Here is a 144,179-nt window from a genome sequence, read left to right as displayed (position 1 = left end):
CCATGGATTTGTAATGCATAACATAGAAATGTAGCATAAGTAGCAAAGTGCATAACATAAAGATAATATAGAAATGTAGAAATGTAAGAATCTGATCGAAAGATAAGATGCATACCATGAGTACATTTTGAAATGTAGCATAAATATCCAAGTGCATAACATAAAGAGAAGGTGTGTGTCTACTACATTGTCTAACATATTAAATCATGTGTGTGTGTGTGTGTGTGTGTGTGTGTGTGTGTGAGAGAGAGAGAGAGAGAGATTCTTTTTTTTTTAAACGTATGTGTATGTATCTGTGTGTGTGCGTCTTTGTGTGTGAGAGAGAGGGAGAGAGAGAGTCCAATTACAAATAGCCATGCTACCATGCTACCTGCATTACAAAAGAAGAGTTCTTTTAGCTCTCAAAGTTTCTTCAAAGAAAAAAAGACACCATGCTTATATTTCACTCTAAAAAATAATCAATCTAGATAATGCATAAAAGTTAGAGACTCACTCCTTTTAAGAGCTCCCAATGAAGTAGAAACTATAATGTAGAACTTTTAATATACTCTATTCAAAGGTACTATAACCCTAGAATCTTAACCCTTTGAATTTCTTTTGAATTCTTGCAAGGATTTAATCGCTAGAAAAAACAAAATCTAATCCTAGTTTTCAATAAAAAACAAAAACAGTTTTTAAGGTTTTTAAGGGTCTGCAAATACAAAACAAAACAGTACATTCTTGAAAGAAATCGTATGAGGGTTCAAAAAAGAGTCTACAAAATCGTATGAAGGACTAAGGCTTTTATGGTTTTTAGGAATCTACAAAATCGTATGAGGGACTAAGGTTTTTAATGTTTTTAGGAGTCTACTAAATCGACTAAGGTTTCTAAGGGCCTACAAATACAAAACAAAACTTGAAAAAACAAAAAAAACAGTACATTATACCTTATATGTTGAGTCGAATCTTCGGCTTCTCCTGGCGTAGTACGGAATCATGGTGCAGGGCACAGTCTTTGGAGTCTGGATGTTGAGTACTGGCTGCTCTACTCAAGTGCAGTCTAAGAGGCTCTTGCTCAAGTGCGCACAGGATAGGATGGGGCCGATCGATGGGCAATCTTTGAGGAACTAGTTGCAGCAGCGCACGCACCAAACAGCACCTGCAGTAGGCCGCGGGTCGAAGCAGACTGAGCTTTGGACATACAAACTATTGGCATGACAGCAACAGAATATGGAGGCGCAATCTCTATATGGCCAGGTTTCCCGCAATAGTAGCAAGTACGTTTGTCTTTGGTTTGAACTCGTTTTCACTACATATGCAGTACCTCCAGTGAATGTATCTTCTTTATGCTTTGTCTCAGCCATAAGAAGTCCTACACAGTCAATGAAATCTGCTTCATTGTTGAGAAGTAGAATTCGTGCAGTCTCGAAATATTTAGCTGGGAGGCTTTTCAAAAGAATTGCACTCTGGTCCTCGTTTGTTGTCTTTGCTCCAATATCCTAAAGTTGCTTCAACACGGATTGCATACGGTTGAGAAAGGTGGCGAGATCCTCACTGTCATCCATTCGCAGATCATACAAATGTTGTTTTAAGTTGGCTCTCGAATGTTGAGGCCCCCTAGTGAACGAAGAAAAGTTCGGTGTAATTGTAACTCATTTTGTTATGGAGGCCGTTACGTGGCTCCTGCCACCTTTTTTAGACATAAAAAATACGATAGATTTGAGGATCTTGGTGCTACATTTGGCTTAAATATCCAAGCTGAGAATATAGCAGAGTTTGAAGATAATAATGATTTAGAAGATGATGATAGTGGTCCACTCCATGTAGAGAATGCTATGGATAATTTAGAAGCACATGCTGAACTTTTGAGGGAGTTACAGAGTGAAAATGAAGATGGAGAAGAGTTTCAAGATGTAGCATTAGAGGATCAAATCTTAGGGAGTATAATTGAATTACAAGCATTATGGGATGATCATAAGGTCTCACTAGAATTACAGGATAAGATGCTTCGACATCTATTTGGAGGTTTAGGAAAGCCTAGTGTTGAAAGTAAGAAACCAAGCCTTAGTAAACTTTTGGTACAATTACATCAAACATGGGATGGTGATCTTAATGGCATTAAGACTCCTATAAGTTGGGAGCAATTTAGCTCTTTATTGAGTAGTCTTGGAATGGTTGAGACTCAACGCTTTAGGCTATGTATGGGATCACTTGAAAATGTACATGATCCAAAGTTGCTTCTACCTCCAAATGAGGATAACTACTCTAAAAATGTGATATATTGTTCATGTAGAAATGAAAATAAAAAAAGGAAACCTAAACGTGATTGCAAAGATTGTTGTCAAAAGTGTTTAAAGTGTGGCATCCCAAGGAAGGATATGCTCTTGTTTGATTATATACCTATAAGCAAGCAACTTCAACTGCTAGTTAAGAGTAGAATTTTTTTCACGAATTTCTTCAAATGTGGCATAATAAGGAAAGGTGGTTAGGAAAAGAACAAAGTGCTCAACTTGAACATATTTTTGACTTTTGGGATGGTTCCAAATGTCGTGATGTTCAAGACTTTTGGGATCCCAATTTCCTTTACGAGCTACCTGTAGTATGTGAAACCTCGCATTGCAAGAAAGCATATGCTACATTCCCTAGAAGTGTAATGTCAAGAACTCTACAATGTGGTTGGAATGAGGAAGAGAAAAAATACAACTTTGTCTGCACGGAGTGTCGCTTTCCAATCAAATGTGAAAAGAAGTATTGCAAGGGAGATCCTCACAACTTTGCATTGTTATTACATTGGGATGGTTTTCAAGCATCATGAACTACATAAAAAGACTGTTGTGTAGTGGAAATTTATATTCTAAACACTAAAAGAAAATCCATTGTGGGGGTTCTACCTGTTCTCTTTATACCCTTCAGTTGCAAGAAAATATTTAAAAGCTCAGGCGATGTTTTTAGTACCTTTCTTAAACCACTAGTAAGTCAATTAGAGAGTCTATTCACTGATGGAGTTGATGTAATATACAATTATCCAACAAACATGATTTTTGATGATGCATCTCAAACTTCTAAACAGTGCAAAATATGTGCCATAATAATGATGATAACAGAAGATCATCCTGCTCAATGCAAAATAGGACTTTTTAAAGATGGAGGTCAATATTTTTGTCGTAGAGACAAAGCTCACACTACTTTGGATTCTAGTAATCCATTATTTCAAGGACGCTATCTATATAATAGAAATAGATATCAGGGAAGGCATCCACCTCCCAAAAGAACAATATCTGAAATGGTAGATGCTTTATCAGAAGTGAAGAGATTTTGCACACAATTGGAAAGAGAATTCAAATTAAAAGTAGTAGGTTTATCAAGAAATTCAATCCTTTGAAGGTTATATGATCTATATGGCTTTAATTTACCACTAGATTTAGTGTATGATACAATGCATATATTATCACTAAACTCATTTAGTAAATATATATCTAGTCTAATGAAAGAAGCCACGAACGATATGAAAAAGAGAATTGACTCTTGTACCCAAGTAGTTTTCAAATCTTCTCTTGCCTCTATTCATCGTAATGCTCGATGGCCACATACTCCTAGCAAATATCATGACCTTTTTAAAGCTGAAGAAAACCAAAAGTTCACACAATGGTGTTTGCCATACATTCTCTGCATTGTCAAAGATATATCAAAGTAGATGTATGATTTGGGTATTCTCTTGATTGACATCACACATAGCTTTTATAACTTTAGCCATGACAATGGATGGTCAAAGGAGAACATGGAAGTTGTGAGAACTTTGTTACTTTCTTGGAGAGTTAGCAAGGAGGAGATATTCGAACCAAATTCATCTCCATTGGAGCATGTTGCTGGGTTTGCAAAAATGTTGGATGATGTCATTAGGCATGGGCTATAACATGATATATTTTGGTGTTATATCTTTGAGCGAGAATCCTCCTAGAAGTAAACATTTCTTCTAACAATCTAAATAATGAGATTACATATGGTCAATATCATAAGAGAAAGTTTTTTAGTGAAACTTTCTGTTCTATACAAAATGATAAAGATGGTCATAGGGCCTTATAAAAGAATGCTCAAAGATATGCATAAAACTCTTAGATCTCCATGTGGATATAATATGGATGATCTTGAGTCATGTGAATGTTGTGATTAGCATGAACATGGCCTTCTAGAAGTTTCTTCTATAGTAAAAGCACAAGACTTATGGAATAGGTGCATCAAATATGCTCAAACTACTTTTCCATGTGAAAGAGCTTTGACAAAAAAAGGGATAGCCATAACACCAAAGAAAAGAAAGTACACAGCTTTAACTGTAGAGGAATTACAATATGTTGAAAAATTCTTGGGAATTTATGATGACAAGTCGATACGAGTGACGATATATAGAAGGGTTTTATACAAGAGTGAGATTTATAGTAATGGGGATCGTATGGTCGTTAAGGTTGATGAAGGTGATCTTGAAACACAAAATATTGGGCTTTGGAAAGAAAAGATAAAATCTTTTTTCTCCATTCAGTATGCTGACTATTATAGACAATATATCATTGAAGAAAGTGGCCATGAGTCTCTATTTGTGGATGACACTACTGGCATGAGTGTCCTACAAAGAGACCATGTTCCATACAATTGGGATTGTGTAAGGCCGACAAGCTCATTACTTCATAAATTCATCCCCTTCCTATAGGTAGTAGGATCATTGCTTATAACACCTATTTCATTAATTTTGGACTTTTTGTGTTGTTTTTGGATGAAGCCCAAAAATCCTTCCCAAATGAAAACTTTACTTTATGAAAATATCCTTCCCAAATCAAAATTTTACTTTCTGAAAATATTCTTCCCAAATCAAAAGTTCACTTTGTGGCACTATCATATTCACATAAAAATATTGTTTTTTCAATCTATACTTTTGCACCAACATGCAAGAATTTGAAATAATCCTATATTAGAAATTCTAGCTATATCTAAGTTATTTATTAATTTAATTATTTTTAATATTTTTCCTTGACGTTTTTCCTTCCCAAATCAAAAGTTCACTTTGTGGCACTATCATATTCACATAAAAATATTGCTTTTTCAATCTATACTTTTGCACCAACATGCAAGAATTTGAAATAATCCTATATTAGAAATTCTAGCTATATCTAAGTTATTTGTTAATTTAATTATTTTTAATATTTTTCCTTGACGTTTTTTGTTGACGTGATAAATTTATAAATCCATGAAAGGAGACTTAAATATTTCATGAAAATAACATTGTCACTCGACAATATGCACAAAATTTAGCAAAACTTTTAATAAATCGAAAGAAGACATGATGCCATAAGACCCAAGTTTTGTATTGAACCAAAGAGGTATAATAGCAATTATAGCTATTATTATATGATTACATTGAGAGACGTTGCTCTTAGCTAGAGTCTTTATATCCAAAATGATATAGATTGAACATATGTTTACAATTTAAATTGTTGCTCTTAAAGAGCCTTAATTCGTGCCATCTGCATAATTTGACTCCCCATTGTCTTATTGCTCAATGTCATGACAGTCCCTTGCCAGGTGCCATCTGCATAATTTGACTCCCACTTGTCTTGCCAAGCCTTGCCCCTTGGGTGCATTGACTCCCCATTGTCTTATTGCTCAATGCGATAGTCCCTTGCCAGGTGCCATCTGCATTAACTCCCTATTGTCTTGCCAAGCCTTGACCCTTGGGTGACATCCAGTGCGAAATACAGGTGCCATCTGCATTAACTCCCACAAGTTATCTTGCCAAGCCTTGCCCCTTCGGTGCATTGACTCCCCATTGTCTTATTGCTCAATGTGATAGTCCCTTGCCAGGTGCCATCTGCATTAACTCCCTATTGTCTTGGCAAGCCTTGACCCTTGGGTGACATCCAGTGCATATTTTGACTCTCATTTGACATAGGAGGTGATGACTCTGATTATAATTGTCTTGGATTGGCTCCTTGCCTAGTACCCAAATAAAATCCTTCAATGGACTTCAATACAAAGCTTTAATCATGGACATTCTTCATTTGCGCTGTCTCCTTCTACTTTCTCCATGGCGAGCATCCTTAAAAATTCGTGTATATGCAAAATAGTTTGCTGTGGTATTTTTATTTTTCCTTCTACCTCATATCCCATGTGCTTCTTTGATTTCTTTGCCCTTGAATGCCAAGACACTATGATTGTCTCCGTCGAAACTTGAGAGACCGCTTCATCATTTGGGACCCACTCCTTCATTATACAATTAGTATATAATGTGTTGTTATCCATATTCTCCTTCCTGCCCTTTGGCTCATACCATACCGCTGTAAATGTTGTAGCTCTCCCTTGGTCATCTCTTTGCACATCAACTACTTCTGCAACCCAAAACTTCACATTCTCATATTCATCATCCGATGGCTGAACCACAACAAAACAATCGACCTCTATATCTACTTGTGGCATAAACTCTCTCTTCTTCAGTCCACAATATGGATGTGGGAGTAATGATACAAATTCATTTTCAAAGACTGGAGCTAGGCGCAAATCGTTATGAACATTTGGCCAAAACATATTGCATTCTTCCTTGACATCCTTTGAGCCTCGCATTCTCTCAAGGTCCTTTATTAAATTTCGTGTCTTGTTAATTACAGTGGTAGTGTGTTCTCTCCAAGTAGGCTTCGAATCAGGATATCTCCGGAGCATTTCCTCATTGTATGTAATAAATGCTTTTAATCCATCTATTTCACAATTAGACCTCTCATTAAATTCTTGTATAGGAGCCCATGTTGGATACCTTTCCTTGCTGGGAATTGAAGTTAAGAGACTGTAAGGTTCTTCAGGTTCCCATTTTGTATCATGAGAATACTGTTGCCATTGCATTACGGGTTTTTCATCTTTTAAAAAAAAACAAAAGTAGTGTGGATTGGTATGACCTGTCAATGCATCACCACCCATTTGTATGAAAGGTGGAATGAAGCTCTTCCAATCATACATTCTTTCGAGCCTCTCACATACTGTACTTTCCTTACGACCACCAACTTGCCTGTCACATCTTCTTACCAAGTCATCTATTGTCTCCACATCCTTGCATTTAAGCTCCCTTGAGACTGTGCTAAAAACCTGATCGATATCCTCATGTGTATGCCCAACCTACAAAAATCCACATTCGACCTCATTGAAGATTCGATGAGCAACTAGCATGGAGCAGAATGCAAACATGAGTACATTCTTATTTTTTCGCCAGCAATTATCAGCTTGTATTCTCAAAGTCGATGGCAAGCGACCTTTTTCTGCATGTACATTGCGAATTGCCTTCATAATAGATGTTACAACTTGATTGCTATCATGTAGATGCAAGGAATCAATCCATATATCTGCAAAGAACTTAATTCCATGCACTAACACTCCACATAGATGTGTCTTTAGAAAGTGCTTTCCTTGTAATTTAGGTGGAGTGGCAACAAAACGAGGCAATATTGTTGTATTCTGATCCATGCCATCTACAATAAGGCACATGTAGTCATCAGGATGCGAAATAGCTTGCTCCTTCCAAAATGCATATTTTTGTCTGGAATGTCGAATAAGGTCATGATGAGATTTTCGAGTTTTTTTGGATAATTCCCTTTGATTTGGACATGTTGCACTCTCAATCACTCGCTTTAAATCATCATAGACATTGCACTTTGACATTTTTTGCCTCCTTGGGACTTTAACATATCCAAAGTTCTTCTTCCAAAGAGTATACAAAGTATGAGAAGAAGCTACGGCATCCCCTCTTTGCCTTTGCTTTTCTGCAATAGAGTCAAATACTTCGAGCTTTGTCAAGCCCATTGGAAGGTGCATTTCAGTGATCGTGTCACCGTTAGGGAGTTTGGTAGATATATGGGGTTGAGGTAAAGCATTTTCATGTATGAAGTCTTGCAAAATTGTTGCTGCCCTGACACTTGAGATTCTTGATTTGGACCTTCCTCTATTACTGTGAATGCTAAATTTGTTGCCGCCCTTTGCCTTGGTGACTACATCCCAATATGTACCATGGGATAATCCACTTTACTTACAATTCTTTTTCAATTGGTTTCTTGTTAAAGTTTTTGAGTTCTATTTCTTAAAATTTGTCTTGTAATTCTTTTTCTTTACTTATAATTCTTTTTCAATTAGTTTATTCTTAAAGTTTTTGAGGAGGGTGGTCTTTTAGAAGGCATTACAATTCTTTTTAAATTAGTTTCTTATTTGAGTTTTTGAGTTCTATTTTAATTAGTTTTTAAATTATATTTGAGTTTGTAAATTTGAGAAATGAGAGAATAGGGAGGGAGGGAAAGAGAGAAGAGGGGCTCCTTAAATGAGAGAGGAGAGGGCGAGAGGGAGAGAAAGAGAGAGATTCACAGAGAGAAGAGGGGCTCCTTAAATGAGAGAGAAGAGTAGGGAGGGAAAGAAAGAGAGAGGAGAGAGGGGGAGAGAGATTAAGAGAGAGAGAAGAGAGTCTCCTGGGGGCCGTGGCTGCTTTGAGGGAGGGAGAGAGAGAGAAAGAGAGAGAGAGAGGGAGAGAGAGGAAAAGAGAGAGAGGGAAAGAGAGAGAGGGAGAGAGAGAGAAAGAGAGAGAGGGATTAAATTAGTTTCTTATTTGAGTTTTTGAGTTCCATTTTAATTAGTTTTTTATTTATAGTTGAGTTTGTAAATTTGAGAAATGAGAGAATAGGGAGGGAGAGAAAGAGAGAAGAGAGAGGAGAGAGAGAAAGAGAGAAATTAAGAGAGAGGAGGGACTCTTGGCGGCTGTGGCCACCAAGAGAGAGGGAGAGAGGGAGAGAGAGAGAGAGATTCAGAGAGAGAAGAGGGGCTCCTTAAATGAGAGAGAAGAGTAGGGAGGGAAAGAAAGAGAGAGGAGAGAGGGGGAGAGAGATTAAGAGAGAGAAGAGGGTCTCTTGGGGGCCGTGGCTGCTTGAGGGAGGGAGAGAGTAGGGAGAGAGAGGGAGAGAGAGAGAAAGAGAGAGAAGGAGAGAGAGAAAGAGGGAGAGAGGGAAAGAGAGAGAGGGAGAGAGAGAGAGGGAGAGAGAGAGAGAGAGATGTTTATCAGAATGAAACGTGGCGAGAGGAGAGAGGAAAAGAGAGAGAGAGAGAGAAGAGAATAGGGAGACTTAGGGAGAGAGAGAGAGAGAGAGAGAGAGAAAGAGAGAGAGAGAGAGAGAAAGAGAGAGAGGGAGAGAGAGGGAGAGAGAGAGAGGAATGAAACTTCTGTGCTAGAGGGAGGGAGAGGGAGAGAGAGAATAAGTGGGATGAGGATAGAGAGAAAAATACTTAAGAGTTGTCAGAGAGAGAGAGAGAGAGATTAAGAGAGAGAATGAGGTGTCTTGACTATGGCTACAAAGAGATTTAGCAGTCGAGAGAGAGAGAGAGAGAGAGAGAGAAAGTAAAGAGAGTTTTATATATTTACATGTTTTATATTATACTTTTAAAAAATTATAAAAGAGTGAATTTATGGTTTGTTTTGAAGGTGAGATAATATTTTTATATATATTCATCTTTTAAATTGAAAAATGTTAACTTTTCTTTAGATACTTGTTCTTCATTGATATCACATGTAGGTTTAGCCTCTACATCACAACCCCTTCTTTTGCATATTTAAGCCTCTTAAACCCCAGCACATTAAAATGAACACAGAAAAAGAAATTATTTATTGCTTTTCTTCGCTTTGACGGTTGGTTTAGCATAGTTTAGCATAGATTAGATTGCCTTAGAGGAGAGACAATTCTCCAAGTTGCCAATCGAAGCCATGCTCAAATTTTTCTAACTAGTTCCTAATCGTTGTCAGTCCCTTTGCTCACATGCGGTTTAACACTCATAACATGCTATTAAATAAGACCTTTTACCATTTACCAAGAAGTTTATCAGTGGGCAGATTGCATGAGCAGATAGCAGTGGACAGATTACATGTCATGGGACATATTAGAGCTTGATGATTATTGGTTATTTTTATTGCATTTGTATAAATATTTAAGCTCCTTTATTGTCATAAAAACCCTTGTAAAGCCTTCTATGCTATTTTTTACATTTATTGTCATATGAAGCGCCTTGTAATAAACCCGACCATCCTGACCATTCACTAATTAATGAGTATCAGTGGGATGCATAAGTGGATATCATGTGGGCTGCATAAGTGGATATCAGTGGAACAGTTTTTAGTGGATAGATTGCATCAATTGGGTATCAGTGCACAGATATCAATGGATGGACAGATTACATGTCATCACGAAGATTGAAGCTTTATGACTAGAGGGTAAATCAATGGATGGACAGATTACATGAATCTTCACGAAGATTGAAGCTTTATCACTAGACGACATTTTATATTACTTGTAAAGCTTTATTGGCTAATTTTTTTACATTTGTACAAATATTTAAGCCTTGTAAAGCCTTTTAGGCTATTTCCCACATTTATTGCCATATGAAGCCTTGTAAAGCCTTTTGGGCTATTTCCCACATTTATTGTATCAAGGGTTGTATATTGTACTTTACTTGTATGTATCTAAATTCTTCATTATCTTTTCTTGTAGGATTATGGAGCAATCAGCTAATGTGATGGCTATCCTAAATGACTTTGAGATCAGAGAATGGGTTTCTGATGTCACTCTGAATTTCAAAGGAAAGGAATATAGCCCCAATGGCTTTGGTAGGTGGACTCGATATCACATGGGCAGAAGAGCTTGGTTTCTTCATCAAAAGGAAAAGAGACTCTTTCTACTTATGTCAAAAAGGGAGTTCAATGGTGTTGAAGATCCATGGGATGCTACTTTCTTCAAAAAAGATATGACTTCAAGCCTTGTGGTAGGCATAATAATACAGCGAAAAGACACCCTTGTGGATATTTTAACAAAGAGTTCAGATCCTGAAGTTGGCGTTATGCATTTTATTGTGTTAAGGAGAGACGCAAAGACCTTTATGATGCCTCCTCCTCAACCATCAAAGTTTCCAGAGCTATAAAGGGCATTGGAGACTCTTTCATATACTTGGGAGCAATTTCCTAGTGTGGTGGCAAAAAGGATGCATGCAAAGATAATGTTTGAATACTTTCAGGATGCAAAATATGCTCCTCACATGAAGTCAATGCAGGGACAAGAAGAACAGGCACACTGTCACAAACCTGTAGAACATGAGCGCAAACTTCTAGAGCCAGAAATGGTGGATGTAACTAAGGATGATGAAAAACAAGCCTTGAATGCACGGGAATTAGCAAAAATTGAAGAAGATCAAGGTCGATCCACTGCAGTTATGCTAGAAGCTCTTGCTAGCAAACCACGATGTGAAATGAAAAAGGCTAGTACTGCAAGAGCCACGGTTCCAAGCAGTAAAAAAAGACATCGACCCACTATAGAGAAAGATAATGTGAATGAAAAACGGTCAAAAAAAGAGAAAGATGAAGAAGGCTCAGAATCCGAGGCTGAAGATGATCAGGATGAACTCACATCAATCAAAAATCTTAATCTGCGTCTTAATGAAGCAGTTACAGATGATGATGTGGGATATATCTGGGGTCAAAGGACGTGGTTTGTGAATGCCAAAGATGTGGAAGCTGCAGCTCTCTTTACTAATAGCCGAAGCCTTGCTATATCCTATGCAATGTAAATATACGAGGCTTTGAGAGATGGTAAGAAACCTGTGGCAAGCAATGTGGTCTTGCGCCCAATAATGTTTTGTCCAACCAAAAATAGTTTTCTGGATCAAATAACATTTACAGGGCCTACACATTTCGAGGAAACCTTCAGTCAATTCTTTAAAGACACTCTTAAAAATATTCCACATGAACAAGGCGAAGAGGCACAAGGTGAGAATATGCTAAAGGAAGTAAAGAAGGAATTCCTTCTTCATTGCAGATTCCAGCCCATTGATGGTCAACATTGGGCTTATGCTTGTAATCAGATCGCAAAGGAAGCAAAGGAGGGCAAAAGACTCACTCCAGAACAATTTGTAAAGATAAGCTCATTCCATTATTATCCTGCAACAATCTGTATATTCAAGCATGAAATCAAGTATTTGATTGAGTCCGAAAGACTTAATCATTATGTCCATGGAAAGCGTAAGATATCCTCAACATCAGAGGTCTTACAGAAGGCAAGGGTTATATGGACAACATTTGGTTCTCCAAATCCTGATTTGAAGCGAAAGGTCACAAAAGCAGACGCCGACACACTCACAAACTTTTATACTTCTTTGAGTGCAGTTGTGCCTAGGGGAACTCAAGAGCGAGAAGAAAGTATGACAAGCCTCAAGGTGGTGAGGGACAGATATGCCGACTACACTTCTATCATATTTCGTCCTGTTGAAGTGTTCAATGAGATGCTTGAAATGTGCATTGCTTGTGAGCGTGGACAGCTGACCTATGAAGCTCCTTTGTTTATCTCCGGCAAGTCAAAGGTAATGGATAAGAAGGAGTTGACGGCAAGGATGTGGAGGCCTGTAAAGTACTTACCTGATAAGTATGCATCCATGGCAGCACAAAAAATTTTAAAGAAAGAATGGTTTTTTGGAAAAAAAGACAAAGACCACTGCATGGAAGAATGCATCAATGTACAGGTGAGGCATGATGCAGTGCATAGTGCCATTAAGTATTTGCTGTCAGAGAAACAAATTCCACTTACTCATTGTAACATTGACTATAATGTGGTGAAGCATATAGCTTCTTTGTCAACACCCAAGGTAAAGCTATGGGCAAACAGGTGGATTAAAAAGGATGAAGATGGGTCGGAAATAGTAACCTCTTATATGAGAAAAGAAATCCTACAACAGGTGGTTGCATATGTGGAAAGATTAATCAGCGAGATAAGGATGCCGACAGATATGCACCAAAGCTTTCAATTCAATGTAGAGGTTACGGCAGAGTCTGGAAAGCTTGTGAACTTCAGGGGAGTCTCAGAAGATGACTTCTTCAAGAATGAGTCAGCATGGGATAAGCCACAACTATTCTTTATCAATGAAGTTTCTAGCGATGATATCCATAACTTCATTGATAGAATAGTATATACCACCATTAGCAAAGTGGCGATTTGCAACATTGTCATTTTTGTTGATAAAAAAGACAAAGAAGCCATGCAGGTTACTCTAGAGCGAGCATATTCATCAGATTTGAAGATCTATAGTGGTGTTTATGCAGCAAAGAGAGGCAAGAGAGAATGTGGCATAGTGATTCAAACTCTTGAATCATTCTTTCTGTGTATGTGGAGTCCCAACCCTGATCACTCCTTATAAAAGAACATAAGAGGGAATTCAAATAATTTGAGATTGATGCTAGAAGAGCAAGATATTCCCAGGTCCATACATTATCAAAAAAACAACTATGGAAGTCCTGCAAAAAGTGGGAGTCTCTTGCTTACCATGATGGAGAATTTGCTACCGGCAGGTTGGGAGGTCACCTTGTGCAGGATGGGATATTTATTTGAGGATCTCCTAAGAAAAGGCAACTCCACAAATATTATTGAAAATAAGCATTGCATGGCTTATTTCCAGCTTCAAGCAAATCTAACCACAGGCTATGAAAAAGAGATAGACCATAAGGACATCGATGACATGGATGATTACCTTGAAGATCATAATGTCCCAGTTGATGATGATGAAAAGATGGACTTACATGACCCGTTCACAGAGAGGTTGGTGGATGAAGACAAACATGACGATGCCTTCTTTGATAATTATGGCTCGCAGGGTCATGAAAAAAGGCCACTACGACAATACTTAGTGGTATGAACTCTTTATTTCTCAACTAAATACAATTTTTTAAATAAGATTTAAATTTAAAGATAATGAATCTAATCTCTCATATTTGTTTACAGGCAATAGAGGGAGAAGAAATGGATGAAGTCAATATGGAGGCACTCCCTTCTACTTCAACAATGCAACCACCTCTAAATTTGATTGAAAAATCAAATTTAGCTGCATTGGATAAAATGGAGAGCTCATTTGAAGTAGGATCGTTTTGAAACGAGAACCTCAGTATTTAAGCTTTGGTAGAGAGGAGGTTTCAATCCTCTCCAATCCTTTAAAAGAGGTTAATGACAATGTTATCTTGGCCATTCTCAGGTAACGTTTATTTATTTGTTGCTACTTCAATGAGCTAACATTTTTTTATTTATTCACAGTGTAGTTATATATCAGTTTCCTAGTGCAGAATGCAAATCAATTCTATGAGCTAATGTTTGTTTATTTCTTGGTGCAGTGTAGTTATTTCTCAGCTTCCTAGTGCAGTGCAGCATCGTGTCTACATGCTCGATGCTCTCCTTTCTTCTATTCTTAGCTCTCCTCAAAAGACTATAGAAGATGTTTGTACCTGGTTAAGCCCTTTGAATTTAGATGGGGTGCGAGTCATCTTAATGCCTTATCATGAGGCATAAGTATCAACTCTAACCTTATTTTTACTATTTCTTTGGCAAGTTTGTGTAAAACAATAATCATTTTTATTCTGGTCATGTAGCTCACATTGGAGTCTGATCTTCTGGGACCTTGAACTCAACCATTTATGGCTTGTGAATTCAATAGAAGGCTATCATGCCAACTCCCCAAGGTAATTATTCTCTTAATATTTTTAATACTTTCTTATTTTGTATCTTATGATCATGACATATTAATATATTGAATATGTCATGCTGGACAGTGCTGCATATCGGCTAGTATCTGCTGTCAGAACAACCATGGAGCAACAAGATCAAGTAGAATTCAAAAGACGTCTGCCAGTGGAGCAAAAAGATGGACACAGCTGTGGGTGGAGAGTTGCCTACAACTGCATGTTGTTTCTTAGAGAGATTTTTGATTTGGAGTTACCAGTCAAAATGGAATCATATACAGAAGCTGATCTGCTAGCATTTCGGGCTGAGAGTATTCAGCATCTAATTACTACCATTGGGAAACAACCTGAAAATATGACTACATTGTAGCATGTATAAAACCTTATCTTTATACTTATATGCTTGTTCCAGCCTTTAATTGGGATGTGTAAATCTCATAAGTTTTTTATATTTTCTTCCAAGAGGAGAAGAGACCGAGTCTAATGAAAGCATGCTATCTTTATACTTTTATGATTATTTAAACCATTATTTTGATTTGGGATGTGTAAATCTCATAACTTGTCTAATGAAAGCATGCTATCTTTATACTTCTATGATTATTTAAACCATTATTTTTATTTGGGATGTGTAAATCTCATAACTTTTTAAATTTTTCATCCAAGGGGAGGAGAGACTCACTCTAATGAAAGCATGTATGAAACCTTTTTAAATTTTTGCTCCAAGCAAAGGAGAGACTCACTCTAATGAAAGCATGTATGAAACCTTATCTGCTTGTTTAAGCCTTTATTTGGGATGTGTACATCGCATAACTTTTTTATATTTTTATGGCAGAAGGAGGATGTGGAGAACATAGCAAGTGAAGAACAATACGATGTAGACTACTCCCTCAATAAGATGAGTCATGAAAATATGAATCTATTGGAGCAGATTGGAAGTTCATTCACTGCTATGTTGTTAATTCGACAACAACCTCATTTTTTTGAATTTGGTGAAGAAGAGATTTCAATCCTCTGGAATCCTAAGAATGAGGTTAATGTCAAAGTCATTATAGCCATCCTCAGGTTTGATGCAGCCTTTTCCTTGGCTTTATACTTTGCTTATTTTGATTAAACCCAAGAAGCTAATACTTTTTTTTTTAATATAGTAATGTTATAGCAAATTTTTCGCAAAATATACAAAGCGTTTCATATATGCTCGATCCTTGTATTTCGGAAGTGCTTAGCAACAAAGAAGAAACCATAGAGAATGTTTGCAAGTGGTTGAAGCACGTTCCTATGAATGACGCACGAGTTATTTTTACAGCATATTATGAGAAGTAAGCATCAAACCCTACTTGTTTTTTCTATTGCATTGCTAGAATTGTCTCAAACACAGTAATTATTCTTTATTGATAATGCAGCTCACATTGGAGTCTGGTAGTCGTGGACATCCTTGCGAAGAAGTGCTTCTTTGCTAACTCAATGACATCCGTCCATGGCAATGTGTTAGAGTAAGTATAGACTACACTTTTTGTCACTTATTGACATGTAGATTGATATGCAATGCACATATTCACTGTTGTTTTATGTTTTGATGTGCAGATCAGCTCGAAAGTTAGTAGGTGCTATCGACATAGTAATGCAGCAATGTGACTTGGCACAACAAATAGAGTATATAACATGTCAGGTATCACATCAAGAGAATAGCCACATCTATAATTGTGGATGGAGGGTGGGCTACAATTGCTTTTTGGTACTTGGTTAAATTTTTGAGATACAAAATGACACCACACTGTCAACATATACGGATTTGCATCTCTATGCATTTATAACATGTACCATTCGAGCAATCATTGATTGCGAAATGAATGCCATCAAAGAGTCAAAGAGGATAGAAGACCTCAACTCTACAAACATGGCTTCATTGGAAGAATTGGGAAGCTCTTTTAATGTTAGGGTTATGATTCAACATAGACCTCAGTATCTTGAATTTGGGGGAGAGAAGATTTCAATTCTCTCTAGAGCTTCAAATGAGGTCAATAACAACATTATGATGGCCATTCTCAGGTTTGATACAAAATTTTTCTCTACTTGATAATTCAATATTTTGATTAAATCTAATAAGATAATATTCATTTATTTGTTGGTGCAGTATAGTTATCTCACGATTTGGTAGAGTCGTACAAAATCGTGTGTATATGTTGGATTCCCTCCTTTCTCCTATACTTAGTGATAGCAGAAAGACAATAGCTGATGTTTGTAAATTGTTACAGCCTTTACATTTACATGGCATGCGAGTCCTATTTATGGCATATCTTGTCTGTAGTTGCAGGTTTTGCAGTCGTCATGAAGAAAGAGGAAATCTACAAGCATGACTATAGTTTTCAAACATGCACTTCCCAGTGCCCATTCTCCGTGTAAAGCCCTTGTTCCCAACTTCTTGAAGCCCTCTAACTCAAACTCATTGCCCGTAGTCAAGGTCAGCATGCTTTCTGAGTAAATTGACTACCGATTTGGCTTTGAAGGAAGAGTGCTTTTGAAGTATGGCACATTCAAGGCACGTGATGCCCCTTATGCGATGTACATGCGAGTCGATTTGATCGACCGTGATTGCTGGCAAATAGTCACTATCCACATCCCATACATATATGTGTCCCAGCTGAGGGATATTCTAGAGGTAGATGGGTTCTACAGAATAGAGGGGCCAGCTATTGCAGCAAGATCACCTGGCAAATGTGGGACATGCGTGTCGACGTGACCACCACTATCATCAAAGGGGAGCCTTTTGATAGCACTCCATCCTTTGTTCTAGACACTACGTGCCATGGGTATCTCAACAAATGCAAATAGGGAAGGTTCCCTTCACATTTGTCATGAAGACGATTGCTTTTGTAGTGGTGAAAGTTGAACTTGAGGGGCCTCAATCCGACCAGATCATCATTGCAGATGGTCCAACAGAGAAGATCACCCAGCAGTAAGTATTAGCCTATATATGAATGCCACCCCTCATTTATGTCTGCTTACTGATGCACGTTTCTCACAACCATGCAGCTGTCATTTGTCAATGATCAAAGGCCAACTTTAGCGTGTCTTATCCAATAATTGAATAAGGAATCTATGTTATGTACGTCACGCAAAACGTTTTCTTCATGCGCAAGCATCATTCATTGGCCGTTTTTGACTTCACCATTCTCATAGATGTACTGAAAGGAAGGCTATGGGCTACTCTACAGGATGCTTTCGCACATCAAGTATCTAATCTTGGCTATGACTAGCATGTAAAAGCGACATATACTAGAATGCATGCAGTAATTCATATTTTTCTATATGCATAGCTATATTGTCTAACCATCACCCATATTTGTGGAAAGGTCAATGGTGTTCTTCAATTCACTGAGTTGAATGGAGCCCTCATTGAATCCAGTGTGCCAAGTGCTTAGGCTCCCATGTTAGCTGCTGTGATCCCACAAAACCGTTTTGCTACTCATGTGCGAGTACTCAAAACGTTTTCACACTCACCTCATTGAAAGGCCGGATCGTGTTGCGCAATGGTTTTGAAGTTGACGTAAAACTTCAAGGCTCCACTGCTGAAGAAGTTTTGGGCTTGCGATGATCTTTCATGGAGTACCATAGTCGTAGCGAGGTTGTAGCATGGTCGCAACACGGAATCTGCTAATGGATTGTCATCCCTTGGGGCAATTCATTATCAATTCACTATCAATAGCTCCAGCTTTGTTATCGCGTTTGTGCGGGACACATAGGCGGTATTTGAAGTCACCTAATTTTTACTATACATAACCTATGCTAAGCCTTTGTACATACTACAACCTGAGCAGCTTGTGAATACATTGGGGAGGAAATAAAACATCTTACATCGCATGGTTATGCCTTGAGTTTTTAAGCATTGTCACATTTTCCACTCCTTTGTTCCTTTACATATAATCCTGCCTTGCTTTAGGTTGTTTCACGACATCATGCATGCACACACTCCTATCTTTTTAGTTTGACCCATGGAGAATATTGACAAGGTATTAACATCGGACATACTAAAATGTGTTGTAGCCCTCAATGGGAGACATTCATACGAACATTTGCTAGGGATGTTGCAGACTCACATGTCCACAACACCTTGTGAAGTTACATCGCCTTAGTGCAAGCTTAGGGTAACACCTCAGCACGAGCAAGAAGACACACCGAGGGATGAAGTTACCTACTTACTACAAGGCTCCTCCACATCAAGATGTCTTGTGCATGATTGCTTGCTGCGCTTATCTGAAGCGCTTGGAATTGCTTTCACTTTAGTACTGCTGCACAATGGCTATTCAATTGTATAATGGATTGGCATCGACAATGGTGATTGTTTCATGCACCACCGAATACTAATGAATGATTGGGCATGTCTTGCATTTGTTGCCCCGCTATACACATCTCGGGGAAAAAGGACCTATACTCACTGGTCCAAAGAAGAGGAGCTACGTTTGCAAATGCTTGTGTGCAACTTGCCTGAACTACCTGCAAACAAGGTTTCTTTGGTGTTCAATAAGCAACAAACCAATTGCCAATACTCGATGTCCAACATTTGCATTAAAATCTACAAGATAAAGTCTACATCAACCGGCAATTCAATGCTTGGAATGGTTCCTAGAATGCATGGCCTCGACATAGGCTGCCACCTCTAGCAAGAATTACGTGTAGTAGAGCAACGCACTGTGCACGTGGAGCCATGTCGCATGCCAAGGAAACACAAAAGAGCTGTAAGAGCCCTCAAGAAAGATACAACATCATCATCAATGACACGCCTAGCTATCCTTGCATAATTTGCAGGATCCTCAAGTTCGCTACAAATTTGAAGAAACTCCCTATCCAATATGCAAGGCCTTCACAATTGCTGAACAATATATAGGGGCAACTTACGAGCACATAACCATGCATTTGCAACCTTTGCCTGAAGGATTTTCGAGAGAACAGAACACCTACTTCCTACTCGGGCAACATGGCACTCCAACCTCCAACACAACATGTGTCATCTCTCAATAAGGTTGAGGAAAGGCTCGTGGCTAATGGGTGATGACGCTCGTTTAGTAGCTCCACCCCTTTGCTTGTTGTATCAGGTTTCTTTAAGTCTCATAGACCCATCGGTCTTCTGAAGACTTTAATAAACTTTATTTCTTTCTTTCTTTCTTTCTCTCTCTATCAACCCCTCAGGCGGAGTTATTCCCTGGATATTATTGCCTCACTTCAGTGTCATTTCTTTCCCTCTCTCTCTTTTATATACGCTTTCACACACACTACTTTCACAACGAATTGTAGCAAAATTTTATCTCATCACTTATGCATTTCTATTCATGGAATGGCTTATCTCTATCAACACTTTCCCTAGCATTTCACATAAGCTTAGCCAACTCAGGCATTTTATAGATGATTTATTTGTATCACATGTTCCTAACTTTCAAGACTCTATGTACAAAGACGCTTGTGCTTTTGGAGAAGGAATCTATATCGTGACTCTTGTGGACTTAACTGCACTTCAAGAGGAGATTTTTGTGTTTTCTTATATCTTAGAATCTCAATCTTCCATAGGATTAGAGGTTGATATATATGATAAACATCAACAACCTGAATATAGTGGTCTACAGATTATCATATTGACTCAAAGATTTCTGAAATGGCAAAAGATGGAGTCATTTCTTTCCAATTCCATAGATTCTCCTACCTTTGTGCAAACTAAGGAATCTTTATCACTCAATGTGGTAATTTGATCACTTTGCTAATACACAAGGGGTAAATCCAGGGATAGTAATCAAGAAAGTATACACAATCTTAGATATGGTGTATCAACCCTAGGCATGTTTAGAATGATTGAACATAAGCTGAAAACAAAAAGCCGGGAGCTGAATAGTTCGCTTTTCTTTCAGTTTTTAAAAAGAGAGTTAAATTGAGTATGCATGTGCTTTTTAAGTAAGGAATTCAATATTGCATCATTGTAGGAAGTGGTACATAAGTGTAAGTGCTTCCTTTAGTTTTTATGTATTAAATATGAATGTAGTGGGTCTACACATTATAAAAATTGCCTCACATTGACTCGAACATTTCTGATTTCACAAAAATGGAGTCATTTCTTCCCAAAATTCAAACCTTTGTACAACTATGGAATCTTTTATCACTCAATGTAGTAATTTGATCACTTTGCAAAATAATGAAAAAAGTCACACACAATCTTAGATATGAAGTCTTTTATCTGCACATGCGGGAAGAGGCGATGCATCATATGCCTCAATCCTGGAGACATACTGGCCTTGGATCCTATAGGCTTGGGAGACTGGATCAATGGTAAAAGCATACCTCCCCTCCGTGAGCCATGCCACCATCCCCCACGTTAAGTCTCGTTGCATCCACTGCACGCTAGCCACATTCCTGAAAGCTGCTGCCCATATCTTTTGTGCTGTTGTGTAGCCCCAAAGACAGTAGAGAACCGTCTCTAGCACTCCATCTGTACAACAAAGGCACCTGCCATCCACCTGCATCTGCTTCAGTCAAGGGCAGATGGGCAAGCCTCCATGTGCCACTATCCAGAAGAAAAAAGAGATCTTCCGTGGCCTCAGGCTGTGGTCCATAGACGAGACCAAAATTGTGGAATAGCCTCATAGGGCACATCCTGCTCAACCCAATGGTGCTCCCTATGGACTCACTTTTTTACATCCACAACATTGGCTGCCGATCTTTTAAGTAAATCCCATGCTTAAGTGAGCAACTTCTAGTCATAAATAGCCTTCGATAAGCATCCATGATGGACAAGTGGTTAATTACTTGTGCAATCTTCACGACTGCTGAAATCGGGTTATGAAAACTTGTATAAGGTAAAGCAGACCATTAAGGCATGTGGAGTAGTGGAGCCCCATTTATATACCCTATGTCATACATTAATAAATGCCCACCAACATTTAACAAGGTGGCAAAACCTTTATGGCCTTGCTTTTAATGAACGGAAGAGTAGATGTATAAGCGAGAAGACTAAGCTAACTTAACATTTTAAAGTCGTTTAAAACACTAATGACCTCCTTAACAACGTAAGCTTGACCAAATACAAACTAAAAACATGGAAGGTCCTTTGGACTAAAAACCCACCATCTCCCCATAGTCCCTTAGTTGTGGTAGTCTAGGGGCATTATCCCATAAGCAAAACTGTAAAACAGCCTGCCCTAATTCCTATAAAGGCATGACTGCCTCGACTGTACTTAGTTTACTCAACGTTGAATACACTGTTATAATGCCAAAATGAAATTCTCACAGCAGAGCACCTAGCTCCAGCTGGATTCAAGAAAAAATAGACTCTTCTGTCCTTGTGCAACCCCTCACAAGCTCCATTGTAAGTCCATCCCATGAGTTACTCTTTCTCTCTCTTCATCCAACTCTAATGAGGTACTTTTCTGATCATTCCTGCTCTGAACTTTTCATTTTTGCTCCAAGCTTGAATAAGGCTACTTCAGGACCAGGCTAAACTAGTTAGGGATAGCCAAGGTTAGAACCAGTCATGTTGCATTATTATCAGAGCCTGAAACCGTGAGAAAATAATGGGAATCTTTCATCCATTTCATTTGAGAATGTTCCCTGAGCCTGTGACCTACCTCTGTAAAATTATTGTCGCAAGAATTTGTTCCAATCAGTGAATGTCACGTGTCAGCTTGCTTACAGGCCCAAATTTCGAAGTTGTCAGAATTGAGTTTTTTTTACATCATTCTAATTACTTTCACATCCTAATTAAAAGCCCTATGAAATCGTTGAGGAATTTGGTCTGGATCTGCATTTGAGCCTGAAAGCTGATACAGGCAGATGTCATGAACTGCTGAGATTTCTGGAAAAAAGTGCTCCAAATCTCAACCCAGTTGCATAAACTGAATCGCAATTCTATCTACTAGGGGTGTGTCAAGGATCTTGGCAATCGGATCTGGATTGCCCTGATTTTTGGATCGAATTTCTTTCCAGATAGTGCAGGCAGAATTCTGAAATTGCTGCGATCTAATCGAGTGATGCTCCAAATTTTGGTTTAGTTGGATGAATTGAATCACAATGTTCCCTTGCATCAAATCCCTAAGCAACCTGCTGGAATTTTTTGGTTTGGAGCTGCAGAGAGCTGACGCAGGCTATCTGAATTGCTGCGATATCCTGGAACAAGGCCCCAAATTCCAATCTAATTGGATATACTGGATTGCAATCTTGCCTATAAGGCGTGTACCATGTGTCTTTGCAATCAAATCTGTTTCGCCTGTAGTACTGATGCTGATAGTTTATATCAAATATGTACTGAATATAAAGCAGATCTTAGGGCAGTGTTGACGTTTCAACAAATACATTCAAACTAGTAAATGAACTGAACCAAAGGAGCCTCTACACCAAGATAAAGATACTAAGGACAAGATTATTCTCTCCAAGTTCCAGGAGGATTTATGTTCTCCCAGTGAATTGGAGGAGTAGCTAAGCAAGTTGGATGACTACTTCCTATTATACCCAAAAGGGGATCATCAGGTTTGCTGTTCTGCACCTTGAGGACTTTGCACATTCTTGGCTTGCTAGAGATCAATATGTTTGTCGGTGGAATGATTTGTCACATCAAGGTTCCATGAAGGATTATATCAAGCAATTCTGGAAATTATCTCTATTCGCTCATGGCATTGATGAAAGGGGCAAGATGCTCAAATTTATTCATGGTCTCCATCCTAGCCTAGCCTCTCACGTTTCTGCTAAGAGACCCAGCTCTTTGAAGGAGGCTATGCAACTTGCTGAACATTATGAGCGTAAGTATAATTGGAAGGAGAAGGGTATTGTTACTGGGCATTTTGGCGACAAGCCCCGCCCCTACGCAAAGTTATCCCTTCAATGGACCATAAACCAGTAGTATCCTCATCACGTCCCTCTATTTCCAGATTTTCCACTCATCCTAAAGCCTATAATGCTGATGGTGATAAGGCCCTGCCTCTGTGTGTGTGTGTGTGTGTGTGTGTGTCTGTGTGTCTCTGTGTGTGTGTGTGTGTGTATTTATATGTGTGAGAGCATATGTTTATACTACTAGTAGGGAACCCGCGTGATGCTGCTGCAAAGCTTCCGCAAAGGATACATCACATTTTCGCTCAAGACATAGGGACATACATGAAATTTTCATTTTCCAGATGTAGTGCCGTATTGGAACGTTGATCATCAACGTTGCATTTCTCACGGTATCGTGGAGCCCATCAAAAGAGTACCTGAAGCCAGTTAGAATCCTAGGAAATCATTAGCTTTGTCTTCTTTTCATTCAACTGTCATTGATCACCAATAACATAAGGTTATGGAGGGAACCAAGTTATGTCCTCGAGCTCATGAGCTCTGCTGAACAAAATATTCACATCTTCAATACCTTCAACAGACTTTGCTTGGTTGCGGATCTCTTAAACTATGGTTACAATGGAAGGATTATTTGCAAGAACAACCAGATCTAATTGATTTGGGCAATTCAAGGAAACAATAAGCAGCAAGGGCGCCTTTCATAATCAATTATTTACCTAGAAGATCACACCTAAAACTCCAAGAGAAATGTTGGCTGCTTTGAACCATTCATCGTCCTGAGTGAGTGTTGTAACCTTTGCTTAGTGCTTTCGGGTTTCAAGTGTGAGCAGCTGCATTCAAGGTCAGTAGAAAATGGAGCATCCCTTCACATGGGCCTACGCCAAGGCTGCAGCCCTGACTATTTTCGTCGATGGCACAAAATGACTGCACAAAATGACCGCACTAAGGTTCCTCGTGGGTTCACTTGATCTGCTCACCCTGCTCATGTAAAGTAAACAACGTTTTTAAAGCATCGTTTTGATGCGTGCTGCTACTTTAAGGCAATTTCAAACGTGTATGGTGGTCTCTTCAAATTTTTGAAGGGTGTAACCTTCAACTCTTGAACGGACTTGTATCCCAGGTAGGGGCTTTGAAATTGATTGTCTTCATATCGGGTGCGTGTGGCACTCACGTAAGAGCCCCTGTAATGGCTCTCTCCTTCACTTGCAAGAAGTTGCTCACAGGCTTGCGGCTTCAGCGTCGTCATTTTGAGCTATCATTTTCATTATTCGATTTGAAAGCACTTTCCTTCAGCCTACGAACTGGTTAAGCCCTCCAACTTCCATCACTTGGGATGCCTTACGCAGCCCCTACTCCTCGTGCCTATCATTGCGAAATTCTGCCTAAGGCTTCAAATCTAGCGTCCCCTGATTCAAAGGTTGGTTCTTGGTTTTTGCAGTTGGGCCCATACGTACATCATCGTCAAAAGGATTCCGGGTGTCAAATACCGGCTGCTTGTGAGGCCCCAAAGATCGTTGATCTCGACCAGGGCTACTACGGACCATCTTTGGGGGTGGCTTCATAGTCGAAAGGATTCAAAAGAACGGGGGGTCATTATAGGGGACTGGGGACGTATGTGGATCGTTGTGAGGATCCAAGGGGTTGGGACAGGGAGCGCTTTTGCAATCACAGCGCCAGGGATATGATCGTCGGTGTCCTTCCAACTCCATCTGCTGGCTTGAGGAAGAATCCGCGAACACCCATCTCCTCGACTTCAGTTGCGCGCTCTACTACTACTACTGTACTCGGTTTGCTGATATTGCGATAATTCTTTCTATCTCAAGATGCCTTGCCCTATAAGCTCGATTGTCCAAGCATTTTTTTTTCTTAGATGCTATCTCAAGTGATGCCTTGCCCTATAAGCTCGATTGTCCAAGCATTTTTTTTTCCTAGATGCTCATTTCGGGGAGACTAAAATGAAATCGTATAGGCTTCACAAGAAGTTGTAGCTTCAATGAAGAGAATGTGGACTATTTGTTAATTAGCTAGCCTTTTCCTTGGATGCTAGCCATTGTCCCGGCTGAGTCTTCCCTTCACCTCTAGGGTGTTGATCGAAACTCAGTACGAAGAGCTTTGTATAACTGGATGTTCAAGTATGTGCTGTTGTGTGGATTTGTATGTGTGAGAGCATTTGTTTATACACCCACTCAGTACCAAGACCTTTGTATAAATGGATGTTTATACTATCGAAACTCAGTACGAAGATCTTTGTATAAATGGATGCTCAAGTATGTGTGGCTGTGTGGATTTGTATGTGTGAGAGCATATGTTTATACTATAGTCTACACCCACTATTAGGCGTTGATGATGCCAGTGGGGTGTCATGGTAGCTAGTCCCTTCTATGAGTGATGGAGTTTATAGTTTTCAACCTTACGAGTATCATGAGATTGAAACTGCACTATGTGTTGTGTTTTTAGAGGATGAATTTAGGCATGTTCTTGGAAGCATTCCAAAAATATATCTTAAACAATGAACGGTTATAGAATTTAGATTCACAAACATTGAAAGACAAGTCACTTCATAATTCATCAATCGCCAAATACATCAATGATCAAGGATTGAAAGTCATGAGGCTTAAAACTTTAAAAGACATGAACCTTGGAAGTTATTTCTAGACTACTTTCAAGCATCAGAGATGGAAACTCTAAAGGCTTAGGCAAAAAGGAAATGAGATTACAAAAGAGGAATGAGGCTACAAAAGTCAAGACTCTAGCTTCAGTATGCTAGTCTAGAGTCTCAATGATCAACTTCTTTTTTTTCTCTCCCTCATCATCATCAGCATAAAAAACATAAAGTTACACAAAACCTACCTCATCCAGTCAAATTAACCTAACCTAATCCCATTTGGGTTAGCTTAGCACAACCTACTGGTCGGGTCAGGCCAACCCTATGGTGGGCCAGTCAGCCAGCTCTAAGCAAGCTGACAAAGCTAGGAAGGGCCCAATTTATAGGCCCTCCCTCTCATACTTGATGGTCACTTGGGTCCTTCACTCCTCACTTGTATCCCTTTGTATTCTTGGCATAGTTAGGGGAAACGGAAACGTTTTGGGATTTCTGGGAGGGTTGAAACGGGGAAACACGACGTCTACAAAGGGGTTTAGAAAAGGGGGGTTTGAGATTACATTTAGCACAATGAGCACACACATTTTTAGGATGTTACAGGTAATAGCCTATAGCCCACTTGTGCCTTAAATAAAGTGCATAGTACATACTACAATTTAAAATGAAAAAAATTAAAGCTTGAAACACTACCAGTCTAAAACGGCCCATTTCAGAAGGGCAGAAACGTATCACACCCATTTCGGAATGTTTCAGACAGAGAAAAGTTTCGGACCAAAAATGTTTTTACTGAAACATTTCGGAGCAAAATAACCCCCAAAATGCATTCCAGTGAAGCTATGATTCCTTTTGACATACAATTCCTATTGCCTCAGTGTCCTGCCTCCCTCCCTACCTCCCTCCCTCCCTCCCTCTCTCTCTCTCTCTCTCTCTCTCTCTCTCTCTCTCTCTCTCTCTCTCTCTCTCTCTCTCTCTCATGCTTCCGCACGTGCACTACTTTCACAATAGTAGGTGCAATATGAAAAGAGTGCCTATACAATGGGAGAAAACGTATGTAAAGTAAAACAACTACATCACTTTTGCCTCTTAAGCTATAGTTTATTCTAGCAAATACCAAGTTGATACCAAAAGTAAGAGAAATAAATGAGAGAAAATTGCTTAGTGAAGATCCTTTTAACCTATTTTTGTCTCTTCACTAAGAAGCTTTTCTCTAATGAAGTGGTAATGCAAGTCTCCCTAAATTTTAATGGATTCCAAAAGTGAGCTGTGAATTCTGTCACCCTCTCTTTTTCATATTGTAGCAAAGATTCCCCATCTAAAAATGAGATTCTGCTTATACCTCAAAGGCAAAAAGGCTAATTTTAGTAACTCAATAAAACCATACCACTCTCTGATAGGTTGCTCTTGGGTTTGGCAAACAAACCACCAAAACAAATCACCTATTTCAAGATGTAAGATTGCCAAAGAAATCTTATCTTGATTAGTTATGGATATTTGAGAAAAGTACAGCTCAAAATGCCTTACCAATTCATGAGTTAATCCGGATCTCTTGATCCATTGTATTTGAAAAATTCAACCCTTTCTTTTGGTTAGAACTTGGGACTTAAATTTTGAGGGTGGTGTTTCGCCATATTAATGGTGCACAAATAGTTGTCTGTAAACATATTTTTATTGATAGATTGCTCAATAAGAGTATCTAGATGACCCACTAGCCTCTCAAACTAATCACTCTCATGTGGAGGAGATGGGACTCTAGTGATGGCTCAAGAGGTACAAGAGATATATTAGAATCATGTCACTCAATAGAGAATTGAAACATGGTCCCTTCAGATGTCCTATTGGCAAAAGCTTTCTCACCTCCTCACTTTGAATGGGTATCCATCCTTTCCTTGAATTCTATTGTAATAATTATAGAAATTTCAGATGTCCTATTGGCAAAAGCTTTCTCACCTTCTCACTTTGAATGGGTATCCATCCTTTCCTTGAATTATATTGTAATAATTGTAGAAATTTAAGTGATCTTCCTCTTTACTTGGAATATAGCAAAGTTACAAATTTAATGTACTCCCCTTAGGCAAGTTGTTGAAGTTGCTGTTGTAGTCCCAAACGTTGCTGCTGTCTGTTGTGTGCGTGAGAGAGAGAGTTGGTTTCAAACAGCCCTTTAATGCGAGGTTTTGATGCTCCACTCCCACGTTTGGATAGTACGTTTCAACCCAACCATGCACCTTGAACTGATTTTCTTACTGCTTGAAAAAAGTTCTTTTTCCGTTCTGTTATCTAGAGGTGCCCACTGCCCACATGCTCATTGCCCACTGTCCACTAGTGCTCTCAAGGGCGTGATGCAGAATGCTCTAGGACATCTTCTCCTTCAGCCTATTTACACAGGGGTCAAGTGAGGAGGGGGGACGAGTTTAAGACTTTCCCTCTTGTCACAAATTTTACCTTTTTAGAATTCGCCCCAATTTTTTCCGCTCCAAATCCCCTCCAATCTTCGATAATCCCACATGCATTTCTCTACTGTGCGTGTGTATACATGCCTGTCCTGCGCAAGTGTGTCTGTCACAAGCCAACCAACATCTTGCATGTACAGTATTGTAGCGGGAGATAGACTATCCTCACTCTCTCTCTTGCTCAATACTAACTGCAATTGCAAGATGATGCACTCAATACATAAAGTGAGCTATGGATGTGAGTGAGAGAATCAGAGGGAGAGAATGTAGTGGACCTCCGAGGAGGAAATAGATACAACTGAATAATGAATGCCCAAAGGGCTGAATACAACTGTATGAAGGGGCTAAAACCCTCACTGCAAAACTGGAAGACTAGACTACCTAGAGGAGGTGAATCCTTACTAGATCCCTGAAGAGGCTGAGGGTACCCTGCTAGTGTACTGCGGGGAGGCCTAGCTCTGCTGCTGTGAAGGCTTGAAGGCCTATGGAGTGGATGTGAAATGAAGGCCAAGGGGTTGCGTTTTATAGGCTCCCTTGGGTCTCAAAATAAACTGACTAGAATGGCTGACCGTATTGCTACCCATTGACTAGGCTAACGTGCGACCAGTCCACGTGACAGTCGGTTGGCTGTTGATGTGGCATTGCTGATGTGGCACCTTTGCCATGATTGTTGTTGCGCGGGCTGCTTGCATGGCCGTCTAGTATGGCCATGGGCTGTGGATGCTGGTGACATCCCCTTCTGCTCAAACTCGAACTAGGGTAGAGAGAAAGCTACCTTGTAGTCTACAAGGAGGTCTAGATAGCCTGTGAAGAAATCTTCCTCCACCCGATGTACAACCGTTGTCGATTTCTTGTTCCTCTTTTGAACCGATGAAGTAAAATCTACTCTAGTTCCACGATCTCGGTCTCATCTACAACTTTAGGCTACTCCACATCTGGTACTATGGCGAGTGTCGGAGCCATATATGGTTTGAGCCAGGACACATGAAATACTGGGTGCATGGTCCATGTCAAAGGTAACTACAAGTTCATGGCCACATCGTTCACCATTTTCATATTTGGAAAGGGTCCAAAACTTCGATGAGAAAGCTTCGGACATTTCCTTCCAATCTGCTTGAGACGTTTCTTCATGATCCGCAAATAAACCCATTGCCCTTCCTTGTAATTTACATCACGTTTGTGTTCTCCTAAGCTTTGGCAATGCGGTCTTTTACGAACTCCATGATTTGCTCATAGGTCTCTGTGATGTGACCGGCTTTGTATACCTTCTCGGATGTCTTGGTGAGAAGGGACTTGAACTTCTTACCGAAACCTGCCTCATAAGGAGTCCGACCCACGCTAGAAGAATGGGTGTCATTTAGGATCCCTTGAACTAGGGGTACGTATTGTTCCCATCGGGACTGAGCATCCGCAACATAGCATTTCTGAATATCAAATGCTAACTTGTTGTAGACTTCTGTCTCACCATCTAACTGTGGATGAAAATTGCTGGAGAAACTGAGCTTGGTACCAAAGTTGTCGAACAGGGCTCTCCATAAGTGACTGGTAAACTTGAATCCCTGTCAGACACAATGATACGAGGCATGCCACACATTGGATACCACCATCTGAGAAATAAATGAGCTATGTCGTGTGCATTGATGGTACCTTTGCATGGAATCAGCATGACAAACTTGCTAAACCCGTCCATGATGGTTAGGCACATGTTGTTCCTAGTAGTAATAGCCGATGGAAGGTCTATAACAAAATCCATACTAATCTGCTCAAAGGGTTGGTTCAGAATCTCAAGGGGCTGGAGTAATCCTTGTAGCTTCCTGTGAGATACCTTCACTTGTTGGCACACTTGGCAATGAGACACACACTAATGAACATCACTACGCAAATGAGGCCAAAAAAACTTGTGCTCTATTTTCTCGAGAGTGCCTCCAATGCCTCTGTGTCCACCTGCTGGAGAATCGTGCATATCATGGAGTATGGTAGCGCAATATGAGGGCAACACACAAAGTTGTCCTTTGAAGAATAACCACCCGTCATGTATAGCATAGTCGCATGAGTGTTCGTCAAGCATGACTTTGTACCAAGGTGTCTTGAAATCTGCATCTTTTTGATACTGGTTGCATATTTCTTCGATAGAAGACTCCTGGACTATGGAAATAGAGGTGACCATTCCTCCTCATCTACTATGAGCATCTGCCACAACATTCTTTGATTCGGGCTGATACTCGATCATAATGTCAAACTATTGAAAAGTCTGGTTCCATCTGGTTTGTCGATCGGACCTGACAGCAGGCATGGTTTGAAGCCACCACAAGGCATGATGATCTATGTGAACTATGAAATCCTGACCATAGAGAAAGTGTTTCCATGTTTTAAGGGCATGGATGACTGCACATAACTCCTTGTCATAGACTGAGTATCTAGTCTCTGGTGGAAGTAACTTGTGTCCCTCGAATGCAACGGGATTAATCATGTATTTTTGCAAGTATTTTATCATCTTTCATTATTAGTTTGAGGAATTGTTGGATTTTATGAGTGTAATACCTTGCACAGATTGTTGGATTTTTTCTTATTAAGTCCCTTGTGTCAGAGTTCGTGTGTTGTGGTGTTATATTTTGCTTGTTATTAGTTGAGTATATGTTATATAAACATTCTGTTAAAGGTTCCCACATTCATTCGGCACATGATAATGTCATAAACAAAGACGGAGGACCTAATTACCTCATCATTGCGAATATATCTTTCCTAAGTTTTTCTTTATGGTCCGAAGAGATGCGAAGGTTTTCAAAGTCTCTATAAATTTAAAATGGCTTCAATATTCATATCATTTGAAACGTCTTTTTGCACAACCACATCCAAATGGATTGGATTACTTGATTAATCAGAACCTTAATTGAATTGAAAAAAAAGTTGGGTATATTGTATGAAAAGTTAAGGGATTTGTGTGTCAATTCTCATTTTGCAATGTCTTGATATGTTAGTTGAGGATTTCGAATACGTCTTTCTGAGCCAAAGAAAAGCATAGGGAAATTTAATTCTTCACTGTTCTTGTCTTGAAATAGGCCCAACGGTTTATTGTTTTCGCAAGGGGCTACATAGTTGATATCAGTTTCATAATCTATAAGTTGTTCAGCTGTAATGATGTTATGGATTAGAGTATCTGTATAAGTTTCATCGGCATCGTTTGGGTAGGATTGTTGGTCGTTTTCCTCATCTTCTATATTTTGCTGTGAGCACAGGATTTCTTGCAAATGTTATGTCCACTGTTGGTTGATTTGAGCGTTATTAGATTTGTAAAGTGGTGTTTGAACAAGTGTATGTAACCCTCGCATAAGAATACTTGGCCTGACTTTCCCAATTAAGTATGCGCTTTTATATCGTAGTTTCTTTTTAATTCCAAGTATTATTGATGATTCATCTCCTTAATAAACCTTGGTAATATATGATGTATTTTACTTGTGTCAACCATGACATTTACAATGCTACCATGCATTCTAAACTAGCCACCATGTGTTAGTTCTCTTATTTGAGTAAATGCTATTCTTGGAGCAACTAATCATTCTTCAATGTCATTAAGGATTGCCACATTTAACAACTCTGTGTTTCGCTTTATTTGGTGATGGACAAAATACTTTGGCATGCTATTTAGTTTTATTGTTGTCTTGCATTCTTTGCAAATTCGTTGTTTCTTCTTTTCAAAAGTCACATTTTGTTGTCTCTTACTTATTATCCAAGCGTGTGATTTCTTTTGTATATGTTATTTGTTTTCTAAATAGTAGATGCTCACATGATAAACATTCATATTTTGGAGTGTCTCAAATTGTAGTAATATATTTTTCTATGAACTTTGAAGGAGTTCCAAATGCTTTTGAGTATTTTTGTAGTGTTATACATTCATCTATTATGCGTGTTGCCATTTTCAGTTGTGAGTTTAAGATTTGTTCTAGTACAAGTGTAACATGTTGCTACCTCATTATGATGTTGTAGTTGATTATGTTGTTTAGTGTCTTGGTTCTTATACTCATCTTTGTGTTGTGTTGTGGCCTTTTTTTGTTTCTTTTTAATGTCCAGAATCTTACGTTTGATAGTGTCACTACATAGAATTGCTTCTAGGAATTTTTGCTTTAAGATGTCCATCGCATTAGTGGTAGAAGTGAGTGTGTTTAGACCAATCATGTTTACTGATATACAACCCATGTCTTTCGTCCAATGAGTATACTTTGGTGTTGTTGTTTGTATCGTACATGGGAAAATTAGCTTTTTTGGGCTTACTAGGAGAAGCTGTAGTTTTTATAGCTTCTGTGTAGATTCTATTATTTTCGAACTGCTAGCGTTAATTTGATTCTGTGAATTATGTATTTCAAATTGCAAACCGAATGTGCAAAAGAAAGCATGTTGTAAGAACAAGTATTCAATACAATAGTAACAGTTACTATGTAGCAATCCTTTGGTGTACTGGGTAATGCTTTTGATTTCCGGATGAAAGAGCGTAGATTCGAAGAATGGTTGACCCCATTCTACTGTTTTAAATTCAGTTTGGTTTGAAAAATTTGCGAATTGCATGCACATACATAGGAAAATACACTTATTTTGTGGATATAGCTTGAGGAACTCTAAGTCAATGTTCATTTGTTTAGAGTAGTTTGCACTTGTAATGTTCATTGGTTTAATCATACTATGAGTGTGTTTACTTAACAATTGCTAAAAGAGTATGTTTGTGAGAGGCAAAGATTAACTTGTCGAGAGATGTCAACATTATTTTATTATCATAGTTTGATAATTACATTTAATGTTGAGAATAAATTATTACATAAGTGAGAGTGTCTTTCTGAGGGCTTTCTGAAAGCATAAATGCGGTTATAAATATAACTATTACTTGAGAGGTGTATTTCAAATCGGAGAATATCGTAAAAGATATTATATGTTTCATAAATGGTAGGGTTGTTGTGTTAGTAGTTGATTTGTAGTTTTACAAACTATCTTTCAATATACAAAAAAATAAAATATTTCGTTGGATTTGGGATACTAGTAAACATATAGATATTCTATGATAGTTATAGTGGCATTGTGAAATGAATGCTTATTTTAGTTTAACGAGTAGATTGAGTAGTGTTGGTTTGAAACTAATAAGTACTAACAAATAAATAGCATTATGTAAAGTAGAAATAATAGTGTATTTGAAATGATATCTTACAACTAAAGTAAACTAAGTGTTTGTTTGATATGATTAATTTGTTATGGAAAATGTATTTAGTTAGCTTCTATGAAGAGTTTCTGTTAATCAAAAGACATAAAATGATATTTGTGGTACGTGTGTGCTAAATGATGTGTAGGATGAAATTATATTTCTTTAGTATGATTACAAGTAATAGTGTTACTTCAAATTTTTTAGTAAAGATAATAATATGTTTACTAATCTGATAAGAATTAGAAACTCCTAAGTCACATTTCTTGAGAAGCTAAAAAGAAATATTCATTATGAATAATATCTGGCAAATAAACTAAAGTAAGGGTGACTTTAATATTACAAATACGTAACCTTTATGTAAATAACATAATCATATTTAAAGTATGCACACATCTACTTCTAAGTTCTCAAAATAGAGTATTTACCAAATGAACTTTGCTTGAATAAAAAATAAATTTGAAAGCAAACACAAGTTTTTTTAATGTACAGATTATATATATATATATATATATATATATATACATGTATATATAAAGAAAGATTTTTTTACAAAGTAACATGTAGCACCAAATGCTGCTATGCTATGAAATAACAACGCTTACAAGCTTACATTCTACAGTAGGTTAAAAACACTTAATGAATTTCTTGAACTGTGTAACAAAAGAAACTGAAGCTGGAAAACATTAGGCTACCACTTTGCTATAAGGAAACTGAACTGATGAACTTGTCAAGCACCATTATGCCTTAAAGGGATGAACCCTGCAACCAAACCATGCATGTTGACCAAGATTCTTCCTTTAATTCTCTAGGTGAACAATTTCGATTTTGTGTGTTGTCTTCCAGTAGCTCTATGAAAGGTCGAGGCAAATCTAAAACTTTATCAACCCATGTACCCTTTAGTGTAACCCCCACAATTGCACCATCTAAGCTTGTAATGAGTGCCTTCACTATGGGGATCTTTTCCAAAATCGTAATCCGGTCACATGTAGCATTGGGATACAGTATTATCCTTAAAAATCTTCCCCTCTTTACAAAATGAGCGCACCGGCTCATATAATGTTGAATTCAGGCCCGTAACAGTGAGAATGCCACTTATCTACTATTAACACATCATAACGAGTATTAACTTGTTGAGAGCATGCCCAACATCATGTGATCATGTGTGCATAGCACCATCACGTGATCATATGTGCATAGCACTAACCTTATAGAGTGCTATAAAGGAAAGGGTTAGATCCCCTAACCCTAACCCTAAATGGGTTTGTATATACTCTATTTTGAAACCAAATGTGTAACCCTTCTCTAGTTTCAATCACCTAGGATCAAAATGTATGACTAGATAGGAGTTTACATGATCTCTTGCAAATTTTATCATCCAATGTGTGTTCTTGTATGAAAAGAATATCAATGGGCTCACTTAAAGCCCTTGGATGTAGTAAAATTTTCCCTTGTTTATCATGAATTTCTTCCATTATTTTCCCTTCATTAAATCATTATTGGGATGATTCACAACCACCACTCTCTAAGAACAATTAGATTCACTTCATGCATAGTTAATGCAAGAGCAAAAGCCTAAGAACAATTTAGAGAAGAAGGTCAAAAGTACGAAGAAAGAGACATGCATTGAAAGACAAAGCGTCAAACACCAACACAAAGGACAATCACATTTTGAGAATTGTAAAAGTACTTATATGTGGAGCATCATGGACATCTAAAAGCATGCACATATATGTATTAGATAAAGTACTTATGTATGGGTGAATTTACATATAAGAGAGAATGTACATAGGAAATAATGTACATATAAAAGAGAATGTACATGTGTAAAAGAATGAGTATAATATCCACTGAGAGGCTCTTTGGAGTCGCCAAGATTGTGGTTGCATCTTAAAAAATGAGGAGAATATTGGCTATCAACCAGCCACTTCCCAATGTGCATAAGGCCCATATTTTGTCTCATGTACCAGATAGCAAAACAAAGCAACATATAGTTTATGGCACAAGGCTTTACACACACATAATTTAGCGCCTATTGCCTATACTAAGTCTATAAGTAATGGGGAACTTTGACATGAACACGAACTAGCCGAGCACAAGCCCATCTTACTTGTCTTCAAGCAGAGGCTCATAGATTTTTACACTACTATTGTAGGCTTGCCTGGCTCCATGCGCTCGCGCCTCACTGATGCATGCAATGCTTAAGAGGTGGTAATCCAATAGCAGTGAGTATACCAACATGTAATAGGACCTTATGTATCTTGAATGGCAACCTGTGTGCACCTAGTACGATGATCAACTTACATGTCTACTATGTGTATATAGAAGCTAAGCTTGACATGCATGTTTTTGCGCATGACTAGACTATGGGTAGATACACATGTGGCCAAGTTGAAAGTAAAAACAATATAGAATCCATTCTATCAATAGTATTACATCACAAAGGTTCAAGGATTTGGGGACGTTTTGAGAGGGTGTGTGTTCCTGAAATCTTGAGAATTTCCAATAGATTCCTTTAGAGGGTCTTTTAGTCAAAAAGCTTCAAATTTTATAAGAGATATCTTGTTATATCTAGCTTCACCTTACATCTTGGAAATAGCAATAAGGCTATGGATTGAACTATCAAGGGCCTGAAGGGAGATGTTTTCATAGTAGAGTTTTGATATCCGCTATAAAGATACTAGAAGTGTTTGGGGGTGCAATGATTGCAAAATCTAATGGGGATTTACAGATCTAGAAGGCAAAGTATTAATTTTTAGGAAAGTGGTAATCATCCTCCCTTGTTTTTTTGTTATATTTTTAAAAGACTTCAATTCTCTCTCAAAAAGGTCACTAAGTGTACAATATTAGAAATATGCAATAAGAAGCACTAATGACCCATCTAAAGGACACCTTGTATGCTTTATATATAGGAAAAACGAATGATAGTTTAAGGGAGGAGCATGGCTTTCACGGGGCTAGTAAGTAGGCTATCTCTCTACATATGAAGAAAGGGTTGTTATTAGCTTAATAAAATAATAAGACAAAGACAAGATTTGTTAAGTCTGGATCTTCCTTGACCCATTAACCTTCATAGGATAGAACAAACAATTTTATTTGGTTAATCTTTTCACAAAAATTCCTTAGATAATCAAGGAGACAATTCTAATATCACTATTATAAATCTCCACTGTATTTTCACCGAGGTGTTATGATGAGACATATGATCCCAAATGCAAAGGATTGCATTCTTATAGAAGCCAAAAGTATTCTATGCCCAATGCTCTAGGCATGCTCATCACTTTAGGATGGTAGTTCTTCTCTATACCCCTAGTACTGTAATACATTAGCACGCCATGTATAGATTACCCATATATAGGTGGCTATGTATTGGTAGATACTCATAGCCTTATTTTAATAGTCTATAGGAAAAATATTGTTGTGGTCATCTACTAGCATCCCCTGAATGTCTTCTATGGACCCTTATAAACAAGCTTGTTGTATACTTGCCTCAAACACCGTGTAGCATAGAAGCACTTTCTATTTGAGTATTGAATCTAATACAACAAAAATCCAAAGGGCTAAGTAGTATAAATCATGTAAGGGTTTAACGGTTGTTAAGCTACTAATAGTCCATACTCATCATCATATATGTTATATCCGATGACTAGTACATAAGAGTAGGTAACTGGTAGATGGCCAATAGATGATTGGTAGATAGCACCAACAAATGACCTATAAACATCTCAATAACCAACAAGTAATTAACCAACATAGAACTAGTAGATAACCATCACATATTGACATTTAGCTAATGAAACAACTGAGTGTTCAACATTAGTTTTGATAACTAGATAATTAATAGGAAACTTAGCATTAGTGTATTAGCAACTATAGATAACCTGTAGATACTAGTAGATATCTAGTAAATATCTTAATAGCAAAGCAATAGATAACTCATAGATAAATAACAGATAGGCAATAGAGAACTAGCAAATAATCATTAAATAGCCAACAAACATCTAGATAACTAGTAGTATTTGATAACTAGATAACCGTACTGTCAGCATACACCTTAGTACCAATAAATATCCACAAATATCTAGATAACTAGTATCAAATTTATTATTTGGAAGAAAAAATACAATGAGTTGCATCCATACATTTTGGGCTCTAGAGCGATTGCTGAAAGGCAGGTGCATTTTTGTAAGGCATTGCCTGCAGGCTCCTTTTATGTTCTCACAAAGAGCACGTAGTCCTTCCTTGCTGAGGCTCGAGGTCTTCAATACTTGTGGAAGTATTTTTCATACATTTGCAAGCCTCCATACAATGATCCATAATGAAGGGAACTTTTAATCAATCCCAAAATAATGGAGGTCACATGAAAAAGTCCTACCTAGAGTTTACCCTCAACTACAAATCGCACTCAGCTTTTTTACACATAACTCCTAATTAGCTAATGCGGGCTGCAATGGTGGATTCTTATTCACGATACTTATCAAATGCTTGGAATTCTTTATCTCTAGGCCCTCGTGTAGCGAATAAGCTGACTAATAGCAAGTAGGTGTATTGAAGGCATGTGTAATAATGGTGACACCCAACAACTAGTTGATGTAGATTGCACTCAAGCATGTAAATTCACAATATTGTATGGGGTTTGAAAGCCACCATCTTGTTTGATTTATCTTCACCCATTTGCCTTCATCTTGATCTTGATTGCAATGCTCTCCTTTGTAAGACTTTTGTTATCCTTATCTTCATCTCCATCTCTATTCACTTCCTTGCCTCCATTTCCCATACAGATTGCAACCTTTTTAATTTAAGCCTTTCTCCAATTCAGCTCCATTCAAACATTTTTCTTACTATGACCTTGCATTTCATTTTTATCTCAATCCATAGAGACCTCCTCTCACAAACTTGTTCCAACTAGTAGCTCCTCTATAAATGTTAATACCCCTTTAAGAACTTATGCCGTTTAGTAGGTCCTTTCTAATCATGAATACACCCTCTCAAGGAGATTCTCGAATCTAATACCTTTTCATTCAAATACTTTTATACACCCTCTCAAGGATTGATTCTCAAATCTAATACCTTTTCATTCAAATACTTTTATTTGATAACCAAAACGATGCACCTCCTTAGGTCAAGGAAGCACAAGTATCTCCTCAATCGTGAAGGGACCATAGTCATTCTATAGAATAGGGATCTACTTTTCTCGCAAGCCAAAGAATGATGATTGGACATCTATAGCCACGGTTGATAGATCATAGAATAAAATAGAATTTAGAGCAAAATAAGAAATAGAATGTGTATAGGTGCCTTGATCAGTCCCGAGTTTAGAGATTCAGACTTTAATCGAGTACGGTTCTATTCATGTGACAAGTTAGGAGGACTTGTATAAGCAACAAGGATTCCATTTAGATTCCCAATCTACCCAATTAGGGACCCCCAAATAGGCTCGATGTAAAAATCAAGGCATATCCAAAACCAGGTATGAAAAGTTAGAGCTACACATGAATGGATGCAAGAGGAATATGAGTATGCAATCGACCATGCAAGATTGGGACTTGGATCTCCAAAGAAGGCAAAGAGCCCTCAATGCTAGTAACTGCAATGGAGCTGATTGATTATTATTATTAGATGTTGTAAGGTGAACTCTCTCCTTCTCATCATGTTATTAATTTATATATTGGAAATGAGCATATTGATCTTATATATATGTATTACCATATACATAATATAGTACGAATTATATTTTCACTCAAAAAATGAAATTAAATTAGGAGCCATGATTGCCACACTTCCCCTCTTATTGGCTTCTCTACGCTGTGGACATGGTAAATATGGTAGAATGTGTGAAAAGCACATAGCCTCTATCTTCATAGATGGCTCCCATCATTTTATGTCTATCATGGTAAATATGGTAGAATGTGTGGAAAACACGTAGCCTATTTCTTCAAAGATAGTTGCCACCATTTTACCATCATTGGCTAGACTCATAGGCTCTCTATCATGTGAAATTGTCATTCCAAGTGGGGGGCATGTAGACTATGTAGAGATGGTGAGAAATTTGGCAGATAGCCCTCCCAACATTTGGTTCAATTCATACTCTTTTGTGACACTTCTCAATGACTCTCATCTTTTTCATTGTAGCAAGGCATGTAGCTAGGGCTAGGTTGCATGCACATGCAACTCTAGCTTAACTGGTGGGTTTCTTTGCCATATGGACAAGAAAAAATATTTTCCTCATGTGACCACCATATGTAAAAATGTGATCCAATTGTTAAAACTAATTTCACATTTTTATTGGGGGGTGATTACTTACTTTTCTGATATAGGCCCAAGAGCCGAACCTAGTGACTTAGCTCTTAATAGTTTGCCACCTTCTTGAAGTTGTTAGCACAACCGTTAAGGTAGTGGTTTCCAATATTGCTAAGGTTATCTTTAAGGACTAGGAGTTATACTATATGTTTTTTATATTGCAATGTATGCCTTTGCTTTTATGTTCATAATTTGTTTGAAAGTAACATGCCTTTTCCACCTACCATTGTGGTCTTCCTTGCTTGTGTGGTCCATTGGCAATCAAAAAGGGAAAAAGGTAGTGCTTTTGACAGTGGATACCGCCTTGTTTTTTTGTTCATGGGGGTTTTATGTCAAGTGAATTGTAAAATTTTGAATATGAAGATTTTAAAAAGGAAATGATTTTTAGCAATTTCACATTTTGTATTTATACGATTTTAGGACCTATAAATGCATAAATAAGTTTCTTTAATGTTCTATTTTGTGGACACATAAACATATATATCATGGTGGTAAGGGGGAGAAGGGAGAGGGAGGGGGGGTGGGCACGGGGGGAAGAATATGTGTGCATGTGTGTGTGTGTGTTATTGTACTAAATATATAGGATATAAAGGTGCTCCACTGTTAGTTTGTGGGCGAATGTCCAATTGGGTAGTGGTTAATCCACATTGTCCTCTCTGTGCAATGGCTTACGAAGATGTCCAGCATGTGGCCTGGGCATGCTTGGTTATGAGATGTGTGTGGCAACATTTGTAGGGTGCTATTCAATGGTTGGGCCTCATGGTTAGATTTACCCTTGGTATGAATTGGAAGGCAACCTCCAGAGGTGATCTGAGTGGCATGACTTTACCTACCTTAGGGTAGCAGTTCTACTGGCGATATGGATTTGATCAAACTTAATGGTTGTTGGCAGTAGGATTACCCCGGTGTACTGTGAGAATATGGTACTTGTCTTTTGAAGATGAATTTGGTGGATTTTGTTGTTGGGACAAGGAAATAAATTCTAGTGATTCGCCATGGTATGAGGGATGTCAGTCTCCACCTTTATAAGTAATCTCCTCCATCTTTTGACTCGCTATTGCTATAGCAATGTTGGTGGCTCTGGGAAGTGTGCCCAATTTTCAGAGCCTTTTTGTCTTTTTTGTAAGGGGGTTTTTCTTTGCAGCCCTCCCCCTTGCCTTAATAGTACAAGTCGGATCTTTTTTAACAAAAAGAAAGAAAAAGATATGATATATCTTGATTCATAATCTATAGTTTTAGACTCTCAAACAAATGCCATTTATGGGGCTTGATTCCTCATTGTTCGTGCTTACCCTTAGAGTTTCATCGCTCTTTGCTAATTTGTTCATCATTCACTAGCTCTCCTTCATTGTACTTTGTAAAGCTTTGTTGTCGGGTTGAGAAGGAGTGATAGGTTTCTAGTTTCGATGAATTAAAAGAGGGGTTTTGGGCCTCCACTTTGTTGTTTAGAAAGTTTCTCTACTTAACCTATGAGTATGAATTATGGGGCTTCTGTAAAATGTTTTTCGTGAAAAATCTGCACTGAGTCTGCAGCCCTGCAATGGTTTTAAAGAAAATGCAATTGATCATTGGGCTATGAATCGCCATCGTACTAGTAAGTACTCGGTTAACTAGTAAGTACTATCTTTGTCATTTGAAATGAACTTTTCCCGCTGATTTGATCCAAATCTGATGGAAGTTGATTTTATGCTCTGGTTCCTTGTCCATTGGGCTGCTAGCAGCCTTTTCAGCCAACCTACCATGTGGCAGCGCTTCCCTGTCTATACTCTTCTATTGAGATTTGAGACACATATGTGATATGTGATGTGAGTATCTCGGAGCTCTAACTTCGTCGTCTCCTCTGCCATTGATTTGAGGTGATTTTTGAGCCCAGTCTCTCTGATGTGGTGATGCTACTTTGCTATGCTCGCATCGCTTCCTCTCCTGTGTGTGGATGCTTCCTCCATTTCAGCCGTGAGCTTATACATCGTCTCCTCTGCCATTGGGGCGATGCATTTTATGCGATCATCTGAGCCAAGGTGGTGTAGGCTGAACGGTCTTTGAAAAGCTTCTGTCACTGAGCTGTGGAGCCAAGCCTGCCGGTGATGCGGATGAAGCTGGTATGCTCGGCAGGAAATCTCAGCCGTGGCGCCAATGTGTGATTGTAGCGATGGTGCAGGAATCGTGCGATTTCACTTGGAACCGTATTCAACCTGTGAGTCGATGTGATTTGGAGCCAAAGTCTGCGAGATGAGTTGACGAAGTCGATGAGTGTTAAAGCAGTTTGAGGCGATTTTGCCCGAACTCCCCCATGTGCCTTGCGGGAAATTGCGACGTGCTTTCTCCTTGCTCCTCACTCTCATCAGTCCTCCCACATGCCCCCTTCCGTGGAGCCCAATGCTCATCCCTTCACCCCCCACTTGCCCAGAACAGCAGCATCACAGCATCACCATCAAAACCTCTCTGTCTGCTGCCGCTTTTGAACTCCCTCACCAGGAGCCCACCGCAGCTTTGCCCTCCTCGCCCGGTTGTCGTTCCTCTTATATATATATATTCATGTCTGTTTTCCTACCACCTCGGTCATCTCATCCCGCCTTCTTTCACTCCCTCGTGCTCTTGATTGCCCTCATCACTTCACCCACCCCCCTTCTCTCCAGCTTTCCTGTCCCCATGCATTTCTTCCTTCAGATCCCCATGCATTGCCTTAGATATGCCTCTCCTTGGTCCAGTTTCGCTTCCATTTCTACTGTATGACGTACCATCAGCTTGAATCCTCAACTTCTCGTGCCTGTGCTGTTCTCCTTGCACCTGACATGCATTTTGCCAGTAGGTGCTGAGAGATTTACCCGCTTTCAATCTCACCGCATTGTCTACTTTCACATGATTCTTGTGTGATCATCTTAAAGCCATGGCATCTGGTTCCTACAGGCAGAGGTCCAGCTCGCCATTCAGATTTCACAAGCCTGCTTCAGTCGATGGGAGCATTCCTGGGTTAGCACATTTTGTAGCGCCAGCCTCGTCTTCATCGAACCACTTTTCTGGATCCAGCTCCACTCCACGGACTCGATCGCTCACACCTTCCAGAGGTCGGGCGACGTCTCCGGGTCTTTCGGGCAGCACTTTCAAGTTCAATTTTGGCTCTCCGTCGATCCCGTCTTCTTCGATCGGTTCCGGTGGGCCAATTCCTCCAACAATGGACAGGACGGAATTCCAACCGGCAGCAAAGGAAAGCGTTTCAGTGACAGTTCGATTTAGACCTTTAAGGTGATCAAGTCGAGCGTTAAACTTAGAAGCAAACGGGTCAAGCATGATTACAGGGGTAGAGTCGACGATAAAAGAATGCTAAATTCTAAATTCGCCACTTTGTGTCGAACCCAGCTTGAATTTAGAGCGTCCTTAGACTGAATGCATTTGATTGGTGGTATTTTATATACGTATCGGACTCAGATGCATGGCTGAGGTTGGTTCGTATGGCTTTTGCAGTTTAAGAGAGATTCACAAGGGCGACGAAGTAGCATGGTACGCGGACGGGGATACAATCGTTCGCAGCGAGTACAATCCCGTAACAGCGTATGCTTTTGGTGAGTTTTTTTGGCTCGCTTTGGCTGGATCAGGACGCGCATCAGCTAGGGAGTCAATTATTGATTAGAGGATGATAATGATCAATCATCGAGGGCGCACAAACGAGAGTAACGAGTCGCCCCAGGCTCAAAATGATTTCTTTGGATATGAGCTCGCTAAATCCCACATTTCATGTAAAAGATGATTTCTCAATGAGGAGTTTCCCTTTTAATGTCACAGGGAATTTGTTAGCTTTGAGTCGCTTCGTGCAGAGTCGAGTAGCTATGCGACATATTGCCAATTTCATACTAATGAGCGTTAAAATTAATTCATGTAGAAAAATTAATACTATTGCAGCTAGTCGTGTCTACTTTAAGGTACCTATCATGATCTGACAACCCGTGATTGGCAGAAAGGCAGGATTCCTCCCAGCACAGAATAGCACTATGTAATTTCCATTGATCACAGAGTAGAACTATTCGTTTATTGCTACATTTCGATCACCACTGGTTGAAACAAGGCCAAAATGAGTATGCTGGTATGCACTAACTATTGGACACTTGGACATCGAAACATTAGCCGTCTGCTCTCCAGACCCATTGAAGATCATATATTTGTCTCGTGGATTTTGTTAATATTAAAATTGCTATTACAAGCTTAGGCGTATTGTCATCTGCACTTCATTCAACGTCTGAAATGCAACCTTGCAAACAGTCTGACCTGAGGTTGAAAAGCCTAGAACACTTTTTATTCATTTTGTCACCGGTCATTGGGAGCGTTCCACCTTCACTTGTTGAGTGACAATGTTTGGATTTCATTTGCAGATCGGGTGTTTGGTCCAGCCACAACTACTAGAGGTGTATATGATGTAGCTGCTCGGCATGTGGTACGAGGTGCAATGGAAGGTGTAAATGGTATGTGCTAGCATCCAAGAACAGTTCAGTTTATTTTGAAGAAGTTATGCACAGTATAATCATGGCAGTAGTCTGCATGTACTATAGCATATGGATGCATATTCCACATTTCTTATATCCTTTTGCAGGAAAATTTGAACACATTGGTATGGTTGTGAAAAATTGAGAAGGCTCTGTACTTGTTTTCTTCAGGCACTGTTTTTGCATATGGAGTCACTAGCAGTGGGAAGACACACACCATGCATGTGAGCAGTGTTTGTGCTGAAGATACTTCCTACTTTCGTCCTTCTTGTTCTTTGCTTCTTCCCTTTGCATTTCCGAAATTCACAATATGTAAGATCAGATATATTCAGGTCGTATGAAGCCCTATGTATTCGTTTTGGCATCCCCCCCTTAACTGGTACAGATTTGTTTCCATCCATGAGCTGTAAGATTTACATGGCCACGCTTATGGGTATGCTTCAAAAGAAGTTTATGCATTGTACGTGTGCCACGGATTGGAAAATGCTGGGACATCTGTTGCAAATCTGTCGTTAGGAAATTTCATGCTTTTATAGTTTTGCAATTAAACTCAATATTTGTTTTGGTGTGATTGGAAGGGTGATCATAAATCTCCAGGCATCATACCACTTGCTGTTAAAGACGTTTTCAGCATTATTCAAGAAGTATGCTTTTGGAAACTTTGAAAGCCAAAATTTTCCTGCTTCGCTTTTATCTCGACGGCAGAAATGTCTCTCCTGTCATGCCGAACAAAATAACTGGGCTGCTTTATATTTACTGTTTACAGACTCCAGATCGAGAGTATCTACTTCGAGTTTCATATCTGGAAATATACAACGAGGTTAGCTCTTACTTTGGCTTAGTGCTGTGCAGTCAATATATCTCCATGTAAGGGAGGTTCTCAGCAACCTTTAGTGTACTCTTTTTTTTTCTGGCGTTGTGCAGGTTATAAATGACTTACTGGACCCAGCCGGACAAAACCTAAGAATAAGAGAGGATTCTCAGGTGGCTAGTTTGCCGATGGTTGAAAATCAAAGCAGCGAAGGAGCTTCTTTCTGATGACTTGGTTGGTATAATTGTGTAATTGGTTGGGTATAAGCAATTGTCCTCCGTATTTCTGTAGGGGACCTATGTGGAAGCCATCAAGGAGGAGGTTGTGCTATCCCCTGCTCATGCCCTGTCACTGATTGCAGCAGGGGAAGGTATAGAACAACAACAGCACTTTACGTTGAGTTTTTCAAAACATGGACATGATAAACTGTATAAATCACAAACTATGCTACCTAGCTTAGACCCCCATGCTCCTTCACGTGAATTGTATGATATGCACCTTTGATTAAGGTTGTTCTTGAATGGCTTATTTTGCATGTGTCTAGAACATCGTCATGTGGGTTCAAATAACTTCAACTTGCTCAGCAGTCGGAGTCATACAATCTTCACACTGGTATGTTTGGAAACTCTTTTATTTGTTAGAATGACTTGTTTGTTGGGCCTTGCAAAAGAGTGTCATGAAGTTAATTTGTCATTTTCTCATGTTCCCAGGATTGAATCCACTTAAAAGTCACTAATTTTTTGAACAGACAGTGGAGAGCAGTTCACGAACAGCAGATTACTATGACGACGAAGTCACGCTGTCGCAACTGGTATGCCATGCCAAAACGCCTTTTGGCTAGAGCTCATGTAAGACTTCAAGTTTTGAAAGCTTGACATGTTTTGTGCAGAACCTAATTGACCTTGCAGGATCTGAGAGTTCTAAAACAGAAACGACTGGACTAAGGAGGAAAGAAGGGTCCTACATTAACAAAAGCTTATTGACACTTGGCACTGTAAGCTGATTTCTCTATTCTTTTATTGTTGTCTGTCCTATATGAATGGCATTGAATTAAATGGGTTCATTTTAATGTTTTGGGGATTGAATTGTGGATTTTATATAGGTCATAGCAAAATTAAGCGAGGGGAAAGCTTCACACGTACCTTTCCGTGACTCTAAATTAACTCGATTGCTGCAATTCTCCTTGAGTGGTCATGGACGAGTCTCGGTATGTTGACGTCATGCTGGCATGACTGGTGATAGAATCCAATTTCTGATCAACATGGCTTGCCAAACTTTTTCATAAAGAATTCTTGAATGCTGTGGGAAGGTGCTTTGCTTTTGATTTATTTAAGATGCTTACTCAAGTCTCGTTTGCACAGTTGATTTGCACCCTTACTCCAGCTTCAAGTAACATCGAGGAGACACATAACACACTGAAATTTGCTCATCGAGCCAAACGTATTGCTATACATGCCGCCCCAAATCGGGTTAGAACTTTTAACGTTCTTCTTTTCAGTTAATTATATAAATTTGGTTGTTGGACCAGCAGAACTGCAAAAGTGGCATAAGTAAGGTGCAAATGTGAAATGCACTCGGAACATTTGTATGCAGGGGACAGGGAAGCAGAAAACATATGAAAATTACAATTTCAAACATACAAGAAATGAAAGGCATAACTATTGCAATAATTTGTTACGATATTGGAGATGTTCCAAGAATAAGCTAAGATGTAGAACATGGATTTGTTATATGGAGGTAATTCCATTATGGAAACACTTGCAATCTTGTTCTCAGGAATATGTGGTCAACAAGTGAGGAGACGTCATAATTCCAAGGTGCTCCCATAAGTGTTTGAAGCACAATGGGAAACAGCATTTCCCTTGCTCAATGGCATCTGGCACTAGAAAACAGCAAGGGAAATGTGGGGTGCAAGTGTTCTTTCCAAACGTTTGTTTTGCTTGCATTTTTGTTAGGGGCTGTTGGAGTGTGTGGGGAGTAGACGGATGCATAGAAAGGAGAAAAAAGGCTGTCTTTCATGTGATAAACTGAGAGAATCCTTTAACAATGAGAATGGTCCTGTCCATATCTCCTTCTTCACAAGACAAGGGTTTGCATAAAGAGATCTCCCAAAGTTCTCTGCAAGTCCAAACCCCTTGAGCATACGTGATGTGACTATGGACAAGGGTTTGCATAAAGAGAGCTCCCAAAGTTCTCTACAAGTCCTAACCCGTTGGGCATATGTGAACTGACTTTGGTTATATGGTCCATGTCCTAATTAGCTCTAGGATGGCGCATAAAATTCTCCAATACACATTGACAATTGTGTTGGGATGGCGTATAAAATTCTCCAATACACATTGACAATTGTGTTGGGCTTCATCTCCTCCACCAATTAATTCCAAGCTCCTATATGTCTTCAACCACAACCATTGAGTTCCCAAAGGACACTGGACTATGACATCAAACCTCAATGGACATGATGTTTCAGTTGGTGTATAACGAATATGTTGTGCAGGATGCCATGCTAGACGTTGTTGGTTGTCCTAATAAGGGCTTGGCTAATTGGCAATTATTTGGAGGGGGATACCACTCTAAGGGTATCATGAGTGATGGGCGTGTGCGTTTGATTGTGAGGAGAGCTTGCCGTGAAGGTGCTGGAAAAATAGGTCGATGAAGAATTGTGATTTTGTTCTCCATTAATGTTGGACATGAGAATCTTAGTGCTCTTTCCAACCTCATTTGTGCCTCAAACAATTTGAAATATTACAAGGCATTACAGTTATGTGCCATCATCTACATCCAAATCTTCATCTATAAAATTGATGAAATAGTTTTCTAGGTATATGATTCAATGAGTCCTGCCATATCTAGATTCTAAATATACACCATGGATGACTTTAGGATTGCCCAAATGGATATTCATATCTAAATGAATTAACCAATCCTTGCTAGGTGTCATATGACATGAGTCTGTGACACCTAGGCTCAAAAATCAAAATGCTAGAATATGGCAATGCCCTACCTATGAACCCTCAATATGACGACAACAGGGTATGTGACCAGGTCAGATGTTTAGTATAGAGGAGGGAGCACATGGGCATAGATGTGGGTTTTGTACATAGATATAGGGCTTTCTATGGACATCACATTGAGATCATGGAGGGGTAGGGAGGGAACTATTCATGGGCATTCTAATGGTGTGGATTTGGGGCCTATCATGTCTTGGTGAGGAGGAGGAGCATGCATGATACGAGCTTTGGCATCTTTCTTTTCCCCCCAAAAATGAAGACCTCTATTAAGTGCGATTGAAAGTCCAGAGCAGAGCTCAACAGAAGAATACATCATGCATAACATGAGAAAATGAACATCCTAATAGGGCAAAATTAAATTCTTGTAAAAGAGCTAGAAAACATCCAAGGCTGATGCTAAAAGTGCCACCTCAATCTTGCGGAGCACTTTGAGAAGAACCGGGAGCCGCTCCACTCCTTGAGGAAAATAGTCCTCTTGGTAGAGTATTGCTCGAGGAACCGTGCATGCTCCCCCAAATGGTCACTAAGGTATGCATAGTACATGTCCAAATATTGGCCAATGTGTGTGCACGGTGGACTTAAGAACATCCAAGGTCTTTGTGCATTTGGATCTCCAAATATATAAGGAGAGCTAGGAACGTCACCTAGAGAGCATAACTCAACCAAATGTCGTCGAACTAAAAGAGCCCAAGAAGAGTCATGTCTCTCACAAAACACTTGAGGCCTCGAGAGAAAGCGAGGCTACCAAACCCCAAGTCATGAAGAAATTAGAATGCATAGTGCTCAATAATTTGGCGATCCCCATCTAGATGATCCCCGCCTGTTTGAAATTCGTAAGCAATATTGAATAGACTCCTTAACAGAGAGGAGGCAATACATACAAGTAGAGTCTGCCCCGAACGTGGACTTGCATCGGTTCATTGCAATCCGAAAGAAAAGAGTGATATTTCTATTCCTTGAGGGATTTCGAGAGTCTTTTCTAAAAGGACTTTTGCAAGTCCGCAAAAATATGAAAACTATTCCAATGAGGAGTTCTCGTGGGCTTCCAAACTCTAAGGCTGAGCTGGACCTTCTTTGCATTACTGCTTGTATACGGTATAACAAGGGGAGGCTCTTCTCTCAGTGCCCTGCGTCAATCCATCCCACTTCTTGGGGCCCCACTACAAATAGTTTACGGGAACACCTCCATAAAGCTATCATGCCGAGAGGTATTCTTCAACAACTGGGTTTGAAATTGACAACTGACATACATTTTCAAGTACGCATGGCGGATCAAGACCTATTAATAGCTCTAAAACTACCTCAGCTCCAAGTGAGCAATCTATGCCTTCAAGGTACCAGGAGGTGGTCAAGAGTGTCACCAAAGATCTTCAATCTAGTTCTGAAGATGAAGGCGTCACACCTCAGTTCCCTTCCCGCAAGTCCAGAATAGTGAGGTTTGCAACAGAAGTGACAACTTTAGGGCAAAAACGTGAGGAGTCACAGGCAGGCCCATCCACCTTCCACTCAGGAAGCACAATGAAGCAAGAGAAGGAAAAAGGGGTGAAGCCTAGTAGTGCCCAAGAAAAGGGGAAATGGGTGATGGGAGAGTCACCACAGGAAATATTGATTGAGAATCCAGAGGCACCTCCTCTCCCTCACGTGAGCTTCGACCCTCGGCCAGAAGCTCGGCGGATGAAGGCACAAAAGGCTGCTGCTACTGTCTAGCCCTATTCTTTGATGGATGACTTGATGGATTTTAAGCCCAATATCACCTTACGACAACTCTGTCAATTGTCTCCACATATCAAGCATCAGACTATTGCACTTTTGAATCGCATGCCAGGAGGGCGCCAAAGGGGATCTGTTCAAGGCGGACCCACACCAGAGACAGTAACAGTTCAAGATGGAGTAACACTAGACAATTGCTCAGCCTATGCTGCCCTCACATGTGAACAAAGTCCCAAGCTCTCAGTGGAGATCAATGGGGTGGAGCTGAAAGATGTTTTCTTGGATGGTGGGGCAGCAGTAAATTCTTGCAAGAACCCAAGGGAATGTGATCTGGTCTAGGGACCAAATACCAACCAAAAACACTGTTCCACATGACCTACAACCCTGACAGGCTGAATGGAATATGCATAAATACATGTGATCATTCATTGGAGGTTTTCTCAGCAATATATGCGGAGTTTTTCCTGTAGTTTTTTGCTCAATTTTTCCTCTCTCTCTCTTTCTCTCTCTCTCCAGCGATTCTCTATGTCTTTATTCATAGATTCGTTTGCATATTCTGCAGCACTTTGGCAATGATAATGTGGCAGATTGAGCGGAGACTTCTCCTTGGTCTCAAGGTGAAGTTTCCTGCGGAGTTCCTTACACTCCTCATCATACCAACCGTTGCAAGGAACAAGACCAACCGGTGGGGGACTAGACGAATGACATGTGGCAGGGAACGACATGTGAGCGGCAGAAACGAGTGAAGTATGTACAAGTTCCCACCGGTCTTGCGTGGATGGTAGAGCGTCTAATAGATGAGGACGGAGTAGGCGGCTGAGGTTCTGGCTATATACATCATCGAACTGGTGGTCGAAATGAACCTCATAATAGGGTTGGCGGTCATGATAACGAGGGGGGGGTGGGTCATGGGAGACATGAGTCAAAGTAAAGTGGATGAGTGCATGGTCGGCAGAGGGCATGAAGGGGCTAACAGTAAGGCTATGGATGGAAGGGACTAGAGTCGAGGGACCTATGATGTAGTCGATCACGCTAGTACCACACCCAGAAGCAGAAGAGAATGTAGGCATGGAAGACTGTGGCCACCTGGACAAGCCGTTATAAATGACCATACTGTGCGAGGTGAGGAGCTCCAGTAACTGACGTCCCTGATCTGTGGGCTGTACTGTGCAGTTTGATGAAGTCCGACAGAGGCTATCATCGTGAAATGCTGGGAGTATGACCGGATCCTCCACGAAGTCATAAGTGAGGCCCTGTCTGTCTGAGGTCCTCGCGTTGAAGTCTCCTAAAAGGATGACTTCTCCGCGATGTGAAAAATCTGCAATGTCCGCTGAGAGATCCTCAAATATGGAGTGGCCTGGTCCAGTGGAAGAATAGATCGACTGCGCCGGGGGGAAGTAGCAAACTGCAACAAAAAGATCTCGCTGAGGGGCTCTGCGGCGGATGCGTACCCACAAGAATCGGGCATGTGAATCCGCTCTCTCCACTGTGATGATCCGATCGAGATGCTCTCTGTACAAAATGGCCACTCCTCCAGATCCTCTCGCTCCAAATGTCCGAGTGTGCTGCCTGAAGGCAGATCTCCATGTATACATTGTCACTCGTGGCAAAGGTCTCTCTGGACTCTCGTGTGTCTCCGTGAAAAAGATGATATCTCTCCCAAAGAATGCCCCCCGTAGATTGCTTGGCTGTGCTGTAAAAGAACCATTGCAGTTCTATACAGCGATGCGTAGACTATCTGACAGGTGGTGTGTCCCATGGGCCTTGTCCCGTCAAGCGGTCGGAGCAGGAGGTGGAGGTGGGGCTATATCTGCAGGTCTGCCATCTCTAAGCACTGTGGGAGCACGCCTCAAGGTGCCTGTGATGAGTCTGCCATCCCTGATCACTGCCCACTTGCCCTGAGCTCGGGCTGCATCTCTCTGAGGCATGAGCACCTTGCGCTCCTCAACCTGTATCTGAGTCAGATCCTCGTCCATGAAAATCTGTGGGTGGTCTCTGAGTGTCCCTCTCCTCCTGAGGGCAGCTAGACGTGCCTGGGCATCTTTGAATCTGATAATGAGGGGCTGCTCTCTAGTACGATCCCTCCCGACTCTATATGCTCCTACTATGCCATGATCCTGTACTCCCAGTGTCTGAGAGACAAAGGTCACAGCGTGTGTCATCGTGGACTGTCGCTGAGGGCAAGATACCACGAATGCGAATGTTGAGGGCCTTTGTGGCCCTCTGCTGTGACTCGGCCAATGTAGCTGATACAGTCGATCTCTGAGGCTGTGATGGTTGACGGCGGACGACATCCACCCACTCTGTGGCTCTCTGGACCTTTGTCTGAAGGGAGGTCAAACGCTCCTCAACCGCTGCTACTGCTGTAGTGGGAGATGTGTCTATGTGCTGAACGCGAGTCTCGATCTGCTGCACTCGCTCTGTGTGTCCATGAATCTCTCCAGCAAGAGTCCTATGAGTCGCCTGTAAGACCTCAAGATCTGTCCTATTAGACAAGATCTCCCGATCCTGCTGTGTCACTCGATCCGCAAGAGATGCAACCTGAGCTGTAAGTAGAGTAATGGTCTCGTCCTTCCTGTGAAGTATCTGAAGGGCAGCTCGGAGGTGGGTCTCAAAGTGCTGGAGCTCTGGTAGGATGTGGCGGCAAGGACAAACAGTGCAAGGCATGGAAGGAGAAAGAGAGGGAGAAAGGGGGAAAACCGGTAAGGTGGGTAGCGGGGATGAAGGAGAAGGTTGGAAAGGGGGAGAGAAAGCGGGTACCGGGGAAGGAGAGGAGGGGATGGGTAAAGTCTGTAGAGAGGATGAGGAGGAGGGAGCCTCTGGCAAAGTAGGTAAAATAGGCAACAAAGGGGAAGAGGTGACAGAGGGCTGTGAGAGGGAGAGCAAAAAGGGTGGAGAAGGGGTAGAAGAAGAAGGAACCTGAGAGGGGAGGGGTGAAAAAAACTGCGGGTACAAAAAAGTAGCTATGGGCGGAAGATGAGATAATGAAGCTGAAACCGGTGTACCTGCGACTGGGAGTGCGGCAAGTGCGGGCACTGCGCTGGGCGGAAGATGAGATAGTGGAGCTAAAACCGGTGTACCTGCGACTGGAAGTGCGGCAAGTGCGGGCATTGCGCTGTCCTTTGAAGAAGATGCAAGTCCTCTTCTACTATAGTGCAGCATATTGGTCGTGGCGGCCATTGATGTTGCTGCTGTTGTTGCTTCTGTAACATGCTCGACGGTGTCAGCCATGTTTAATTACGAGAAACCGGCAACATTGAAAAGCAAGAGATGGCGAGCGTTGCCAATGCGCGATGAGAGAGAGAGAGAGAGAGAGAGAGAGAGAGAGAGAGAGAGAGATTTTAAAATTAAAAAGAAAAGTTGGGATTTTTTTTAAATTTATATTTTTTTTAAAAAAAAAGAAGGGTTGGGGTTGCCCAAAAAAAAAAAAAAAAGGGGGGGGGTCAGGGCTGCAAGTGCGAGGGGGTGAGCGAGTGGTAAGAGGGGGCTGAGCGGAGGGGTGAGCAAGGGGTTGAGCGGGGGGACTGAGCGAGGGGCTGTGGGGGCTGAGCAGAGGGGTGAGAGGAGGGACGCGAGGGGATGAGCGGAGGGGTTGACCGAGGGGGGGTGAGGAGGGTTGAGGGAGGGGGGGGCTGCGGGGACTGAGCGGACGGGTGAGAGGAGGGGTGCGAGGGTTGAGCGAAGGGGTGAAGGGGGGGGTTCCAAGGGGTGAGCGGGGGGGCAGCGGTGTGGTGAGAGGAGGGGTGCGAGTGGTGAGCGAGTGGTGAGCGGGGGCTGCAAGTGCGAGGGGGTGAGCAGAGGGGTGAGCGAGGGGTGAGAGAGGTGTGGCGATGGAGAGCTTCGTCAACAGCCTACGTCTCCCCCCCTTCGTCAACAGCCTGTGTGGCGATGGAGAGCTTCGTCAACAGCCTGTGTGGCGATGGGGAGCTTCGTCAATAGCATGGGGGCTGAGCTTCATCAACGGTGAGCGAGGGGTGAGAGAGGTGTGGCGATGGAGAGCTTCGTCAACAGCCTGCGTCTCCCCCCCTTCGTCAACAGCCTGTGTGGCGATGGAGAGAGAGAGAGAGAGAGGGAGAGAGAGAGAGAGAGAGTTTATTAAAGTCTTCAAAAGACCGATGGGTCTATGAGACTGTGAGAAACTTGATACAACTCAGCTAAAAGGGTGGAGCTAGTAATCAAGCATCCACACCCATACAAAAGCAAAAACTATATCCTACATAGTCATATCAAAATAGTAGTCATCTACAACATCACTATCATCATCAACATCATCAGAACGACTGTCCTCATAATACAAAGTGAAGTGTGCTCCAAGGTCACTGTGGTCCCTCCTTGTCAAGAGTGAGGGAGTGATTAGAACCAAAAATGCGAAGATGAGTGATAGAGGGCTTCTTACCATAAAATGCCTCATATGGAGTCTTGTCCTTGACGGCCTTCGTCTTGGTCCTGTTGAGAATGTGTATGGTTGTATTGATAGCTTCACTCCAATAGGCTTTAGAAAGGTTCCTCCCTCGGAGCATAGCAAGCCCTGTCTCTGTGGTGGTTCTATGCTTCCTCTCGGCTACCTCGTTTTGCTGAGAAGTATGTGCTGTGGTGAGTTGTCGCTTGATCCCATGCTTGTGACATCCTCCCGTGTCTCCTTTTCAACTCTGGCCTTCCAGTCCTTGAACTTCTCGAAAGCCTGAGACTTTTTAGCCAAACAATATACCCAGGTCATTCTACTAAAATCATCCACAAAGAGAAGTGAGTACTTGGATCCTGCCCATGATGCTGTAGACATTGGGCCACAAATGTCGGCGTGAACCAACTCAAGTGGTTTGCTGGCCTGAAACGAGGCCTCTTGTGGGAACTTATCCCTATGCTGCTTGCCTTCTAGACAAGCCCTACAGACATCATCCTTGCCTGTAATTAGTGGAAGTCCATCCACCATCTTCGACTTTGACATTTCAGCCAAGATTCCATAGCTGACATGACCGAAGCGCTCATGCCAAAGTTTGGACTTTCCGTTGTCTTCATGAACCAACATTGCACTGAGACGGTAGAGTCCGTTCTCTTCAACTCCTTGAGTCACCATCTGCCCATTTGCTTTGGATGTCACGGTGACCTTGCCATCTTGAAAGAGAACTGCCATGTTGTTTTTGTCCATCTGACTTACAGATAGTAAGTTCTTGCAAAGGTTGGGTACATAAAGTACTTCGGAGATATCGTTCTCCTCACCTGCGGTTGTAATGAAAGGAATGCTACTGATGCCCTTCACAGGACACGTCCAGCTATCCCCGATAGAAACTTTGGAATCCGGGTGTGTACTTTCCATGGTTTTGAACGAAGTCCTTCTGTTGGACATGTGCTTGGAAGCACCGCTGTCAACATACCAACCCTCTTTACCTTCACTGACTGCATATGTTGAACAATGTTCACTGATTAAAAACAACTGTCCAGTCGTCACATTGGCAGAATCATTCTTAGGCTCTTCTTTGTTCCTGGCTTCTCTCTTCCGTTTCTGATTTGCCTTCTTCTTTCGGCATTCTTTGGTGGAGTGGCCAAGCTTTTCACAGTAATAGCACTTCATTTTCTTCTTTCGGTCAGCGTCCTCTGACTTCTTGAACTCCTTTGGCTTGCCTTTTCTAGACTTGTCTTTGGCCACTAATGCCTTCTCGTCGGTTTGCGTAAAAAGTTTCTCTCGAGCCTCCTCCTGAAGCATGAGTGGGCCAAGCTTCTCAAAGGTGATTAGCTTAGTCCGTTGACCCGTAGTGACCGTAGTCACAAAACTTTTGAAACTTGGTGGCAACTTGTGGAGTGTGAGCAATGCCAATCGACTCGAGTCCACCTTTTGACCAACCGCTGTGAGTTGGTCCCGCATGACTTTCACCTTTGTCAGATGGTCATGCACACTATCACCCTTATTCATATATGATTATAAAGGTGATGCTGACGAGTAATGATACGGGCTGTATTATCGGTTTCATACAGCTCCTTCAGTATGGCCCACGCCTTTGAAGACGTCTCTGCCAACTGGATATGAGGAATCATAGCATCTGCTGTCGTGCCAATAAGCATTGCTAAGGCTTGAGATCCCTCTCCTCCCATGCACTGAGTTCATCCGCATCTGCTTCAACTAAAACTTCACCTCTTTTGTCCACAATGTCCTCCGGCTTCTCTCGGTCCCAATCACTATCTTCCACAGCTTCCGTGCCAACAGATGGCTTCAGATCTTGACTTTCCAGATTGGATAGTTCGTCCCATCGAGCTTTCCAGCTTCACCAAAATTGGGAATAAATGAAGAAGGAAGATGACTGGAGAAGGAGGAAGGACGAGCAATGGGTGTAGAGGCTTCTGAACGCTGATCCATCTTGGTGAATAGCAAACTGAAAAACTGAAGCAAAAAAGATGTACTGACCTCCCGTGCTAGCCTGAGCTGAAAACAGAATCGCCTTTCTGCCAAGGGACTCCTTCCTTCAGAGAGTGCTTTGATGAAGAAGAGTTGAGAGCCTATGGCTCTGATACCATGTTAGAGAATAGGAGGGAATGAATCACTCAAACCTCCACCCAAGATCTCTCCAACTCTTACACACACACTCAACTCAGATAGATGATCACAGATGCAATAAACACTCACTCAGAAATAACTTGGATGGAGAGAGAGAGAGAGAGTATATTCATCCACCAGATGGTGGGCAGAAAAACAGCTCACAGGGAGCAATAGAAAATACAGTAAAGTGCTGGAGAATACTGAAGGACTCTCTCTCTCACAAACTGCTCCAGAACTGAGTGCACAGCACAGCCTTGGAAGGAGGCTTTCAGTCTTGCACTGGATACTGGAAACAATGAAGAAGTGGGCCTTTTATAGGCACTGCCCAGCCCCTTGAGTTGACCGACCAGCAGGGTCGGTACCCTGTCTGGTGGCCGACTAGGTGGGCCCTAGAAAACGACCAGGGTTGGCCCTGGTCGGTGGCCCTGGTTGGGCCGACCTGGCCTGCCACAGGCCCCTATTTAAGGGTGCCCTGTGCAAGCCAGTCTGCGCAGCTGCAGGCGCCTCCAAGTGAGGCCTAAGGCCCCTGTTTTCCTGCTGTTGCAGGCAGCAACCAGCCCGTGTGCTGGTTGCCTATGATGCCGGCCTGAGTCTCTCTCTTTCCCCAGCCCTCCTACCTCTCACTGCCCCTCCTCAAATCAGGGGCTCACAGGTGGGCACAGTGAGTTTCTAACAGGAGGGAGGGAGGGAGCACATAATCGTTTCAGATTTGTGGTTTAGATATGGCCTTCGGCAATTTCTTTGCAACAATTCTTTGCCAGAAATCCACGGGGTTTCTTTGCAAAGTAGAGAGAGCATATCATTGCGGCTATAAACCAGATGGATGAGTTCTGTTTGGTCTTTGTATCACCCCAACTCACATGTTTTGATTGTTGCAGTGCCCCTTCCTTGCCCAATTGTGGCTCGGACTGTTTCTCTTAAAACTGTTGCTTTGTGCTTGTTCGTTGACTGACTCTAGAGACCCAAGACGATGCTTCTTTAAGTTTAGGCTTCAATTGAGATTGCATGATATATATATAGAGAGAGAGAGAGAAAGAGAGAGAGAGAGAGAGAGAGAGAGAGAGAGAGAGAGAGAGAGAGAGAGAGAGAGAGTTTTCATATCTTTATCGTATATTGCATGCAGATTATGGACGAAAAATCGCTTATAAAGAAATATCAAAAAGAAATTACAAGTTTAAAGCAAGAGCTTGACCAATTAAAGAGGGGCATATATGACAAACCGAACTCCATCGGCACTACTCAAGAGGATCTTCTCACTCTTCGCCAACAAGTATGAATTTTTTTTTTTGGGCATTTATAAATAAAATCCTACCAAGTGCAATTGGACAATGTCTTGTCAAGAAAGCAATTGTGTTATAATTGGAGTGAATTCATATGATAATTATTTCATTAATGGAAAAAAGTTTAAAGAAAGAAATTGAAGAGGTGTTAGAAGTATTAGGGAAAATGTCCCGCATGTGAAGCCCCCTTTGATGAGGACAACATGGCTTGAAGGTAGTTGCCGTTAGGGTTTGTTTGGGGTTTTCTACATGAGTTATGGAGGCATTGCTTATGCACACGTCATCTCTAAGTGAACTTGGACATCACTTTAGTTTAGGAAAGTCTTCCGCTTAAGGTTTGGGTTATTAGAAATATACGTTTTGTTTCCTAACATAGTATCAAATCTATGTGTGGTTCATGCTTGATTTCTATAACAAGAGGAAGCCTTGCAAGGGCAAACCAAAAAGAAGGATGACACATATTCGTAAGGGGGAGAGGACTCTTCAGAAGGTGGGTGATAGATGGGAAAGAAACGGTTCAAATGTGATAAGCCTAGACACTATGCCCAAGATGGCAAGATGAAGGAAGCCCAGGGAGAAAGAGATGATGCACATACCATAGAAATTGAAGAAGCCTTTGTAGTGCAAGCTCTTTGTGTTTGGTATGAGACATTTGAGGTAAGATATACAGAGAGTGGTTCTATCATAGTCATGTCCAACACAAGGGAGGGGTCGGTGGCCTAAAGATCCAGAGTCTTTTGTGAAGGTAGGGGACATCTGAAGTTGCTAGGTCAGTGGGATTGAGGGCCTAATTTCAATCACATGAGTTTAGAGTTACATGTGTGATGAGGTGCATGGGACTTTCACTCATGGTGGGCACTCTAGACATGTGATTGGCTTGTTATAAAGCTAGGCAATATCGGGTCTAAGTCTCAAAGGAGTGTAGTGGCTAGCACCGATCTCATAAAGGTAGAGAGAGAGAAAGAAAGAATGATGTATTAATGTCCGCGGGAGGCCTCACGAGCCTATGGGACAAAGTACAAAACTCATACAAGCCTCAATGGGCTGAAACAAAGGGCACGCTAGGGCCCTTGCTGAATACTGATCTATGCTGATCTAATGAGCTCAATAGCTAAAGCAAATTCAAAATCAAATACAAACTGAAGCAATCTGAGATCTGGAACTCAGAAGCCAAAGCTTGGCATTGTGGTGGCTCTCCGGTGAGCCGTGAAGATATCTTGGATCTATGTCTATCGAGTTGTCTAACGTTGTGGCGGGGGATGCGGTGTCCTCAATCTGAGAGAGAGAGAGAGAGAGAGAGAGAGAGAGAGAGAGAGAGAGAGAGTTGTATTAATGTCTTCAAGAGACCTTGCCGGTCTATGAGACAAGAAGCAAGATAAAAGTAACCCATACAAGCCACTTTGGGCTGAAGCGAAGGGCACACTAAGGCCCTTGCTGAGTGCTAGATGATAAGAAATGCAAAAAAACCTAGTACAACTAGTACAAAGCATAGTAGGAAAAAGGAGGGCAATCAACTGTTTAGAACCAGAGCTCCAAGTACATGTGGAGGCTCTATATATCCCGGCCCCCTGATGGCCCTCTAATGTGATGCAAAGAGCTCACGTATCTGTCTGTTAGGCTCTCTCGCGGTGGCGGGGGGCACGCTCTTGGATCCCTGTATCCGATTTGCTACATTAAGAGATGAAGAGAGAGAGAGAGAGAGAGAGAGAGAGAGAGAGAGAGAGAGAGAGAGAGTTTATTAAAGTTTGCTAAAGACCGATGGGTCTATGAGATTGAAGAAAAACTTGATACAGTGGGCAAAAGGGTGGAGCTACTAAGCGAGCATCCTAACCCATGCTAGAAACTTGTGTGTAGACATAGTCAGTGATATTATAGTACATGTCCACCATAAACCTAAGCAACACCATCATCCTCATGCGGAGACACAATTTGATCCAATACAATACAATAGGCATTTAGAACATCAAGATACACACCCGCCGTTGGACTAGGCAGTGTAGGCAGGAAGCCAGTAATGGATCGCTGTCTGCTATCTGGATGAGTAAACTGTCGTGCCCTCCTGGCCACTACACGATGTTTGACAAGCGCCACTGTAACCCCAGTCAGTTGCACCCCAGGCCTGAAGAGAGAGATGCCAATGAGTGTGATGTGTGCGTCTGTCTGTGCCTGGTGTGTTGTGTCTCGGTCTCAATGACAGCAACTTGCATTGTCTGGAAAAACTCTGTGATGTACTGTGGGGGCCGCCCTTCACCTGCATGACCCAGCTTGAGGAGATGCGGGAAGATCGTGAGCAGGCCGCCAGAGAACGTGAAAGGCTAGCTCGAGAAGCAAAAAAAGAATGCGATTGGGAGGCTCGGGAAGCAAAAGAAGAACGCGATCGGGAAGCTTGAAAGAGCAGCTCGGGAAGGAAAAGAACGTGATTGGGAAGCTTGAGAAGCCGAAAGGGCAGCTCGGGAAGCAAAAGAGCAACGCGATCGGGAAGCTCGAGAAGGCAGCTCGGGAAACAAAAGACAAATGCAATTGAGAGGCTTGGAAAGCCAAGGAACTTTGAGACCGTGAGGCTCAGGAGGCCAAGGAGCTCCGAGAACGTATCGCTCGAGAAGAGAAGGAAGAACGGGACCCGCAACTTCTCATTTCTCTACTTTGACCAGCGGGGGGAGGAACAGAGAGACTTCCACCTCCAGCCAAGCCTTCCTTTTTGGGGAAGCTCAACTTCACACGGTACGATGGTAAGCATGAACCCTTAGTGTTGGCTTCATGGCTCAATCAGTTGGAAAGTTATTTTTCAGTGATGCCTGTGAAGGACAACAAGCGGTGCATCCTAGTATACATGCACCTCACAGGCGAAACGGCGGTCACTAGATAGCTCAAGTGGCAGAAGAACCACTATGATATAGACGAGGAGACACCTTTCTATAGTTGGACGGAATCGTGAAAGATCTTTGATCACGGTTCCTACCACCGTAGTACTTGGACAGGCTCTAAAGTCAATTCTACGAGCTACGCCAGGGGGACACCGAGTCAGTGAATCACATGCCAATAAATTCACGCAAGTGTTCGTACAGTTGCAGCTAGAGGAGAATCAGAAGTCGAGCAAATTCCTTCATGGGCCAGTGGTATGTCCGTAGTTTTCGGCCACTAGACTATGAGTGTGCATACAAGCTTGCTCAAAACTTTGAGCTCATGCACAAGGGTCAAGGACCCAAGCAGTTCAGCAATAAGAAGCCCTCGGAGTCCTTCGCCATATATGGAGGAAAGAAGGTCAGTACGGGGCAACAGAAGAAGAATTGGCCAGCAAAAGACATCAACGGCTATGGAGGGTGCTTGGATCCAGCCACCCGAACGACCTATGCCAAAGAGAACCACTGCTTCTTTTGCCATGAGCGGGGGCACAAAAAGCAAGACTGCCCGCATTTCAAAAAGCAGCAAGCCAATGGATCCACGTCCAATGGTTCTTCTACAGCTTTGACTCCGACCAAGACAACCTCACTGGTTATAGAGGAGATTGAAGATCAACAGAAGGGGGACTCTCACCAGCTTCCCATCGTGTTCGAGTTCTACGGATAGATGAGCGGCCAGGAAGTCCTCATCCTCATAGATTCAAGGAGTTCCGAGGACATCATTTCTACCAAAGCTGCTCAACGAGCCAGGTTGACTCTCACCCCGTCTGATACCATCGCTCTGAATGGGGCATTCATAGAACGACAGGCGAAGAGCAGTGGCCTCAGGTGCCACTCTAAAGATAGGAGGATGGGTAGACACCCGTACTTTCAAGGTCGCACCAACTCAAGCAATGAACATCATCTTGGGAGCTCGATGGTGGCACCGGTTCGAAGTTCGCCCAAACCATCAGAACCAAGGTTTGGACCTCAAAATTCCAGACCACGGGGGTCAGCTCATCGCTTGGCTTAAAGACACTTTGCCTTGCCCTTTGATTTCCGCAATCCAAATGGCACGCGAGATTCACAAGGGAGGACAAGCATACATTGTCTATGTCAACGTGACCAATACAGACAAGACCCTCGAGCAGGAAGCTTTGCTTCAGCAATACCAAGACATTTTCCTCACATCGAGCTTGCCTCCAGCCTTGCCACCTAGCCGACCAGAGGACCATCGTATCTTTTGCCTGGATCATCACCTCCCAGCAAGCATCCTTATTGTCTCAGCAAGACAACAGAGCCAAGATGTTCTTAAAAATTGATTTGAAGAGTGGATACCATTAGATCTGGATTCATGAGCCGGATATTCTGCACCAAAAGGGAATGAGTTGAAATGGCATAGAAGAGAGCACTAAGAGGGCAGCCCTGTCTAACTGATCGACCCAATGTCCATGACCGAGACAGATGACCCCCAAGAATGCACTGAGAAGTAGAGTCAGAATAAAGCCAATAAACTGCATTTGCTATCTTGGGACCAAAGCCCAACTTTGTCATGATTTGAGAGATAAAGTCCCATTGAACAGTGTCAAATGCCTTAGCAATATCTACCTGCAATATGAGCACATCTTGATGCGAGTACTTAGCATATTCAATTGCAGTCAATGCATTGGAGATATTGTCATGGATTTGTCTTCGCGGCACAAACCCATACTGATGAGGATGAAGGCCCGCATTCATATCCCGTGAAGCCTATACACAATCATTTTGGAAATGAGTTTGTAAACTACAGGCATCAAAGTACTAGGCCTCCAATCTGACATATGGTCACACAGATGTTTTTTGGGCACAAGTTTGATTATGCCATGCTTCCAAAGGTGGGGCAAGTGATTTTCTTGCCAGGCAACATTGATTATTTGCAAAAGGACATCTTTCAAATCATCCCAAAAAGAAATATAAAATTCCACCGTAAGGCCATCCCAGCCAAGGGACTTGTATTTGCTGATGTGGGACAATGCATTATCAAGTTCTGTGTCAATAAAAGGTCTCTCCAATGTAAGTGCATCATCCATTTCCACTATCTTAGAAACATATCGAAGAAATTCAGTCCTCGCATCAGTCATTTGATTTGATGGGGAACCAAGAGCAGAGAACAATTTCTAAAAATAATTTTGGCATTCATCTTGGAGATCAAAGAAAGAGTTCGTCCAAGAGCCTTCCAGCTTCCTTACCCTTAGACGTGAGTTTTTCTTTCGAGTAACATGCAGACCCTGGAAGAAGGCTTTTGATGAGCAGCCCTTATCCACGAGGGGCTTCATTCTTTCTCTAATCTGCCATTTGTGCAATTTCCGCTGATCATTATCAGTCAGTTTGATCCAAGCATGTGAAAGGGAATCATTTTCTGATTTAGAGAGAGGCCTTAAATGTGAAAATTCAGTCAATTGTTGTGCTGTCCTTTTTGCCCATTTAACCTCATGCCTCCATTTAGTCATATGCCAGTTTCCATACTCCCTAATGACATTCTGTATACGCGAGACAAAATTGTCCCAAGCATAATCCATGTCCTCCTGGGCATGCAAAGGCAAGGGATGAATTGCAAGTTTGATCATTTGCTGGAAATAGTGATGTCGGAAATAAGCCTGATTAACATGCAATAATCTACTGGAAAGGGGTGGCAAGTCATCCAGTGGTATACCAAGGTGCAAATTCATCCATAATGGGGCATGATCTGACAAGCCCAATGAGAAATCTATAAGGAGATGAGTGCTAAAATCTGCATATTGTTGTGGGTAAAACAAATACCATCTATCAAGCCTTGCCGAGTATGTAGTAAGTGCATTATGATGAAAAATATATCCAGGCACTAACCCTTGGAGAAGCAGCCATAAATCTTCAGCCTGCACGGAAAGAAGCATGCTATCCCATTTCTGCCTTTCCAATGATAGCATATGAGATCTTGAAGTGGTGTTATCTCTTGGCAGAGGGGAATTATTAAAATCTCCACAGATGAATGCGTTAGATCTCCATGGATATTTGCTTAAAGAATCCCATAAAGAAGCCCTCATGGCAGAGGTCTGGGAGGCATAGACTGATGCGAACTCAAGAATATCACCATTGACATTACATTGTATGACCATCCATCTACCACTGCTGTCATTGAAGGCTAACTGCGGCTCCAGCTCATGTCTAACCAGTATGCATACACCTGAGTAGGTAGTGGTACCAGCATAATATATCATAACCGCCAAAATAATCATGATGACCAGCCTTGGAGTGTTGATTATGCTCTTGCAAACAAACAATATCTGGCTGCATTTTATGTATATAATTCCATAAAAGCCTCCACTTTGAGACATTGCAGAGGCTCTGTACATTGTATGTAAAGCACTTAAGTGTATGATGCATGAAAGAGGTATATACAGTAAAGTATAAGAATAAAACAAGATATCAGAGAGGCAAAGCCTTTGCCTGCATGGGCTGCATTGCTTCATGATCCATGAAAGACATAGCATTCTCCCCTTCTTCAGAATCACATATGGGGATGCCCTTCTTCAAAACGCCCACCCAACTTTGAAGGACAGGAGCTGAAGTAGAAGCTTGTGCTGGTGAGGGAGAAGAAGCATCCCATTGACGAGATTGAAAGGGGCGTTGCTTCAATACAACCACCTTCTTAGGCTGTTGAAAACCATCCCGATCAGCTCCTGTAGATTCCTTCATCTTCTCTTTTTCTTTATCTTTTCCTTTTCCAGCAAGTGACTGCTCCTGATTGATTGGTTTGGCATTCTTTGCTCCATTTGTATTTGCTATCTTGGCTTGCAAATTCTCATTCTTTTCTCGTGTCTGGGGCGGCAAGGCATTGGGAGGGGGCTGATGTAGAACCATTGGGCATTCAGAGGCTAGATGCCCAAACTTGTGGCAGGCAAAACAAGCTCCTACAGACACACCCCATTTCAATTCAAAATACTTTTTTCCCAATTGCACTCCCTCAACTTCCATTGCAATAGAAGGAGGGGTAGGTGTATTAGTGTCCCAGAGAATGCAGAACCTGTTACGATTTCCCATAGGGCGTGGAGGACAAATGACCTGGTCCCAAAGAAGCAGCCAGGCCAGGCAACTCTTCACGCATATAGTTATCATAAATCTACAAGATGTGAAGTCTCCCACTCATTGACATTAGACTCCAAAAGAGAGCCCAATGGAAGAACTTTAAAACAGGTAGAGAACACTTCAAGTCCAAGTCCCTTGCAGCAAAACTGTCATATAAGGATTGCTTGAGGGACATTATAACCGCAACACACACACACACACACACACACACGCACACACCCTTACACTTTTTTTTAGCAAGCTTTTATTACCGAGTGGGAAACCTCATAAGACATAAAAACCCACAAAAGTTACAAAAATAGAAAGAGTAACCCTACCCGAAAGGATAGGATCAAACATCCCAGGATGTCAAAGAGAAGTACGTACAAGTATCTAGGATGCCTCAAAAAAAACTTTCTTCGGACCCGTGTGAGTTTTCTTCACATATGCGGGTATCCGGTTTTTTTGGAGAACATGATCAAAAGGTGCTTGCATCAGAGTGTGAAAATCCTCCAGCACAAATGTAGTAGAAGCACCACCCGATACAGAGGAAGAACCAGAATCCAACATTTGAGAAGCATGCTGGATAGTTGTATCCAATCCAGCAGAGGCATCCATAGTATCAACCCCAATCGGCAAGGAAGTTTCTGATTGATGACATGCATCCACGCCAGTATCCACAGAAGAAATAAGCTGCTGATCACATGCATCCACTCCAAAATCCATGATAGATCGAAACTGCTAAGACTCATCTGTTGGAGAAGCAGGCTCAGACGAATCCTCATCAAAACAAGATGAAATAGGCATATCCAATCGATCCTTAGTCTCAACAATAATGGGCATCTGTGAATCATGCATAGCCTTATCATTCTCAAGAAGCACATACTGAAAACTAGGCATTTCTTACATCAAATTATCATCCTATTGTGTCGAAGCCCGAGGATGTTCTGAAGAACATGCCATACGGACAGGAGAAGAAGTAGAAGCACGAGAGGAATCTATCCTTCTCCCTTGTTTCAAAGAGGAAGGAATAGGTTTGCCAGGTAAAGGCGTAACCAAATTTTGAATAGGTCGAGTCGATGTAGCAACTGTACAATGACTAATCAAGTAGGTAAGGCTTAACATCATGATTTGAGGATGAAGCTTGGACCGGACAAACAAAAATACACTTTTCTAATGGGATTCATAACAAGGGAAATCTTTGGAAGCAACTTAAAGCCAATCTTTCAAGAATCAAAACTTTCAATTTCACCATGGGGGCCTCCTAATAGGAATGATCTTGTTGCATTCTACAATTTAGTTTTGATGGGGACACTAATCTGTCCTCGTGACAAGATTACTACTATTGTGCATTCCAATCTCACAAGCATTGGAGATACTACTATTGGAAATACCACAATTGAAGATATTAGTGTTGAGCACTGATGTCATCATCAACATTGATCATTGACACCGTATCTGAAGCTTGCAATTCAAACAATTAGGGAATGACAACATTTTCATTGCAATGGCCACCTTACCATTAGGCGTAAAGTTCAGCATGTTGGATAAACATGTTTGGTTTATTTATCAATGCCAAAAATACAATATGTAGGCCTTACATCATTCTGGCAGATAGGCTGCTGGCAAGCATCTGCTAGCTTTCTGTACAATCTCGGAGAAAAGCTCTCGTGTTTGGCTGTCATCCATTTCATAACATAGTATCTTTTGTGTTGCACGCCATCTCTCATTGAGGCTTACATATGTATGAATGAAATAAAGAAATGACGATGATCTTACATCTCTAGCTTTGATGACAATCACTATATGCGTAGCCAAAGCTTTGTGAGCGTGCACGTGCACAAGACTCTGTGCGTGTGCATGTGCGCGATCTTCATACTTATTTTCTTTTGGCAGGTAGTTCTGGTTGTTTGGTAGATATGTTTTTACACTAGACTGTGTTCAGTTCTTCTGATGGTGTTACTCTCGGGCTCTGTGGTTGTTATATCATGCCCGTAACATTCGACTATACGCGCACTCTTCGGTGGTTGTTTATCATTTCTTTCATTCTTCCCTGCATCAGTCTCTCCAAGATGGGCATTCTCTTCGAGATCTTCCTCTGGCCCAGCTCGAAGTGTTTTGTCACTGTTTTTAGTTTTTGAGTAGTAGCTGTTCCATTTTGGGCAGCTATACATTCTTTTTAAAATGAAATATTGCTTTTCACAAAAAAAAAGTGAGCGCGTGCTCATGCACGTGTGTGTGTGCTGTATGCGCGCATGCACACACACACATGCTATAGAAGTCCAAAAAGGCAACTTTTAGATTCTCTAGGTGTAGAATGTATCAACTGTTTTTCAGGCAAACTTCAAAATTTTTTTTGGTCATAAACAGGATGGCCAATGACCTTGTACAATGCATTATGAATGCAAGCAGTTCATCAGAGACTTTGAACGATGTTTCTTCCACAGTTTTTTTGTGAGTGTACTGATTCTTGTTGTCTTGAATTGAGGTTTGCTCTCAAGGATATACCAAATGGTATGTGCAAAGTAACAGAGAATCTCAGAGGATGCGAGTTAGTCAAAAGAAGAGGTCTTTTAAAGTATTGTAATATGGTAGATATTTGTCTGTTATAGACGTTATTGTCCTTACTTCAAATTGCTTCTGTTGCACATTTTCTTGGGCTTGTGCTTCTCATTTATAATACATATTGCTTTATGTGCCAAACAATCAAGGTGGGTAGCAGAAAACAATCAGACTGGTTATCAAATCTTTTCATGCACTCTGGCATTAAATTTTCCTCTTCATGTGAATTGTGGCAAGCTTGAAAAACATTATGAATTAACAATACTTTTTAATCTGATGTACACAGTTGGAAGCAGGTCAAGTGAAGCTCCAGTCAAGGCTGGAGGAAGAAGAACAAGCAAAGGCAGCTCTTTTGGGGAGAATTCAGAGACTTACAAAGCTGATCCTCGTATCTACTAAAAACAGCACTTTGGCGCAAGGTCCAGAGCAACAAGCTCATAGGAGAAGATATTCATTTGGAGAAGATGAGGTAAGTTGGGTTAACTTGGCAAAATGTCTTCTGTGTGTTGAAACAATTAGCAGCCTCCGGACATAAATGCTTTTGAAATCACAAAAGAGGCAATGCCAGCATGCTGTCTTGTAGGAGCCTTTCAAACAGACCCTCCTAGAGGAAAAGGCTTGTCAATGGGAGGTTAGCTTTTTCCTTTTATAAAAGAAAACAAAAAGAGAAAAAAGCCTAGTCTTGGTCCTACCCCAAAACATGCTGCTTCCTGCCATACCAGATTTACATCACCCTGCTCCCCCTCCTCTTCCCTCTTCATTTGAATTCTGCACCCTCATGTAACATACTTTATGAACTTCTTATCTGATACTTTGCTAGCTGTCACAACCTCATTTGCACCTTTTTATGAGTCATAGTTTATGACTTTTCATCTGACGTTTTACTGGCTGCAATCCTAGCCTTAGCTTATTCCAGACCAGGTGTACCTTAGCTGCCGAAAACGTGGTGAGCGATGCTCCCGCGTCTTATTTCAGATTTATTGCTTTAGGGATTTCTTGCTTAACTTGGTGCCACCCCTAGAGTGATCATACAACCTTTAACAGATTCTTTGTGCATTTCATTTCTTCTGCTCCAGCCCAGTTTTGTTTATTCTTGCTGTGAGATGGGGTGCTTCCGAGTGGGTCTTCATTCCATGCCACCCCCTCCTCAGCTTATGTTAATGCTACCCCTATTTTATTCTCTCCCAGCTGGTGGCAAGTTTAAAGTATGCAGATGTAGTCTTGCAGTTGCTTGCACAGGGGATGGTACTGAAATGTAGTCAAGTTTATGCAACGCCCTATCTGTGAGACCCCATATGAGGATGGCATCAAGCTGTTTTGCCAGGCCGATTATGGCATTGAAGGGGTCACTCATAGATATGTGGAGCGACAGGTTTGAGCCAGCCTGGTGCCTGACGTTGACTTGACTAGGGGTCTGCTTCAGACCTGGACCAGGTCGGCACTTTAGTTGTCCAGATATAGCCTGTTTGCTGTGTTTTTGGAGCAGACTTTTGAGAGCCACCCTTGAAGGTATTGAGACTAGTGAGAGTGGCGATTTGTAAAGAGGTGATGGAGGCAAAAATGGAGGAACCACTCAGAAAAAATCTTGCCAAGGAGGAGTAAGAAGACCTTGGAGGACTTAGGGATCCGAAACATTCCAGAGTATAGCTTTATTAAAATGGTCATGGAGATGGGTGTTGGAATATGGGCTATTGCAATGGCTTAAAATTTGAGCCCCCTTGTAAGGAGGGTATCATGTGATATTCTAGATTAGGGATTGAGGATGCACTTGCCTATTTATTTAGTTGTGAATACTACAGCCCATCTTGGCATTGTTTTTGAGTCAACAACATTTTATTTTGGAATATATTCCATTCCAGGATGGCATTTGATTCCCTGTGGTTTGCCATACTTGTGAAATAGTGTCCAGGCTAACACAACAGCCTTCAACCTCTTGTAGTTTACATTTCCACCTTTGCCAACCAAGCATGAACTTGTTGAATGACTCAAACTCCCAAATCTTCCTATGGAAATCATCATTCAAAGTAAAATAGTAAATTGCACATTCGAGTGATGGAGTGTTTTTGTTAGCGCAAATGTTTGAGTAGTTTAATTGCCGGACACATTTTCTTCGTCAGTGGAACTCTTTGGACATGGTGGTTATACTTGGTTGCTTGTCATGCAAGGCTCATGAAGATGTATCCAAAGATGTATGGATGGTAGACAATCTTCTATAGTCCAACTTTCGCATCATGGATAGTATATCCATGCACAGAATCCAGATGTCCATAAGGACTTGCACAAGTATCCAAAGACGTATGGATGATAGACAATCTTCTTTAGTCCAATCTTTCACATCATGGATAGTATATCTGGGCACAGAATCTAAATGCACATATGGACCATGCGACAAGTTGTTGGAGTTGGCATTGGCTTGACCCAGCAAAGTATCTTCATAGAGTATTTGGAGTAATCCTCATCTATAGGATCAAGGATGCTATGGTGGTGTTTGTGTGTCCCCTCTATGGGTATGGCCAGATCATTGCATCAGATGTTTGTCTTAGTCTCCTCTTTTCCTTGCCAGTCTTCTTATAGCTTGTCTTCTTCTTGCATTCTTTGGTACACTATCCCATCCTGTTGTAGTAGAAGGAAGCAATTGACTTTTTCTTGTTGTTAGAAGAATCCAAAGATCCAATCTTTTGATTATCTTTCTTTTGAGTAGCATTTGACATTACATTGCCTCGCGTTTGCTATGGCAGTAACCGCCTTTGGATTATTCTTCTCGACTTAGTACATCTTCATTTGCGGGTTTTCTCGCAAGATCAAAAACAGATTTATGACTGGTAGTAGTGAGTGCTGTAGAAAATCCTTTAACTGTGGGGAAGCTTGTTGAGTAAAAGCTTGGTGAAAGGCTTTGTATTGATGTCTTTGCCTATGGATGTTGATGGATCTCGTATGATTTTCACCTTGGTCAGAAAGCTATCCACTTTCTCTCCCTCGAACATCTTGAGAGAGAACGTATGGTTACAGAGATTCGATATCTTCATTAGATACCAATCTCTTTTTATCCTTGAATTCCTACATGCATGTTGCGTAGTTGAGGCTACATCAACCAATGAATGATGTTATTCTTTGTCCAAATAAGGATAGCGAAAATATATTTATCCTTCTGCTTTGATGCTTCATAATAGGGTTGTGTCATGGTTGTGTTGAATGTGGTGGCACTTGGCCTTAGGTATGTACTCGCTAGGACCTGGCAATAATCTCTATGAAATGATGGGACTATTGACTTTGATTTTCTATAGTGGGTAGTTGGACCCTTCTAGCTGCCGTTTCCAAAGTTGGGAATGGAAATATACGTGGAAAGGCCCATAATCGATACTCTAACCTTGCTGAATATAAAAGAAGAATTCAGTGTTGTGTAAAAGCAACAATCTCTTTCACTAAAGCGAGCTCCTTTTTGAGTGCAAATCTATCCCCCCTTCAATAGTAATTGCAGAAGCTCTTCCATGTCGATTGTGGACTGTTTGTTGTGTCTTTTTCCGTCCAAAAAATTCAAATGCTTGGTGGCAAAGTAATTGTGAAATTGTTGTGCACCTTCTTGCAGATCTGGAAATCATCTTTCAGGAACAACAAGCATTGAAATTTTGCGTAGACACAGATGCTACATGTGGCCTTGGTGGAGAGTTCTTCCTTCAAATTGCATGGGCTTGGAGGAATCTTGTTTGGAGTGTAGCTTGACTTCACCTCTCTTGTACCTCTGCTCATCTTTACTAGTAAACAAACTTGACCCAATACCATGTGAAGTCCCACCTTTTGTACAAATGCATAAACAAGAAGCCAACAGACCCAAGACTAGCTCATGAAAGGAGGGCTAAGATGATATGTGTGCAGTTGGGTGAACAAAGAGAGTGAATAAGTGTGTCAAATAGGCCATGCCATCAAATGGCAAAGGAGATCCCAATGTGTGTTTGCATCATGGGAGGAATAGTGTATATGTGGGGTGGGGGTGCATTGGGAAAGAAAAAGTGGATCCTTTCAAAAATACATGACCATACTTGAAGGGACATATTGAACTGAGACAAAGGAACCTTTCTTAAGCAAGAGTCACTTCTTCTCTAAGTTTTGAAGACACAAGAGAGGAATATAGTAGAATATTGCTTAGGATGCTCATGATACCATGCCACACCAAGTGAATCAATTGGTAGTCTTAATGGCAATTGTGTGTGTCTCATCATTGCATAGTGTGCAAAGATAGGGGAGGCTCTATGGTTACAAGCTAGTTGATTGGAAACCAATGGGCCAAGGTCCCTATTTATACACATGGAGGACTGGTCATGAGAAAGAACATAAAATAACGGGAACGGTGCGAGGTTGTGTTGGACTAGAAGGGGACAATGTCCCACGTGTAAGCCCCCATGTAAGGAGAGCACAAGGTCTTGTAATTCTTAATAGGGTAACCAAGATGGACGGTGTCTTTTGGACCAGACTTTGAATTGTCCGATGAATCTTTGGTGGTGTGTTCAAAAGTCTAGGGTGATTTTTTTGGTCTCCATGTAGGCAAGCTCCACTCTCTTGGACCTCAACAAGCATAAAATAAAGGAAGACGCTTTTGTAGTTAAAATCTCTAGTAGACATCAACAACTTGCTTACCAAGACTAGAACTTACATCCACTGGCGACCATGGTTACGTACTTACGTGAACTTCACAAAATGAGGATTGACAATATGGTGTTCTTGGGCAATGTGAACAAGCTTCCCATCAAACCAAGTTTCTAGCATGGAAGAAAAGAACCAGAAGGGGTCAGGTTGGATGGGAGAGACTAACAAGAGGCAACACATTGATGGGTGGAAACTCGATAGTACAAAGTGGACTCTTATTTGAAAAGTCAGTCTTGTGGAATGGCTCCATGCATCTCAAACTAATGACTATCAACTTTTATGTGACACTAGTCTGTTGCTCAATGTAAGGTAGAAAGGGACACACCTTGAGGTGCTCACAATTTGTGTAGGCTGGTTCTGCCATCGTATGGACTCTATGACAGGTTTGAGAGTAATGCCAGTTGATAATACTAATGGGTGCATGGATATCCAATGGGACTAATGTTTTCAATGGATAATAAAATTGATGTGCTGTAGTTTTTTAAGGGTCTGTCATGAGGTTAGAGTTTGCAGTTTTTGTTTTGCTTTTATATGATAAGTTTATTGATATAGATGGAAGAAAATACGATGTACATGCACCCATGAACAGCCGTGAATTTGGTAGGTATGCCGTCTTCTCTAGTGCTTGCCATGTATGGAGAGGTATATAACTCTAAAATGATCACCCATCAATGGGCATCCATGAACGTGCTGTGAATATGACATTTAGGTAATTTGTAACTATGTGGGTGATTGTTGTGAGGTTAAAATCATAGTTTTGTGATGCCTTTGCATGATAAGTTTGATTGTGTGTGTGTGGTTCTCTTCTCGTCCTTTGAGGCTATCTCAGATTATTGTACCTGCATTGTATAAAATCCTTTTGCCTCAACCTTGGGTTTCAGAGAGAGGTGATTCTGTTTGGTGAATGCATCGCCTAGCCAAGTGGTGGAGGAAAAGATTATAGCAACTTTGGCTCTATAAAGTACCGCTTCGGTAACATGTTTTCTTTTGGCGAGTTCTTTTGGGAGTGTTTCCATCTAGACAGCTATTAGCTCATCGACACATTGCTCCTGCACTTTGCTACAGATGTTTTGCTTCTTCGGAGAATGCGCCTCACTTGTTTTGGCATTGTCCGTGCTCTCGTGAGTTTTTTGATGTGCTTTGACAACGCCTGCGAGCGAGATTCCCATCTGTTTCATTTGGGAAGTTCTTCTGGCTATTTGGGTTTCATCCATCCAGACCGGAGTTTCATCTTTTCTTTGTTTGGGTTCGCTACTGGGCACCATGGACTTTATGGACATATAGGAATTTTTAAGACTTTGGTGATCCTACTTTCTCTCTGTTTGGATTTTTTAGGCGTTCTCTGCAGCAATCTTTCTTTAATTGCTTGTAGACCCGTTGCATAGATCATGAGGTCTTTTTGGCATATACTGAAATTTTCAGTTGATGTAATTGTAGCACCTTATTTTGAGGTTGCTACTCATATAATATAATCAATCAAAGATTTCACCCAAAAAAAAAAGTGTGTGGATGAAAGGGCAGCCAGGGAAAGTGCCATCAGTGCAGCCAAAGGAAATCCCATCGGTCGAGATGCCAATGACCAAACGCTACTGGGTTCGCTACTAGGCACTATGGACTTTATGGACATATAGGAATTGTAAAGTCTTTGGTGATCCTACTTTCTCTCTGTTTGTCTTCCTCAGGCGTTCTGTGCAACCATCTTTCTTTGATTGTTTGCAGACCCGTTGCATAGATCATGAGGTCTTTTTGGCATATACTGAAGTTTTCAGTTGATGTAATTGTAGCACCTTGTTTTGAGGTTGCTACTCATGTAATGTAATCAACCAAAGATTTCACCAAAAAAAAAAAGTATGTGTGTCGATGAACATATTATTATATTAAATGCCTTCTTCTTAGATGGAAGGGAGAAAAAATTGAAAAGCAGGCCTGTTGATGCTTTAACATTTCTGCTGCAGTTGAATACTCTTGATGAGAAAACTCGTACACTTTCTCTTGATTTCAACGATGATTCAGGCTTAGTGGCACATGATGAAGAGCCATCTTCAGAGGGCAATACTGATATCAATACCACTGATGATATTGTCAAAGAGGAGAAGAAGTGCAAACGGCGCAATATGCTCGGTTGGTTTAAGCTTCGGGTAATGCTTTTTCATTACTTTCTGGATCGTATATGTAGCTGCATTTTGCTTGCTGAAATCTTTGTTAAGTCGTGCATTCCATGCCCCTTTGTGAAATATGTCAGGTGCAATCCATTTTTTATCACATATCTGAATCACACATTTCTTCAATAGGGCAAAAAAATGGCAGTGTACATTGTGTCATTCAAAGTGATGGTCATGGGGGTTCAGTCATCTAATTGTTGTGCACTTCAGTGTCTGGCATGGCAAAGAAGGAAATTGTTTAAAAAAGAATAGATCATGTATACCCAAGTAGGGCAGAACTGGGACTGCATCTGCCAAGGTGGGGCTCCTGTTTGAGAGTTTAGTAACCATACAACATGCATGAAAATAGTAACTGCATAGTACACCTTTCTAAGATATCCTGCCATTAATTTTGCAATATAATGGTTGTTTAATGGCCATGAAGATGATTTTTCTGCACTGAAGTCTCTGGCATGGCAAAAAAATGATATGTTGTTTTTTTACGTATTTTGTACACCCACATAGAACAGAACTGAAACGGCATCTGGAAAGATAGGTCTTGTTTTTTAGAGTCTGGTTATCTTACAACACTGTGAAAGTAGTACATGCATGGCGCACCCTTTCTAAGGTTCCTCCGCTTACAGATTATGTTTTGTAAAGTCTTATAATTTCAAATTGATGCGCTCTAAAAGAACCTAATCAAGTGGTCTGAATCCCCAATCGGGCCCCTTCAATTATATGCTTTGAAATCTGTGCATATGGCAGAAGCTCTGCCCTGTGGCTCTTAGCAGCTGTCAAGAGGGAAGCGGTCTATGACAGCACACATTGATTATGGTGTGGCCCTTGCGGGATGTGGTAGCTCCTGAATGTGATTCGACAATTTGAGAAATTGCAACTGGTTGACACAACCAAATGGACAGGCACATGTGATTTGTGCAATTGGCTCCTTGTGGATATGCCATAATATACTTATAGCTTTGGGAAGTTGAACCCCTTTGGTTGATATACCTACTGACTTGGATTTGGCCTGTGGAGGAGGGTAGAAGGCATACGTCTCACCCTCTTGCAGGATCTCCTCTTCCAATGTAGCCAGTTTTCAGCTCTCCAACAGATGCGAATTTTTCAAAACAATACAAAGCTATACTGCTCATCATGGATCCTTTGTCATATCTTAGTTGGTTTCTTTAATATGCTTGCACAGCATTGTTTAGGTGATTACTTGAGAGGTCAATTATCACAAGGTAGAACTTATAAGGAAAAGATATCAGAGCATTTCATATCTCCAGAGGTCCCATTTGTAACTTGTCATTATATATTATATTGTGCAGTCTTCAGGAGGAAAACACTTCTCTAATGAACTGGGTCCTTTTTGCAAGACCATGCTGAAATATTTGGTTCAGGGTTGCAAATTCCACTTATTTGTCTTGACTTGTGTGTTGAATGCTAATGCAGAAAAATGAAACTAGTCTGGATGCAGAGGTTTCTCCAAACACATCTCCTGCTTCATTCACTTCCACAGTAACTCAGTCCGAGTCATTGGCAGACTTTAAAGGAGGACGTCGGAAGTCTTTCGGGGGGAAAGCTGACAATGTGACACCAGTTGTTGATTCATTCCCAGAGTTCACGCAAGCTGGGGAGCTTTTCAGTGCTGCAGTGCATGGGCGCAGGCCGCCGCCTGTAAGTTTATACAGCTTGTGGTTTAGTTTTCTCTAAGATTGCATATCTAGTTCATTATGGTAATAGGAAAAGCAGAGAATTGGTGTATTGAGAAATTGTGAAGAAAAATTTTTGACATTTGAATTTATTTTGCTTGGTATTTCAATTTCTTCTTCACCTTCTTGGGTAAGCCTTTTCCAGTCAAGCACGAAGAACAGTTAATACACATATGCTGGCCTCCTTGCAGACTGGAGAAACAATGGCTGACCAAATGGATCTCCTTAGAGAGCAAGTGAAAATGCTTGCTGGAGAGGTTGCATTTTGTACAAGTTCACTGAAGAGAATGTCAGAACAAGCTTTCATGAATCCAGATGATGTACAATTGCATGTAAGCTTTGTAGTATTTAGCTGTATGGAGCCCTAAATGCATAATTCAATTCCTTTGGGTCACCTATTTCTTCTGAAACTGTTTGAGTTGATTGATGGCCTCCTATCATTGAATATTCTGTTGTGTGGTTTCTAATGTGTACTATGACTCAAGTTCATGTTGTTATTGACCTTGTGAAGGCTCAGATGGAAAAAACAGGAAAGGACATTCAGGAAAAAAAGCGACAGATAAAGATCCTTGAACAGCGTATTATAGGAACTGGACAAGCTGCTTTACAAAGTGCTTCCCCTCTGGAAATGTCAGAGGTTGTTATTGGAGTGCAAGCCTTTCATAACATTCATTGTTCACATATTATTCTTATGCTCCTAATATTGTTTTCCCCAGTGACTTGGTTGTATTGGACTCTCCAAACGTACATGCTTATAGTTTGATCTGTAATTACCTTTTTTAACTACATGTTCTCTTTCTTCTCTCTTTCCTGGTCTGTTTGTAGAATAAACTGATAGTGTATTTTGTTTTCTGGTAATCATCTCAGACGATTTCAAAGCTGATCGGCCAATTAAGCCAGAAAGACTTCGAACTGGAGGTAGACAATAATTCTTATTCTTGTGCAACTTTGTGGTTTGCTCTACCATATGTTATTCTTTATAGATTAACAATTGCATGTGTTTTTTCATACACTGGATTGTATTTACTTTTGTCTTTTGTGTGAAATCATTGAATTGAGGAGTCTCAAATGACAGTATTTCTATGCCCAGCAGCTTTAATCCTTTGCTTTCTTTAACATAGCTCGTTACTATCGGTTTTGGTTGATTCAGATAAAAACTGCTGACAATAGAATTCTTCAGGAACAACTGCAAACAAAGGTAATCTCTGAAGCTTCCGCGGGTTGAGTGATGTCAATTCTCAGTATATGAAGGTGTGAACTAGCAATGACTGAAACAAGGAACCACCACACTACTCTTTGCAATGACTGGAAGGAGGAGTCACCACACTACTCATTCCAAAGTCATTTTCACAAATTAAAAATCCCATTTCTTTCACATTTTCACACTGCCCCCTTGTGTCAATTGTAGACATCTGAGATAAAGAAGCTGCAAGACAGAATGATGTCAATGGAACAACGCACTATGTCTCCAGAAAAGAAGTCAACTAAGCAGATAAGGTTTGATGGTCACTTGAGGGGTCCTCACAAAAGGAATAGCCTCCCTGACATTCCCCAACTTCATGGAGGCCTCTTGAGTTCTACTGGACCATCGGGTGACTTGCAAGGAGAGGGGAGAGAGGCTGATGGATCAGATTCAGAAAGCTTCAGTTCAAAGAGGAGTTCTCGGAATCTTGTCCCTGATTCTAGCCTGCAGAGTCAGATGCTCATTCAGGTTTCTTCTACCTTAAGCTGAAATCCTTGTTATAGTCCTTGTTATGTATTGTATTTCTATACTAACCTTCAGTACGCCATGGACAGGCAGCTGAGATAGAGAAACTTAAGCAAGAGCAGGTCCGGTTGATGGAAGAAAATGGGGGCTTGCTAATTCAAAGTCGGAAGCTAGCGGAGGAGGCATCTTATGCAAAGGAATTGGCTTCAGCTGCAGCTGTTGAGCTGAAGAATTTAGCTGAGGAGGTTACGAAGCTCTCTTTCCAGAATTCAAAGCTCGAGAATGATCTGACCACAGCACAGGAAGGAGCCATGTCCAGACTCTCAAGCAAGTCCTTCATGGCCATTAGTTACTTCAACAATGTTGGCTGTAATGATCAGTCTGATAGTCAGAGAATCATGTCAAGTCACGCACAAAGAGCCCTGATGAATGAGGATCCTGCCTTTGATAATGAGATCTATGATGATATCGATTCATGGAAGCTTGACCCTGAAGATGTAAAAAGGGAACTGCATGCTAGGAAGGAGAGGGAGGCAGGTTTAGAGGCTTCCCTTGCTGATAAGGAGCAAGCAGAAACAGAGCTACGAAAGAAGCTTGAAGAAGCCAAACAAAGGGAGGCTGATCTGGAAAATGATTTAGCTGGCATGTGGGTTCTTGTAGCGAAGTTGAAGAAGGAGAGGGGGACATTAGATGATTCCTTAAGAACAGAATCTCATAATTTTTCTGAGGTTGAATCAATTAGAAAGAGAGAGAATCGCTTAGAAATTCATAAGGAGAGTATCGAGATTCTGGAGCACAATGTGGACAGAGTGCAACCAGAACAACAGCAACAGGTTGTTGAAGAACTCCAAGCTACTCTTGAGGAGGAAAAACAGAAAAATTCAGAGCTTAAAACCCTTGTTTCTCAGCTCAACGTAAATGTTTAACCTTGCTCCATGTAAAGACGATTTAGCTCGTATAAAAGTTTCTATTAAATGTGAATGATGTTGTAGTGAAACGTTTGTGTTGAATGCCATATGCGGACATTCATTACATTCTTCTTGGTTTACTACTGTCTGGAATAAACCCCCCTCTCCCCCCTTCCCCACCCAAGAAATAGACTTCTATAAAATATGAGAGAAAAACCGCCCAAAGTAAAAATCCCTAGGTTGAACCATATCATGCAAAGCGTAAAAAACTCACGACATCAAAAACCATGCAAAGTCTGAAAGAGCCAAGACTTTGAAGTCTTAGTTCATGGAAATTCACTGGCACTTCACTAAAGTTGAATCTTGCTATACGCATGATGCTATAAAAAACTCTTTTAGTTGTAGAAATCCAAATCAGGGCATTAAACATATAATGGATCTGGTATCAGTTTTGTTGATGCTGTATTTGTTTTTATTCATACAAATCTAAAATACATCTTCACATTTCTTGCAGAGTGAACAATTGGATGGTCTGCAATTCTCCATGCTTGAAGAACTTCAAAATCTTCATGTGGAAGCTTTAACAAAGTTATTTCAAGCCAAGGTCTCTCTCTCTCTCTCTCACACACACACACACACACACACCCTTTTTTTTTTTAGTGAAATCTTTTATTTCTGTGTGGGAAACCCCAAAAAGAGGTAAAAACCCACCAATAAGTACAAAGAAAAAATTTACAAGTAAAGCCTCAGAGCAAAAGTCATGAGGCAGCCAAGTAAAAAGTTATAAGATCAAATTGGAGGAGGATCAAACACAACATCCTCCAGTTTCAGATTGTTGCTTTGTAAAAATTGATGCAATGAAGAGACTGCACCATCAGTAAAAACCACCTGTTTTTTGCCCTTGTGATTCTTCTTAATATAAGCTAGAAGTCTGAATTTTTGAATCACAGGGTCCAAAACTTGTTGCAACATAGGATGAAAAGACTCCAGAGAAAAAGAAACATCTGTATCTTGAATAGAAAGAGACTCTAGCATAGTCTTCACAGTCATAAGAATGGGATCAATATCTGTACTCTCTGAAGGAGTATCGGACGAAAGAGCTGCATCAGATAAATCATGAGTCACATGTTAGCTTCAGTCGGGATATCAACCTGAGAGAGAGCATGTGAAGCATCCTGTATGATTTCCTCTGCAAGGGGCACATCCATATCCACAGGAGAAGAAGGCTAATGGTGCACAATAGGGATATAATCTTGAGCTTCTTTAGCAAGAGAAAGATTGACCTGAGATTTTCTCGCACACACACACACACATACACTTTTTTTTGGTAATATCCAGTGCATATATTTATATGATCATAAATTTACATGATGGGAGGTCTCCAAAATGGAGAGTATCTCGAAGTTCAGAAGCATAAAAAGAAAAGCTCTATGCAAGAAGCATCCATATCACCCTCATGGCAGGCATCATATAAGGATTGCCGCAATGAGGCTCGGAAAGATTCATATGACTTGTGAATCTGCCGACCCAAGTATGCCAAATTATGCTCACTCCAGATTGTCCAAAGAGCCCAATATCGCACCCAAGAGAGAAATAGTGAGTATTGAGACAAAGACTTCATAAATCTGCCAAAGAGCCAGAAATGTTTCCCAAATCTGTGACTCAGGAAACGGATCCGAAGATAATCTGAAATTCTCTAAGGACGATCTTAGTACACGGGCAATGCCAAAGCATATGAATAACAGTCTCTGAAGGAGCCTGACATCTTAAACATGTGGATGGTGCAATGCGACGTTTAGCAAGTGTGACCCCTACTGACAATGTACCTGTCATACATCTCCAAAGAAAAAGTCTTTGTTTCAATGGCATTTTACACTTCCATAATATCCTGAGATTCTTCCGCCACCATGAGAGGGGCTTCCTTATATGCCATAGAGAATTAGCATATTGCTGAATCCATGGAGCAGGTTGAAGAAGCCTATAGGCTTTGATGGAGGTTAAGGTAGGAAGAGGAACAGGATGAGTGCATGTAGCAAAGGGTTGCAATTGCCAATCCGTAAGCCTGTCGGTGTTAGCCACAGGAGGAACATGTAGAAAAGGATATAATAAATCAGCAATTTTCTTCCATATAGACCTATGATGCATTCCCAATGCATAGGAAGCAGTGGCCTGAGGAAAAGATAAGACATATCCCTGATCATCTACCACATCATGTATGTATCTAATTCCCAATTTCATGAGATTGTAGGCCCGAACAGGTTCCTGTAAGGCGAGTGGAATTGCAAAAATGGCACTCCAATGAATACTTTCTTTCCTCATTGAGTTTGTCCCCAAGCAATTATCAGGAGCCCATTTGACCTTAGAAAGTACTTGTTTCCAGTCAAGTATCAGAGCAGTAGAGAAAGGACAGCCAGGTATCTTTCCTACAAATCTGCCAATGACAACCTCCCAATGATCAGTAGTCCAATGACCATAAGCACAAGTCCTCATGTTGACACACATGGATGCTAGCATACAAGTCCATGGCTGTTGTTGGCGGAAAAAAGTATGGAGCATAGTCGCCTTCCTTGCAAGCACATGATATCTTATATTGAGGACATTAAGTCCACCAGGCATCCTAGGAGAGCACACCATTTCCATCTTCATCAGTCTCAATGCTTTGACACCAGTTTTTGTCCTCCATAACATCTCCATAGCTTGAGACATAAAGACTGAAATATCCCTAGAGGACCAATGTATCAAAGGCAAATAGAATTGGACATAGGACATTACAATGGACTGTACTATTCTGAGCTTGACATGAAGAGGCCAAGTAGAAATCTTCCAGTATTCCAGTTTATGTTGAAGTCTTTGGAAGATCCATTTTAGCTGCTGCTTCCTGGTGATATGCCATCCTATGGGATATCCCAAATGCCTGACTACATCTTTGGATTGCACCACCTGACCTGGCCAAAGAATAGAATGCCAATCACATTGTTTCAGGGGAAGTAATTTAGATTTGTCAAAATTGACATGCAATCCTGCTGCCAAACCATACAATGAAAGAGTGGTCATAAGAATGTGAACTTCCCAGGGAGAATTCTGTGGCATAAAGAAGGAATCATCAGCATATGCTTGTGCCAAAAAAGATGCAGCCCTAGGGATTTTAAGACCAGTCATCTGTCCTGTGTTTATAAGATGATCAAGATGCATCAAAAGGGGATGAGTCGCAATGGCATAGAAGAGAGCACTAAGAGGGCAGCCCTGTCTAACTGATCGACCCAATGTCCATGACCGAGACAAATGACCCCCAAGAGTGCATTGAGAAGTAGAGTCAGAATAAAGCGAGTAAATTGTATTTGCTATCTTGGGACCAAAGCCTAACTTTGTCATGATTTGAGAGATAAAATCCCATTGAACAGTATCAAATGCCTTAGCAATATCCACCTGCAATATAAGGACATCTTGATGCGAGTACTTAGCATATTCAATTGCAGTCAAGGCATTGGAAATATTATCATGGATTTGTCTTCGCGGCACAAATCCATACTGATGAGGATGAAGTCCCACATTCAGTATCCTGTGAAGCCTATGCACAATCATTTTGGTAATGAGTTTGTAAACTACAAGCATCAAAGTAATAGGCCTCCAATCTGACATATGGTCACACAGATGTTTTTTGGGCACAAGTTTGACTATGCCATGCTTCCAAGAGTGCGGTAACTGATTTTCTTGCCAGGCAACATTGATCATTTGCAAGAGGACATCTTTCAAATCATCCCAAAAAGAAATATAAAATTCCACCGTAAGGCCATCCCAGCCAGGGGACTTGTATTTGCTGAGGTGGAACAATGCATTATCAAGTTTTGTGTCAGTAAAAGGTCTATCCAACGTAAGAGCATCATCCATTTCCACTATTTCAGAAACATATTGGAGAAATTCAGTCCTCGCATCAGTCATTTGATTTGATGGGGAACCAGGAGCAGAGAACAATTTCTGGAAATAATTTTGGCATTCATCTTGGAGATTAGAGAAAGAGTGCGTCCAAGAGCCATCTAGCTTCCTTACCCTTAGACATGAGTTTTTCTTTCGAGTAGCATGCAGGCCCTGGAAAAAGGCTTTTGATGAGCAGCCCTTATTCATGAGGGGCTTCATTCTTTCTCTAATTTGCCATTTGTGCAATTTCCTCTAATCATTAACAGTCAATTTCATCTGAGCATATGAAAGGGAATCATTTTCTAATTTACAGAGAGGCCTTAAATGTGAAAATTCAGTCAATTGTTGTGCTGTCCTTTTCGCCCATTTAACCTCATGCCTCCATTTAGTCATATGCCAGTTTCCATACTCCCTAATGACATTCTGTATACGAGAGACAAAACTGTCCCAAGCATAATCCATGTCCTCCTGGGCATGCAAAGGCAAGGGATGAATTGCAAGTCTGATCATTTGCTGGAAATAGTGATGTCGGAAATAAGCCTGATTAACATGCAATAATCTACTGGAAAGGGGTGGCAAGTCATCCAGTGGTATACCAAGGTGCAAATTCATCCATAATGGGGCATGATCTGACAAGCCCAATTAGAAATCTATAAGGAGATGAGGGCTAAAATCTGCATATTGTTGTGGGTAAAACAAATACCATCTGTCAAGCCTTGCCCGGTATGTAGTAAGTGCATTATGATGAAAAGTATATCCAGGCACTGACCCTTGGAGAAGCAGCCATAAATCTTCAGCCTGCACGGAAAGAAGCATGCTATCCCATTTCTGCCTTTCCAATGATAGCATATGAGATCTTGAAGTGGTGTTATCTCTTGGCAGAGGGGAATTATTAAAATCTCCACAGATGAATGCATTAGATCTCCATGGATATTTGCTTAAAGAATCCCATAAAGAAGCCCTCATGGCAGAGGTCTGGGAGGCATAGACTGATGCAAACTCAAGAATATCACCATTGACATTACATTGTATGACCATCCATCTGCCACTGCTGTCATTGAAGGCTAACTGAGGCTCCAGCTCATGTCTAACCAATATGCATACACCTGACCAGCCTTGGAGTGTTGATTATGCTCTTGCAAACAAACAATATCTGGCTGCATTTTATGTATATAATTCCATAAAAGCCTCCACTTTGAGATATTGCAGAGGCTCTGTACATTGTATGTAAAGCACTTAAGTGTATGATGCATGAAAGAGGTATATACAGTAAAGTATAAGAATAGAACAAGACATCAGAGAGGCAAAGCCTCTGCCTGCATGGGCTGCATTCCTTCATGATCCATGAAAGACATAGCATTCTCCCCTTCTTCAGAATCACATATGGCGATGCCCTTCTTCAAAACCCCCACCCAATTTTGAAGGACAGGAGCTGAAGTAGAAGCCTGTCCTGGTGAGGGAGAAGAAGCATCCCATTGACGAGATTGAGAGGGGCGTTGCTCCAATACAACCACCTTCTTAGGCTGTTGAAAACCATCCCAATCAGCTCCTGTAGATTCCTTCATCTTCTCTTTTTCTTTATCTTTTCCTTTTCCAGCAAGTGATTGCACCTGATTGATTGGTTTGGCATTCTTTGCTCCATTTCTATTTGCTGTCTTGGCTTGCAAATTCTCATTCTTTTCGCGTGTCTGGGGCGGCAAGGCATTGGGAGGGGGCTGATGCAGAACCATTGGGCGTTCAGAGGCTATATGCCTAAACTTGTGGCAGGCAAAAGAAGCTCCTGCAAACACACCCCATTTCAATTCAAAGTACTTTTTTCCCAATTGCACTCCCTCAACTTCCACTGCAATAGAAGGAGGGGTATGTGTATCAGTGTCCCAGAGAATGCAGAACGTGTTACGGTTTCCCATAGGGCATGGAGGACAAATGACCTATCCCAAAGAAGCAGCCAGGCCAGGCAACTCTTCATGCATATAGTCCGGGAAGTTAACAACCTCAACCCATACAGGACAATGATGTTGTATAAGACTTTGATAATCCTTGTTTGGGGACCAGGGCATAGCATGTACCATTTGCTTCTCATAAAAGAGGGGAGAGAGCTCAAGTAGCCTCTGCTTGCACAAAGCATCTGATAAATGCACCTCATAAAAGCCTCTAGATGCAAAATACACTCCTTCTACAAAGCATCCTCCAAGGATGGACTTAATCCACTGTGCGACGTCACTGGCTGCTGGGATTCTTCCTGGAAAGAAAATTATAACCGTGGTTTGAAATAACTTCTTGAGAGGATTCACGAGGGATGGCAATTTCAAGTTGTACGTGACGTCTGGAACTGGTTTGCTCCATTCCTGTCGTGACTGGTGAAAGTCATCCTTGAGGGTATCAAACACGTACTGAGCTTCCATAGTAAGTTCGTCATCTTGTGATGCAGGCTGTGAAGGGCAGCGCTTAGCATTTGTGGGTCTTTCTTTTCGAGCATATGTACAAACATCCAAACTTGAAGCCATGATTGAAATACGACAAGGCAAGAAGGACTATACGAAGAAGTATAGAAGCAACAAGCAAGACAAAGGACTGTACAGAAAAGTATAGGAGCAAGACCCAGGACTGTACAGAAAAGACATTGGACCGTACGGATAAGTACACAGAAGGATTGTACGGAACTGCAGACGGTCTTCCGGAATTCTGTACAGAGATGCAAACGGTCTTCCCGAAACCTGTACGGAGAAGTACACAGCAGACTGGACTGTACGGAAAAGCAGACAGGGCTGTACGGACGTACAGAATGTGTTCCTCAGAAAAAAGTATGGCGATGCAGACGGGTACGGAACTGTGCTCAGGGCTGCATGGAGATAAGTCAGATCTAACTATCTGTTTGTACGGTCGTACGAACAGAAAGGGGGGCTGTACGGAATCCTTGGCGAGGCTGAATAGCAGAGGTCGCACACACTCTCTCTCTCTCTCTCACACACACACACACACACTTTTTTTTTTTTTTGGGTGAAACTAGTAACTATATTATTAACATGAGATCAATGTACATGACATTAGACTCCAAGAGAGAGCCTAATGGAAGAACTCAAAAACAGTCAGAAAACACTTCAAGGCTGGTAGCATCCAAGTCCCTCGCAGCATAACTATCATAGCATAACTATCATATAAAGATTGCTTGAGGGACATTCTGAAGAAAGCATATGGCTGAGGGAACTGTTGTCCCATCCTAGAATGCAATCTCTGTGTCCAAATGGTCCATAGTACCCAAAAGCGAGTCCAGTGAAAGAAAAGGAGGAATGGAGACATCTGAGATGAGAAGCATCCAAACATCTAGAAGAGTTTTCCGAGTTTGATGGAGGGAAACCGAAGCCGCAGCAAATGAGAGACATGAGTGATCAATATCCGGGAATGCGGGCAAGACCATAATAGATGAGGAACTATCTCACGGTGATGAGAGCAACGGGGGCAAGAAGGGGAAGCAATGCGACGTGCTGCCAATTTCACCCAATGGAAAAAGCTCCCACTATACATCTCCAAAAGAAAAGCCTCTGTTTCAATGGCAATTTGGCTTTCCATATTTTCTTGAGTCGTGATTGCCACCAGGATAAAGGCCTATCCAAATTCCAAAGAGTGTTGGCATGCTTATCAATCCATGGCGGTGGAAGAAGAAATCTGTAGACCATCGAGGAGGTCAGATTGTGCATTGAAAGCGAACAGATAGCAGGAGATAAAGAGATCAGATTCCAGTCCAATAATCTGTCTTGTACAAACAGTGGAGGAACAGGAACAAATGGCTACAACATAGTTGTAAGTGTTCTCCAAATGGACCTATGATGCAGACCCAAAGGGAATGTCCTGCAAGCTTGTGGGAATGAAAGCATGTAACCTTGTTGATCCACAACATCTCCAACAAATCTTATGCCCAATTTCATAAGATTATACGCTTTAATAGGTGCCTGTAAAGCGAGGGGCGATTCAAACACCTTGCTCCAATGGATGCTTTCCAAGCGAAAAGAATTGCCATGATGAGAAGAAGCACCTGTCCATTTAGCATAAGAGAGAATTCTCTTCCAATCATGAATGAAAGCAGTAGAAAGAGGACAACCAGGAATTTTCCCCTGAAATGTGGTCATGACTGCTTCCCAGTGATCTGTAATCCAGTGCCCATATGCATGGGACGTCATGTTTCCACACATGGCTGCTAACATGATGGCCCATGGCTGTTTTTGCTGAAAAAAATCAGCAATCATAGTGCTCTTTCTTGCTAACATATGAAACTGAAGATTGAGAATATTCAGCCCCCCATGAGTTTTAGGTGAACAAACAGACTGCATGGGAAGTAGTCGCAAAGCCTTTTTGTGAGATTTGCTTTTCCAAAATATCTCCATGGCCTGGGACATATAGGAAGCCAAATGCCTAAGAGACCAGGAAAGAAGAGGCAAATAAAGTTGCACATATGCCATAATGATGGATTGTACTATCCGAAGTCGAACATGTAGAGGCCAAGTGGATAGATGCCAGTATTCCAGCTTCTTGTTGATCTTTTGAAGCACCCATTTGAGCTGTTGTTGCGGGGTAATATTCCAGCCAATGGGATACCCTAAGTGCCTCACAATAGTATGGGAAGAAATAATGTGACCTGGCCAGAGAAGTGCATGCCAATCAGCTTCTTTCAAAGCTAGAAGATTTGATTTCTGAAAGTTGATATGCAGTCCAGCAGCTATGCCATTCAAAGTATGCATCAAATGAGAGAGGTCACTTTGAGAATTCCTGGGCATGAAATATGAGTCATCAGCATATGCCTGTGCAAGAAATGGCTGTGCCCTTGGAATTTGCAAGCCATGAAGCTGCCCTGTATGTGCAAGATGGTCCATATGCAACAATAATGGGTGGGTAGCAATGGCATACAGTAGCGAACTAAGAGGGCAACCCTGTTTCACTGAGCGGGTCATAGTCCAGGTTCTTGACAACCCACCAGCAAGCAAACACTGCGCAGTGGCATGAGAGTAGAGCCAATAAATAATATGAACCAGCCGAGGGCCAAATCCCAATTTATGCATAGTCTGAGAGATAAAAACCCAATGGACAGTATCAAATGCTTTCGCAATGTCTACTTGCAGAATGAGAACATCTTGTTGGGAATATTTGGCATACTCAATTGCAAGCAAAGCATTGGAGATATTGTCAGTAATTTGCCTGCTGGGAACAAACCCATACTGCCTGGGATGAAGTCCTGCATGCAAAATGAATCGAACCCTGAGGACAATCATTTTGGCAATGAGTTTGTAAATGACTGGCATAAGAGATATGGGCCGCCAATCAGCCATTGTCTCAGACAACCTTTTTTTGGGAATCAATTTGACAAGGCCTTGTCCAAAAGGGGTTTCATGCGAGCTCGGATTTGCCACTTCTTTAATTTGCGAAGATCATTTTGATGGATGATGTGAACCGCATAAGCACAAGAATCCTGTTCAGAGGAGGTGAGCTGCCTATAAGAGCTGATTACATCCATTTGTTGCTTGTGAGATCGAGCCCATTTCAGCTTGAGCCTGAGATCTCCCATGTAACTCCGTCCATAGTCTTGAATAACAGCCTGCAAGCGATGAGCAAGACTGATCCAAGCAAAATCCATGTCCTCCTGAGCATGTGAGAGGAGGGGGCGGACAGCCACTTTCACCATGTTCTGAAATTGTTGATGAAGCAAATAAGCACTATTAACATGGAGTAGGCGACGACCAAAAAAAGACATATCATCTGTCAAACGTGCCATAGATAATGTCAAGCATACTGGGAAGTGATCAGATAGCAAGAGGGAATGATCAACCCATAGTGCACATGTAAAACTAGCATACTGCTGAGCATGCAACAAATACCATCTGTCAAGTCGAGCCCAGTAATAAGTAAGGGCATTGTGGTGGTATGTATAACCCATATCTCTATCCCTTGTTGCGAGCCATAAATCTTCTGCATGCAAGAAAGAAAGCATATCTTCCCAATGTTGAAGCTCAGTGGGGATCATATGAGAACAATGAGTGGTGTTGTCTTGAATGGCAGGCGAGTTATTAAAGTCTCCACACAAAAAGGCATTGGACAGCCATGGATATTGTTTGAGGGAGGCCCACATTCAAGCTCTCGTCGCAGAAGTTTGAGAGGCATAAACAGATGCTATTTCATAGAGATCAGCATGACAAGTGCATTTGATCACCATCCATCGACCCTGGGGGTCATTGTAAGCAACCATGGGCTGCATATCATGTTTCACCAACATGCAGACCCCCGAAAAGTGCATTGTACCAGCATAAAAGATGTCATAACCAGCATAGTGACCTTGCTGGCCAGCCAAGAAGTGTTGGTTGTGTTCCTGTAAAGAAATTACATCGGGGTGCATTCTATGTACATAGTGCTAGAAAAGTCTCCACTTATTGACATTGCAAAGACCTTGAACATTGTATGTAATGCAAGTAATTGAAGTAGACATAGAAGATATGTACAGTCAAACCAAAAAGCATAGTAAAGGTATAAGTTGTCAGGCCTCAGCCATGACGTCAACATCCACCTGGCCTCCTGGATCATTGGCTCTATAAGCTTCATCATTGTCACATACAGGGATGCCCCTCTTTAGCACATCAACCCACGGTTTGTTGGGGTAAAGGCACATTGCCACCCTTTTGTTAAAGATATGACACCTATGACTGTCTTAAGACAGTCATAGGATGAAAGCCTAATCCTAATAAAACCTATGAGTTTGTGGTGTGGCTCAACACTTCACACCCACACTTTTGTGTCTCCCTCTCTCTCTCTCTCTGTCTCCTTCGTTCCACTCCCTCACTTTTTCCCTCACAATTGGTATCAGAGCCTCTACCTCTCCCTCTCCACTCCGCTCTACCCCTTCCTCTACCCCTTCCTTTCCCCTCGGGCATCGCACCCTACAGCAGGGCAGTGCGCAGGCAGCGCGCGCGGGCAGAGCAGGGTAGCGCGCAGGCGACGCGCGCAGGCAGAGCGGGGCAGCTCGCACACGCAGCAGCAGCTAGCTGCACACCGCACAGCACAGGCTGCTACAGCCTTTCGTACGGTTAGGTACGGTCGTCCGTACCGACTGTACGGACGCCGTACAGGCGGCCGTACTGTAAGGACGCCGCCGTACGGTCGCTGTGTCAGGAAGGTACAAGTCGGCTTTTTTGCTTTGGGATTTGTGCTCTCGCAGGTACAGGGTACAGCAGGTACCCTGCACAGGTACAGCAGGTACAGGAGGCACATTTTTTTTTTTTGGGCAGAAGAAAACAAAGAGAGCACTCTGCTCTTCATTCCCGGTTGTTCAGTTCTCAAAACTGTGTGGTTGAGGTCCTCGTGCTTGAGGTGACTAGTGCCACAGTGTGGTGGTTGCATAGTTATTTTGCTTCGGGAAGGTCAAATGCCTTGATTTTGCAGAGGGCTTTTATGCTTTTGCTGAGTGCAAATCTCAGCTTTTGGGTGACAATTTCAAAGGGCTTTTGCTTGGAAGTTTATGTAGTGTATGCCTTGAGGCAGTGTGGAGCCAGGGTGCCCACATTGGTCTTGTTTCCGCAGTGTATTCAGTGACATTTCTTGCAGGTCACATTCTGTGTACGACACCTTGAAAAATCTCAGTTGAGCTACGCTTGGCCAGGGCGCATCGAGTTTACTCGGTCCCTAACTGTCCATCGTTGACAGTGCTCAAAAGATTTTCTCTTCAGTGTTTGTACGTTGGGATCTGTTGTTACTGTGTACACAGGGCCGTTTATGCATTACATTGTCAGGTGAAAGTGCCAGGAGAGCGCTGTATTTTGTATGCTACCTCAGTGTTGAGGTGTTTTTCACTTGGTACAGGTGTCAAATCAAAGGGCTTTTGCCCAGATTTTGCTTGTGAGCACTTGAGTTACTGTTTGAGACCTTCAGATGCCTTTTATCCCCTTGGCAGAAGGGTGATTGCTTGGGATTTGTCCCATTCCTTGTTGCAGGTTTGTGACAGGCTGAAGTGTTTGGAGCCTCTTTTCAGTGAACAAAACAGTGTATGACAAGTGGTTTATGCATATAAAATCAGTGCAATACCTCATCTGAGGTGGGAGAAGTGTCCAGGACAGCAGTGTTTTGTGCTTCGTCAGTTGATTATGCACTGATAAAGCACTTGTGGAACAGCTGCAGCATTCTGAAGTTACTTGAGCACGGTACAGTGTGTCAGAAGGTACAGTGACTGGAGGGAAAATTTTCTGTTTTGCTGCAGATTTTTTTTTGACAGTAAAAAACGGCGCTATTGTGAGTGCTCCTGGCTCTTGATAGAGCAGGTTTTCTGAGAAATCAGAATCTTATTTAGTCATTTTTTGACTTACAGGGAGTCAGATACTTTCCTTATCTGATATGGCATCAGGGGGAAGTGAATCTTCAATTCTGAACATAAAGAAATTGGAAGGGGCACACAATTATGCATTATGGGCAGAACAGTGTTTGAATGTACTTCTGCTAAAGAAGATTTCTAAGCCCATAAGGGTGAAGGGTGTCAAGCCATCTGGGATGTCAGATGATGAGTGGGAGGAGCTTGATTTGTCCGCTAGGGCTGCTATCATGCTTACTCTTAGTGATTCTCTTGTGTTCGATGTTCAGGTTGAAAAAACCTCTTATGGCCTATGGCAGAGGCTAGAAGAGTTGTATGCCCAAAAGAGTTCAGCCAGTAAGGTTTATTGGTTGAAAAAGCTTGTAGGCCTTCGCATGAAGGAAGGTACAGCTATGACCTCACACTTGCGTGAGTTCAATGCCATCTTTACACAGCTTATTGCACAGGGTTTGAATCTTGATGAGGAGTTCAAGGCTACTTTCTTGTTGTGTACCCTCCCTGAGAGTTGGGACACTTTCACGACCACCCTGTCTAATTCAAATGTCACTCTTATGTATGCTGATGTGGAGAGCTCTCTCCTTATGGAGGAGATGAGTAGGAAAAATAATGCGGGCAGCAAGTCTTCGAATGCATTGCAGGTACAGGAAAGAGGTAGGACTCAGCAGAAGGGGAGATCTGCTGGAAAGTCCAAATCCCGCAGTCAGTCCCGTGGCAAAAAGGATATTGAATGCTTTTACTGTGGCAAGAAGGGACATGTGAAGTCTAAGTGCTTCAAGTTTATACGGGATCAGAAAGCCAAGAAGGCTGAGACAAAGGATGCAGGCAGTGGAAGCAAAGGCAAAGGCAAGGCCAAGGCAGATGACTTGGATGCAGTGAATGTTGCAGCAGAGGACAGTGAAAGTGACATACATGATGTTTTATGCTCTTCTGCTGTAATTGCACATACATTGGTTATTGATGGCCATGACATGCACACCTGGCTCTTGGATTCAAGTGCTTCTTTTCATGTTACTTCTCATAGGGAGTGGTTTACTTCCTACACAGGTACTCATGGAGTTGTTCACCTTGGGAACAACTATGCATGTCAGATTGCAAGGATTGGCAGTATTCAGATAGTATTCCCTGATGGATGCATATTTATGCTTGATGGTGTTCGCCATGTGCCGCAAATCAAGAAAAATCTGATTAGCACTGGCTTGTTGGATGACAGTGGTTACCACACCACATTTGGGGATTCCAAATGGGTGATTACTGATGGCCAAGTTGTAGTGGCTGAGGATTATAAGAGTGATACCTTGTACCCTCTTTATGTTTCCAGTGTAGGTAATCATGTTGTTGCCATAACCGAGCTGTCAAAGGTTTCATTGTGGCATAGCCGGTTGGGACACATGTCCGTTAAAGGAATGCAAGAACTGTCACGTTTGGGTTATCTGCCGTCTCTTTCATTTTCAGATTTGCCTACTTGTGATCATTGCATATTTGGCAAGCATTCTATGACTCCTCATAAGAAGAGAACTCCCCAAAATAGAGCACCGCTTGATCTAGTGCACACTGATTTGTGTGAGATGCCACAACTATCACTAGGGGGTGCAAAGTATTTCATTACTTTTATTGATGATGCCACACGCAAAGTGTGGGTCTATTTCTTGAAGCATAAAAGCGATGCCTTAGATGCTTTCAAGAAGTTTGTTGCTCAGGTTGAGAATCGGACAGGTCGCAGGCTGAAATGCCTCAGATCTGATAATGGGGGTGAGTATGTGTCACATGCTTTTGTACAGTTTTGCGAAGCTAAGGGCATTAAATAGGAACTCACAGCCCCTCATAATGCATCTCAAAATGGTGTGAGTGAGCGGATGAATCGAACTATTCAGGAGAAGGTTCGATGTATGCTGTCTTATGCTGCATTGCCCCATGGCTTTTGGGCAGAAGCCGTGCAAACAGCAGTTCACATAATTAACAGGTCGCCGTGTGGTCTGGCAAGCCACCTTCATATAAGCACTTACGTGTGTTTGGCTGTGAGTGCTTTGCTCATATACGCAAAGAACTGCGCACCAAACTGGAGCCAAAGTCTTCCAGATGCATCTTTATGGGTTATGGTGACGAAGGTGAAATGGGGTACAGGTTATGGGATCCCGTCAAACGGAAGATTATACGCAGCAATGATGTCATCTTTAAAGAGGATAGTGTACACAAAGAACCCGTGCAACCTGTGGAATACAGGAGGGTTGTTTATGATGATGTCGGACAGCAAAGAATGCCCATTAATATGCAGCAGCAGGCTGCTGTAGATAACCCTGTTCAAGAGGGTATACAGGCTGAAAATCAGCCAGACAATTTTGCCAATGATGCACCACTGGATATGCCAGCAAATGGGGCTGTAGAACAGCCAAATATGGTGGTACAGCCACCTGTCATGCATGACGAACAGGCTAGACAGCAGCCTAATCCGGAACATTTTGTTAGGAGGAGCACCCGTGTACAATGGCCTCTTGACAGGTTTGTTCCAGGAGCCAATAATGTGGCTGATTTTATCATGCTGACAGATTGTGGTGAGCCTTCCAGCTTCAAGGAAGCTATGGGAAGAACATAGAAAAGGAAGTGGGAGAAAGCCATGCAGTCAGAAATGGACTCCCTGCTTCAAAATGATACATGGGACTTGGTGCAGCTACCTGCAGGCAGAAAGGTTTTGCCATGCAAGTGGATTTACAAAGTCAAAGTGGATTCAAATGCTTTACCGAGGTATAAGGCCAGATTGGTTGCCAAGGGATTTAAGCAGGAGAAGGGCATTGACTTTGATGAGATCTTTTCCCCTGTCGTCAAGATGACTACTTTGAGAGCAGTGTTAACTCTTGTTGCTCATGAGGACATGGATTTATGTCAGATGGATGTGAAGACTGCTTTTCTTCACGGAGATCTCCATGATGAGATCTATATGAGTCAGCCAGAGGGATATGCTGTTAAAGGGAAAGAGCAACTTGTGTGTAAGCTCAAGAGGAGCTTGTATGGACTCAAGCAGGCGCCAAGAGAATGGTACAAGAAGTTTGATGCTTTCATGCAGTCCCAAGGGTATCATAGGTGTGAGACCGATCACTGCTTGTACACCAAACGGGCAAAGGATGGCAGTTTGATGCTACTCATTCTATATGTGGATGACATGCTGATTGCCAGCAAATCTCAGCAGGAGATTAGTGCTTTGAAGAAACAACTGCATAAGTCTTTTGACATGAAAGACTTGGGTGATGCAAACCATATTCTTGGCATGCGGATTATTCGTGACAGGTCCAAGGGATTTTTGTTTCTGTCACAAAAGGAGTACATTAACAAAGTACTGCAGAGGTTTAAAATGGAGGGGGGGAAGTCTATTAGTACCCCGTTGCCTCCACATTTAAAACTCAGCAGTAAGGACAGCCCCAGATCAGATGATGATAAGGCTGAAATGGCCAAGGTTTTCCATATGCATCTGCAGTTGGTTCTTTGATGTATGCCATGGTTGCCACTCGTCCGGATATTGCTTTTGCGGTGGGAGTCATCAGCAGGTATATGGCAAATCTAGGCAAGCGGCACTGGGAAGCAGTGAAAGGTGTCTTGAGGTATCTCAAGGGTACCAAAGACTTGTGCATATGCTATGGTAGGCAGGATGCATTGGTGCATGGTTTTACAGATTCAGACTATGCAGGGAATGCAGATAACCGGAAGTCTACTACCGGTTATATTTTCACATTTGCAGGAGGTGCTATATCATGGGTGTCTCGGTTGCAGAAATGCGTTGCACTGTCAACCACTGAAGCTGAATATGTTGCAGCCACTGAGGCTTGCAAGGAAGCAATATGGCTTACTCGGCTGGTGGGAGATTTGGGCATTACAGGAGATATGCCAGTTTTGCATTGTGATAGTCAGAGTGCTATCATGTTGGCAAAGAATCCGGTCTTTCATCAAAAGACCAAGCACATAGATGTGAAATACCATTTCATCAGGGAGGTACTGGAAGACAAGCGACTTGAGCTTGTGAAGGTGCATACTGATGATAATCCTGCAGATTTGCTCACTAAGAGCTTGCCTACAGAGCGGTTTGCACATTGCCGCCACATCATGGGATTAGGATGAGACCATTCTTATTTTATGGTCTTGTATACAGTAACTGTATATTGCTGTAATTTTTATTCTTTTCTCCCCTTTAGGCACATTGGCCTTTAGGTGGGAGGTTGTTGGGGTAAAGGCACATTGCCACCCTTTTGTTAAAGATATGACACCTATGACTGTCTTAAGACAGTCATAGGGTGAAAGCCTAATCCTAATAAAACCTATGAGTTTGTGGTGTGGCTCAACACTTCACACCCACACTTTTGTGTCTCCCTCTCTCTCTCTTTGTCTCCTTCGTTCCACTCCCTCACTTTTTGTTATTGGAGTAAAGGCACATTGCCACCCTTTTGTTAAAGATATGACACCTATGACTGTCTTAAGACAGTCATAGGGTGAAAGCCTAATCCTAATAAAACCTATGAGTTTGTGGTGTGGCTCAACACTTCACACCCACACTTTTGTGTCTCCCTCTCTCTCTCTCGGTCTCCTTTGTTCCACTCCCTCACTTTTTCCCTCACACGGTTGAGAAGCAAGGCTATCAGTTGGGGTAGAGGTCTAACCAGGGGTGGAAGTTGAGGCATCCCAATGGCGAGATTGTAACGGTCGTGGCTTGAGCGCAAATACCTTTTTGGGTTGCTGCCAGGCACCCTGGGAGGAGGCATGAGATTCTGAAATTTTGCCCTTTCCCTTATCTTTTTGCTTGGCTGAAACCGTAACCACATTTTCTTTGGGAGGGGATGATTTAGATGCCATATCACCCAGCTTGGTGGGCATAGCCTTAGGCCCCGGGTCATAAGTGGGGGGGGAGGTATTTTCTGGAGCAATGGCTGTGGGTGGGAGCTGATGCAGGACTGCCGGACACTGTGAGGCTAGGTGGCCAAACTTATGACATGTAAAACAAGCACCTGCAAATACTCCCCATTTCAAGTCAAAATATTTTTCACCCAGGGGAACATCCTCCACTTCTACCGCAATGGAAGGAGGGGTCGGGTGATCTGTATCCCAAAGAACACAAAACCGATTTCGATTACCCGAAGGACGGGGTGGGCATACAACTTGCCCCAAAGTAGCTGCCAGACTTGGTAACTTAGCCCTCATATAATCCGGAAAATCGACTACCTCAACCCATACAGGGCAGTGATGTCGAATGAGACCGTGATAATCCTTGTTTGGCGACCATGGCATGACATGCACCATTTGTCTGCCATAGAATAGAGGTGACATCTCCAATATCTGCTGACGATATGAGGCATCCAAGAAGTGCACTTCATAAAAACCTCGAGAAGCAAAGTATACTCCTTCAACAAAGCAACCTCCTAACAAAGCCTGAACCCATTGAGCCACATCATTTGCTGAAGGTAACTTTCCTGGGAAGAAAATGATAATTGCTTGGTGAGAGAACTTTCGAAGAGGAGCGACCAATGAGGGCAGCTTCAACTTATATTTGAGAGTCGGGGGAGGTTTGGCCCACTCTTTTCGACTGTGATGAAATTCATCTTTGAGCATGTCGAAGACATAGTGAGCGTCTACAGAGGCTGCAGTAGAGAAATCAACTTGCTATCTTTTAGAGTCCCGGGTCGAGTCCTTGCGGGAGTAACTTTTAAGCTGTTCTTCCATGGAGGGGAGCAGGGCGGGATTGATGAAATTGCAGAAAAAAGCAGAGCTGTATGGTAGGGTTTGTACGGGCAGAGAGTACGAACAAAGTGCAGGGTAAAGGTACAGACTGTACGGTCTAAACGGACTGTACGGATCGTACGGGTGTACAGAAGAAACTGTACGGAACAGGCTAAACGGTACGAGGATGTTGTGGAGGCGAGCAGAAGCTGTACAAGAAGGGAGAAGTGGGTAGAAATGCTAGGCTGTACAGAAAGGGACTGGAGGGTACGGACATACGAAGGAGGGTTCAGAAAAGATACAGAAATGATAATGGAAAAGGAACGGAAATACTCAGGACTGCGCAGGGAGGAGACGGGGTATTCGTACAATTGTACAGTGGACGTACGGCATACATACGTCTGTACGGACAGGTCGCGATCCTGTACGCGATCCTGGCGAGGCTGTACAGCAGGTGGACAGACCCTCTCCTCGCACTCTCTCACATACACCTCACACACACATTTTTTTTTTTTTGGTGAAACCAAGATACTTATATTATGAAACATTCATTTACATCTGGGCAGAGCTCAAAAGAGAGCCAAAGCCCTATCCATCAGAAGCAGTAAAAGAAAAGCTGAATACAAGAAACATCCAAATCTTCCTCATGTAAGGCATCATATAAAGACTGCCGCAATGAGGCTCGGAAGAACTCATATGGATGCTGAAGGGGAGAATTCAGACATGCTTGATTGCGCTGCAGCCAGAGGGTCCATAAGGCCCAGTATCTGATCCAGTGGAAGAAAAGAGAAAACTGTGACAAAAAAGCTGATAATTTGCCATACATCCAGAAAAACCTGTAGAACCTGTGTGCTGGAAATCTGAGAGATAAAAAATAGGAGATTCTGTCTAGAAGATCTCTGGAATATGAACAAAAAATAGTAAATGCGGAATAGTCTCAGATGTAAGGTGACATCTTGGACAAAGAGGTGAAGCTATCCGTCTTTGAGCCAATTTCACCCCTATTGGAAGAATACCAACAATACATCTCCATAAAAAGAGTCATTGCTTCAATGGCATTTTCAACTTCCATATCAATTGCAATTTTCCTTTCCACCAGGCTAATGACTTGTTCAAATGCCATAGAGAATTAGCATGATGGGCAATCTAGGGAGGAGGTAATATCAATCGATAAGCCTGTATAGAAGTCAATAAATGCAAAGGCCTAGAAGATATGCTTGTATTTGAAGACTGAAGGTGCCAATCTTCAAGCTTGTCTCTGGCATTCAATGTCGGAATCGGAACCAGAGGGAGTAAGAGATCAGCAATAGCTTTGCAAATAGGTCTATGATGCATCCCCAGATTATATTGTCGACATGCTACTGGAAAGTGAGAATATCTCCCTGCATATCTACCACGTCATCAATGAACCGGATACCCATTTTCATAAGATTGTAAGCTTTGATGGGTTGTTGAACAGCAAGGGGAGAGGAAAACACAGCACTCCAATGAATACTTTCCATTCTTAGTGAGGAAGCTATAGAAGCAGGATGGGGAGACCATTTGATGTGAGAGAGTACTTGCTTCCAATCCTGAATCAAGGAATTAGAAAATGGACAACCAGGGATTTTACCTTGAAATTTGCCAAGTACTACTTCTGATGGATCAACTAGCCAATGTCCATAAGCATGTGTGCTCATCTGTCCACATAAAATTGCCAACATAATAGACTAGGGCTGCTCTTGTTGAAAAAATGTCTTGAGCATAGTGATCTTTCTTGCCAACACATGAAATTGGATGTTTATTATATTCAAACCACCATGCATTCTTGGTGAGCAAAGCAAGTCCATTTTGAGCAGCCGTAAAGCTTTTTTATGAAGCTTAGTTTTCCAAAAAATCTCCATGGCTTGAGACATAAAGGAAGTGAGATCTCGAGATGACCAATGTAATAGAGGAAGGTAGAACTGGACATAAGCTAGAACAATAGACTGAACAATTCGAAGCCGTACATGCAGAGGCCAAGTGGAGATCTTCCAATATTCTAATTTGTTTTGAGTTTTGTTTGACACCCACGACATTTGTTGCTTTCTGCTGATTTTTCAGCCAATAGGATAGCCCAAATGTCTTACTATGTGTTCCCGATAAATAATCTGGCCTGGTCACAGGATAGCATGCCAATCACAATGCTTGAGAGGCAAGAGTTTTGATTTCTGAAGATTGATTTTAAGACTAGATGCCAACCCAAAATTTGAAAGGGTATCCATCAAGAGGCGAATCTCCAAAGGACTATTTTTTGGCATGAAGAATGAATCATCTGCATAGGCCTGTGCAATGAAAGGTCGTGAACCAGAAATCTGAAGCCCCTCTAGCAGTCCAGTATCAACCATGTGATCCATATAAAGAAGCAAAGGATGTGGAGCGATGGCATAAAGCAAAGCACTGAGAGGGCATCCCTGTCGAACTGAACGTTCGAGAGTCCAAGACTCAGACAAATGATTCCCTATAAAGCATTGTGCAGTGGAATCTGAGTAAAGCCAATATATGACATTAACTAGCTTTGGTCCAAAACCAAGTTTTAACATGATTTGAGAGACATAATCCCACTGTACTGTATCAAATGCCTTCGCCACATCCCCCTGCATGACCAACACATCTTGATCTGAATATTTTGCATATTCCATTGCGATGAGAGTGTTAGAGATATTGTCATGTATGTGCCGTCTTGGAACAAAACTATATTGCCTGGGATGAAGTCCATCATGAAGGATGTCCTTTATCCGATGTACCAACATTTTGGCAATCAGTTTGTATATAACCGACATCAAAGTGATGGGCCTCTAGTCATCCATAGACTCACATAGAGGTTTGGGCACAAGCTTAACCAGACCATGCTTCCAAGCTGAGGGAAGATGTTGATGCTGCCAGGCTACATTTATAAACTGCAGAATTGGACCCTTCAATTCAGGCCAAAAGGCTTCAAAAAATTCAACCGTCAGACCATCCCAGCCAGGGGATTTATGTTTGCCCAAATGCCTAAGAGCTTCATCCAATTCAACATCTGAAAAAGACATTTCCAGCATTGAGGCTTTTTGCAAGGAGACAATAGGAGAAACAAGCTCAGTAAATCTGTTACGAGCTGAAACAACCTGAGGTGTAGAAGAAGATGGCCGAGAGAGAAGTAGCTGAAAATGATCCAAACATTGTTTTTCTAGCTGAGATAGAGTCTGGGTCCAAAGGCCGTCTGGTTTCCTGACCCTCATGATAGATTGGGTTTGTCTATGTGCATGTAAGTTCCGAAAAAAAGATTTCAAGGAACAGCCCTTATCTAGCATAGGTTTAGCTCTGGCCCTGGTCTGCCATTTGGACAGCTTGCGTTTATCATTGGCATCAATTATGGAGGAAGCACAAGACAATAAATGCTGCTCAGAAGCAGATAGAGATCTTTGATGACTAATCTGTACCAAATACTGCTTGTATGATTTTGCCCATTGGATATGCTGTCTGGTTTCTACCATGTCTGGTTTCTGCCATGTACCATCTTCCATATTCCTCAATGACATTTTGAATACGATGTATGAAAGAAGTCCAAGCAAAGTCCAGATCCTCCTGAGCATGGGATAGCAATGGCCTGCAAGCCAGTCTGATCATATGCTGGAATTTTTCATGAGAGAGATACAATTGATTGACGTGTAAATTTCTGACTGAAGAGAGCTGCAAGTCATCCAGAGGCATACCAAAAGAAAGGGTGAGCCAAAGTGGAGTATGATCAGATAATTTTTGTGAATAATCAGTCCACATTTGACATGTATAGTCATCATAATGCTGAGCATGAATGAGATAATATCTGTCAAGCCTGGCCCAATATTCTGTAAAAGCATTATGATGATATGTAAATCCCATAACTGATGGGTGAGTTGCTGTCCATAAATCTGCAAATTGAAGTGATGTCATATGTTCCCATTGTTGGATTTCAGAGGGCAGCATATGGGATTTATGTGTGGTATTGTCCTTCCAGTGAGGAGAATTGTTGAAATCACAAAGTAGAGCATTTGAAGACCAAGGATATTGCCTGATGGAGTTCCACATTTGAGCTCTGAAAGCTGAATTTTGAGAGGCATACAAAGATCCTATTTCAAAAATCTCTCCATTAATCATACATTGGATAGTCATCCATCGTCCACCACGATCATTATATGCTATCTAGGGTTGCAGATGATGTCTGGCTAAAATGCACAGCCCAGAGAATTGTTCAGATCCTGAATAAAATATATCATATCCAGAAAAAAACCCATGCTGGCCAGCAAAAGAATGCTGATTATGCTCTTGCAGACACACAACATCCGGATGAGTTGTATTTATATAATGCCATAGAAGCCTCCATTTATTCTGATTGCAGAGGCCCTGTATATTATAGGAAAAACATTTAAGAGAAGCACGCATGAAAATATATACAAGAGATGATCGGTCCTCCAAAAGAAAGGGAGGCTTCAAGCCTCTGCCATTGCCACAGGGTCTTGCTGACCCTCAGCATCCAATTCCCTAATAATATCATCTTCTTCACAAAGGGGAAGACCCTTCTTGACTAGATTAACCCATGCCTTTGAGATGGGGTTGCTTGGAGAGGTAGAAGATTGTCCTGGAGAGGGAGCAGAGGCATCCCAATTACGAGATTGGAGAGGTCTTTGTTTGAGAGGCACCGTCTTCTTTGTAGTTTGCCATCCCTCATGAAAAGATGAGTTATTTTCCCCTAACTTGCTTTTTCCTTTATCCTTATTTTGAGCTGAATTGGCCTGGCTCCCTGTATGAACTTATGGCTTTGCTCCTTTAGCTTCTATCTTTTCCACATATGTCTTCTAACCTCCTTTATTAGATGGTAGAGGAATAGCTGCTGGAGGAGGTGGATGAAGGATAGAGGGACACTCTGAAGCAAGATGCCCAAACTTGTGACAAGAAAAACAAGCTCCAGCAAAAATGCCCCATTTTAAAGTGAAATATTTTTTTCCCAAATTAACACCCTCAATCTCAACTGCAATAGAGGAGGGGGTCGGTCTATCAGTATCCCATAAGATGCAAAAATGATTTTTATTACCTGTGGGACGAGGGGCACTTGTCCCAATGTCATAGCTGAACCTGGAAGCTCTGTTCTCATGTAATCTGGAAAATCAGCCACTTCAACCGATACAGGGCAATGGTGCTTAATGAGGTTCTGATAGTTCTTATTAGGGGACCAAGGCATGATATGCACCATTTGTCGACCAAAAAATAAAGGGGACATTTTCAGCATTTTTTGTTTTGTCAAGGCATCCAAAAGATGAACTTCATAAAATCCCCAGGAGGCAAATAGACTCCTTCTACATAGCATCCACCTAGGAGAGAATTCACCCATTGTCCCACATCATTAGCAGAGGGAATTTTGCCTGGGAAAAAGATAATAACTGCAGTTTGAGAGAGCTTCTTCAAAGGATGCACAAGAGAAGGCAGCTTCATTCTGTAAGTGAGTTCCGGTGCTGGTTGAATCCATTCCCTTCTATTTTGTTGAAAATCATCATTCAACATATCAAACACATAGGAAGCATCTTCAGAAGAAGAAGCTATGAGGGGAGAGGTTTCCCTTGATTGTCTTTTGGGTTCAGGAGAGAGTGCTCTCTTGACATAATACTTGTTGGCTTCTGCCATGGGGGCTAGGGGATTCAACAGATATCAAACGAAGAGAAGGAGATAGGGCTGAATCACTGTACGGACGAAAGGAGAAGCTGACAGGCACACACACATACACACACACACACACCCACCTTTTTTTTTACACACTTTTTTTTTTTTTGTAAAACCAAGATACTTATATTATAAAACATTCATTTACATCCAGGCCATGCTCAAAATAGAGCTACAGCCCTAGCCATCAGAAGCAGTAAAAGAAAAGTTGAATACAAGAAACATCCAAATCTTCCTCATGTAAGGCATCATATAAAGACTGCCTTAATGAGGCTCTGAAAAACTCATAAGGATGCTGAAGAGGAGAATTCAGGAATGCTTGAATGCGCTGCAGCCAGAGGGTCCATAAGGCCCAGTATCTGATCCAGTGGAAGAAGAGAGAATACTGTGACAAAGAAGCTGATAGTTTGCCATACATCCAGAAAAACCTGTAGAATCTATGTGCTGGAAATCTGAGAGATAAAAAATAGGAGATTCTATCTAGAAGGTCTCTGGAATATGAGCAAAACCACAATAAATGCGGAATGCTCTCCGATGCAAGGTGACATCTTGGACAGAGAGGTGAAGCTATTCGTCGTTTAGCCAATTTCACTCCCACTGGGAGAATACCAACAATACATCTCCATAAGAATAGTCTTTGCTTCAATGGCATTTTCAACTTCCATATCATTTGCAATCTTCCTTTCCACCAGGCTGATGATTTGTTCAGATGCCATAAAGAATTAGCATGATGGGCAATCCACACACACATACACACTAGCACACACTTTTTTTTGGGTGAAACTATGAACATCATATTATGAAACAATCATTTTACAAAAGGGCAGTACTCTAGAAAAGAGCCAATGCCCTATCCATCAGAAATAGTAAAAGAAAAATTCAATGCAAGAGACATCCAGATCCTCCTCATGCAAGGCATCATATAAGGATTGTCGCAATGAGGCCCGAAAGAACTCATAGGGGTGTTGAAAAGGAGAAGCTAGAAATGCATGGTTACACTATAGCCATAGGGTCCACAACGCCCAGTATCTGATCCAATGCAAGAAAAGAGAGTATTGGAACAAAGAAGCCGGTAATTTGCTAAATATCCAAAAAAACCTTGAGTCTGTGTGCCGAAAATTTGAGAGAGAAAAAATAAGAGATCCTGTCCAGAAGGTCCTTGGAATATGGACAAAACCACAATAAGTCCTGAATACTCTCAAGAGCATGATGATGACATCTTGGACAAAGAGGAGAGGCGATTCTTCTTTGAGCCAATTTTACTCCCACCGGAAAAATACCAACAATGCATCCCCAGAAAAAAAGCCTCTGCTTTAATGGCATTTTCAGCTTCCATATTAACTTCAAGGTTGCTTTTCACCAAAGATAAAGACTTATTCAAATGCCAAAGAGATTTGCATGATGAGCAATCCATGGAGGAGGTAATATCAATCTATAAGATTGAAGCAGATTTGGCACTCTAAGGTTCCATTATGCCAACATGTTTTTTTATGGTGTGTTCTGCTGAAGGTTGTTCCGTCAGGACAACTTTTATCTTGCAAACATATTTCTCCCGCTATCTGTCATCGGTGTTTAGCTCCTAGGGAATCTATATCTCATATCCTTTGGCATTGCTCTGAGACACAAAATTTCTTGGGCATCCTTTGGCACAAATTAAGATAGAGATTTTCTCAAGCTGTTTTTTGCAAGCATTTCTGGTTGTTTGGGATCTATCCTAAACGGCCAGACTTTGATTTGTTCTTTACCTAGGTTCATTACTGGGCACTCTAGACTCTCTCGAAAGCTAGGAATCATAGAGTCTTTGGTGATCCAGTCTTTTCTACTTTTGTTTTCTTCCGCCGTTCTTTGCAGCAATCGCTCTTCGATTGTTTGCAAACTTACTACATAGATCAAGATGTATATTTGTCCTACATGGACATTTTCGCTTGATGTATTATTTCAGCTTACCAGTTTTTTTCCTAGATAGCTATTTTGTAATATAAAGCATTCAGAGCTTTCACAAAAAATGTGTATGTGTGTGTATGTTGTGAAACTATTACTAGGATGCTTCAGACTTTTCAGCCCATTCCGCCTTTAGAGCTTGAGGACTGTCTCCAAGACTGGACTCTTTCTTCTCCAGGGTCATCTGCTCGCCCTTTGCAAATGTCACATATTACTGTCTCTTCTTTATACAAGGTACTTTTGCCTCCATCATGGGTTTCTCACAAGGAGAATCAGCTTTGGTGGATGAATCGCACTGCCAAGTGGTGGAGGAAGAGATTGAGACAGATTTGGAATTCAAAAATTCCACTCCGACAATAGGTCTTTTTGTGGTGAGTTTTATTGGGAAGTCTTCCATCTGGGCAACTTTTGGCATGCTGGAATATTGCTCCAGCTGTTTGGCTCCACAGGATCTATGCCTCATCTTCTTTAACATTGTTCCCATACTAGTGATTTTTTGGGATTCCTTGGGCAGCGTTTGAGAACCCGATTTCCAAATGCTACTTTTAAAAAATCTTTCTGGCTTTTGAGATTCCCCCACCTAGACAGGAGTTTGATTTGTTTTTCAGTTGGGTTTGCTATTGGGCACTCTAGACTCTATGGAAGGAAAGAAATCATAGTCGTGTGTGTGTGTGTGTGTGAGAGAGAGAGAGAGAGAGAGAGTTTGCAACATAGTTAGGGGAAACGGAAACGGGGAAACGGGGAGCGGAAACGGAAACGGAAACGTTTCGGGATTTCTGGGAGGGCTGAAACGGGGAAACGCCACGTCAGCAAGGGAGGGGAGTAGATGATGATGGAGGGCTGAAGCAGGCTGCAGGAGAGAAAGGAGAGGAAAGGAGTGAATGGGGCTGAAGGAGGGCTGGAAAACCTTGAGGATGGAGAGAGTATGAGGCTGAAGGAGTGGAAGGAGCCTGGAGACCAAAATCAAAAGCAAAAAGACAAAAAATGTGATTTTGGAGACCTAGCAGCTTGTGTTGTCTGAAACGGCATGTTTCAGGGCTCTGAAACGCGTTTCAGACTGGCTGAAACGTTTCAGCCAGCCGTTTAAGGGTCCTGAAACGCGTTTCAGGAAACGGGGCTTCTCTGAAACGGCGTTTCAGGCCTGGTTGGGCTCTGAAACGCGTTTCAGCGTAACTGTGGTTTGCAAACAATCAAAGAATGATTGTTGTTGCAAAGAACGAACAAAAGGAGAAAACATAGGATCACCAAAGACTTTGTGGTTTCTATCTTTCCAAAGAGTCTAGAGTGCCAATGAGCGAACCTAGGTAAAGAACAACTCAAAATCCAGCCGTGGAGATTTTCTCTTGATGTACTTTTCAGCTTCCCAATTTAAAAAAAAAAACAAAAAAACAAAAAAGAGACTTCTATTATTTATTAAAGAAAATCGTTAGAGCAAGCTCCATACAGGAATACGGGATACACCATGCAATGTATGAAAAGCTCAAGAGCCAAAAAGAAAGGATTGGGGCTGAAAGTGCCATCTCAATCCGGTAGCAACCTTCGAGAAAAAGGGAGAACCCCTCCAAACTCGAAGAAATACAGTCCTCCTAGAAGAGGCTGCCTGTGAAGAGCCCTGCATGCTAGCCCATATGGCTATCAAAGTGTGAACCATGTCACTCCAAATACCCCTGAACACCTGTGATGGGTGTATCTGGGTGTCATCCGAGGCCTCTGTGCATCTGGCTCTCCAAATGTGCCAAGAGGAAATGCTAGCCAAAATCTCCCAAGAGGTGTCCACTGAAACATGTGAAGCTTTAAAAGGAATATGTGGTACATCCTGAAGAGAGCAAGGCTCTATCACCTGTCGGCGGATCGAGAGTGCCCAAGAAGAAGGCTCACCCTCATAAAACACCTGGGGCCCAGTAAGGGATAACCATGCGACCGAGCCCTAAGTCATGAAGAAAGGGGAAGTATGAAAAATGCTGAGTATCCGAGCAACTCCTTTCCAAACAATTCTCGCTTGATTGCAGTCCCAAAGGCAATGTTGCACTAAGTCCTCTGCAGAATGATTGCGAGGGCAAGTGGGATCAGCCCCAAATCGTGATCTCCACAGGTTCACTACAATCCCTCCATGAATAGAAAGCCAAAAGAAAAGAGTGATCTTTCTATTTCTGAGGGATTTCCAGAGCCTCCTCCAGAAATTCCTACGCAAATCTGTGGTGATGAAGAAGTTATCCCAATGGGGGGCTTTGGAGGGAATCCAACCTCTACTGCTCAGCTGAAATCTCCTGGCATTACCAACCGTGAAACGAAAGAAGGGAATCCCCCTCTCTCGGTGTCCATGATCTATCCACTCCCGCTCTCCAAGGTCCCACTGCAAGCACTTGATAGGTGCACCTCCATATAACCACAACCTCCAGGATCCCAAGGCCAAGAGCAGAGAGTCGGGGTCTAAGTACCACTACAAGCCCACTCCATGGTCCACAAAACTAGCAATCCTGACAGACTGAAAGGCAACCTCTAGAAGAATATCATCCGTGGATCTAGAGGGTATACCTCCATCCCTAATGTCAAAGACCAGAGCATCTTCCTCGAGAACTCGAAGAGCGATCACCTGTAGAGGAACTGCTGTCCTCGAAAAAGCTCCCATTCAAGTGGTGGAAGTAATAGGCATCTCAACTATCCAATCCACCGGGATGGCTGCATCTATTTGCTGAATCCTGCATTCTACCCCTCTGAGGTGACTCACGGACTGTAGCCTCTGATCCTCAGGTAGCCTGATAAAATCCTTCCAAGTGCCTACTGTGTAGGTGGGGCCTCTCTCCTATCTAGACCACTGCATATAATGGGAAGTGCCCAGAGGTCTGCCATGCTCATCAAGTATACTATCGTTCCAAATGATCGGCTGCCTATCAATCTCTTCAAGGGTAGAGGGCGGAACCCTTCGAAGACTGTTCTTGAAGCTCCCCCAACCTTTGAGGATGGCAGTCATGAGAGGAGAGACAGGAGACTCGAGAGGTGGAAGTAAAAATCCAGCGAGGGCTGTCCACCCAATCATCTCCTAAGGTAGGTGTGCAGCTTCCCAGTTTTGGGATAGCTTTCTTGTAATATAAAGCATTCAAAGTTTTTACCCCAAAAAAAATGTGTGTGTGTGTGTGTGTGTGTGTGTGCACGCTGACGATGGAGAGCTCTAGAGCTCCCGCAGCCCTGGTCGACCCTTTGTCCCCCTCTGTTTCCTCCCTCGTTTTGCCCGTACAGCCCCCGTCTTCCACCTTGCAACCTTCATCGCCATCTGTACAGCTCATGTCAGCTGTACGAAACTCCGTACAACCCCCCGATCCCTACAAGTATCTACACAACCTTCGGTTCAACCCCTCGTATAATCCTCTGTCCAAGCAGATGTGGTGAAGACGCCAGTACCTGCTTCATCCGTACCTGCAAAATCCATACAGATTTCCCCGCCCATACAGCCCATACAGGCTCTCAAAACATCTTTTGTTTTTTCTGCTTCCTCTGTTCCTCCTGCTCGAGTCTTCATTCGACGGTAGCGCGGTGCTTTGCCTTCTTCATCCTCTTTCAAATCGGCAAAGCTTGATCTCGCAGATGGCCCTTCTTCTTCCCTGCAGCTGGATCTTCTGCGTCAGTTATGCTTAGCCTCTATCACAGATGTTCCTTCACCAGGTTCCCCATTTGTTTGCTCTTTGGATTCTGCCCTTCTGGTTTCACGTCTTCGACAGGCTCAGCAGTTTGGAGTCTGTCTCTACTTTATGGGCAAGGTTCTTTTTGCTACTTAGCTTCATCGTTGGGCTGAAGCTGCAATGGGTCCGGATTGTATTTCATCCCTTGTCTTTCTAGGCAAAGGATTTTATTATGCCCACGTTTCTTCAACTGATGTGGTGGAGCGGCTAGTCAGTCGTGCTAGTGTTCCTAGGGCTGGTTTCTTCGCTTATGTGATGCCGTGGGATCCACTTTTCGATCCTTCTGCTACCCTTCTGACTCACTCTCCGGTCTGGATTACTCTCAAAGTGTTGCCTATGCCTCTTCTTCAGCACCTTCCAACTCTTGCAGCATTTTTGGGAAGGCCTCTTCATGTTCCGAGACAGGAGTTCTTGCAAGCTTCCTGTGATGTTCGCCTTTGCGTTTTGTGGGATATGACGCAGCCTGTGCCATCTACTCTGGATCTTGATTTGGGATTTGCCCATCCGATGCGCATTTGGCTGCATTTTGCATCTTTTCCCCCTGCATGTTATCGATGCCAATAGGTTGGTCATTTTGCACGTGATTGCCCTTCTACATCTAGGCCCATTCCTCTTGCTCCTTCAACTGTCAAGGTTACTCTCCCTTCTCCTTCGGTTTCTGCTATGGCTTCTTTGGAGAAGCCTTCTACTGCTCCGAAGCACTACTGGAGGAAGGTAGATAAATCACAGGCAAATCTTCCTCTTGCTGAAGAAGCTCAGGATTGCACCCCTGTTGAGCACCATCAGTCTCCTTCTACTCAAAATATAGATGTATCCCTTGCAGAGGGGATTTTACAAGATGATATACATGCTCTCTCTCAAGATGATGCCCCTGCTCTTACTCAAGTTGATCCTCATAATGAAGCTCAAATGCTAAGTCCTGCTGTATCAGATGCATCTTTTTCGTCGGCAGATACAGATGTTGATTTAGCCTCTCTGCCTTTGATGCCTGTGCCAGAGTTTTCTTCTGTCTGGGATGCAGAAGTACCTTTTTTATTGGAATCTTTTCATCCCATGTTACAACAGGTTTTTGACCCTGTGATTCAAAAATTTCGGGTACCAGCCTATATCAAGAAGAATCACAAGGGCAAAAAACAACTTGTTTTTATTAATGGTGTGATTTCATCACTGCATTAGTTTTTACAGAGCAACAATTTGAAGCTAGAGGATGTTGTGTTTGATCCTCCTCCAACTTGATATGTAACTTTTTACTTGGCTGCCTCATGACTTTTGCTCTAAGGTTTTACTCGTAAATTTTTTCCTTGTACTTATTGGTGGGTTTTTACCTCTTTTGAGGTTTCCCACATAGAAATATAAGATTTCACTAAGAAAAAAAAAGTGTGTGTTTCTTCTTTCATATTCTACTTGTTCCAGATGTCACTCAAGCAATCATTTTCTGTTCATTTACTTTATACATGGACTTCACTCCCCCCAAAAAAATGGTGTGTGTGTTTGTTATTGGGCTCTATTGAGCTTATGGAAGGATCACAACCATGGGTCTTTCGTGATCCCATTCTTGCTAAATATCAATTCTTCAGGGAATCTCTGACAATCGCTTTATGATTGTCTAATTGGACGAAATTATAGATTATCCTGTTTGCGTGTCATATAATGATATCCTTTGATGCTTGTAACTAGAGGTCCCAGCTTTTGGGATTTTTTCTCGTAATATAATATTTAATTGATTTCACCACACACAAAATTTGTGTGTTTGTGTGTCTTGTTTTGTTTTGAAAAGGAACTTCTATTAATGATTGATAAAAAGCCCACCTTACAAATCAGCAAAACCAAAGGTGTTGATCAAGGGGAAAAGGAAAAACATAAGCCACCTGAAGGGGCCAATCTGTTTCTTGAGCTCCCAGCATACTACCTAGAGGTTCTCTAGAACAAGAGCTAACAACCACAATGACTGGCTATACAACCAATGAATGCTTCTTCATGAGAACATTGAAGGAACTTGTGAGCCATGCCTTGCAAAAGCGTGCACGCCTTTTAGCGGCGGTCGGTCTAGATTGCCAGAGCCCCACGCTCCCCAGTAGCACTCCCATCGCCCACTTGCAAGAGCGAGCAACCTAGATGTGCTAAGCAATGATGCTGGCCACTATCTCCCATACATTATCCTCTGCCAGAGATACAAGGCACACTCGTTTGTGATGAGCTACCTCATGTGGCTCGATCTGGTCATTGTCTCTGACTACAAACTGCAACTTATATGGGTCGTGTTAGAGAAGAAACCCACCTCCACCCTGTCAAAGTGCCCTACTTAAGCAGGCCAGAACCACTCCCTTGGATACCACTGAAGGTCCTTGAGAGGATGCCCCTCCCATAACCATAGGCGCCAGTGTGCTCCCTCTCTATCCGGGAGGACCGTATTGGGTCAATGGTCCAATTTGTACCCAGCCGTCCCACAATGCCAATCCTCTGCCAAGTAAGCCCATCCATGGCATCCTCGTCCCACTGCTCTCTATCCAGCTCTGCTATCAAAAGGCCTCAATCTACTCTATAGAACCAAGGGTGGAAGCGACAAAGAGTCTGCTTGAGGAAATGTACCTTGAGAGGCACTCCTATCCATGGAAACTGCCCAAACAAACAGTGCGGAGTCCACGTGGTACTTAGTCCCTCCCACTAGGACTCCGGTATCACTGCATCTATCTTTGCCGCCCTGGCCCCAGCTCCTCCGATGTGTGACAGTGCTTGGTCTCTGTGCTCCTCCATAGGGAGTTGCCTAGTCAGGTGTATGCATAATGGTTAGACATGAGCTGGAGCCTCAGTTAGCCTTCAATGACAACAGTGGCAGATGGATGGTCATACAATGTAATGTCAATGGTGATATTCTTGAGTTTGCATCAGTCTATGCCTCCCAGACCTCTGCCATGAGGGCTTCCTTATGGGATTCTTTAAGCAAATACCCATGGAGATCTAATGCATTTATCTGTGGAGATTTTAATAATTCCCCTCTACCGAGAGATAACACCACTTCAAGATCTCATATGCTATCATTGGAAAGGCAGAAATGGGATAGCATGCTTCTTTCTGTGCAGGCTGAAGATTTATGGCTGCTTCTCCAAGGGTCAGTGCCTGGTTATACATTTCATCATATTGCATTTACTGCATACTGGGCAAGACTTGACAGATGGTATTTGTTTTATCCACAACAATATGCAGATTTTAGCCCTCATCTCTTCATAGATTTCTAATTGGGCTTGTCAGATCATGCCCCATTATGGATAAATCTGCAACTTGGTATGCCACTGGATGATTTGCCACCTCTTTCCCATAGATTACTGCATGTTAATCAGGCTTATCTCCGACATCAATATTTCCAGCAAATGATCAGATCTGCAATTCATCCCTTGCCTTTGCATGCCCAGGAGGACATGGATTATGCTTGGGACAGTTTTGTCTCTCGTATACAGAATGTCATTAGGGAGTATGGAAACTGGTTTATGACTAAATGGAGGAATGAGGTTAAATGGGCAAAAAGGACAGCACAACAATTGACTGAATATTCACATTTAAGGCCTCTCTCTGAATCAGAAAATGATTCCCTTTCACATGCTTGGATCAAACTGACTGATAATGATCAGCGGAAATTGCACAAATGGCAGATTAGAGAAAGAATGAAGCCCCTCGTGGATAAGGGCTGCTCATCAAAAGCCTTCTTCTAGGGTCTGCATGTTACTCGAAAGAAAAACTCACGTCTAAGGGTAAGGAAGCTAGAAGGCTCTTGGACGAACTCTTTCTTTGATCTCCAAGATGAATGCCAAAATTATTTTTAGAAATTGTTCTCTGCTCCTGGTTCCCCATCAAATCAAATGACTGATGCGAGGACTGAATTTCTTCAATATGTTTCTGAGATAGTGGAAATGGATGATGCACTTACATTGGAGAGACCTTTTACTGACACAGAACTTGATAATGCATTGTCCCACATCAGCAAATACAAGTCCCTTGGCTGGGATGGCCTTACGGTGGAATTTTATATTTCTTTTTGGGATGATTTGAAAGATGTCCTTTTGCAAATGATCAATGTTGCCTGGCAAGAACATCACTTGCCGCACCTTTGGAAGCATGGCATAATCAAACTTGTGCCCAAAAAACATCTGTGTGACCATATGTCAGATTGGAGGCCTAGTACTTTGATGCCTGTAGTTTACAAACTCATTTCCAAAATGATTGTGTATAGGCTTCACGGGATACTGAATGCGGGCCTTCATCCTCATCAGTATGGGTTTGTGCTGCGAAGACAAATCCATGACAATATCTCCAATGCATTGACTGCAATTGAATATGCTAAGTACTCGCATCAAGATGTGCTCATATTGCAGGTAGATATTGCTAAGGCATTTGACACTGTTCAATGGGACTTTATCTCTCAAATCATGACAAAGTTGGGGGCTTTGGTCCCAAGATAGCAAATGCTATTTATTGGCTTTATTCTGGCTCTACTTCTCAATGCATTCTTGGAGGTCATCTATCTCGGTCATGGACTTTGGCTAGATCAGTTAGACAGGGCTGCCCTCTTAGTGCTCTTTTCGATGCCATTGCGACCCATCCTCTCTTGACGTATGTTGATCCTCTTACAAACACAGGACAGATGACTGGTCTTAAAATCCCTAGGGCTGCATCTTTTTTGGCACAAGCATATGCTGATGATTCCTTCTTTATGCCACAGAACTCTCCTCAGGAAGTTCACATGCTTATGACCACACTATCATTGTATGGATCAACAACGGGATTGCATGTTAATTTTGACAAATCTAAATTGCTCCCCATGAAACAATGTGACTGGCATTCTATTCTATGGCTAGGTCAGGTAGTCCATTTTAAAGATGTCGTCAGGTATTTGGGATATCCTATAGGATGGCATGTCACTAGGAAGCAACAGTTAAAATGGATCTTCCAAAGACTTCAACATAAATTGGAATATTGGAAAATCTCTACTTGATGGTGGATGAGCTACACAGACAAATGCTTTTACTCCAATGAATACTTTCCATTCTTAGTGAGGAAGCTATAGAAGCAGGATGGGGAGACCATTTGATGTGAGAGAGTACTTGCTTCCAGTCCCGAATCAAGGAATTAGAAAATGGACAACCAGGGATTTTACCTTGAAATTTGCCAAGTACTACTTCCGATGGATCAACTAGCCAATGTCCATAAGCATGTGTGCTCATCTGTCCACACAAAATTGCCAACATAATAGACCAAGGCTGCTCTTGTTGAAAAAATGTCTTGAGCATAGTGATCTTTCTTGCCAACACATGAAATTGGATGTTTATTATATTCAAACCACCATGCATTCTTGGTGAGCAAAGTAAGTCCATTTTGAGCAGCCGTAAAGCTTTTTTATGAAGCTTAGTTTTCCAGAATATCTCCATGGCTTGAGACATAAAGGAAGTGAGATCTCGAGATGACCAATGTAATAGAGGAAGGTAGAACTGGACATAAGCTAGAATAATAGACTGGACAATTCGAAGCCGTACATGCAAAGGCCAAGTGGAGATCTTCCAATATTCTAATTTGTTGTGAATTTTGTTTGATACCCACGACATTTGTTGTTTATTGCTGATTTTCCAGCCAATAGGATAGCCCAAATGTCTTACTATATTTTCCGGATTAATAATCTGGCCTGGCCACAAGATAGCATGCCAGTCACAATGCTTGAGAGGCAAGAGTTTTGATTTCTGAAAATTGATTTTAATACCAGCTGCCAACCCAAAATCCGAAAGGGTATCCATCAAGAGGCAAATCTCCAAAGGACTATTCTTTGGCATGAAGAATGAATCATCTGCATATGCGTGTGCAATGAAAGGTCGTGAACCAGAAATCTGAAGCCCCTCTAGCTGTCCAGTATCAACCATGTGATCCATATAAAGAAGCAAAGGATGTGAAGCAATGGCATAAAGCAGAGCACTGAGAGGGCATCCCTGTCGAACTGAACGTTCGAGAGTCCAAGACTCAGACAAGTGATTCCCTATAAAGCATTGTGCAGTGGAATCTGAGTAAAGCCAATATATAACATTAACTAGCTTTGGCCCAGTACCAAGTTTTAACATGATTTGAGAGACATAATCCGACTGTACTGTATCAAATGCCTTCGCCACATCCACCTGCATGACCAACACATCTTGATCTGAATATTTTGTATATTCCATTGCAATGAGAGTGTTAGAGATATTGTCATGTATGTGCCGTCTTGACCATATTGCCTGGGATGAAGTCCATCATGAAGGATATCCTTTATCCGATGTACCAACATTTTGGCGATTAGTTTGTATATAACCGGCATCAAAGTGATGGGCCTCCAGTCATCCATAGACTCACATAAAGGTTGTTTGGGCACAAGCTTAACCAAACCATGCTTCCAAGCTGAGGGAAGATGTTGATGCTGCCAGGCTACATTTATAAACTGCAAAATTGGACCCTTCAATTCAGGCCAAAAGGCTTCAAACGCGCACACACACACACACGTGTGCGTGCGGCTCTCACTCCATCCATTTGAAGCCTTTGTGGCACTTTTATATGTGCTTGCTTGGTAGCCACTTTTGCTTTTGTGGTGCTAGTATCCTGGCCACATAAAGATACAAGATGTGAAATACCCAAAGGAGAGCCTTTAAATATTTCTGTACTACTGCATCAAAGGAGAGCCTTTGGTACATCCTCGCCATGTCTTGGTGTAGAGCAATACCCTTCATCTTTTGGTGATGTTCCTTCAAGATCCTTAAACAAAGTGCCAAGGAGGGAATTTGTGAACTTGAAGCAGATTGTGGCGCTACCTCAACGATCCAAGCCTCAAGAGTTTACTAGTTTGTGCTTTAGCCATCTTCCACGAGACTCAACATGCTACAACATACCGTCGTATGGTAGAACAGCTGCCCTAGCAGCCAACAGGACTACGAAAGTGCAGAGAGCATTAGATCTACTTGTACGCACCCTTTATAATGGTAACTATAGATGAGGAGCATATAAACAACATGAGGCATAAGAACATGGGGACATCTAGACACTTCTTTAGAATGGGGCTTAAAAGTCTAGATCAGAAATGGTGATTAACATGTAAAACATAAAATTCAAAGGAGTCCTCCACACTGTCCCTTGAGGCTCTATCTTTGACAAGCTCTAAGTGCCAAAGAATAATTGCTTTCACATCGTTGTAGTATTCATGGGTTCTTATTGAAAGGTGGAGATAAGAATGTTTCTGTCTTTGTCGAAAATTGTTGCTCATTTTTCGTAGGAAAACACGATGTAAGCATCTGTTTGTTGTAGCAGGCAAGAAGCCAAGACAAAGTAGACAAGGGAAGGGAGGATGGATTGTCTGGTAGGGTTGATCAACAAGATGAGGAAAGGAATGGCCATATCTGTAAAGTTTGTTTTGAGGCTCCAACTGCTGCAGTTCTTCTTCCTTGCCGACATTTTTGTTGTAAGCTGGACCTTTTTTTTCTCATTGCCTTCTAAGCAATGCCATGCTGTGCAGTACATTTTGTTAAACTAATTTTGCACACTGACTCTGCATCCGTTTCAGTGTGTAAACCTTGTGCAGTAGCATGTACAGAATGTCCACTTTGCAGAAGTGGTATCGCAGATAGGATCATAACCTTCACCTCGTGACTGCTGAGGAAGACAGCTAAGGTGACACAATTCGTTTCTCATCTGATGCTTTTCTTGCAGTTAATCGTTTAAATCTACCCCATTTGTTTCTATTTCCGAAGAAGATTGAAGGAAGAAGACATCGTTTCCTGGTATGATATTTAATAAATTTGTGGAGAATAAGTTTTCCTTTGCTTTGCTGATATAATCTGTGGCTGTACAGAATGCCTTCCCGCACATCTGAAAGGATACATTTTACTTTTTTGTATCTTATATCCTGTCTTATGATTCTTTAATAGCTTCCAGAGACATTGCTGCTGTAATCTATGTGTAACTATTCTTGTGGTATTTTGCCACACTGAGGCATTCTCTTGTGGGCGTATCAAATGGAGAGCTTCATGCATGTAGCACCTTAGCTGTAAGGCAAGCGTAATAAATCAACTATTCTATCCACTTTTCTGGACATGCAAGCCTTCTTCTGCACGGATTATAGGTCGGCCTTCATGAACGTCCGCTTATAATTTGTCTGATGTTGAAGGAATTAAGTTGCACCTGACGAAGAGTGGGCATCAAGTTGATGATGTCACATGGTTTATGATGATTTAAAATCCTCCCCATGTTTGCTTATTAGTCAAAGTTTTCTATATATTATATACAGATAAATGTTTTTTAATTATAAGAGAGAACAATAAATTTATACGTACTTAGGTCAAAACCAAGGTATTTTATAATAAAAGCCATCACCTTGAGAAATCTTTTCTTGAAGTTGGAAAGGAGTAAAATAAAAATTTCCTTCAAGGTTAAAACATTCATGTCACAAAAGTTGACAAAATATTCATTGAACAAATTAATGGATCCTCAACTTTTAGGGTGTACTTGCCACGACAAACTCTCTTCTTTACAAGTTTAAAAGGTTCTTTCTTCAACCTTGAGATACTTTTGATTGCTCTTGAAGAATGTGACTATGGTAGCTCCTTTCTTCTTGAAATTGCTTTGTTCTACACACTTTGCTATGGATAAGGGTGTGGATTCCAAGGTATCGGAATTTACTTGAGTTTCTCGGGCTTGCTAGGATGTTTTTTGACTATTCCTAAGGCTTATCACTAGGTATTCCAAGAAAACTTCAAAATTGAGCTTTTATGTCCTTTTTCTTAGCTTTATAAGCAAAAATCTATAAGAATTGTTCTTCCCTTTAGGGTAGAGATAGTTAGCAACACCCTTAAACACTTTTTGTAAATTGTAAACTCATTTCACAAAAAATTCCAAGTTTTGCCAAGATTGAGTCCATTTTCACTTGTAGGCTCCTCACACAATACCAAGTCAACATGTGCACCAAAATGCTAACTTTGCTCCCTATTACCTTTGTACTACTATAGATGTTGCCAACCAAATTTTATACACCCATTTTTAGTGATTTGACCCTTTGGTTTTGGTCAACTTTTCCTACTTCAACTAACACAATCCACATTCTATCATTTTTCAAAAATTTCAAAGTGAATTTTAGCAAATTGACCACTCTCAAGTGTCCCCCTAAGTTGGAGAAACGCTTAGAGTAGGTTTGAACACACTTTTTATGTTTTGCTAAGGGCTTATTTATTTATTTATTTTGGGGTTCGAGGCGAGGTGGCACAACCTATTATGAGATTAAAAGGGACATGACTTTGGACAGTAAAAGAATTTCATGATAATTCAAAAGAAAGTGTAGTAAAAATTTGTTTTTTGCTTCATCTTACTTAAAGTTTGATCAAGTGTCGAGAGTCAACAAGCCCAAACCTTAACTTAATCTACCAAGAGTTCATCCCTAATACGATTAACATAGAATTTAGGTCATTCATGGAAACACAATTTTCCTCTTGGTTACTTGTACTTGCTCCCCATTCTTGAATCTTGACGCAAGTATAACTTATATATGGTTTACCACATATTGTGCATTAAGTAATGCAACTATAGAAGGTGCTTAGAGCAAGGCAAGATAGAAATTTAATCATTTGAGATAGGTGAAAATTGCAAAGATGTGGTTACAAAAAATTGGACTAAAATAGGAGCCTTTTAAGAGAGCCCTTCTTGTGGTGACATGGAAGGATGTGGTGAATAAATCTAAATTTATGATTGGCTTGTGGAGGCTAGGATGTGACATGATTTTTCCATTTTTAAATTTAAATGGACCAAAAGTTGATGCAATTTCCCAATTGTGTCCTCACATTACCTATCACATTTTCAAGTTGTAATTGAACTTGCAAATTTAAATGGACCAAAGTCTCATGCAGATTTCTTAATTATGTCCTCATGTTCGCTATCACATTTTCAAACTATAATTGAACTTGCAAACTAAACTCAGTCAAATCTCCAAGGCCAAACCCTCCTATCCAACAACCACCTCCCTTCCATCTTTCATGTCCTCCCCTTCGTGTCTTTCACTTTTGGTGTGTGCCCTTTCATCTCCTCTTGTGAAGTTTCTTTCTAATTTGCCCCTCACTTTTGGGTGGATTTGTAAGGTTGCAGTCATTCCAATGTAGGTTGGGGCTAAGTTGATATGGGAAGATGCCACTTAGTTGTTAGACTCGACCAAATATCGACAATTGGGTGGGAACCTATTGTATTTAGTCCGATACTAGATTAATATTGCATTCTTTATCAGATTACACCATAAATTTTCACTTGTACCAAGGGAGGCACATTAAAAATGTTGCCTACATGTACTCTGGTATGGATACTAAACCAACTGTTGGAGTAGAATGAAGTTCCATAAGTATTGTGATTCGAATTGGGGTGGATGCAGCAATCCACATTTGGATACTGCTGCGTGCTAGATGTTGGGGCTCATGGCTTAGGATGAAGTAGCCCACCGCGGTTCTATCATCAATGATAACAATGTTTATGGCATCATGCAATCCTTTATGGCTTAGCTAGGTCCTTGAACACATGTGGGTAATCCATTGTGATGAAGCAGTGGGGTCTTTTGCAACACCAATATTGGATGGCAATCACAAAAAACCTAGGACAAGATACCGTGAGATTCATGTAGGAGTTGATCGAGGATAGCCTAAAATTTTCACCAAGGCTCTATCTCTTGAGAAAATGAGGTAGCTCATTCAACGTTCAAATGTGATTTAGATAGAAATCTAGACTTGATTTTGGTAGGTCACTCGAACATGGTCTAAAAGGTAGGAGTCTCCGGTTGACCCCAAAAAATAGTAAACCCTATTGACATCCTGGAGGATGAATCAACATCATTCATTCGACTTAATCAACTAGATTTTAAGAGAAAATATATGTGATTGTTATAATAATTCAAGGCATTAGTCACAGGATCAATGAAGTAGTGATAGTGGAGGCATCACATGTCATATCTAACTAGAAAAATTTGCTTATCCTTGAGAGTGTTGTAGATGCTACATCCACATGGTTCATAGGTGAAAGTTGAGGGCACTAATGTGCACTAACAAAAAGATGCTTTATCACATCAATTGCTTTCTTGAGAGAGTGGTTGTACATGCTACATCCACTTGCTTCTTCAAATGTGAAAGTTGAGGTCACTAATGAAAAGATGCTTTATTGCCTCAATTGCCTTATCCATGCTAATAATGTAGTGATAGTGGAGCCATTGCATGCCCTATATGACTCAAAAACTTAATCTATCCTTGAAGTAGTGGTTGCAAATACTACATCTCTTTCCTTCTTCATATGTAAAAATTGATGCGGTAAATGTGCCTCAATGCAAAGATGTTGTGTCTACTCCACTACTTTATCCATGCGCAAATTCATGCTTGATAAAGTATTGATGGTGGACACATCACCTACCATACCTAACTTAAAAGCTTTACCCATGCCTAATGGAGTGGTTGTAGATGCTACACATGAGTGCTTCTACTCAATTTCTTTATCCATGCTAAGTATTATTATAATTTGGAACCACATCTTTAGAATTCAACATGCCCATTGCATTCAAGTCTCTTCTCCTCTCCTCTCCTTGTAGTTCTAAAAAAATATGCTAGCCTCTCTCCTCTCCTCTCCTCTCATGTCCTCTTCATTCATCTCCTTTCCTCTTCTCTCATTCATCCCCTCTCCTCTTCTCTCCATTCATCTCCTCTCCTCCTCTCTCATTCATCTCCTCTCCTCTCCTCTCCATTCATCTCCTCTCCTCTTCTCTTGTGATGGAGTGATGGAGTGTCTTCCCACCATGCTAGCTCAATGAATCCTATATCAATTTTCAACATGGCACCAATTAAATTAAACATTAAATGCATTCAACACACCATATTGAAAAGAAGCTATAGTAGGCTAGGTATTGTGTTGACTCCAATATTTGGGCACCGAAGTGGAACCGAGAAAAAGTCACATACAAAAGGATGTATCATAAGGGCACTTTTTGGTAGTACTTGAATGCTTTAAGGAATGTTTGGAGAGAGGAGGGATCATTGATCTATAGCAAAGGGTATGTATGTAGATGAGTCTATGTATTCTATCAATGTGTTTTCAAATTGAGAATACATCAATTGGCAATAATATGATATACTTAAAGAAGGTATCATTGATTCTTCCTATTTATTTTGGACCATGGAGGTTAATTAACTTATGTTTGTCCATGGATTAATTAATTTATTAGGGTTAGTTAATTTATTTAAGCTATGTCTAAGAGGAGTGCACATTATTCAAGAGGGTGGGATTTGAACCCACAATGTTGTCTTACCCACATGTGAGCCCTACCACTAAGCTTTAGAGTGGAAGAGTGTACCTAAACTAAAATATTGTAAATGGTCCCTCCTCGCCCTCCCCCTTTAGTACGTGAGTTCTTCTTTAAAGCCCCCTTAAGTGGTCCCTAGTATGCCTCCCCCTTTTGCACTGGCCTTCTTCTTTAATGCCCCCTTCTTAAGTGGTCCCTCTTAATTGAAACTTCTCCCTCCCCCCTTTATCCCTTAGTTTAATCATGCCCTTTCCCTCTTCCTTTTCACCCCTTCTCTTATCCCCAACTAATTAATGGGAATTTCCCATTTTTCAATGTATGGGGAGACATACTTGTGTCTTTTGGACTACATGAATCTACCTATTGGACAGATGCCAAGCACAAGGCAAACAAACATTGCAACTACTAGCAATGCAAAAGCAAAGCAAACATTGCAACTATAGTGCATTCCACATGAGAGGAATAGACAAAGGTAAATCCAATATCAACCTCATCATTGGAACTTTTCCTTGGTTTTGACATTCATCATCAAAGGAAATCCCAATTCATCACCAAGGTGAATCAATTTTTGGTATCATTCTTGCTTTACAATGGTAGTTAGAAAGATTTGGTGATTCCCAGCCTGTGAACTCCCCACACCTTGCCAATCCCTAAAAGATAATCATTAGTATTTTGTAAAGTTTGCTATTGGTGCATTCCAAGATCAAGTCCTATATCATGTCGTCCCCATGGGCTCAGGGAACATCATTTTGGGCAAGCCTTACCTAGCTTACTTGGGCAAGGAGCTACTTATGTTGCCCTAGAGCTAGCAGTACTACATGGAAGGCACTATTTTGTCCCTGATATCATTGTTGCCTACTGATAGTTACTTGTTGGTCCTTTTGGAGGCAACATACACAGGAGCTTTGATTTCCTATAAGGGATGCACACCCACATCTCACCTAGGATTTGGCTATGTTTGGATCCTATTGCGTACATATCAATTGGCTCCTATTAGGTACCTATTTGCCGGGTCCCTACATAAGTTTTGCTCTCTCGTTTGCAAAATCTTCAATACTTACAGGTATAAATTCTAAAGCTTTATATATTTGTTATTAGGTAAAGTTATACTCTTGAAAATATCATGTAAGGAAAATCGACTCATCTCTACTACACAAGGTTGCACCCTCCTTAAGTAAACCTAGACTTTTCATTTGCTATTGTTGTACATGTGCAACTCTACTCCAACCCCTATTCCAATCACTCCTTAGATCTTATGCTAAATTTCCCTTTTTTTGGCAACCTCCTCAAAGTCTTTGCCACATAACAGGTATGTTGGACATGCCATAGACTTGGTTCTAGGGTCTACCCTCACCCAACAAGAGTAATCTCCTAGAGAATGAGCAAATAAGGAGGTAGCTACATGAATTATTGGGCCTTGGATACATCAAGCCCTCCTACTATTCCTATGCATCCCTTTTCATCTTCATTCCTAAATCTAATGGGTCTTACAGATTATGTATTGATTACTTGGCCTTCAACAAGATTAGTATTAAGAACATATATCCTCTTCCCTATATTGATTGCCTACTAGATCAAGTCCAAGGATCCATGATCTTATCCAAGCTTGACATCGAATCTTCTAAGAGTTAATTATCCATAACAATGAAGTATCCACTTTTAAAAAATGTTTAGCAATTAATTTCTGCTATAGGCCCATTCCCTTAGAACCTCCAACAAAAGTGTATACACTCTCATAAGAAGTTTGTCTAAGTTAGAATAGGTACAGTTGTGAGCATTGGTAATCCATGTATGAGACCCCTTGTGTGGCTTAAAATTTGAACACAGGAAAGGTAGATTATTCTGAAATGGCATCACGCCAGGTAGAAGAGGAATTAACTCCTCTAAGAGATTAGAAGTGGCTTGTTTAGGGATGATCCAAGTATTTCCTTCGATGAATGGGATGAAGCCAGATCCATTAAACCTAAGGCTAGCCATACCATAGATCCAATGAATCCATTCACATACCATAGTATTAGAGCATTTGTTAGATCTTGAAATGTACAAATGTGATTTCACCCATTCAATTTCATCCTTGTTATCTAACGAGAATTCATATTTTTTGAATTTTCTAGTATTGAAAGTTTTAAGTTGGTCAACACAGTTGCTTAAGAAACATGACTTAGTTGAGTGTTTATTGATTAAATTGCACATAGATAATAAATCATTCCAAAAATTACTAAGGGACTTAAGAACTGGTGAAAAAAGACCAAGTTTTCTTCTTCTTCTTCTTCCTCTTCCTTGTTCTTCTTCCTTCTTCTTCCTCTTCTTCTTCTTCTTCCTCTTCTTCTTTCTTCTTCTCTTCTTTTTCTGCTCTCTCTCTCTCTCTCTCTCTCTCTCTCTCTCTCTCTCTCTCTCTCTTTATCTATCTATCTATCTATATATCCCTTTAAACCCTAATATCTAACATTTGAATATACGCTCCCATATTTGAGTTATCCCCACACACCTCAATAGTCAATGGTTTAAATCCTTTAAAAGAAGAGCATTTACATAGAGTTTCCTCATTTTCCCATGAAAAAGTATGGAATACTTATTTTGAGTTAAGAAGTATCCAGCTTATTGGTTGTCATATTTCATACCAAAAATGAGATATTGGAAAGTATATTAGTTGAATTGGGATAAAACTTATTAAAGGAAGATAATAAGGTATCCCAAAAAGATACCCTCCCTAAAATTCAAGAGGAGTAATAAAGATGCAAAATGCCTTTGGTTTCTTTATTAAGAGAATTTTTTACCAGAATCAATCTTCGGAAAGCTCCATCAAAGACCTAGAGCTTGTGTCACACCAATGACCATTTGAGTTTTTTTGCCAAGGCAGGAACATTATTGCTATTGTTGGTCATAGGCCTTTTGCCCCTGTTGGAGGTGAAGCCTAACGTCGGAGCACTATCACCAATTATTAGAACCGCACTACCGGGGTATAAGAGGGTGGTGTGGATACATCAACAATTTCTTGTCGAGTAAAAGTAGATCCTCGGCCACTATTATTATGTCCCCGCCTTGTGTGGCTTCTTCTTAATCTGGCTCCACCCCAGAAATGGACCTGATTGCCTCTTCCATTGCCTCTACCACCATATTTTAGTTTCATAAAGTTTGCACTTTCCCTCGAAAAGGAAGGGGGTTGGTTAATTTTTCAATCATAGTGAGTCCTTGCTCACTATCCATTGAAGGAAAAAGTTTGGCCTTTGGATTGTCCACATATTCCAAAACGCCTTGGATAATCAAATCTCTTATGAAGACAAAAGTGATAAGAGTTTCAGCTATGGGTTTTGTAGGTCCATTCAACCATATGAGGAATGCAGTAAAAGATGCTACTAAACTCATATCCAGGTAAAAGAAATCTAGGTGATTCACCATATACCAAATAACATGGTGTGTCCAAATGAGCGAGCCCCCACATCTGTCAACTACACAAGCAAACCTAAGGAATGGTCATAACCAGTTCCAGCAAAGGGATTTGTAATTTGCAACCCTTTTCGTACTGGAGTAGGACTTTGGACTTAGAACATTTCCTTACATCCTATTGTAGATTAGTGTTGGTGCACAAGGAATGCTAACCTTTTTCAAAGTTGTTAATGAGACTCCTTGGAGAGCTACCTATTTGCATTTTCCACTTCCACATTAGAAAGTGAACCCCAAAATTGCCCACATTTTACTTTGATGAGTCTCATGAGACACATCAAATTCCACCTCCCTAGCAGGCATGGTTGAGATACAAGATCATCTTTGCAGAGTGTTGAGATTATCTTTTGCTTCCTATTCCACTAAAGTAATAAATAGGTTGGATAAATTATCCAACTTTTTTTGCTCAGATGAAGAAAGAGCAATTTTTTTGAACCATGGGAGCTCTGTAGTGACGTCTAGTATATTCGTAGAAGATAGAGTCTTTTCAATTTTAGGAAGCATTTCTTCATGATAATGAACATTAAAATCATCATTAGAAATGATTTCATCGATCATAGTTTCCATTTTTGAAAGGAGTGAATGGGCTTAGTTGTACTCTTTTGACTAGTAGCAAGGACCAATGACCATTCTTCAACGCTAAGAGTGTGTAATAATGTGTTATTACCTATTTCCTTAGCTATCAGACCATGCTCGATGATCTTTTTGTAAATCTCTTTATTATCGACGATAAGAACAAGAGTAGCTTGTACCACTGGACTAGGAATGGGAAGATTATCGGAGTATCCCAAGTCCAAATGATCAATGTGCCACTAGTGGTAGAGCCATATGAAGAATACTCATCATAAGATGTAGTGTTAGTCATATATTCAAGGAATCAAGGTGACCAAACCCTGATAGAAATATTTGTGTATGTGTTAAGATTAGATTAAAACCCCACAAAAAGATCTAAGAATATATGAATAACACTTAACATCAAATGATTATTATATAAGAAAAGGTATTTATAAAGACAAAATGTAGTTGAATCTCAAAACAAAAATATTTTTAGGATTGACAAAAAAATTCCTTGGAAGAACCTTTGCACAAAACTTCAACCAGCAACACTAATACCTACCACCATCCAACCCACTTAAGTTAGAATAGCTTAAACCAAAAGGGAAGACTTGTGTCATAGCATTATTGGACTTGGTATCGATGTCCAAAGTAAACTAAAAGGTTAATTCACTAAAAATAAATGGATTGGAAAATTCCTCTGTCCTTTCACACATAAAATATCACCACACATGCAAAAAACACTTTTTTTCGTTTATAAAGGATAATAGCCTTATAAAGAAAAGGCAACCATTGATAGAAAACTATAGGCCTATAATTGTAATTTTTCACAAAAAAGTGATAAGGCTCTTCTTTTTCACAAAAAAGTGGTAAGGCTTTTGTTTTTCAAATTTTTTTTTCCTAAATAGCACATGTATTGCATAAACTATAATGAAAAAGAATTAATAAGGATTTTGAAAAAAAGACCAAGGTGCCATAATGTACTTAAGGCACAAAGGGGTTGAAAAAGGGCCCAGTGGACCAAGGTCTAAAGGTCCTAATGTCCAATTAGAAAGATCCTAACATCCCATTAGAAGGTCCTAAGGTCCAAATTAAAAGGTCTTGGGGTCTTGAGGTCCTAAAGTCAAATTAAGAAGGTCCTAAGGTCCAAAAAGGACCTAAGGCTTTCAAATGGATGGCTCAATCCCCCACATGTATCCTTAGTTTACTCCATTGGCTCAAGGCCATAGGACCACATTAGAAGTAAGTACCAAGGCTTGTCATGTGGCTGTGTGCCATCATGGGCCAGTCTACACATCCATGTTTTGAGATATGCCATTAAATGGCATGAATGTGTGTGTGTGTGTGTGGGCTCTGCACATTTATTCAGCGCACTGCAACCTAATGCCCATCCACCTTGGAAGGCACCATTGTGAGGCTACCACAAGAATGCCACATTACTGTCAATCTTGTGGCAGGAGACCATGGGACCCATGGTACTCTAGACTCCCATGCATCACTAAATTTTTCCCAGTGCCACCCATGTAGATGATCATGGCCATCGATGCACTGCCTTTGTGCCATTATAGCCATGCCATCAATGGCACAACTATGTGTGTAGGATCTGCCTGTGTGTGCAATCAACCACATGGCCAAGAGCCCACATGGTTCTGTCTATATACGTCGGCACTGAGCAACCCACTGCTACACATGTTAGAAATGTCCATAAATTTTGCCGACATATTACGTGGAATACCCCACTAAATTTAATGCACAATAGCACATCACAACAAATCGAGTACTTACTAGAAGATAGGTGCTTATGTACACATACCTTATCATGCCTCCCATGAACTTCACTTGCAACCAATTGTGTGCTAGTGCTATACAATGTTCCCCTCTTGAAGTAAAAGATGGAATTTACAGAAGTGCCTCCCTCATAAAATGAAGGGTCACTTTGGAAAATAAAGGGTCCTTTAGTCTTTTTCGTTGCCCAATCCGAAATGAAGGGGCCTTTGCTAACCGTGTGCCCATGAATTTTAAGGGTCCTTTGCTTATTTTTAACACCACAATCCATGTGTGCATTTATAATGCAAAATTCCTTTTCCCCTTCTATAAGCAAGGGGTTAATTTTTTGCATTTCCCCTTTTTTGCTCAATTTTCAACATAGTTCTTGAGCTATTTGGCTCATTAAGTGCCATGTAAAAATATCATTTTCAATAGAATTGGCTCTAAAGTACATCCATTGTTGACCTTTATTGTTGTCAAGAAGGTATGTGTGTTTTTACCTCTTTTTTGCACGATCTTCAATATAGGTCCTGAGCTATTAGGCGCATTAAGTGCCATGTAAAAAATACTTTTCATCAGAGTTGGCTAGAAAGTATATCCATTCTTGACCTTGGTTTTCAAGAAGGGGTGTATGTGTGTGTGTGTGTGTGTAAACCTCTGTGTGTGTAAACCAATGCAGAAGAGATAAAAATGAAAGCTATAAAGAAAGGAACATTACTCATTTCAAAGGCCGGCTAATAAGACACTATTAGGTAAACCTAGGGTAAAATTAGTTAAGGAGTGTTGTAGACTAACACCCATAATGAGCTTACAAAAGGGGATTACCATAGCCAAGCTTGGCCCATTATATATTTAAGTAGAAGGGCAATTATGTCCATGTGAGACTATCGACAATAAATTTCTGAGCTTCAAATTATATTACTTTATGCAACATTTATAAACTAGACTTGAACTACCTCTAAACTACACTTGCAGCGGCTATGCCATTGCTTCAACACATAGATCAGTAGCAAAAAATCATCATGACTTAGATGCATTACCATGCAAGAATTGAACCTACGTAAGGTTTGGCAAAAAAGCTATGGACGACAGTGGAGATCCGACAAGCAAGGCAACCGTATCGCCAACCTACTGTGTGTATGAAACTCGTACTCAATTTTTGTGCATTTCATGCATTTCTAGCGCACTAGGTGATTAATAATTGACATATTAGTTAACGTGAACCATGCGAGGACAAGTAGTATGTTACGACAAAGCAACACACGACCGCATGCAAGCCACATCAGCTGCTGCGGAGTATCCAAGCTCATGAATATTCAAAGCGGTGAGAGATCCTCAACATAACGTATAATCCATCACCTAGGTGCAGCTTAATCTTGAGCAGAAGCTGAACCAAATGAATCGACAGCATAATAAATAAGTCAACGAGTTACTTACAATGCTTCCGCAGGCAAACGAGCAAAAGCCTTTGCTAAGAGAATTAATTACATCGTGACTGTGTAGTCACAGAGTAACCAAAGTTATAACTGTAATGCAGAAGCGTAGATGAAGAATCAGAGTGTAGGTGTGTGCAGCTACCTCTGAGGTAGCACCTTACGGTAAGTATGTGTAGACTCGGTTGACCAAGACCTCAATGCATGGAGGGAGTCACGTAATCCGCCGCCCATTCACGTAAACCGCAGCAGGCATAACGTAGATCATTAAAATAGTCCATCAACGGGATGGCTAGTTAACCATTATCAAGAAGAACTTTAGAAGAAGTTTTAGATCTAAAAACAAGTCCATCAACGGGATAGCTACGAGTGGGAGCAGTCGGTGAGTCTATGCATGCGCATGAAGACGGCTGAGGATAATCCTCATGGTCCTCACTTTGTCTTTTGTGGGAGCAGCGCTTGCATGGGTCCCTCCTTCCGTCAACGGGCCTGGAGCCTAACGGAGTTTTCCAAACGGAAGGGCAGGCCTGCATTTATCTGAGGCGAATTATGGAGAAGGTTAACCTTCCCCAACGATGCTTACCTGCATTTATCCCCTGCTGCGCTCCATCTCCCCGGCTGCTGCTCCATCGCCCCTGCTGCTTCGCCTTATCCAAAGCTACATCGTTCCTACTGCTGTGCTCCATCCCGCTCCATCCCTGCTGCGCTCCATCACGTGGAAGACCAACTCCCTTATCCAAAGCTCCATCCTGCTGCGCTCCATCGCTCCAGCCACAAAGTCGATGCGTGTCCCCTTCCACGTGTCCCCTTCCACCAATATTCCATCTGTCCTTCCACCAATACTCCATGTGTCCCCTTCCACCAATACTACATGTGTCCCCTTACTACCCAAACGTTGCTTCCCTCCATTAATCCCCCCTTTGGATCTCCTTCTTCCTCATAGTTATTTACCTCTCTTTGGCCCTCGCTTGTTCTATAGGTTCGGAAGGCCAACAGGTGGGCATCCTACAAGAATTACAAAAGCATCTCTGTGAAGATTACCATCCACCGTCGACCCCATGGCTTCCCTCCCAGTGACTATGTACGTTGTGCCATTCTATTCAATCATGGTGGTTGTGTTTTTTTTAATCCTTTTTACCTATTTCTAAACTTCTTCGATGACAGGCTTCAAGACATTGAGAAAAAAGCAATTTGCTTGAAACAAACTTATTTCGGATACCATATTAGCAAATTATAGACACCTCCCATTGGGTTATTTAATGCGAGCAACCTGCATTGGGATCTTGTTGAAGACCTTGGATCTCGATACAAGCATACATCAACATGGACCACCATCCAAAAGAATTAATAACGAATCTTATCACCACCTAAACCAAATTTATCATGACCGCATTATTCCATCCATACCATGTCATTCAGGTAGTAACTTTAGCATTTGCTTGCATTACTATTACCATGTATAAAAACTGCAAGACCATACTGAAAGAGCCAAGACATTAGATTAGATATAGGGAGCAAGTAACTGCAAAACTATTGTATGTACTATCGAGTACACTAAGCTAGACATTTAATTATGAGTTTAAAATATACATTGTAGAATTGTGAAGCATAGTACCAAGAGAGGAGATCTTCATAATATTTTTGGAGGGATCCCTAATTGTAGCTTCAAATATCCTTGAAGAGTCCCCAAGGAAAATTTGCAGTAGTTGAATTGAAACAATGGATGACTTTTAATACATATGAAGTCCATCATGCAGGTAGAGAGACCATAATGATTTTATTGCTTAAATGTTCATGAGTACTACCTCATAGATTTATGTAATCCACACCCAAATTAAGTAATGAAAACGCACCACTCAACCATAGAATGTGACTGCACTACATCAAAAAGAAACAATCCATACTAAACCAAAGCAAATGTAATAAATTATCCGTGCACAAATCATGTAGAAGGCATCCCTTCTTCATGTTTAACCTCTCAGTAGAACATTCTTCCCCCAAATTAGTGGTACCCTGCATTACCATAGAATTAACACTGTGCTGTAAGTGTGAGGATGAGTCATTAGTAAGCGTATTACAAAATAAGGGACTACAAGAATTGTATAAATGAATTATTTAGGTATTAGAAAGTAGAACCACTGTGTGTGTGTGTGTGTGTGTGTGTGTGTGTGTGTGTGTGTGAGAGAGAGAGAGAGTTTGTGTGTGTGTGTGTGTGTGTGTGTGTGTGTAAGTGTGAGTGTGTATAAGCATGTGTGTAAGTCTATGTGTGTCTACATGTGTATGTAAGGGTACACATAGGTCTGTGTGTGTGTGTGTGTGTGTGTGTGTGTGTGTGTGTGTGTGTGTGTGTGTGTATGTGTGTGTGTGTGTGTGTGTGTGTGTGTGTGTGTGTGTGTGTGTGTGTGTGTGTGTGTGTGTGTGTGTGTGTGTGTGTGTAAACCTCTGTGCTGAGAGAGACCCAAAGCTATACCAGCATCAAAGGGCATTTTCTATTCGAATGCCAATTCCCACGGTCCAATTGATGCAGAAGGAATGAAAGGCCATACAATAGGAGTGACACAGGCAACAAGACTTGCCTTTCTGCCCTTCCAAGAGAGCATAACAAGGGCACCCATGAGCTCAAAGTGAAGCTAAAGCTACTTAGAGCTCTCCATCATGATTAAATACAATGGCTTAAGAGCCAACGAACTCTCCCTCAATCTACACTCCTCTCGAACTCTCCCTGAATCTACACTCCTCTTAAATGCATAGTCCTTTCCATTGTGTAGTGCATACATTGTCAGAGGGTGTGTCAAGTATAGGTGTTTATCTCAAAGGGCAGCCTATGGACATTATCAGACATAGCCATTGAACGTTTTCATGAACCTCCATCTGAGTCATGGAGTCACTGATTAGAGTCACCACCAATGGCTGAGAGTTTTGGAGCTCTGCTTTGCATCACTCATGTACCAAGGTTAGTATCCCCTTCAAGTGCTACAACCCACACCACCATCATTGCACTGAACAGTGAAGATTGGGGGACACGCCAGCCTTTTCCATATCTGAGGATGTGAGTTTGGCGTACCTCCTCCAACCGTGTGAGCGTTCAAACCACAGATGGAAAAGAGGAGGAAGATGTACTTCCCCAAGTGTTCCAACCCTTTAATGAACCTTTAGTTCAAGTTTATTTAGGCTCTATGGAATACTTAGATATCTTCCCATTAATCCTGAGCACGATTATTTGGATGGACCCAGTGGTCCAAGGCCACTAATAGTGTTCCTCCTTTACACCTCAATTGCATGCAAAGGATCCCATCATACCACTATGGGATAGCAATAAGTATCCTTTTAACCATGGCTCTCTAACCTTTTCTTTACATATATCTATACCAAGTCTAAAGAACTCGCCAGTCAACTGTCCATAGGTTCCCATCTCTAATGATCATGAGGGCTATATAACTCAACCAACTAAGAAATCCAAGGCTTCTTTGGGTATACCAGGACCTCAATTCATGGGATATATATTATATCAATTCTCATAGATCATAAGCACAGGGAGCAAATCACAAATATTCCATATCATACATTACTACTCTATTTCATGCCTCATAAATATCTGATGGCATGTGGACATATTGGTCTAATACCAAGATGCACTCCTTTACATAATACCCTCCATAATTTAAGCGAGCCTAGTGATTCATGTCTAGCTTCATGACTTTGAGTAATCCATCATGGGATAAATCCCTATAGGGGGAAATAAGGAGAATGAAGTATATCACATTAAATTTCGTTCAGTCATGCCAAGGCATCCCTAGAAACAAGGAGCCCCAAGGAGAGGGGAACATGCACTAAAGTCTTTTAGTGGCCATCACATTCAATGCCCACTCTCTAAAGTATGTGGACATCTCTTTTAATAAAAATTAAAAATTTTAAAAAATTTACCAATGGAGAGAGATCCATGGTCTCATATTCCACTCCATATCTTCATATATCCATGGTGGCCCAATACCCATATGCATCCTTTTGCATATCCCCCCCACAACATTATGTGAATCTATTGGTCCATGTATAGTCCCTTGAGTCTTGGTAGCCCACTAGGTGAACCTGGTGGTCCTTCCTAGGATTACAAGGGTCCCCAAGGGGAGGATTGTGGGTGTGTGTGTGTGTGTGTGTATTAAAAAGTCCCATCAATAATTAAGCCATACAATTAATTCCATAAAATTAAGAATTTTTAATAATGTTGAGTTTAGCAAACATAATCTTGAAAATCGATGTCAAATCCTCAGGCGGCGGTCCAGGTTCCGAGGTAAGGGTCCACTTACCTACCACTAGGTGTTAGCACAACATAGTTACATTTGGGTAGAGAGGTAATGCCCATTTTCCCTGGCTTGTTATCAATTTACCTAGAGGATTAGTGTGCTTGGTGTGTGGGGTGGTTTAAAAAAGAGTGTAAAGGGGAGATTTCACGAGGTGTACATAAAAGAATAATTCATCGTTGGGGAAGTATACATGTGTGTGTGTGTGTGTGTGTGTGTGTGTGTGTGTGTGTGTGTGTGTGTGTGTGTGTGTGTGTGTGTGTGTGTGTGTGTGTTTCAAATATAAAACCTTTTAATAATACGGCACATGAAGCTCAGATAAGGGTGGATGAAAATTTATGTATTACACTCTGTTCATAAAACAAAAGTTGGTACAACATTGTAAACAAAAATAATAACGCTGGTGAAATCCTAAAAAGCATCTTATTTACTGAAGAGGAGAATCTGCATACCTGCCACCATCCAACAAGAAAACATGATAAGAATCAGGTTAACTTAAGTTAGGAAGATAGGTATCATAAACACTCCTCCCTTGTTATCGAGGCCACAATAAATTAGAAGCTTAGCCATAAACTCAACCAGCATGATGTACAAAATTATGTGAAAAGGATGGGTTTGTTCAAGCATGGATTAGGTAGAGTGTATAAGGTACATGGTTAGGTTGAGTGTTTAGGTGTGGAACTGTATACTGAAAAGAAAATTTTAACTATAAACAATGAGAAAATGGAGGGTAATAACAATTACTTGGCGCAATTAATAAGGAAAAATTATAATGGGGATATATAAGGGGGAGAATGAGGTGAACAAAGTTTAAAGGGGGCACTTTTTTAAAGGTAGTTAGAAAGGAGAGGTGGGTGAAGAGATTGGAAAACAAAGGGCCAGTTGCATAAACCACTCAAATGATTTAAAGTATGCCCAAATTATATACATAACATTGGACTCATAAGCAATGTAGCTAGCATAAGTTTGTAGAGATTAGGATCTTCTAAAAGCATGTAACGTAAAAGAATATAAATACAAAGTTAAACATTTAAAACATGATTAATGTAAAGAGAAGAAGTTAAAAGAGATAAAGAGAGTGGATCATGAGCATGTAACCAAGCTAACTGTAGCACAATGCACAGTATGAAATGAAGGGATCATAGTAGTGAGGGACTAACATAGGTTCAAGAAGGGTAGAAGAAAAAAGCTATTGAAAACTGATTTAATAGAGGGGTGATTTCAAGAGTGTTTTAAAAAAAATTGGGGGGGGGGGGGGGGGGGGAAATGTGTGTGGGAAAAAATAGGAAATAATAAACAATAAAAGACCTGAGAGACATGTAGTACGAAGGTGCTGACGAAGGAGGAAGACTTGTGTCCAAGGTCGTGGGAGACATGACAAGTAAAGCATCATTTGTGTGCCAGTGGGAATTGAAGGAGCCGCCAGCACTTTAAGAGAGAAGAGCAGTCAGAGAGGCATAGGACCAAGCAATAGCACAATAGCCGAGGCTGAGAGCTTGGAGACTTGGAGGCAAAGATCAAGATGGGAGAGCGGCAGCACAGTGAGTCAGTTGATGATGGCTAATAGGTCACAGGTCATGGGTAGACTTAGGAGATGCAGTAGCGCAAAGTGTGGAAGGGATTCCAGGAACAGTGAAAGACATTAGGGTCCTTGAGTTAGACAGTTTACACGAGCGGGTGCTACTTTCAACTCTGAGCAGTGATGGGCATGAGTGGATAGGTGAGCGAGCTTAGGGAAGCATGACAGACTAGACTGGGGGAGGAGGGCTTATATAAGCATGGGGGTCTATAGGTCGAGGAAGGCGGGTCGGGCTAGAGAGTCGAGGAAAGGGGAGTCGGTTTATAAATTTGGTTAGGGAATAGTTAGTAGAGCGTGTTAGAAGTAAACACATTTTAGTTAGGGAGCTTTTAATTAGAGAGGGTTTAGGAATAGGTTAGGACGTTTAACTAAGATGAATTATTTAGACAAAAAATTAAAAAATACAAGGAGAAAATATTAAGAGAAATAAAGGAAGAAATAAATAGAGAGAAATAGGGGTTTATTAAAGTAGTGAAAAAAAAATTAATAAATAGAGGGACAAAATTTAAGGGTAAAATTAGGACAAAATAAGGAGTAAATTAGGAGTAAATTAGGAGTAAATTAGGAGTAAAATTAGGAGAAAATTAGAAGTAAAAGTAGGAGTAAATTAGGAGTAAATTAGGAGAAAAGAAAATTTATAGAAAATTAGAAAAGAAAAATAGCCATTGATAAGATAAAGGATAAAAAGAAAAAATAATGGAAAGGGAAAAAGAAAAAAAGAAAGAAAAAATTTGAGGTAGGTGAAAAATAATTTTGAATAAATAAGTTTAATTATTAAGAAAAAATGGAGATAGAGTGTTAGAAAAAAGGAAAATTAAATAAGGAAAATTAGGGAAAAGAAAGAGAAATAGGGAAAATACATGAAAATAGGAAATTAAAGAGAAATTGAGGAATATATAAGAAAACTAGGAAAGAGAGAGAGAGAGAGAGAGAGAGAAGGGGGCCAGGGTCTAACCAAAAGAGAGGACAGTGTAGGAAGTGTGTGTGTGTGTGTGTGTGTGTGTGTGTGTGTGTGTGTGTGTGTGTGTGTACCCACCCTTACTCGAGGGGACGCTACAAGATGGGGGCAGGACACACATCAAGTGGTGTCCTGCCCCACACCCAAAAAAGAGGAAGCCTCTTTATAATTATTTTAAAAAGGCATTATATCGTAAGTGTTTCTAAGTGGTTATTTCTTTTGTGATTATCAAATTGTTTAATGTAATTTGATACATACTGAAATTACCATAACTATCTTGAAACAATCACGCACCAGGCATAATGATTGCATAGTTATGACAATTCCACCAAAGAGTACCAATTGAAAGGGTTAGGTCTTACCTCAAGAAGAGTTGTATAAGAACCTCATCCCTGAACAACCTGATAAATGTTTAGCGAGCAACGTGGCATGTGGCATGTGCCATGTGGCTAACCTGACCAAGGGTTACCAACATGGCACATGGTTAACCCTGCCCAGGGTTAACAAGTTTTGGGTGTGTGTGTGTTTAAAATATAAAACCTTTTAACAACATGGCACACGAAGCTCAGATAAGGGTGGATAAAAAATTATTTATTACACTGTGTTCATAAAAACAAAGTTGGTACAACAGTGTAAACAAAAATAATAACACTGGTGAAGTCCTGACAAGTATCTTATTTACTGAAGAGTAGAATCTGCATACCTGCCACCATCCAACAAGAAAACATGATAAGAACCAGGTTAACTTAAGTTGGGAAGATAGGTGTCATAAACACTCTTCCCTTGTTATCGAGGTCACAATAAATTAGAAGCTTAGCCATAAACTCAACTAGCACGATGTACAAAATTATGTGAAAAAGATGGGTTTGTTCAAGTGTGGATTAGGTAGAGTGTATAAGGTACATGGTTAGGTTGAGTGGTTAGGTGTGGAGCTATATAGTGAAAAGAAAATTTTAATTATAAACAATGAGAAAATGGAGGGTAACAACAATTACTTAGCGCAATTAATAAAGAGAAAAATTTAACGGGGATATATAAGGGGGAGAATGAGGTAAACAAAGTTTAGAGGGCGCATTTTTTTAAAGGTAGTTAGAAAGGAGAGGTGGGGGAAGAGATTGGAAAACAAACGGCCAGTTGCATAAACCACTCAAACCATTTAAAGTATGCCCAAATTATATACATAACATTGGAGTCATAAGCAATGTAGCTAGCATAAGTTTGTAGAGATTAGGATCTTCTAGAAGCATGTAACGTAAAAGAATATACATACGAAGTTAACATTTAAAACATGATTAATGTAAAGAGAAGAAGTTAAAAGAGATAAAGAGAGTGGATCATGAGCATGTAACCAAGCTAACTGTAGCACAATGCACAGCATGAAATGAAGGGATCATAGTAGTGAGGGACTAACATAGGTTCAAGAAGGGTAGAAGGAAAAAGCTATTGAAAGGCGATTTAATAGAGAGGTGATTTCAAGAGTGTTTTAAAATAAAAATAAAAGGTGGGGGCAGGAGGGGTTAAGAATATGGAAGTAAAAAAACAAAAAAACAAGAATTAAAGAGGGAGGGGGGAGGGGGGGGGGGGGGGCAAAATGTGTGTGGGAAAAAATAGGAAATAATAAACAATAAAAGACCTGAGAGTCGTGTAGTATGAAGGCGCTGACGAAGGAGGAAGACTTGTGTCCAAGGTCGTGGGAGACATGACAAGTAAAGCATCATTTGTGTGCCAGTGGGAATTGAAGGAGCCGCCAGCACTTTAAGAGAGAAGAGCAACCGTAGAGGCGTAGGAGCGAGCAATAGCGCAGAAGCCGAGGCTGGGAGCTTGGAGCCTTAGAGGCAGAGATCAAGGCAAGAGAGTGGCAGGACAGTGACTCAGTTGACGGCTGATGGGTCACAGGTCACGGGTAGACTTAGGAGATGCAACAGCACAGAGAGTGGAAGGGATTCCAGGAACAATGAAAGATATTAGGGTCCTGGAGTTAGACGATTTGCACGGGGGGGCGGTACTTTCAGCTTTGAGGAGTGATGGGCATGAGTGGATAAGTGAGGGAGGTTGGGGAAGCATGAGATACTAGACTAGGGGAGGAGGGCTTATATAGGCATGGGGGCCTATAGGTCAGGGAAGGGGGGTCGGGCTAGAGAGTCAGGGAAATTATAGGTTTGGTTAGGGAATAGTTAGTGGAGCGTGTTAGAAGTAAACATGTTTTAGTTAGGGAGCTTTTAATTAGAGGGGGTTTAGGAATAGGTTAGGACGTTTAACTAAGATGAATTATTTAGACAAAAAATTAAAAATACAAGGAGAAAAAATTAAGAGAAATAAAGGAAGAATAGAGGTATTTAGAGAAACAAAGGAATAAATAAATAGAGAGAAATAGGGGTTTATTAAGAGTATGAAAAAAATTTTAATAAATAGAGGGATAAATTTTAAGGGTAAAAATAGGAGTAAAATAGGAGTAAAATTAGGAGAAAAATAGGAGTAAAATTAGTAGTAAATTAGGAGAAAAGAAAATTTATAGAAAATTAGAAAAGAAAAAAAGCCATTGATAAAGGATAAACAGAAAAAATAATGGAAAGGGAAAAAGAAAGAAAGAAAGGAAAAAATTGAGGTAGGTAAAAAAAAGCTTTAAATAAATAAGTTTAATTATTAAAAAAAATGGAGATAGAGTGTTAGAAAAAAGGAAAAATGAATAAGGAAAATTAGGGAAAACAAAGAGAAGTAGGGAAAATGTAGGAAAATAGAAAATTAAAGAGAAATTAAGGAATATATAAGAAAACCTGAAAGAGAGAGAGAGAGAGAGAGAGAGAGAGAGAGAGGGAGAGAGAAGGGGGCCAGGGTCTAACCAAAAGAGAGGACGGTGTAGGAAGGAAGTGTGTGTGTGTGTGTACGCACACACGTGTTTTTATATATATACATACATATTTTTTTTAAATATTTCTACAACCATATAGATGGGCATATGTACACATATTTATATATATATGGAAGTGTAATGAGTAGATGGAATTGAATACATTATGTGAATGAATTTATTCAAAGTATTGGTTAGATTATGTGTAAGGGCATGGGGTGATGCTTGCCATGGAGTATACCCCCAAAAAAAGGTGTAATATACACCCATAGATAAACTTTGGGACATACAGGAAGACATATATTGATGATAGGGGTTAGGGAGCTTTACAACCTCCTGACAAGGGGACGGCGGACTATTCAATGACCCACAGTCTAAAGCCCCCCACTAAGTATTTGATAGGCAGTGGCCTACTCAGTGACCCACATTCTCGAGCCCCCCACAAAGTACTTGATAGGAAGTATTAGATAGGAGAGAATATAACTCAGTCTGCTTGAAATCCGTCTCCCCGCTCTCGGCGCCCTTGGGACAATAGTCGAGACAGAGAGTTGGCAAAGCCAGAGGACCTTCATGACCTTTTGGCACATAGCAGAGAGTACTACTCAGCTCAAGGGGGATCCAAGGGACCTCGGGCGAAGCACCTACAATGGTCGTCTAAGTGCGGATCTCAAGGAAGGCCACACAGCGGGTGCAATTATGACCTCACTACCAAACAACACAAGGGAGCTACAATAAGCAGTGCACAACAGGAACGGACCCTGACAAGGGTAGCCGGCATTTAGCAGAGCTGCACAGCAACGCACCACCAACCCCTCATTACATTATGGAGAGTACATAGGTGCCTTATCTCTATCATTCCTCCTCCCACACTACGGCCTATTGTGCATGCTTGTTCCCTTGCACTGAGAGCTCAATTGAACTCCGGGATGTAGCGAGGAGAGCATGCAAATGAGCCTCACTTCGACTTTGTGAGCAATGGCTCTCGCTTCAATTCTATATGTGTTGCATTGTTCTCAAGTTTGCGTGCTTAACGCCAGCCAGGTTCATAGCTTCTACAGAGTGCAAGGAGTCCATAATGAAAGCATGCGGTGTGTACCAGCTCCCCTATTAGAATAAACATTAAGATCCCTTGAGAGATGTTGGCATGTAGAGGATTTACTGCTGCATATTTCTCACATTGGCAAAGGATCAAGGCAAGATTCTCTTTACTCACTTGGCTTTTATAGCAGATATCAAGATCCACGGGAATGAATGAACCATCTCTATTTCCGCATGCAAGAAGCTAAGGCGGTCGAGTGTTATCATACGTAGACGCTTATACATTCGGAACGCTAGACCTACGTTTATGCTTAGTAGTCATACGTCGACTTGCAAGCCTTTTCCAGCTATGTAGATCACGTCTACTCTACCAACCCTTCTATTGTCCCGACCTTACTGTTCGAGTTGCTCTCGTATTATCTTTGTGTTTTGTTTGCAGGGCAAACACTCTCTAATCGCGTAGTCTCTGAAGCTTTGTTTGCAAAGTTCTGGTTCACCACTCGAGCTACTAGCTCTAAGCTCCTCAAGCAAAGTTGTTTCGTGAGCTCCAAAGGAGGGACTCTACAACGTTTACAGAAAGGCTTTTTCATACAAAGTTTGAACTTCTGTGAACCCAGCCCTTGTTTTTGTATGCCTTTTAGTAATATACGCAAGTATGCACTATTGTGGTCTATTTTCAATGCAACACAACAGGTGTTATACTTGCATACGCCACTTATCTATGAGGAGAGCATGTGCAGACCACTCACTCCTTGAATGTTCCTTCCCTAGATCATGTTCCTATCTTCATGTAGCTTCTGCAAATCCATAAGTGTTGTTTGTATGTTCCAGCACGCTGTGTCGTTCTTGTAGACTTCCATTGCCTAGACACTCAACGATAGTCTGTAAGATATCTATGAGAACAATAACACCACTTCCACAAAAACTAGTGCCACTCTTGATTACAAGGTGTCATCCTATCACAAGGATAAGCTTCTTGTTTTCTAGGAGAAGGGCTGATCGACTACATGGAATAGATACAAGCCCATAATAGTCATAAACTCATGGAATAGATACAAGCCCATAATAGTCATTCTGTTAGCACTCAAGCTTCACCCGCTGGGATTATATAACCAAATGAGTATGGGTCCTAGGAGATCGGCTTGTGATTCTAAGTCTGCGGGGATATAGACAGTCAGTTCCTTGAACTTCACAAAAAATCTAAAACCTCAAACCCAAAATTGTGGAAAAAGAACTCAAAACTAGGGACCTCCGAGCCTTGTTGAGTGCAGACAACCTTTATGAGGATATAGCACGAGCACTTGCCCTTGCTTGGGGGGCAAGGGAGCCTTGAACAGATGCAATGCTCCATGATTGGGAGCTCCAACGGATGAAACTCTCCCTTGCATATTGTTAGTTTACATGCTCCATATCCAGCCATAGCCCAAGTATTGTAAACTCGACATATGATATAAGCTAATGTGTTATAGGCTCAACCTCCTTGCTCTTGAGATATTATCCTCTTGCTGATTGACCTGACCTAGACTGTGCAAGGTCAAAAGAAGCAAAAAAATTGATTGTACTCTAACTTACTAATATACTTTACTTTGTTCATTCTCCTTTCGTTAATTTCTATTCTACTGCACTATTATAAACTCACAATGCAGGGACATCAGAGCAACATTGCTTTCCAATTGCATTTTCTTGATTCCCATACGCTATATGGTATGGATGAATTTTATAATCCACCATGACCTAGATGTGTATAGTATGCAATCATTATCCTATTTTGTGAAGATTAATACATTTGGTTGGTGCAACTGATTACTATTTTTTGAGATGGATTGTGACATTCCCTGCAAACTCCCCCTCTTATTCTTGAAATGTTGTGAATGACAAGGATGACAACCGGGGCTGAGCGTTGAAGATGGCGCTTACAAGTGTAAGGCAATGGTTCTAACTCTTGTTTTAACTTGATTGACGAAGGTGAGTTTGACCACTTTTCCCACCATTTTTATGCTTAAGGAGGAGACAGGAGCACATTTTCCATGTCAATACCTCGCCATCTTGTTATACTTTATGGCTTGCCTATGGCCTTGGCAGCACCGTGATCTTATTTAGCTTTTTCTGGATCAATAGAAACAGGATCATTGGATGGTTTTCAAAAAACCTTGGTTTTTAAACTCTACTTTATAAGTAGTGACACTTGGAATGAGATATGTGTAATTAGAAACGAAGGGAACATTAATTTTCTATGATGATACTATTGGAAATTCTGAAGAGGATCACTTAAAAGCATATATTAAATGAAGGACATGATATAGTGCATTTTATCCTACTTGAACTTGAGCAAAGTAATTTCAATAGACAACCCAAGTCAAGTTTGATGTTTCCTACACATTGAAATATAAGGGATGGGTACTAAAGAAAAACTCCGCTTGATCCTTTTCGCTGTAAATTTTACTGCTTGAATGCAGTAGGATTTGCAGGGGACAAATTAACAATGGGTCTGTATGAACTCGCTATTTTTTGCATTCAAGTTTAATCATGGTCTTGAGAAAAAAATGGATGCCCAAGGGGCTTCTTATCTGGTAAGTGAAAAAAGGTGGAGATGTAGTTTGATTAGTAGGCAAAAAACACACACACACACACACACACACACACACACACACACACACACACACACACACACACACACACACACACACACACACACACACACACACACACACACACACACACACACACACACACACACACACACACACACTCTTTTTTGGTAAATCCATGATCATATTATCAGCAAAATTTACATGAGGGTCTCAAAAAAGCAGAGAGCCTCAACAGGAAATCAAAAGCAAAGAAAAACTATTTCCAGGCATGACTGAGGAAGATCTCCTTGATAGCAAGCATCATAGATAGATTGCCGTAGGGAGAGTCTGAAATATTCATAAGATTGCAAGAACGGATTCCCAAAACACACACACACACACACACACACACACACACACACACACACACATACATACATTTTGCAATTTTGCAACATCATGTGTGGAATGGTCTTCTATCCTAGGTAGGGTTGTGTTAAATCTTGGGGTATCCCTTTTATATAGGGAGATCATCTTGGGGAAATGTATAAGTATGTGTGTGGATCATACTAATTCCTATGCCTCCATCTTATATCATATAAATATCTTAAGGCACGTATTCAAAGATATGGAACATGTAAATAATACTACTCCCAATACCTGTAATTGTAACATGTGGTGGGCTTAGTTCGGTGTTCCATAGTAAATCTTTCCCAAGGTCTTGTTAAATTATATGACTTCTTTTTTCCAATTCATTATATACATGTATATAGGGGATCAGAACTAGGTAACACAAGTAAAAGCTAATAATTGTCCATTGTTTGTAAATGTAACTTGGGTTAGGCTTAATGGCTCATAGTGGCAAATCTCTTGTATTTAACCAAGCTTGAGTTAATTCTTAGTGTATCCTCCTATTATAGGGAGGTCAAAATGAGGGAATTTCTTGGATAATTTGCATTTTAGACAATATTTGGTAAAGTTTGTTATTTCTAGCTTGGCAAGTGTTTTAGTTTCTCAAGGGAGCTTTCTTAAGGCACACTCTTGGTGCTTGTTATATTCCCTTAAAACAAAATTGTAATCAGGGAAGGTAAATGGTGCCAATGTAATGTATCCCTCCCTTAATGCTTATGTGTGTAGCAAATCCAAGCCATACTATAATATATGGAATTGCACGATGCATTTCTATACCTAGTTGATTAATGTCTCATTCCATATGTATCATCTACCACTCATTCATCGTATTAACTTGAGTTCAATTTCACATCTGAAATTCATCGAAATGCGTAGTATTATTCAAAGTATAACCAAATTCTTGCATTTCCTCGGATAGTCCAATATTCAATACATTGAGAAAAGTACATCTTCAACCACATGATAGTCTGAAAGGAGATTTTTCCTTTCAAAATTAGGATTGTATATGAAAAAGCTATATAGAAAGCCCCATTGTTGATGAGCCGGATCATCTTCTTACAGTGAGTTTTGGATACTATGGATACTAGCTCTAACTTGACTTTTTGATTACGAAGAGTAATGCTTTTGGTAGTATTGTTGCCCTTTTGCTTATGGGAACATTAATGTTTCACTCATGCGAGTTACCTCTTACAAGGGTAACCATTGCTTCAAGCTGCTTCTATGTTTAGATTCCCTTACATCTTCGCTTTAGCTACTTCAATCATATCAAGTCTTTAGGAGAGGAGTTATTTTTGTCTTCCAAGGCCATTTTGAAATCTTCCAAATTTCCACTCATCCTATAAGGACGGCAACTCATTCGATTTTTTGCTTTTAGTCTTAACTATAGTTTGCAATTGAGGGTTGAACACTACCAACTTGAGTTGCATTTCTTCCGTGTTACATCTTGTAAAATTTTAGGTGTGAAAATCAAACTTTACTTTTCACAGGTGGATGATAGAATATCTTCACTTTATGCTAGAATGAGTATGAGCTCTCTACAATTGTCAGTGGATCGCTATGGGACCAATACATACACAGACATATCCTTTGACAAATGCATTGAAACTTAGTGGATTGCAATGGGACCAATACATACACAGACATATCCTTTGACAAATGCATTGAAACTTAAAAAACACAATAAAAAAAGAATGACAAATTAGAATTGCCATGACATTCCCACCATTAAGTTAGAGGCATAGTATAGAAAATGTAAAGTGTTATTAGCAATCCCCATGTTTAGACTGCTCGTGAGATTCCAAGGGACAAAAATTTGAGATGCAGAAATCAAAGTATCAGAACGAGATTGTAGAATTCACACTATAAGCAAGATAACACTTCCAAATAAATAGATTTACCTCAAAAGCAATATTATCATTCCAAGAGCAATTATTACAATTGCCTATCAGAATATTTGTGTTAGATAGCTTAAGGGCATGATGATGACATGGGGTCTATCATAGCATACCTATCTAGAAGCTATAAATATTGTAGTAGAGATGAGCTTACCCATGGCATTGCCTTATAGAAAGTCAAGAGGGAAAAACTATGCCAAAGATCAATGTAGCATAAGAAGGATACTTTATTGATATAGTCATGGCGATATTTTATTTGCCCAAAATAATATTTTGCTTAAATTGTTTTGTAAAGCATATGATTCACAAACACATGCTTTACGGGTTTTGCAACATAGAACTAAGGTTTCATCAATCTTCTTAACCTGGCATCTCTAGTTACAACAAGGCTTATATTGTTAGGTAGAGAGGTGGAAACATCAGTAATAGATTGGACCCATAACTTGTTAAAAGATGAAAGATGATTTTAGTGACATAACATAGACATTCAATTGGATGGAATCACATGGTGGACTCACATTGAACTTTGAAGCCATCACATGGAATAAAATAATGTATAGAAAAGGGAATGAAATCTTCTATCCACGAATTATAGATAGCTTTTAAATTAGGATCATAATGGCCTACAAAAGGTTACAATCATAATGTGTAGGATCATCAGTTTGTGCTAGAATAAAGTTGGATTTTCAATTATTTGTACAAATTTGTGAAATTGATGTATCACGTGATCTTTTCTAAAACATGATGAGATAACAATTGAGAGCATGTGCTCTAAACCTTGCTATCTCAATCATCTTGTATTGTTCTAATATTCATGTTGTTTGGGATCGTGGCAAGCTAGTTCACTCTCCTCAATTTAGCAAAAAAATAGATATACAATCGATGAGGTAGAACATATTCAAATCTTATTAACCATACGCTCGAGTGGCAAAGCATAGAAAACTCGTAGATAAGCTTAACTTCTTCATACTTCAAGGTAAGGAGAAAATCAAGAAGGGGGAGCTTGGATTCCACTTGATTGAAGCTTCAAGAAGACCACCAATTAACTTGGGAGACCATGGGAAAGAGAGACTTTGAAGAGGAAAGTAGAAGATTTGTATATCTTTTAGAGGGTTATCAAGCTAAAGAGACATAAGGGTATACAATGACTGACCTATCCATTGGTGCTCCTTCCTAAAGGAGAGTGTGGTTGGATACAAGTTTTCAAAAGATACAAGAATCTAGCCACACGACAAGCTATGTAAATTTCGAGCAAACTAGAAGTTGCTAGAACTTTCAAGCTCCTGCTCAATCGATTCAAAGCTATTGAAATTGGATAAGGAGTTCTTTCCCTACGTAGAGACCAGAAGACTCAACTACTTATCTAGTGGTATAGACTAAGTAGCCAATAACCCACAAGATACGTTGGCATATTTAAAGAGTACTAAACACAAGAACAAAGGAGTAGGGCATTTATGAGCCTTTGCTTGCAATGGGATAATAAAGAGTAAGCTACACCTACAGACTA

The 144,179-nt window shown here is 41.1% G+C and overlaps 1 protein-coding gene and 1 pseudogene across 2 annotated transcripts; one reads left to right on the top strand and one right to left on the bottom strand.

Annotated features, from left to right (window-relative positions):
- Positions 1 to 42,127: 42,127 nt before the first annotated feature.
- Positions 42,128 to 115,714, top strand: LOC147900663 (kinesin-like protein KIN-7D, mitochondrial). Of its 2 annotated transcripts, none has more exons than XM_087375589.1 (27): positions 42,128 to 43,097; positions 43,317 to 43,414; positions 44,219 to 44,308; positions 44,501 to 44,553; positions 44,908 to 44,973; positions 45,096 to 45,149; positions 45,254 to 45,313; positions 45,432 to 45,510; positions 45,685 to 45,752; positions 45,889 to 45,951; positions 46,030 to 46,134; positions 46,243 to 46,347; positions 46,502 to 46,609; positions 57,514 to 57,660; positions 67,481 to 67,663; positions 73,791 to 73,973; positions 75,429 to 75,653; positions 75,880 to 76,020; positions 76,200 to 76,325; positions 76,556 to 76,606; positions 76,839 to 76,886; positions 77,097 to 77,399; positions 77,486 to 78,310; positions 78,819 to 78,908; positions 114,875 to 115,025; positions 115,128 to 115,234; positions 115,416 to 115,714. In XM_087375589.1, exons 1-26 carry the CDS (start codon positions 42,742 to 42,744, stop codon positions 115,211 to 115,213), a joined length of 3,864 nt encoding a protein of 1,287 aa, XP_087231715.1. In that variant the 5' UTR covers positions 42,128 to 42,741; the 3' UTR covers positions 115,214 to 115,234; positions 115,416 to 115,714. The 2 variants fall into 2 exon arrangements, with proteins under 2 accessions (XP_087231715.1, XP_087231714.1); XM_087375588.1 differs by having other exon boundaries at positions 114,872 to 115,025.
- LOC147900664 (uncharacterized) lies at positions 79,365 to 80,860 on the bottom strand (annotated as a pseudogene).
- Positions 115,715 to 144,179: the final 28,465 nt, after the last annotated feature.

The sequence above is a fragment of the Dipteris shenzhenensis genome, chromosome 6 (assembly GCF_047967505.1).
Source record: "Dipteris shenzhenensis isolate YYH24624 ecotype China chromosome 6, Dip_SZ_1.0, whole genome shotgun sequence".
In the NCBI taxonomy this organism is placed as follows: domain Eukaryota; kingdom Viridiplantae; phylum Streptophyta; class Polypodiopsida; order Gleicheniales; family Dipteridaceae; genus Dipteris; species Dipteris shenzhenensis.
The sequence above is the reverse complement of the archived record's forward strand: the minus strand, read 5'-3'. Positions and strand labels throughout refer to the sequence as shown.

Bases quoted from the DNA above. Each gene is read 5' to 3' on its own strand.
- LOC147900663 (XM_087375588.1), top strand. From the start codon at position 42,742: ATGGCATCTGGTTCCTACAGGCAGAGGTCCAGCTCGCCATTCAGATTT. The intron at 44,309-44,500 runs GTATGTGCTAGC...TGTTTTCTTCAG, and splicing joins TGCAATGGAAGGTGTAAATG to GCACTGTTTTTGCATATGGA. The intron at 45,511-45,684 runs GTATAGAACAAC...GCATGTGTCTAG, and splicing joins ACTGATTGCAGCAGGGGAAG to AACATCGTCATGTGGGTTCA.